The 121,896-nt window shown below is 43.3% G+C and overlaps 3 protein-coding genes and 1 long non-coding RNA gene across 6 annotated transcripts; 1 reads left to right on the top strand and 3 right to left on the bottom strand.

Annotated features, from left to right (window-relative positions):
* The first annotated feature begins 58,201 nt into the window (after positions 1–58,201).
* LOC109881534 (proline-serine-threonine phosphatase-interacting protein 1-like) lies at positions 58,202–77,162 on the top strand. 3 transcript variants are annotated; one of them, XM_031831276.1, is made up of 15 exons: positions 58,431–58,467; positions 58,575–58,652; positions 61,362–61,462; positions 61,620–61,694; positions 65,711–65,745; positions 65,824–65,930; positions 66,038–66,100; positions 69,438–69,536; positions 72,279–72,324; positions 72,545–72,624; positions 73,878–73,976; positions 74,202–74,298; positions 74,512–74,596; positions 74,843–75,038; positions 75,881–77,162. In XM_031831276.1, exons 2-15 carry the CDS (start codon positions 58,620–58,622, stop codon positions 76,010–76,012), a joined length of 1,248 nt encoding a protein of 415 aa, XP_031687136.1. In that variant the 5' UTR covers positions 58,431–58,467; positions 58,575–58,619; the 3' UTR covers positions 76,013–77,162. The 3 variants fall into 3 exon arrangements, with proteins under 3 accessions (XP_031687135.1, XP_031687136.1, XP_020329243.1); XM_031831275.1 differs by having other exon boundaries at positions 58,202–58,652; XM_020473654.2 differs by lacking the exons at positions 58,431–58,467; positions 58,575–58,652; positions 61,362–61,462; positions 61,620–61,694 and adding an exon at positions 61,863–63,917.
* An 879-nt stretch (positions 77,163–78,041) lies between these two features.
* Positions 78,042–84,056, bottom strand: LOC109881531 (tetraspanin-3). The gene is made up of 7 exons (XM_020473651.2): positions 83,781–84,056; positions 81,765–81,956; positions 81,577–81,651; positions 81,337–81,438; positions 81,052–81,204; positions 80,157–80,240; positions 78,042–79,183 (listed from the first exon to the last, which is right to left on the bottom strand). The coding sequence occupies exons 1-7, from the start codon at positions 83,841–83,843 to the stop codon at positions 79,091–79,093; spliced, it is 762 nt and encodes a 253-aa protein (XP_020329240.1). The 5' UTR covers positions 83,844–84,056; the 3' UTR covers positions 78,042–79,090.
* A 12,038-nt stretch (positions 84,057–96,094) lies between these two features.
* On the bottom strand, positions 96,095–97,300 carry LOC109881530 (uncharacterized). Its single transcript, XR_002253868.2, has 3 exons — positions 97,037–97,300; positions 96,620–96,810; positions 96,095–96,414 (listed from the first exon to the last, which is right to left on the bottom strand). It is a non-coding gene; the product is annotated as an uncharacterized LOC109881530 (long non-coding RNA).
* A 6,399-nt stretch (positions 97,301–103,699) lies between these two features.
* Positions 103,700–111,903, bottom strand: LOC109881533 (signal peptidase complex catalytic subunit SEC11A). Its single transcript, XM_031831277.1, has 6 exons — positions 111,222–111,903; positions 110,515–110,624; positions 110,173–110,322; positions 109,755–109,874; positions 104,326–104,383; positions 103,700–104,097 (listed from the first exon to the last, which is right to left on the bottom strand). The coding sequence occupies exons 1-6, from the start codon at positions 111,270–111,272 to the stop codon at positions 104,047–104,049; spliced, it is 540 nt and encodes a 179-aa protein (XP_031687137.1). The 5' UTR covers positions 111,273–111,903; the 3' UTR covers positions 103,700–104,046.
* Between the last annotated feature and the right edge of the window lie 9,993 nt (positions 111,904–121,896).

Below are 121,896 nucleotides of genomic sequence, written 5' to 3' on the forward strand. Positions count from 1 at the left end.
CCTGACACTCTTCTTTAATCTGGACAACCTACTTTAACCCTGACACTGTTCTTTAACCCTGACACTGTTCTATAATTTTAACAATCTACTTTAATCCGGACACTCTTCTTTAATCCAGACACTCTAACCCTGACATGGTTCTTTAATCCTGACACTCTTCTTTAATCCGGACTGTTATTTAACCCTGACACTGTTTTTTAATCCTGACTGTTCTTTAACCCTGATACGGTTCTTTAATCCTGACTGTTCTTTAATCCTGACTGTTCTTTAACCCTGACACTGTTCTTTAATCCTGACTGTTCATTAACCCTGACACTGTTCTTTAACCCTGACACTGTTCTTTAGTCCTGACTGTTCTTTAACCCTGACACTGTTCTTTAACCCTGACACGGTTCTTTAATCCGGACTGTTCTTTAACCCTGATACGGTTCTTTAACCCTGATACGGTTCTTTAATCCTGACTGTTCTTTAATCCTGACTGTTCTTTAACCCTGACACTGTTCTTTAATCCTGACTGTTCATTAACCCTGACACTGTTCTTTAACCCTGACACTGTTCTTTAGTCATGACTGTTCATTAACCCTGACACTGTTCTTTAACCCTGACACTGTTCTTTAACCCTGACACGGTTCTGTAATCCGGACTGTTCTTTAACCCTGACACTGTTCTTTAATCCTGACTGTTCATTAACCCTGACACTGTTCTTTAACCCTGACACTGTTCTTTAATCCGGACTGTTCTTTAACCCTGACACTGTTCTTTAATCCTGACTGTTCATTAACCCTGACACTGTTCTTTAACCCTGACACTGTTCTTTAATCCGGACTGTTCTTTAACCCTGACACTGTTCTTTAATCCTGACTGTTCATTAACCCTGACACTGTTCTTTAACCCTGACACTGTTCTTTAATCCGGACTGTTCTTTAACCCTGACACTGTTCTTTAACCCTGACTGTTCATTAACCCTGACACTGTTCTTTAACCCTGACACTGTTCTTTAATCCGGACTGTTCTTTAACCCTGACACTGTTCTTTAACCCTGACACTGTTCTTTAGTCCTGACTGTTCTTTAACCCTGACACTGTTCTTTAACCCTGACACTGTTCTTTAATCCTGACTGTTCTTTAACCCTGACACTGTTCTTTAACCTTGACACTGTTCTTTAACCCTGACACTCTTTTTTAATCCGGACACTCTACTTTAACCCTGACACTGTTCTTTAACCCTGACACTGTTCTTTAATCCGGACACTCTACTTTAACATTGACACTGTTCTTTAATCCTGACACTGTTCTTTAATCCTGACACTCTTCTTTAATCTGGACAACCTACTTTAACCCTGACACTGTTCTTTAACCCTGACACTGTTCTATAATTTTAACAATCTACTTTAATCCGGACACTCTTCTTTAATCCAGACACTCTAACCCTGACATGGTTCTTTAATCCTGACACTCTTCTTTAATCCGGACTGTTATTTAACCCTGACACTGTTTTTTAATCCTGACTGTTCTTTAACCCTGATACGGTTCTTTAATCCTGACTGTTCTTTAATCCTGACTGTTCTTTAACCCTGACACTGTTCTTTAATCCTGACTGTTCATTAACCCTGACACTGTTCTTTAACCCTGACACTGTTCTTTAGTCCTGACTGTTCTTTAACCCTGACACTGTTCTTTAACCCTGACACGGTTCTTTAATCCGGACTGTTCTTTAACCCTGATACGGTTCTTTAACCCTGATACGGTTCTTTAATCCTGACTGTTCTTTAATCCTGACTGTTCTTTAACCCTGACACTGTTCTTTAATCCTGACTGTTCATTAACCCTGACACTGTTCTTTAACCCTGACACTGTTCTTTAGTCATGACTGTTCATTAACCCTGACACTGTTCTTTAACCCTGACACTGTTCTTTAACCCTGACACGGTTCTGTAATCCGGACTGTTCTTTAACCCTGACACTGTTCTTTAATCCTGACTGTTCATTAACCCTGACACTGTTCTTTAACCCTGACACTGTTCTTTAATCCGGACTGTTCTTTAACCCTGACACTGTTCTTTAATCCTGACTGTTCATTAACCCTGACACTGTTCTTTAACCCTGACACTGTTCTTTAATCCGGACTGTTCTTTAACCCTGACACTGTTCTTTAGTCCTGACTGTTCTTTAACCCTGACACTGTTCTTTAACCCTGACACGGTTCTGTAATCCGGACTGTTCTTTAACCCTGACACTGTTCTTTAATCCTGACTGTTCATTAACCCTGACACTGTTCTTTAACCCTGACACTGTTCTTTAATCCGGACTGTTCTTTAACCCTGACACTGTTCTTTAACCCTGACTGTTCATTAACCCTGACACTGTTCTTTAACCCTGACACTGTTCTTTAATCCGGACTGTTCTTTAACCCTGACACTGTTCTTTAACCCTGACACTGTTCTTTAGTCCTGACTGTTCTTTAACCCAGACACGGTTCTTTAACCCTGACACTGTTCTTTAACCCTGACACTGTTCTTTAATCCTGACACTGTTCTTTAACCCTGACACTGTTCTTTAACCCTGACACTGTTCTTTAACCTTGACACTGTTCTTTAACCCTGACACTCTTTTTTAATCCGGACACTCTACTTTAACCCTGACACTGTTCTTTAACCCTGACACTGTTCTTTAATCCGGACACTCTACTTTAACCCTGACACTGTTCTTTAACCCTGACACTGTTCTATAATTTTAACAATCTACTTTAATCCAGACACTCTTCTTTAATCCAGAGACTCTAACCCTGACATGGTTCTTTAATCCTGACACTCTTCTTTAATCCAGACTGTTCTTTAACCCTGACACCTTTCTTTAACCCTGACAATGTTTTTTAATCCTGACTGTTCTTTAACCCTGACACTGTTCTTTAACCCTGACACAGTTTTTTAATCCTGACTGTTCTTTAACCCTGACACTGTTCTTTAACCCTGACACAGTTCTTTAATCCTGACTGTTCTTTAACCGTGATACGGTTCTTTAATCCTGACTGTTCTTTAATCCTGACTGTTCTTTATCCCTGACACTGTTCTTTAATCCTGGCTGTTCATTAACCCTGACACTGTTCTTTAACCCTGACACTGTTCTTTAGTCCTGACTGTTCTTTAACCCAGACACGGTTCTTTAATCCTGACTGTTCTTTAACCCTGACACTGTTCTTTAATCCTGACACTGTTCTTTAACCCTGACACTGTTCTTTAACCCTGACACTGTTCTTTAACCTTGACACTGTTCTTTAACCCTGACACTCTTTTTTAATCCGGACACTCTACTTTAACCCTGACACTGTTCTTTAACCCTGACACTGTTCTTTAATCCGGACACTCTACTTTAACATTGACACTGTTCTTTAATCCTGACACTGTTCTTTAATCCTGACACTCTTCTTTAATCTGGACAACCTACTTTAACCCTGACACTGTTCTTTAACCCTGACACTGTTCTATAATTTTAACAATCTACTTTAATCCGGACACTCTTCTTTAATCCAGACACTCTAACCCTGACATGGTTCTTTAATCCTGACACTCTTCTTTAATCCGGACTGTTATTTAACCCTGACACTGTTTTTTAATCCTGACTGTTCTTTAACCCTGATACGGTTCTTTAATCCTGACTGTTCTTTAATCCTGACTGTTCTTTAACCCTGACACTGTTCTTTAATCCTGACTGTTCATTAACCCTGACACTGTTCTTTAACCCTGACACTGTTCTTTAGTCCTGACTGTTCTTTAACCCTGACACTGTTCTTTAACCCTGACACGGTTCTTTAATCCGGACTGTTCTTTAACCCTGATACGGTTCTTTAACCCTGATACGGTTCTTTAATCCTGACTGTTCTTTAATCCTGACTGTTCTTTAACCCTGACACTGTTCTTTAATCCTGACTGTTCATTAACCCTGACACTGTTCTTTAACCCTGACACTGTTCTTTAGTCATGACTGTTCATTAACCCTGACACTGTTCTTTAACCCTGACACTGTTCTTTAACCCTGACACGGTTCTGTAATCCGGACTGTTCTTTAACCCTGACACTGTTCTTTAATCCTGACTGTTCATTAACCCTGACACTGTTCTTTAACCCTGACACTGTTCTTTAATCCGGACTGTTCTTTAACCCTGACACTGTTCTTTAATCCTGACTGTTCATTAACCCTGACACTGTTCTTTAACCCTGACACTGTTCTTTAATCCGGACTGTTCTTTAACCCTGACACTGTTCTTTAATCCTGACTGTTCATTAACCCTGACACTGTTCTTTAACCCTGACACTGTTCTTTAATCCGGACTGTTCTTTAACCCTGACACTGTTCTTTAACCCTGACTGTTCATTAACCCTGACACTGTTCTTTAACCCTGACACTGTTCTTTAATCCGGACTGTTCTTTAACCCTGACACTGTTCTTTAACCCTGACACTGTTCTTTAGTCCTGACTGTTCTTTAACCCAGACACGGTTCTTTAACCCTGACACTGTTCTTTAACCCTGACACTGTTCTTTAATCCTGACACTGTTCTTTAACCCTGACACTGTTCTTTAACCCTGACACTGTTCTTTAACCTTGACACTGTTCTTTAACCCTGACACTCTTTTTTAATCCGGACACTCTACTTTAACCCTGACACTGTTCTTTAACCCTGACACTGTTCTTTAATCCGGACACTCTACTTTAACCCTGACACTGTTCTTTAACCCTGACACTGTTCTATAATTTTAACAATCTACTTTAATCCAGACACTCTTCTTTAATCCAGAGACTCTAACCCTGACATGGTTCTTTAATCCTGACACTCTTCTTTAATCCAGACTGTTCTTTAACCCTGACACCTTTCTTTAACCCTGACAATGTTTTTTAATCCTGACTGTTCTTTAACCCTGACACTGTTCTTTAAACCTGACACAGTTCTTTAATCCTGACTGTTCTTTAATCCTGACACGGTTCTTTAATCCGGACTGTCGTTTAACCCTGACACTGTTCTTTAAACCTGACTGTTCATTAACCCTGACACTGTTCTTTAAACCTGACACTGTTCTTTAATCCGGACTGTTCTTTAACCCTGACACTGTTCTTTAACCCTGACACTGTTCTTTAGTCCTGACTGTTCTTTAACCCGGACACTGTTCTTTAATCCGGACTGTCGTTTAACCCTGACACTGTTCTTTAAACCTGACTGTTCATTAACCCTGACACTGTTCTTTAAATCTGACACTGTTCTTTAATCCGGACTGTTCTTTAACCCTGACACTGTTCTTTAACCCTGACACTGTTCTTTAGTCCTGACTGTCGTTTAACCCTGACACTGTTCTTTAAACCTGACTGTTCATTAACCCTGACACTGTTCTTTAAACCTGACACTGTTCTTTAATCCGGACTGTTCTTTAACCCTGACACTGTTCTTTAACCCTGACACAGTTTTTTAATCCTGACTGTTCTTTAACCCTGACACTGTTCTTTAACCCTGACACAGTTCTTTAATCCTGACTGTTCTTTAACCCTGATACGGTTCTTTAATCCTGACTGTTCTTTAATCCTGACTGTTCTTTAACCCTGACACTGTTCTTTAATCCTGGCTGTTCATTAACCCTGACACTGTTCTTTAACCCTGACACTGTTCTTTAGTCCTGACTGTTCTTTAACCCAGACACGGTTCTTTAATCCTGACTGTTCTTTAACCCTGACACTGTTCTTTAATCCTGACACTGTTCTTTAACCCTGACACTGTTCTTTAACCCTGACACTGTTCTTTAACCCTGACACTGTTCTTTAACCTTGACACTGTTCTTTAACCCTGACACTCTTTTTTAATCCGGACACTCTACTTTAACCCTGACACTGTTCTTTAACCCTGACACTGTTCTTTAATCTGGACACTCTACTTTAACATTGACACTGTTCTTTAATCCTGACACTGTTCTTTAATCCTGACACTCTTCTTTAATCTGGACAACCTACTTTAACCCTGACACTGTTCTTTAACCCTGACACTGTTCTATAATTTTAACAATCTACTTTAATCCGGACACTCTTCTTTAATCCAGACACTCTAACCCTGACATGGTTCTTTAATCCTGACACTCTTCTTTAATCCGGACTGTTATTTAACCCTGACACTGTTTTTTAATCCTGACTGTTCTTTAACCCTGATACGGTTCTTTAATCCTGACTGTTCTTTAATCCTGACTGTTCTTTAACCCTGACACTGTTCTTTAATCCTGACTGTTCATTAACCCTGACACTGTTCTTTAACCCTGACACTGTTCTTTAGTCCTGACTGTTCTTTAACCCTGACACTGTTCTTTAACCCTGACACGGTTCTTTAATCCGGACTGTTCTTTAACCCTGATACGGTTCTTTAACCCTGATACGGTTCTTTAATCCTGACTGTTCTTTAATCCTGACTGTTCTTTAACCCTGACACGGTTCTTTAATCCTGACTGTTCATTAACCCTGACACTGTTCTTTAACCCTGACACTGTTCTTTAGTCCTGACTGTTCATTAACCCTGACACTGTTCTTTAACCCTGACACTGTTCTTTAACCCTGACACGGTTCTGTAATCCGGACTGTTCTTTAACCCTGACACTGTTCTTTAATCCTGACTGTTCATTAACCCTGACACTGTTCTTTAACCCTGACACTGTTCTTTAATCCGGACTGTTCTTTAACCCTGACACTGTTCTTTAATCCTGACTGTTCATTAACCCTGACACTGTTCTTTAACCCTGACACTGTTCTTTAATCCGGACTGTTCTTTAACCCTGACACTGTTCTTTAGTCCTGACTGTTCTTTAACCCTGACACTGTTTTTTAACCCTGACACGGTTCGGTAATCCGGACTGTTCTTTAACCCTGACACTGTTCTTTAATCCTGACTGTTCATTAACCCTGACACTGTTCTTTAACCCTGACACTGTTCTTTAATCCGGACTGTTCTTTAACCCTGACACTGTTCTTTAATCCTGACTGTTCATTAACCCTGACACTGTTCTTTAACCCTGACACTGTTCTTTAATCCGGACTGTTCTTTAACCCTGACACTGTTCTTTAACCCTGACACTGTTCTTTAGTCCTGACTGTTCTTTAACCCAGACACGGTTCTTTAACCCTGACACTGTTCTTTAATCCTGACACTGTTCTTTAACCCTGACACTGTTCTTTAACCCTGACACTCTTTTTTAATCCGGACACTCTACTTTAACCCTGACACTGTTCTTTAACCCTGACACTGTTCTTTAATCCGGACACTCTACTTTAACCCTGACACTGTTCTTTAACCCTGACACTGTTCTATAATTTTAACAATCTACTTTAATCCAGACACTCTTCTTTAATCCAGAGACTCTAACCCTGACATGGTTCTTTAATCCTGACACTCTTCTTTAATCCAGACTGTTCTTTAACCCTGACACCTTTCTTTAACCCTGACAATGTTTTTTAATCCTGACTGTTCTTTAACCCTGACACTGTTCTTTAAACCTGACACAGTTCTTTAATCCTGACTGTTCTTTAATCCTGACACGGTTCTTTAATCCGGACTGTCGTTTAACCCTGACACTGTTCTTTGAACCTGACTGTTCATTAACCCTGACACTGTTCTTTAACCCTGACACTGTTCTTTAGTCCTGACTGTTCTTTAACCCGGACACGGTTCTTTAATCCTGACTGTTCTTTCATCCTGACTGTTCATTCATCTGGACTGTTCTTTAACCCTGACACTGTTCTTTAACCCTGACTGTTCATTAACCCTGACACTGTTCTTTAAACCTGACACTGTTCTTTAGTCCTGACTGTTCTTTAACCCGGACACGGTTCTTTAACCCTGACACTGTTCTTTAAACCTGACTGTTCATTAACCCTGACACTGTTCTTTAAACCTGACACTGTTCTTTAATCCGGACTGTTCTTTAACCCTGACACTGTTCTTTAACCCTGACACTGTTCTTTAGTCCTGACTTTTCTTTAACCCGGACACGGTTCTTTAATCCTGACTGTTCTTTAATCCTGACTGTTCTTTCATCTGGACTGTTCTTTAACCCTGACACTGTTCTTTAACCCTGACACTGTTCTTTAATCCTGACTGTTCTTTAACCCTGACACTGTTCTTTAATCCTGACTGTTCTTTAACCCTGACACTGTTCTTTAAACCTGACTGTTCTTTAACCCTGACACTGTTCTTTAATCCGGACACTCTACTTTAACCCTGACACTGTTCTTTAACCCTGACACTGTTCTATAATTTTAACAATCTACTTTAATCCAGACACTCTTCTTTAATCCAGAGACTCTAACCCTGACATGGTTCTTTAATCCTGACACTCTTCTTTAATCCAGACTGTTCTTTAACCCTGACACCTTTCTTTAACCCTGACAATGTTTTTTAATCCTGACTGTTCTTTAACCCTGACACTGTTCTTTAAACCTGACACAGTTCTTTAATCCTGACTGTTCTTTAATCCTGACACGGTTCTTTAATCCGGACTGTCGTTTAACCCTGACACTGTTCTTTGAACCTGACTGTTCATTAACCCTGACACTGTTCTTTAAACCTGACACTGTTCTTTAATCCGGACTGTTCTTTAACCCTGACACTGTTCTTTAACCCTGACACTGTTCTTTAGTCCTGACTGTTCTTTAACCCGGACACGGTTCTTTAATCCTGACTGTTCTTTAATCCTGACTGTTCTTTCATCTGGACTGTTCTTTAACCCTGACACTGTTCTTTAACCCTGACTGTTCATTAACCCTGACACTGTTCTTTAAACCTGACACTGTTCTTTAGTCCTGACTGTTCTTTAACCCGGACACGGTTCTTTAACCCTGACACTGTTCTTTAAACCTGACTGTTCTTTACCCCGGACACGGTTCTTTAATCCTGACTGTTCTTTAATCCTGACTGTTCTTTCATCTGGACTGTTCTTTAACCCTTACACTGTTCTTTAACCCTGACTGTTCATTAACCCTGACACTGTTCTTTAAACCTGACACTGTTCTTTAGTCCTGACTGTTCTTTAACCCGGACACGGTTCTTTAACCCTGACACTGTTCTTTAAACCTGACTGTTCATTAACCCTGACACTGTTCTTTAAACCTGACACTGTTCTTTAATCCGGACTGTTCTTTAACCCTGACACTGTTCTTTAACCCTGACACTGTTCTTTAGTCCTGACTTTTCTTTAACCTGGACACGGTTCTTTAATCCTGACTGTTCTTTAATCCTGACTGTTCTTTCATCTGGACTGTTCTTTAACCCTGACACTGTTCTTTAACCCTGACACTGTTCTTTAATCCTGACTGTTCTTTAACCCTGACACTGTTCTTTAATCCTGACTGTTCTTTAACCCTGACACTGTTCTTTAAACCTGACTGTTCTTTAACCCTGACACTGTTCTTTAACCCTGACACTGTTCTTTAATCCTGACTGTTCTTTCATCTGGACTGTTCTTTAACCCTGACACTGTTCTTTAACCCTGACACTGTTCATTAAACCTGACACTGTTCTTTAATCCTGACTGTTCTTTAATCCGGACACGGTTCTTTAATCCTGACACGGTTCTTTAATCCTGACACGGTTCTTTGACACTGTTCTTTAACCCTGACACGGTTCTTTAATCCTGACTGTTCTTTATTCCTGACTGTTCTTTAACCCTGACACTGTTCTTTAATCCAGACACTGTGCTTTAATCCTGACACTGTGCTTTAATCCTGACACTGTTCTTTAACCCTGACACGGTTCTTTAATCCTGACACGGTTCTTTAATCCTTACACGTTCTTTAATCCTGAATGTGTTCTTTAATCCTGACTGTTCTTTAACCCTGACACTGTTCTTTAATCCTGACTGTTATTTTTCCCTGACACGGTTCTTTAATCCTGACTGTTCTTTATTCCTGACACTGTGCCTTAATCCTGACACTGTTCTTTAATCCTGACACTATTCTTTAATCCTGACTGTTCTTTAATCGTGACACAGTGCTTTAATCCTGACACTGTTCTTTAACCCTGACTGTTCATTAACCCTGACACTGTTCTTTAAACCTGACACTGTTCTTTAGTCCTGACTGTTCTTTAACCCGGACACGGTTCTTTAACCCTGACACTGTTCTTTAAACCTGACTGTTCTTTACCCCGGACACGGTTCTTTAATCCTGACTGTTCTTTAATCCTGAATGTTCTTTCATCTGGACTGTTCTTTAACCCTTACACTGTTCTTTAACCCTGACTGTTCATTAACCCTGACACTGTTCTTTAAACCTGACACTGTTCTTTAGTCCTGACTGTTCTTTAACCCGGACACGGTTCTTTAACCCTGACACTGTTCTTTAAACCTGACTGTTCATTAACCCTGACACTGTTCTTTAAACCTGACACTGTTCTTTAATCCGGACTGTTCTTTAACCCTGACACTGTTCTTTAACCCTGACACTGTTCTTTAGTCCTGACTTTTCTTTAACCTGGACACGGTTCTTTAATCCTGACTGTTCTTTAATCCTGACTGTTCTTTCATCTGGACTGTTCTTTAACCCTGACACTGTTCTTTAACCCTGACACTGTTCTTTAATCCTGACTGTTCTTTAACCCTGACACTGTTCTTTAATCCTGACTGTTCTTTAACCCTGACACTGTTCTTTAAACCTGACTGTTCTTTAACCCTGACACTGTTCTTTAATCCGGACACTCTACTTTAACCCTGACACTGTTCTTTAACCCTGACACTGTTCTATAATTTTAACAATCTACTTTAATCCAGACACTCTTCTTTAATCCAGAGACTCTAACCCTGACATGGTTCTTTAATCCTGACACTCTTCTTTAATCCAGACTGTTCTTTAACCCTGACACCTTTCTTTAACCCTGACAATGTTTTTTAATCCTGACTGTTCTTTAACCCTGACACTGTTCTTTAAACCTGACACAGTTCTTTAATCCTGACTGTTCTTTAATCCTGACACGGTTCTTTAATCCGGACTGTCGTTTAACCCTGACACTGTTCTTTGAACCTGACTGTTCATTAACCCTGACACTGTTCTTTAAACCTGACACTGTTCTTTAATCCGGACTGTTCTTTAACCCTGACACTGTTCTTTAACCCTGACACTGTTCTTTAGTCCTGACTGTTCTTTAACCCGGACACGGTTCTTTAATCCTGACTGTTCTTTAATCCTGACTGTTCTTTCATCTGGACTGTTCTTTAACCCTGACACTGTTCTTTAACCCTGACTGTTCATTAACCCTGACACTGTTCTTTAAACCTGACACTGTTCTTTAGTCCTGACTGTTCTTTAACCCGGACACGGTTCTTTAACCCTGACACTGTTCTTTAAACATGACTGTTCTTTACCCCGGACACGGTTCTTTAATCCTGACTGTTCTTTAATCCTGACTGTTCTTTCATCTGGACTGTTCTTTAACCCTTACACTGTTCTTTAACCCTGACTGTTCATTAACCCTGACACTGTTCTTTAAACCTGACACTGTTCTTTAGTCCTGACTGTTCTTTAACCCGGACACGGTTCTTTAACCCTGACACTGTTCTTTAAACCTGACTGTTCATTAACCCTGACACTGTTCTTTAAACCTGACACTGTTCTTTAATCCGGACTGTTCTTTAACCCTGACACTGTTCTTTAACCCTGACACTGTTCTTTAGTCCTGACTTTTCTTTAACCTGGACACGGTTCTTTAATCCTGACTGTTCTTTAATCCTGACTGTTCTTTCATCTGGACTGTTCTTTAACCCTGACACTGTTCTTTAACCCTGACACTGTTCTTTAATCCTGACTGTTCTTTAACCCTGACACTGTTCTTTAATCCTGACTGTTCTTTAACCCTGACACTGTTCTTTAAACCTGACTGTTCTTTAACCCTGACACTGTTCTTTAACCCTGACACTGTTCTTTAATCCTGACTGTTCTTTCATCTGGACTGTTCTTTAACCCTGACACTGTTCTTTAACCCTGACACTGTTCATTAAACCTGACACTGTTCTTTAATCCTGACTGTTCTTTAATCCGGACACGGTTCTTTAATCCTGACACGGTTCTTTAATCCTGACACGGTTCTTTGACACTGTTCTTTAACCCTGACACGGTTCTTTAATCCTGACTGTTCTTTATTCCTGACTGTTCTTTAACCCTGACACTGTTCTTTAATCCAGACACTGTGCTTTAATCCTGACACTGTGCTTTAATCCTGACACTGTTCTTTAACCCTGACACGGTTCTTTAATCCTGACACGGTTCTTTAATCCTTACACGTTCTTTAATCCTGAATGTGTTCTTTAATCCTGACTGTTCTTTAACCCTGACACTGTTCTTTAATCCTGACTGTTATTTTTCCCTGACACGGTTCTTTAATCCTGACTGTTCTTTATTCCTGACACTGTGCCTTAATCCTGACACTGTTCTTTAATCCTGACACTATTCTTTAATCCTGACTGTTCTTTAATCGTGACACAGTGCTTTAATCCTGACACGGTTCTTTAATCCTGACACGGTTCTTTAATCCTGACACTGTTCTTCACAGAGCTGTGACAGAATATCCAGGGGGCAGTTGAGAGGGGCCAGGGGACACAGTTCAGGGGTCCCACTCCAACTCCAGCCTTTTCAATTAGGCTCTGGCCCTACCAGGAGGGATTTATGAACTTCACCTTGACACTCCCACCCCTCTAAACGGCCCAGGGGGCAACATCCCCCCCACACACACTATATCAAGCCTCCCAGTACACTCAAAAGCAGTGACCTAAGGTACAAACGGTACACCTCCCAGGCCTTGACTAAAAGCAAACTATTGTCTCAACACACACACACACACACACACACACACACACACACACACACACACACACACACACACACACACACACACACACACACACACACACACACACACACACACACACACACGACCTGTGTTCTTCACATATAGAGGTCAGTGGTAATTATTTAGAACAGGTTCAGTTCAAAGGTAACCAATAAAAAAATCCAATATGGCAAATGTGTGGGTCCTAGTTATATCAATATACTGTATGATACAGAAACAGGACAGATGACAACCTAGACACGCGAGTGAAGCGATTGAAATCCCTGGTTTCTCCACATCCTACAGCCTCTGGACGGCATCAATCTATAGGTGTTGATCATTAAATGAAGGACTAGCTGTGATGAACGAGTTCTTCAAAAAGCAGGAATCGGCTGCAATCTGAGTCCTGCAGGCGTTGATGGGCTCCATTTTAAGGGGGAAACTATGTAACCCTATGTCCCAAATGGCACCCTATTTCCTGTATAGTGCACTACTTTTCACCAAAGCCAAATTGGGCCTGGTCAAAAGTAGCGCACTATATAGGGAATAGGGTGGCATTTGGGACGGTATCTATTTGTGACGTCTATAATGTTATGCTTTAGCCAGCAGTCTTCATTTTAATTAAAAATCTCTCACTCCCTAAGAGTTATGGAATGTTCTCTGAAGGCTGCTGGCAGGACTGTGAATGAAATACCACATAACAAATTGTGTGAGAGAATCAAGTAAGCAACAGCCAATAGCTACACCATCAACCGGGAATATGTGCCCAGAATATATCAACTTGCTATGCTTCGTTAACTAACACCCTCTGATATGAAATGAGCCAAATATAACATATATTATATATAACTAACACAGATGTTATCTAAAATAGGGGTAGGGTTGTAGAGAATCCAAGAACCATGAATGTAATAAGAAATCTTAGGTGCCACTACAGAACCACTACAGAATGTTCGTCAGAACAAGGGAGAGGCGGATGTCCAGGTTAAGGTGAGTTTAATGGAAGTTGTCCACACTCACACACACATATCTGACCATTCATGGTTAAGATAACTGAGAATCATGTCCAGTGTCATGTCGTGTGTGTAGGTGGCAGGGAAGTCAGGCGCAGGAGAATCAAACCGCCCGAACAAGGAGAGGCTTCGACTTCGGTAGAAGACCGGTGACGTCGACCGCCGAGCACCGGCCGAACAAGGAGAGGCAACGACTTCGGTAAAAGACCGGTGACGTCGACCGCCGAGCACCGCCCGTACAAGCAGAGGCAACGACTTCGGTAGAAGACCGGTGACGTCGACCGCCGAGCACCGGCCGAACAAGGAGAAGCAACGACTTCGGTAGAAGACCGGTGACGTCGACTGCCAAGCACTGGCCGAACAAGGAGAGGCAACGACTTCGGTAGAAGACCGTTGACGTCGACCGCCGAGCACCGCCCGAACAAGGAGAGGCAACGACTTCGGTAGAAGACCGGTGACGTCGACCGCCGAGCACCGCCCGAACAAGGAGGGGCAACGACTTCGGAGGAAGTCGTGACATCCAGTGAGAACTGACATTAACTATGTGGTCTTTTAGATGTACGTACAATTTAACATCAGACATACAAGGATTCAGCCCACAGGAGGAAAAGTTCAGCAGGAGGGAAAACTGTGGAAGTGCTCATTTATTTATTTATTTATTTATTTAACCTTTATTTAACTAGGCAAGTCACTTAAGAATAGATTCTTATTTACAATGACGGCCTACCCTGGCCAAACCTTAACTCGGAAGACGCTGGGCCAATTGTGTGCCACCCTATGGGACTCTTAATCACGGCCGGTTGCAAAACAGCCCGGAATTGAACCAGGGTCTGTAGTGATGCCTCTAGCACTGAGATGCAGTGCCTTACACCGCTGTGCCGCTCGGGAGCCCATCAGGATGGGGAAAGTACGTTTCTGACCACACAGCGTGCTGGGGTCATAGACTAACTGAAACTGAAGTCCCGGGAATCAAGACCACTGATAGGCTGAAGGAGATGTGGTAATAACTATTTGGCATGACCAATAAGACACTAACAAAAGTGGGGGTCCTCTGAATGGGAGACTAAGCTGCCCGACTAGAACAACCAGAAGGGATGGCTAGAATGAGCTGACTGAAGTTGGCCATTTCAACATCTACCGTAGATAAAACAAGATGAATAAAACTGGTGGTTAAAAGATACCTACAGGACCTCAATATAATGAATCATGTCCCATTTGTAGTGATGTCACGTCAGCCATAGACTTCCCATGTCTGCTTGCTGTAAATAGTTTCAACAATATAAGGCTCCATATTCCTTGACACCTGTGTTTAACGATTGTGTAATGATGACTATTTAGCAAATCATGTTAAAATGCTGTAAATGAGCGAATAAGAGAATGACCTGGTACCTCACTGACATCAGATAAGATCACTCAACCCAGGGCAACACAAGGTAATATACCCCCAAATACATAACCCTTCTACTTTACATTGGTAGAATAAATTCCCCTGCTTTATATCATATTCCGGTCACTTTTTACTGTAGCCATTACCGGAGCCTAGGCCTTGCACTATGCAACATACATTTCCCTGTTCCCAAACCACTGCAGTCCGTCATCTTTATTCAAGTTCACTTTGCAAAGGCCTCCATCACAGCTCCTGCTTTGGCTTAATAGACTGGAGTTCTCTCAATGTCACCATAACTCACAGAGCTCTACAATCCTCTGACCTGCAGATATTGTTCACCATGCTTCTACACTATGGAGTCTATATCAATTGGGACACAATAGCATTGAGGAGGTACTTCAAATATCACATCAGCATTTCCACTGTTGCAATAAAGACCAACACAAATATTGTCACCATTAGGGTTGCAACAATCCGAGAACTTTCCACAAGTTCCCCAGTTTTCCCCAAAATCCCTGTTGGAAGATCCAGGAATCAGGAGGGGAAAACCAGGAAATCCAGAATCCTCCAAACAGGAGTTCTGGAAAACCTGGGAATCTTAGGAAAGTTGCCGTATTTTTTCAACCCTAGTCACCATAACTCATAGTGCTACACTATTCCGACCTACAGCTATTGTTACCATGCTGGCCCCTTGCTCTGTAGAAACTGAGGATACAATAGTATTGAGGAGCTTCAAATGTCAGGCCAGCATTGCCACAGTAGCAGTGAGGGTCAATGAGGAGGACAATGGGGGGGATGTTGTGAGGGTCTGGATTGGAGAGGCTATGCAGGAGGTGTTGAGGGGGACATGGCAGGCGTAGTGATGGGGGGGGGGCAATGTTGTGGGGGTCAGTGGTGCATATTGTTTATGTGTCCAGGTTGAGAGAAGAAGATGGAAGTAATGAAATAGAGTGGAGCCTGTGAGGCATTAGAGATTAGCCTGGAGAAAGTGTTCCAGAGAGGAAAGGGCAGGGGGTCAGGGGGTCAGAGGTGAGACATATACCACCAACTGTTGTCACATACACTGCATGTTTATCAACCAGGGCTGGGGGACAATCTCTTATTGCAGGATGACGAGGAGAGATAACATACATGTTATAAGGGTTATAAACTGACTGGTATGGACTGTCAGTCAGTTAGAATAGAAAATAATGGAATAGAATAGAATTTACATTATTTGACTGATAGAGCATGCAAATACATTTGGCATGCCAGTTATCTAAGGCATTAGCCTACAGCGTCAACACCGATGATCAATAGGACTGACAGGAAGAGAGACCATAGTCAGTGAATAGTAGTCAGATGCTCAGACACGGAATAAATAATAATAATAAATTGTGTGATATGGGGAGGAATCCAGCGGCCCTAGCTCCAGCCGTGGGTCCTAGCCCTGCTCTGCTGCTCTGAGAGCAGATGAATAAAACAACTCTATAAATAAGTTTTCCCAAGGCAACATGGTCACAAACTCTGTGTGCTCCCTCTGATCCCTGAGCCAGCAGCATACCACCCTGCATACCACTGCTGGCTTGCTTTTGAAGCTAAGCAGGGTTGGTCCTGGTCAGTCCATGGATGGGAGACCAGATTCTGCTAGAAGTGGTGTTGGAGGGCCAGTGGGAGGCACTCTTTCCTCTGGTCTTAAAAATATCCCAATTCCCCAGGCCAGTGATTGGGGACACTGCCCTGTGTAGGGTGCCGTCTTTCGGATGGGACGTTAAACAGGTGTCCTGACTCTCTGCGGTCATTAAAGATCCCATGGCACTTATCGTAAGAGTAGGGGTGTTAACCCCGGTGTCCTGGCTAAATTCCCAATCTGGCCATCAAACCATCACCGTCACCTAATAATCTCCAGTTTACAATTGGCTCATTCATCCCCCTCTCCCCTGTAACTATTCCCCAGGTCGTTGCTGCAAATGAGAACGTGTTCTCAGTCAACTTACCTGGTAAAATAATGAATAAATAATAAGAAGCAAGCATGGGAGAAATAAAGAGAGAGAGAGAGAGAGAGAGAGGTCAACCTCAGGACTGAGTCAGAGAGCTACAGTCATTAACACAGTGGCAGTACCTTTGTGTTTATGTTTGACAGAGATATTGTTATTCTAACAGTGAAACATTGTAGGGAGGAAGACCTCTGAAGGAGTCATAAAATCCAATGACGCCTCAGATGATCTGAATCTATCTGAGTAATAGGTGAACCGGCCGACCGGTGTGCATTGTTGTGGCTTGCTTTGACGTCATTTCCTGTTGCTAGGACAGTAAGTGATGGCAACTTGCGTGAGTGAACCAGAACCATTCAGAGTGTGATGAGCTCATCTTTCATTTGATATTTTTACATATACAGTATATCACATAAATATCTTTGTGCGTGTGTGGTGAAAAACTCTTCAAAGTTGCGACCACTAAGTTGGTGATAGCGGTTCTCTATAGGTGCTCTCCAGTGTCACTGCTCTGGAATGGAGACGGTCTGCCTCAAGTCTCAATTCCAATGTGAGATCTGTGTGCCAACATGTTAAGTAAGTCAACTCAACTGTCATAACATCAGCACAATAATATGTCTCTTGTATATCATGCATCACAGGCGAAAGGTTACAAACAACGATAAACTGGGTGAACAAGATAACAAACAGATATGAAGATGAGATGGTGGTCGACAGTGAAAAAGTGTAGGGTGTGTTGTTCTCTGACACCTTGGAACAAAGCTGTCTGCTCTACGCTATTTGGCCATCGTGGTCCATGGCTAATGTTATTAAACAGAGTGCTGCTGTGCTGCCTCTCTCTCTCCCTCTCTCTCTGTGTGTGTCTCTCTGACCTAATGATGATCACTGGTGTCAGCTGCTGCTAGCCTGCTACAGGCCAAGGGCATCTGACATTTTTAACCAGATTTGATTCTCCATCACTGTTTATCTCCCCCTGTTGGGTCCTCTCCCTTTCTCTCTCCCGCTCTGTTTTCCCTTTCTCTTCTTTCCTATTCTCTCTACACCCTTCTGCACCCCTTCTATTTCTCATCTCTCTCTGTCCTGCGTCTCTCTCTCTGCCTTACCCATCCGTGTAATCCCCAGTATGTGTGATGATGATCATTGTCTAACCCTGTCCTCTCTGTCCCGTCTCAGATAAATGTGCTGATTTGTAGCCTGGCGGTCTCCTCTTCCTCGAGAAGAATAAACACAAATTACCGTAAATCAAATGGCATTTATTAGGATTATAAAAATTACCACACTTTCAGGTCATGTTTACGTAATTAACATAGTTACATACTCATTTACATGTCTTATCCACTATGGTTCTGGTCTCAGGTTCAGGAATGGCTGAAAAAGCATACAGTGAATCTAAAATTGACCCTAGAAATAGCATTGTTGGGAGATTTGGAAAGACCTGATCAGTCAATCGCAAATTTATTAATACTCTTAAGAAAAATACTCGCAATTAGATTAATTCAAAAATGTTAAACATCACAGCCTAGCGTAAACATCCGAAGAGGGTGGCCAGCAGAGATAGGTGGGATGGGATGAGGGAAACCGAGTGTTGGAGTGTGGAATGGGAGATGAGTGGGAGTGAAGCAGCTGAGTGAGGGGTAAAATGACGGTCAACAAATAAATACCAACAACTAAAAGGACACTAAAAAGGAAGCTTGTTACATCCAATGTCTGTTTGCCTGAGACACACACTCCGATTCAAACTCACACACACACACAAACTCACACACACACAAACATGTGGTATTTGGTTTTACATTGTTATTGTTGTTGTTTTCCTTTGTTCTTGTCTTTTTTTCAATTTTTCAATTTTTATTGGTAGCTTTTCGATTGGGCTGGACTGGGATGGTGGCTCAGAGGAGGTGGTGATGGGATGGGTTTGGGGAATGAAGGGAGAGGTTTTCGGGGGGGGGGGGGGGGGGGTTGGATGGTTGAGTGGCGGTGGGGGGGCCTGGAGGTTGGGAACGTTGGACCAGTGGCCAAGAGGTCACAGTTATTTCTGCCTGCTGTCAAATAGATAAGGGAAGGGCTAAGGTAGATTCACTGAGTTAAATAAAAGGAGAACAGTGTTCATGGGTTGTAAATAAATACATCAAAAACATGTCATTTGTATAATACCCAGTATGAGATACTGCAGAGGAAACGGGGGTAAACACATACTGTACTGTATATAGTGGAGTGTATATAGTGGAGTGTACATGACTGTGACAGAGTGCTTGACTGACTGAGCCTACTGTATTACCATTATGAAACCCATTGATTCCAATAATTGTTACAAATACAACTGCCATACTTAGATCATTAATCACTTTAATATATACAGTGCATTTGGAAAGTAATCAGACCCTTTGACTTTTTCCACATTTTGTTACGTTACAGCCTTATTCTAAAACTGATTTAAAAAATTGACCTCATCAATCATCAATCTACACACAATGCAATGACAAAGCATAAACAGGTTTTTAGAAATCTTTGCAAATGTATTTAAAAAAACTGAAATATCAGACCCTTTACTCAGGACTTTGTTGAAGCACCTTTGGCAGCGATTACAGCCCCAAGTCTTCTTGGCAATGACGCTACAAGCTTGACACGCCTGTATTTGGGGAGTTTCTCCCATTATTCTCTGCAGATCCTCTCAAGCTCTGTCAGGTTGGAAGGGGAGCATGGCTGCACAGCTATTTCCAGGTCTCTCCAGAGATGTTCGATTGGGTTCAAGTCCGGGCTCTGGCTGGGCCACTCAAGGACATCCAGAGACTTGTCCCGAAGCCACTCCTGAGATGTCTTGGCTGTGTTCTTAGGGTCATAGTCCTGTTGGAAGGTGAACCTTCACCCCAGTCTGACGTCCTGAGCGCTCTGGAGCAGGTTTTCATCAATGATCTCTCTGTACTTTCCTCTGTTCATCTTTCCCTCAATCCTGACTAGTCTCCCAGTCCCTGCAGCTGAAAAACATCCCCACGGCATGATGCTGCCACCCCCATGCTTTACCGTAGGGATGGTGCCAGGTTTATCACAGACGTGATGATTGGAATTCAGGACAAATAGTCCAATCTTGGGTTCATAAGACCAGAGAATCTTGTTGAATCTTAGGTGCCTTTTTGAAAGCTCCAAACGGGCTGTCGTGTGCCTTTTTTGGCATTATGGGGTATTGTGTGCAGATTGATTAGGGTTTTTTGTATTGAATTCATTTTAGAATAAGGCTGTAACGTAACAAAATGTGGAAAAAGGGAAGAGGTCTGAATACTTTCCCGAATGCACTGAATATGATTACTCAGCTCAATAAAAAACATTACCCTAATGACAGAAAACATACTCTGAATTAAAACATAACCCTAATGACAGAAAACATACTCTGAATTAAAACATAACCCTAATGACAGAAAACATACTCTGTTTTAAAACATTACCCTAATGACAGAAAACATACTCTGAATTAAAACATTACCCTAATGACAGTAAACATACTCTGAATTAAAACATTACCCTAATGACAGTAAACATACTCTGAATTAAAACATTACCCTAATGACAGTAAACATACTCTGTATTAAAACATAACCCTAATGACAGAAAACATACTCTGTGTTAAAACATTACCCAGTACTATTGAGTATGCTGACTGAATCCCTTTAGACGTATTCTGATGCACTTATCCACTTAACACACGCACCACACAAATCTATGGACAGACACACACATACACACGCATGCACATCTACACATGTGTGGGCAAAAATGCACATGCACACACACATACCATGAGGAGAGTGATACGTCAACAACGCCAGGGGGAGATAGAGAGATGGAGAGATGAACAACAGATTCAGGGTAGGTCTCAGAGAGGGTATCTGCTCCACTAAATGACTGGAACACATTAGAAAGCTGGATGTTTCTTCTCTGCAGCTCCCGACACTGACCTGGATGGGGAGAGGAGAGGCGTTACAGGAGGGTGGATGTGTGTGTGTGTGTGTGTGTGTGTGTGTGTGTGTGTGTGTGTGTGTGTGTGTGTGTGTGTGTGTGTGTGTGTGTGTGTGTGTGTGTGTGTGTGTGTGTGTGTGTGTGTGTGCGTGCGTGCGTGCGTGCGGGCGGGCGGGCGTGCAAGTGTGAGAGAGGCCTCAGATGGACAGAGCAACTCTGCTGACATTCCATCACAGCTTTAGGAGACCTGACCTGGCCCACCAGACAGACACACAGAGTTAGTCTACAGACAGGCTTCTCTACACCTGTCTGCTGCAGAGGGCCACTGGAGGTGTAACTATCTTCATCAACACAGATTAAACATGAATGTCCTCATAAATATGTGGTGAGGACCACCTCTGAATGGCTTATGGATCTTTGTGTCTCTGTTTTGTATGAAGAGAGTTTGTGGTGATAGCCAAGCCACTCTCAGATGTTCTACCTCTGGCTGTGGGTTACGCTCTACTACCTCCTGAAACTCTAACACCAGTAATGCTATTCGCCGATGATGATATTAGTCTGACAAATGGAATACATCCTCCCAGACAGACGATCTGAGATACCACAGGCCAGGCCAGGAAGAGATGGCCTATCTCTTTCCATTTGTACATACAGACTTTCCTTCCTGGTGTGATCTAAGTCTTCCTGACATGTGACATAACCGTAGCAGACACCCCAGAGCTGATAGCAAGGGAGAGTGGGGCAGGCTGGGTAATGAACTCTGGGTTTGTGGTCTGGTCTGATACCTCTAAACAGATACACTCACATGATGTCAACAGCACCCTTCTGTGCTGCCTGCCTGGCTCACTTCATATAAATATTTAAACTCTCCAAAACTAGGTTGTCAGGCCTTTGGCTGGTTACAGAGCAAATAATTCATACAGTCTCCTGTCATGTCAAACACGTCCTGAATCCAAGTGTATGGAGCGGTGAGTTCCATATCCATGGCTTTCTAACAGGAGAAATAGTTATATTGTGGTGCAGGCAGCCCACTCCTCTGACATGTGTTACAGCTGTTCAGAACCCAACAACCAGAGGGGGTTTGCCGTGTCCAATGTATTGAGCAACGTGGCTTGGGGGTAGAGAGAGAGAGAGAGAGAGAGAGAGAGAGAGAGGTTTCACCCCTCTTGTGATGGTTTCCCTACCATCTGTTGACAGGTCCATGGCAGAGCCAGCCAGCACTGTAGGAGAGCTGCCAATTTATTTTATCTACCATTTATTTATACAGGTAAGTCAATCAAGAGATTCTTATTTAAAATGACGACCTGTCAAAGGTGGAACAAAGGGATAACAGAGTGTCTACAGGCCTCACACTGTAAAGGTGAGGAGTATGTTTCACTGGCCCTACAGGCCTCAGCAGCAGGAGAGAAGAGGCCCCTCTGGCCCTACACAGGCCTCAGCAGCAGGAGAGGAGAGGCCCCTCTGGCCCTACACAGGCCTCAGCAGCAGGAGAGGAGAGGCCCCTCTGGCCCTACACAGGCCTCAGCAGCAGGAGAGGAGAGGCCCTACTGGCCCTACACAGGCCTCAGCAGCAGGAGAGAGAGAGAGAGCAAGAGAGAGAGAGAGAGAGATGCAAGAGGAGAGTTCCTATTATAGGCGTGAAAGCATGAGGGAACTCCCCGGCCTGGAGCTGTCGACTAGCTTCTAATTGACTGGGCTGGGGAACACAGAGCTCATTCACAGAGACTGGTTGGAGGGTACAGAGGCTGAGGAGACATGGAGTGTCAGGTAGTGGAGCCCCAGTAACTGGGGAGAAGAGTGAGGCCTGTGATACGCTGCAATATTAGCTGTGTCAATAAATACATTACAAAAACTGCCTTCCATGGCGTGCCACGAGAAGAGTGGTGAAAGTGGGTTAGAAGGGCCATGTTTGAGGAGAGATGGGAATGCTCGTGACTCGTGAGTGAGGATAGACCAGACAGTTGACCAAGCAACTTTACTCCAAATTCAGCAAGAAGTGCACAGAACTGAACAAAATATAATAAATAATACCCTACCATAAATGAAGCTGCCATTTAATAAACTACATCTGAAGTTTATCCCATTGATACAGTAACATACCCTCACTCCCCCTCCTCCTTATTCACTCCTCTATACTGTGTTTACTACAGGGTCGGGGCTGGAGTCTTCTCCTTCTCTGCACTGTGTTTACAACAGGGCCAGGGCTGGAGTCTCCTTCTCCTCTATACTGTGTTTACTACAGGGTCGGGGCTGGAGTCTTCTCCTTCTCTGCACTGTGTTTACAACAGGGTCAGGGCTGGAGTCTCCTTCTCCTCTATACTGTGTTTACTACAGGGCCAGGGCTGGAGTCTCCTTCTCCTCTATACTGTGTTTACTACAGGGTCGGGGCTGGAGTCTCCTTCTCCTCTATACTGTGTTTACTACAGGGTCGGGGCTGGAGTCTCCTTCTCCTCTATACTGTGTTTACTACAGGGTCGGGGCTGGAGTCTCCTTCTCCTCTATACTGTGTTTACTACAGGGTCGGGGCTGGAGTCTCCTTCTCCTCTGTACTGTGTTTACTACAGGGCCAGGGCTGGAGTCTCCTTCTCCTCTGTACTGTGTTTACTACAGGGCCAGGGCTGGAGTCTCCTCCTTCTCCTCTATACTGTTTTTACTACAGGGTCCGGGCTGGAGTCTCCTTCTCCTCTGTACTGTGTTTACTACAGGGCCAGGGCTGAAGTCTCCTTCTCCTCTGCACTGTGTTTACTACAGGGTCAGGGCTGGAGTATCCTTCTCCTCTGCACTGTGTTTACTACAGGGTCAGGGCTGGAGTATCCTTCTCGTCTGCACTGTGTTTACTACAGGGCCAGGGCTGGAGTCTCCTCCTTCTCCTCTGCACTGTGTTTAATACAGGGTCAGGGCTGGAGTCTCCTTCTCCTCTGCACTGTGTTTACTACAGGGCCAGGGCTGGAGTCTCCTTCTCCTCTGCACTGTGTTTACTACAGGGTCAGGGCTGGAGTATCCTTCTCCTCTGCACTGTGTTTACTACAGGGCCAGGGCTGGAGTCTCCTCCTTCTCCTCTGCACTGTGTTTACTACAGGGTCGGGGCTGGAGTTTCCTTCTCCTCTTTACTGTGTTTACTAGGCCCAGACCAGTTTCCTTCTCCTCTTTACTGTGTTTACTAGGCCCAGACCAGTACGGGGCTGGAGTTTCCTTCTCCTCTTTACTGTGTTTACTAGGTCCAGACCAGTACGGGGCTGGAGTTTCCTTCTCCTCTTTACTGTGTTTACTAGGCCCAGACCAGTACAGGGCTGGAGTTTCCTTCTCCTCTTTACTGTGTTTACTAGGTCCAGACCAATACGGGGCTGGAGTTACCTTCTCCTCTTTACTGTGTTTACTAGGTCCAGACCAGTACAGGGCTGGAGTTTCCTTCTCCTCTTTACTGTGTTTACTAGACCCAGACCAGTTTCCTTCTCCTCTTTACTGTGTTTACTAGGCCCAGACCAGTACAGGGCTGGAGTTTCCTTCTCCTCTTTACTGTGTTTACTAGGCCCAGACCAGTACGGGGCTGGAGTTTCCTTCTCCTCTTTACTGTGTTTACTAGGTCCAGACCAGTACGGGGCTGGAGTTTCCTTCTCCTCTTTACTGTGTTTACTAGGTCCAGACTAGTACAGGGCTGGAGTTTCCTTCTCCTCTTTACTGTGTTTACTAGACCCAGACCAGTTTCCTTCTCCTCTTTACTGTGTTTACTAGGCCCAGACCAGTACAGGGCTGGAGTTTCCTTCTCCTCTTTACTGTGTTTACTAGGCCCAGACCAGTACGGGGCTGGAGTTTCCTTCTCCTCTTTACTGTGTTTACTAGGTCCAGACCAGTACGGGGCTGGAGTTTCCTTCTCCTCTTTACTGTGTTTACTAGGTCCAGACCAGTACGGGGCTGGAGTTTCCTTCTCCTCTTTACTGTGTTTACTAGGTCCAGACCAGTACGGGGCTGGAGTTTCCTTCTCCTCTGTACTGTTTTTACTACAGGGTCAGGGCTGGAGTCTCCTTCTCCTCTGCACTGTGTTTACTACAGGGCCAGGGCTGGAGTATCCTTCTCCTCTGCACTGTGTTTACTACAGGGCCAGGGCTGGAGTCTCCTCCTTCTCCTCTGCACTGTGTTTACTACAGGGTCAGGGCTGGAGTCTCCTTCTCCTCTGCACTGTGTTTACTACAGGGGCGGGGCTGGAGTCTCCTTCTCCTCTTTACTGTGTTTACTAGGCCCAGACCAGTTTCCTTCTCCTCTTTACTGTGTTTACTAGACCCAGACCAGTTTCCTTCTCCTCTTTACTGTGTTTACTAGGCCCAGACCAGTACAGGGCTGGAGTTTCCTTCTCCTCTTTACTGTGTTTACTAGGTCCAGACCAGTACGGGGCTGGAGTTTCCTTCTCCTCTTTACTGTGTTTACTAGGTCCAGACCAGTACGGGGCTGGAGTTTCCTTCTCCTCTTTACTGTGTTTACTAGGTCCAGACCAGTACGGGGCTGGAGTTTCCTTCTCCTCTTTACTGTGTTTACTAGACCCAGACCAGTACAGGGCTGGAGTCTCCAGTCAGTCTACAGTCCCTCCTCTGGAACATTGCATTCAGTCTGGACATCCATCAGAACCACAGCTCCAACACATGCCCAGCCCTATACAGCACTCTCCACACAGACACGTTGCATTTCTACACTAACCAAAATAAACAGCGGAAAGAAATACCATAAGTCTGCCACACTATTTATACCAGAGAGGCTGAGAAAACACTTACAAACCGGCAAACAATATGAAGTAGTGTAAAACGTTGGAAAAGGAATTGCCTACTGTTACGGTCCCACAGTATATACGTAGATGGAGCATATGAGAGCTTTAAGGCCATCAAGGCCTGCCCCAACCAGCAGTAAAACAGTATAGATGTACACCAGCCCCCACCCAGCAGTAAAACAGTATAGATGTACACCAGCCCCCACCTAGCAGTAAAACAGTATGGATGTACACCAGCCCCCAACCAGCAGTAAAACAGTATAGATGTACACCAGACCCCAACCAGCAGTAAAACAGTATAGATGTACACCAGCCCCCACCTAGCAGTAAAACAGTATGGATGTACACCAGCACCCAACCAGCAGTAAAACAGTATAGATGTACACCAGACCCCAACCAGCAGTAAAACAGTATGGATGTACACCAGCCCCCAACCAGCAGTAAAACAGTATAGATGTACACCAGCCCCCAACCAGCAGTAAAACAGTATGGATGTACACCAGCCCCTAACCAGCAGTAAAACAGTATAGATGTACACCAGCCCCCAACCAGCAGTAAAACAGTATAGATGTACACCAGCCCCCAACCAGCAGTAAAACAGTATGGATGTACACCAGCCCCCAACCAGCAGTAAAACAGTATGGATGTACACCAGCCCCCACCCAGCAGTAAAACAGTATGGATGTACACCAGCCCCTATGACAGCATCAGTAAAACAGTATAGACATACACCAGGCCCTACGACAGCAGCAGTACGACACTATAGATGTACACCAGCCCCTACGACAGCAGCAGTATGACAGTATAGACATACACCAGGCCCTACGACAGCAGCAGTAAGACAGTATAGACGTACACCAGCCCCTACGACAGCAGCAGTAAGACAGTATAGACATACACCAGCCCCTACCACAGCAGCAGTAAGACAGCAGCAAGGACCCCCCGTTTCGGCAGATGCTCCCCAGAACAGCCCTGCAGTCCATAGGGGAAACTGGAGCAATGTTCCCTCTAAACTGTGCCCGTGCGCAGGCACACCGTAGCCCAGAGACTCCCACGCAGCTCCCCTAGGACTGCGCAGAAGAAATATCAGCCCTCTGAGAGAAGCACAAGATTGAACTTTACACAACTTTGTAGAGTTTTTTTCCTTTTGCTGTGGCAATTGTGATGAATCAACGCAATATCAGCCATCTTCAATGCAACATACCGAAACAAAACATGTTTGCACATTTTGTTCATATCCTTGGCTAGTTAGTGAGTTATTGGTCCAGTTATAGATCATTTGTAGTCTCTGAAAAGCAAGTCAGGTAAAGAGCTTTTTTTTGTCTTAAAGGGCCAGTGTTGTATTTTGAGACAGTGTTGTATTTTGAGACAGGCTTGAATAAGCCTGTAGCTAATTGAACACCACACATTGTCTGCTACTGTAGGCTGAACGATAGAACAGCTATGTCCATGTTAAAATGTTATGGGATGCATTTTCTCCATTGTTTTTGATGGTAGGCCACTCTGGTAGGCCTATATTATGATCAAATGTATTTTATTTTTATTTTACCTTTATTTAACCAGGTAGGCATGTTGAGAACAAGTTCTCATTTACAATTGTGACCTGGCCAAGATAAAGCAAAGCAGTTCGACAGATACAACGACACAGAGTTACACATGGAGTAAAACAAACATACATTCAATAATACAGTATAAACAAGTATATATACAATGTGAGCAAATGAGGTGAGAAGGGAGGTAAAGGCAAAAAAGGCCATGGTGGCAAAGTAAATACAAGATAGCAAGTAAAACACTGGAATGGTAGTTTTGCAATGGAAGAATGTGCAAAGTAGAAATAAAAATAATGGGGTGCAAAGGAGCAAAAATAAATAAATTAAATACAGTTGGGAAAGAGGTAGTTGTTTGGGCTAAATTATAGGTGGGCTATGTACAGGTGCAGTAATCTGTGAGCTGCTCTGACAGTTGGTGCTTAAAGCTAGTGAGGGAGATAAGTGTTTCCAGTTTCAGAGATTTTTGTAGTTCGTTCCAGTCATTGGCAGCAGAGAACTGGAAGGAGAGGCGGCCAAAGAAAGAATTGGTTTTGGGGGTGACTAGAGAGATATACCTGCTGGAGCGTGTGCTACAGGTGGGAGATGCTATGGTGACCAGCGAGCTGAGATAAGGGGGGACTTTACCTAGCAGGGTCTTGTAGATGACATGGAGCCAGTGGGTTTGGCGACGAGTATGAAGCGAGGGCCAGCCAACGAGAGCGTACAGGTCGCAATGGTGGGTAGTATATGGGGCTTTGGTGACAAAACGGATTGCACTGTGATAGACTGCATCCAATTTGTTGAGTAGGGTATTGGAGGCTATTTTGTAAATGACATCGCCAAAGTCGAGGATTGGTAGGATGGTCAGTTTTACAAGGGTATGTTTGGCAGCATGAGTGAAGGATGCTTTGTTGTGAAATAGGAAGCCAATTCTAGATTTAACTTTGGATTGGAGATGTTTGATATGGGTCTGGAAGGAGAGTTTACAGTCTAACCAGACTCCTAAGTATTTGTAGTTGTCCACGTATTCTAAGTCAGAGCCGTCCAGAGTAGTGATGTTGGACAGGCGGGTAGCGATCGGTTGAAGAGCATGCATTTAGTTTTACTTGTATTTAAGAGCAATTGGAGGCCACAGAAGGAGAGTTGTATGGCATTGAAGCTTGCCTGGAGGGTTGTTAACACAGTGTCCAAAGAAGGGCCGGAAGTATACAGAATGGTGTCGTCTGCGTAGAGGTGGATCAGAGACTCAGCAGCAGCAAGAGCGACCTCATTGATGTATACAGAGAAGACAGTCGGTCCAAGAATTGAACCCTGTGGCACCCCCATAGAAACTGCCAGAGGTCCGGACAGCAGACCCTCCGATTTGACACACTGAACTCTATCAGAGAAGTAGTTGGTGAACCAGGCGAGGCAATCATTTGAGAAACCAAGGCTGTCGAGTCTGCCGATGAGGATGTGGTGATTGACAGAGTCGAAAGCCTTGGCCAGATCAATGAATACGGCTGCACAGTAATGTTTCTTATCGATGGCGGTTAAGATATCGTTTAGGACCTTGAGCGTGGCTGAGGTGCACCCATGACCAGCTCTGAAACCAGATTGCATAGCAGAGAAGGTATGGTGAGATTCGAAATGGTCGGTAATCTGTTTGTTGACTTGGCTTTCGAATACCTTAGAAAGGCATGGTAGGATAGATTTAGGTCTGTAGCAGTTTGGGTCAAGAGTGTCCCCCCCTTTGAAAAGGGGGATGACCGCAGCTGCTTTCCAATCTTTGGGAATCTCAGACGACACGAAAGAGAGGTTGAACAGGCTAGTAATAGGGGTGGCAACAATTTCGGCAGATAATTTTAGAAAGAAAGGGTCCAGATTGTCTAGCCCGGCTCATTTGTAGGGGTCCAGATTTTGCACCTCTTTCAGAACATCAGCTAAATGGATTTGGGAGAAGGAGAAATGGGGAAGGCTTGGGCGAGTTGCTGTTGGGGGTGCAGTGCTGTTGACCGGGGTAGGAGTAGCCAGGTGGAAAGCATGGCCAGCCGTAGAAAAATGCTTATTGAAATTCTCAATTATGGTGGATTTATCAGTGGTGACAGTGTTTCCTATCTTCAGTGCAGTGGGCAGCTGGGAGGAGGTGTTCTTATTCTCCATGGACTTTACAGTGTCCCAGAACTTTTTTGAGTTAGTGTTGCAGGAAGCAAATTTCTGCTTGAAAAAGCTAGCCTTGGCTTTTCTAACTGCCTGTGTATAATGGTTTCTAGCTTCCCTGAACAGCTACATATCACGGGGGCTGTTCGATGCTAATGCAGAACGCCATAGGATGTTTTTGTGTTGGTTAAGGGCAGTCAGGTCTGGGGAGAACCAAGGGCTATATCTGTTCCTGGTTCTAAATGTCTTGAATGGGGCATGTTTATTTAAGATGGTTAGGAAGGCATTTAAAAAAAATATCCAGGCATCCTCTACTGACGGGATGGCGTCAATTAGAAAGGCCTGCTCGCTGAAGTGTTTCAGGGAGCGTTTTACAGTGATGAGTGGAGGTCGTTTGACCGCTGACCCATTACGGATGCAGGCAATGAGGCAGTGATCGCTGAGATCTTGGTTGAAGACAGCAGAGGTGTATTTAGAGGGGAAGTTGGTTAGGATGATATCTATGAGGGTGCCCGTGTTTAAGGCTTTGGGGAGGTACCTGGTAGGTTAATTGATCATTTGTGTGAGATTGAGGGCATCAAGTTTAGATTGTAGGATTGCTGGGGTGTTAAGCATGTTCCAGTTTAGGTCGCCTAGCAGCACGAGCTCTGAAGATAGATGGGGGGCAATCAGTTCACATATGGTGTCCAGAGCACAGCTGGGGGCAGAGGGTGGTCTATAGCAGGCGGCAACGGTGAGAGACTTGTTTTTAGAGAGGTGGATTTTTAAAAGTAGAAGTTCAAATTGTTTGGGTACAGACCTGGATAGTAGGACAGAACTCTGCAGGCTATCTTTGCAGTAGATTGCAACACCGCCCCCTTTGGCAGTTCTATCTTGTCTGAAAATGTTGTAGTTTGGAATAAAAACTTCTGCATTTTTGGTGGTCTTCCTAAGCCAGGATTCAGACACAGCTAGAACATCTGGGTTGGTGGAGTGTGCTAAAGCAGTGAATAGAACAAACTTAGGGAGGAGGCTTCTAATGTTAACATGCATGAAACCAAGGCTATTACGGTTACAGAAGTCGTCAAAAGAGAGCACCTGGGGAATAGGAGTGGAGCTAGGCACTGCAGGGCCTGGATTCACCTCTACATCGCCAGAGGAACATAGGAGGAGTAGAATAAGGGTGCGGCTAAAAGCAATAAGAATTGGTCGTCTAGAACGTCTGGAACAGAGAGTAAAAGGAGGTTTCTGGGGGCGATAAAATAGCATCAAGGTATAATGTACAGACAAAGGTATGGTAGGATGTGAATACAGTGGAGGTAAACCTAGGTATTGAGTGATGAAGAGAGAGATATTGTCTCTAGAAACATCATTGAAACCAGGAGATGTCATTGCATGTGTGGGTGGTGGAACTAATAGGTTGGATAAGGTATAGTGAGCAGGACTAGAGGCTCTACAGTGAAATAAGCCAATAAACACTAACCAGAACAGCAATGGACAAGACATATTGACATTAAGGAGAGGCATGCTTAGTCGAGTGATCAAAAGGGTCCAGTGAGTGGAGAGGTTGGTTGGGGGTCACGGCGATTTAGACAGCTAGCCAGGCCATCGGTAGCAAGCTAGCATAGGATGGAGGTCTGTTGTTAGCCACCTCTTGTGTTCCGTCACTAGATTAGTGGGGTTCCGTGTGGTAGAGGGGATTAATCCAAATCACACAACAACAACAAAAATAAAAACAATAGATATAGTTATAGAGGCCCAAGAAGAAAACATAATAATAATAAAAATAAATAAATTGTCCGATTGTCTATTCAGATAGCAGCCGGTAAGACAGCTAACGGTTAGCAGGCCGCAGATGGGCGTTCAGGTAACGTCGCGACGGAGGAGCCAGCCGGATCTCCTTCGGATAGATAACGTCGGCAGTCCAGTTGTAGAGGCCCGGTGGGGCTCTGCGTAGGCAGTAAAACGGGTCAGGATAGGTGACTGCAGCCCAGGAGTGATTGATGGAACTCAGGAGTGATTGACGGAGCTGGCTAGCTCCGGAATAATTGATGTTTGCTCCGGAATCGACGAAAGCCGATAGTCACACGGATAGCAGCTAGCTAGCTGTGAGATCCGACGATGAATGTCCAGAGAGCAGTTGAAATCCAGGGACATGGAGAGAAAAATTGGTCCGGTATGTTCCGTTCCGAGCCGCGCTAAGCCGTACAAAACTGGCGATAGATTTTCGAGCTAAAGGATAGCTGATGACCACAAACCGTGGTTAGCTGAATACTAACGATTTGCCAGTAAAGAAGCTAACTAGCTTCTGAACTAGCTTCTGATTAGCTTCTGGATTAGCTTCTGGGCTAGCTTCTGGCTAGCTCCTGGCTCGCTTCTGGCTAGTTTCAGGCTAGCTTCTTGGAGTTTCTGGCTAGCTTCTGGAGGATTACAGATTTGAGGTAAATAATACTTTTTTATAAATATAAATTGGTGAGGCGGGTTGCAGGAGAGTGTTTTGAAGATGAGTTGATGAAAAATAAAATGTATGTGAAAAAAGTTGTAAATATATATATATATATATATATATAGGACACGACAAGACGAGGACAAAAGATGTCTGAACTGCTATGCCATCTTGGTTGAATATGCAGAGAAGAATGGGAGAAACACCCCAAACACAGGTGTGCCAAGCTTTTAGCGTCAAACCCAAGAAGAACTCGATGCTGTAATCGCTGCCAAAGGTGCGTCAACGTCAAATAGCAACATTAGCCTGTTTGGCCACTGGTAAAACTGCACCTTAAGGCGGTACAGCCTCAGTGTTCAATGTAAACGCCGCTGGAAGTTGCACAGAATTTTCACAACGTTCAAGTTTGTGCTCAGCAGACCTGAAATGTCCTCAGTGCTGGAGAGCTGTCTAGACCCCATAGAGCAGAGCACTCAGTCTGCTGAGCGATGGAGGAGTGGAGGGGAAGAGGGGAGAAGTTAGTGGAGGGGGAGCAGGGGTGTTGGGTCCCACTGGGGCCTCACCTGAAGCCTAAACAAATTCAATCTAACCCCTTTACCCTCCAGCCTTACTGCTCTGACCTTGCTACACATATACACGGCCCCCTTCAAAACAATAGCCTGAGCAGCCAGCCAGGCAGTCACTCTCACTGTCACACAGAGACTTACACATAAAGAATGAGAGTCTGTGAATGGATGGCTGTGTGCACTTAGAGCTGTACACACTGAGACCTGGGCTGGATGATAAATTGACAGCAGCTCCGTTAGGATGACAGCAAACCCTGGTTCCCCACTACCCCGGCCTGGTAGCTGCTTGCCTGGAGGGGGTACATGTTTTGGATTTTGATGGGGGGCTGTGGGGCCTGCCAGCTGCCATTACAGAGGGGAGAGAGATGGTGAGAGAGAGAGATGGGGAGAGAGAGAGTGAGAGAGAACGAGAGAGAGAGAATGAGAGAGAGAGGGATAGATAGAGAGAAATATATATATACAGAGAGAGAGGGATAGAGAGAGAGGCATAGATAGAGAGAGAGAGAGAGAGAGAGAGAGAGAGAGAGGGATAGAGAGAGAGAGAGAGAGAGAGAGAGAGAGAGAGAGAGAGAGAGGGATAGAGAGAGAGAAAGAGGGAGAGAGAGAAAGAGGGAGAGAGAGAGAGAGAGAGAGGGAGAAAGAGATGGAAAAGAGGGATGTGGGGATGATGAAACATGCAGGCAGCCATGGCTCAGATTTCCTGTCTCTGATGTAAGGCCTGCCTGGATCGATGGCTCCACTGGGGCCCGGCCCAGCACACTCCAGGCTCCCTCCATGCCTGCTCTCTCCTCTCCTCTCCTCTCCTCTCCTCTCCTCTCCTCTCCTCTCCTCTCCTCTCCTCTCCTCTCCTCTCCTCTCCTCTCCTCTCCTCTCCTCTCCTCTCCTCTCCTCTCCTCTCCTCTCCTCTCCTCTCCTCTCCTCTCCTCTCCTCCCCTCTCCTCTCTCCTCTCAGTTTGACTTGTCTGAGGGCTTATTTTGGACATACTCATATAAAGCCCCCCTTTGCTTCTGAGCGTGTCATATATCTTGCATATATAGTCAGTTTAGGAATCATTATTTTACACACAGGCCTTGTAGGATTAGAGGATTGCTGATGGACAGTAGCAGAATAGGAGATCACCAATCAAATCAAACATCTCAAACAACACCAATAACAGTAAGGGTTTGATACTTTAGCTTCCTCCTCGGTAGTGTAATATTAGCAGCATTGTGGGGTATGAGGAGCATCTGCAGGGTTAAATAAAGATCAGCAGCACGTGGGCTGCTGTATGAAGACCTGCCTAACATATTGAGATGAATGGCGTTTTAATGGCGTATGGGGAGTGCTGCTATCTCAAGCCAGATCAAAAGGAGGCCTGGGCGTTGGTCTTGGAGTGGTCCAGATGACTTGCTGGGTGGATCAGAGAATTATCCTGCTGTTTAGACTACTTGTTAAAGACGAACAGAAACACAACAGCCACGGTGATTAAGGAACGATCTCTCTCTCATTTTCCTCATTAGGCTAAATTGCAGCCTTGATTCTTCTCAAGGCTGTTGGGCTATTGTTAGCCTAACCACCCACTCCAGCCATAAGTTGGGTGTTCAGCGCTGCTTGGCTCCAGTGTTGTTTGTTGAAGGGAGGATTTCATATTTCAGACTGACATATTTCAGACTGACTCACAACCCAAAATAGCAGACTGAATAAAAAACAATAGATCTGTTGAATCTTCTTAGATTCACTGTCTTACATCCTCATTGATGTAGTGATACTTTCAATGCCTTTTCTTACAAAATAAAAAAGGGGAGTGAAACAGCATTTACCCTTCACTACACTGAATATCCTGGACTGTACGTCCTGCTAGTCTGGTCAACCAATCAACGGTGATGGAATTCCTCAGATGAGGAGGCTGATAAAAACTCTACATTTCCATATAAATCATTCACTGACTGGTGGCATCAGTGTTGGGGACTAAGAACCAGAACGATTCGACACCATAGCCTTTGTCTTGTTTTAGGGGTACAGTTTGGTTCACCACAAGGTTAGTAGTGCAATCTGTCTAAATCAGACAGGCATTCATTTTTTCAACATAGTAAATAGACTGTATTTGTGTGTAAAATAATGTGTTACAGGAAAATCCCACTAAGAAAGTCCTCCTGTGGATATGGAGCAGGAAGGAATATGTTGAGATTTATCCACTTCAGGCAGACGTATGACATCAGCCAAGAGGAGGAGAGGTGAGCCCAACACACCCACATGACCCATTAGAATGTAGACTGTTCTGACTCCATCTCACATGCATGACTGGTTACTGATTCATTTTTCAACATGGCAGTAACAGTACAGCCAGCCTGATAAAACACTGATGCTAACGGAAGCTAGCAGAGAGCCAAGCTGTGACCCTAGCCTCAGAAAGAGAGTTTCTGGGACTGAATAATGCAAACGCCAAAGAAAGAGAGAGGGAGGACACAAATAGCTCTAAGTGAGTAACAGCACAACCAGACTTCACAGCAGTGGTTGAAGTGCATTTCTACCAGATCTTCTGGATCACACATACATCACATGTAACACTTCTTCTACTTCTTCTCGTTCTTGTTCTTCTACTTCTTCTTCTACTTCTTCTTGTTCTTCTACTTCTTGTTCTACTTCTTCTTCTACTACTTCTTCTTCTACTTCTTCTTGTTCTTCTTCTACTTCTTCTTCTACTTGTTTTTCTACTTCTTCTTCTACTTCTTCTTGTTCTTCTACGTCTTCTTCTACTTCTTGTTCTTCTACTTCTACTTCTTCTTCTTCTTCTTCTACTTCTTCTAATTCTTGTTCTTCTACTTCTTGTTCTACTTCTTCTTCTTGTTCTTCTACTTCTTCTTGTTCTTCTACTTATTCTTGTTCTTCTACTTCTTCATCTACTTCTTCTTCTTCTTCTTCTTCTTCTACTTCTTCTAATTCTTGTTCTTCTACTTCTTGTTCTACTTCTTCTTCTTGTTCTTCTACTTCTTCTTGTTCTTCTACTTCTTCTTGTTCTTCTACTTCTTCATCTACTTCTTCTTGTTCTTCTACTTCTTCTTGTTCTTCTACTTCTTCATCTACTTCTTCATCTACTTCTTCTTGTTCTTCTACTTCTTCTTGTTCTTCTACTTCTTCTTCTACTTCTTCTTGTTCTTCTACTTCTTTTTATTCTTGCGCTTCTTGTTTTTGTTCTTGTTCTTTAGCCCTAACACTGTCTGAGTCCAGCCCGGCCCCCACTCACTCCACTAGCTTCCACAGTGACTAAATGGTCATCGTGATCAATATCTATTTCCTGTGGTGTCGGGTTGCAGAATAATGTACATATTGAACCAATGTTTCAGACTCTAACCACACTTTTTACACTTGTATTTTTATTTCCACTGTTTCCGTGCTTAAGGAGAGAAAATCCACACAAATCAAATTAAACAAATGATTTTCGGGCAGCGATTGATCCTCTAGTTTTAGTCCAATGGGGGCCTAGGATCCTGGCAATGTAGACTGGGTATTTGAGAAGGGAATGTGCTTGTAATCTGGTTAGCCTTTCTGTTTATCCTGCATGGATCAGCAGTGTTAATGTAATAGGTGAAACCTCTAAGTCACATTGTCTCATGGCAGATCAGTTACAGGAAATCTAGATCTAAAATACTGCAACTTTACCTCACAGAAAACTGAAAGCCAGCATAGGAACTGCACTGGATATCACTCTTAGATAAAAGGGTTCTAAAAGGGTTCTCCAACAAGGACAAGGGTTCTACATGGAACCTTGTTCATCCATCAAAAAAAGTTCTAAAACAGTTTTTTGTTGGTTGAAAATGTTCTACCTGGAACCATGAACGGTTTTCTACACAGGGCCACAAGCCAAATAACCCTTTATGGTCCTAGGTGGATACATCTTACTACCTCCCCTGATGATGACTGGAGTTCACCATTACTACCTCCCCTGATGATGACTGAAGTTCACCATTACTACCTCACCTGATGATGACTGAAGTTCACCATTACTACCTCCCCTGATGATGACTGGAGTTCACCATTACTACCTCCCCTGATGATGACTGAAGTTCACCATTACTACCTCCCCTGATGATGACTGGAGTTCACCATTACTACCTCCCCTGATGATGACTGGAGTTCACCATTACTACCTCCCCTGATGATGACTGAAGTTCACCATTACTACTTCCCCTGATGATGACTGGAGTTCACCATTACTACCTCCCCTGATGATGACTGAAGTTCACCATTACTACCTCCCCTGATGATGACTGAAGTTCCCCATTACTACCTCCCCTGATGATGACTGGAGTTCACCATTACTACCTCCCCTGATGATGACTGAAGTTCACCATTACTACCTCCCCTGATGATGACTGAAGTTCCCCATTACTACCTCCCCTGATGATGACTGGAGTTCACCATTACTACCTCCCCTGATGATGACTGAAGTTCCCCATTACTACCTCCCCTGATGATGACTGGAGTTCACCATTACTACCTCCCCTGATGATGACTGAAGTTCACCATTACTACCTCCCCTGATGATGACTGAAGTTCACCATTACTACCTCCCCTGATGATGACTGAAGTTCACCATTACGACCTCCCCTGATGATGACTGAAGTTCACCATTACTATCTCCCCTGATGATGACTGAAGTTCACCATTACTACCTCCCCTGATGATGACTGAAGTTCACCATTACTACCTCCCCTGATGATGACTGAAGTTCCCCATTACTACCTCCCCTGATGATGACTGGAGTTCACCATTACTACCTCCCCTGATGATGACTGAAGTTCACCATTACTACCTCCCCTGATGATGACTGAAGTTCCCCATTACTACCTCCCCTGATGATGACTGGAGTTCACCATTACTACCTCCCCTGATGATGACTGAAGTTCACCATTACGACCTCCCCTGATGATGACTGGAGTTCACCATTACTACCTCCCCTGATGATGACCGAAGTTCACCATTACTACCTCCCCTGATGATGACTGAAGTTCACCATTACTACCTCCCCTGATGATGACTGAAGTTCACCATTACGACCTCCCCTGATGATGACTGAAATTCACCATTACTACCTCCCCTGATGATGACTGAAGTTCACCATTACTACCTCCCCTGATGATGACTGAAGTTCACCATTACTACCTCCCCTGATGATGACTGAAGTTCACCATTACTACCTCCCCTGATGATGACTGAAGTTCACCATTACGACCTCCCCTGATGATGACTGAAGTTCACCATTACTACCTCCCCTGATGATGACTGAAGTTCACCATTACTACCTCCCCTGATGATGACTGAAGTTCACCATTACTACCTCCCCTGATGATGACTGAAGTTCACCATTACTACCTCCCCTGATGATGACTGAAGTTCACCATTACTACCTCCCCTGATGATGACTGAAGTTCACCATTACTACCTCCCCTGATGATGACTGAAGTTCACCATTACTACCTCCCCTGATGATGACTGAAGTTCACCATTACTACCTCCCCTGATGATGACTGAAGTTCACCATTACTACCTCCCCTGATGATGACTGAAGTTCACCATTACGACCTCCCCTGATGATGACTGAAGTTCACCATTACTACCTCCCCTGATGATGACTGAAGTTCACCATTACTACCTCCCCTGATGATGACTGAAGTTCACCATTACTACCTCCCCTGATGATGACTGAAGTTCACCATTACTACCTCCCCTGATGATGACTGAAGTTCACCATTACGACCTCCCCTGATGATGACTGAAGTTCACCATTACTACCTCCCCTGATGATGACTGAAGTTCCCCATTACTACCTCCCCTGATGATGACTGGAGTTCACCATTACTACCTCCCCTGATGATGACTGAAGTTCACCATTACTACCTCCCCTGATGATGACTGAAGTTCACCATTACTACCTCCCCTGATGATGACTGAAGTTCACCATTACTACCTCCCCTGATGATGACTGAAGTTCACCATTACTACCTCCCCTGATGATGACTGAAGTTCACCATTACTACCTCCCCTGATGATGACTGAAGTTCACCATTACTACCTCCCCTGATGATGACTGAAGTTCACCATTACTACCTCCCCTGATGATGACTGAAGTTCACCATTACTACCTCCCCTGATGATGACTGAAGTTCACCATTACTACCTCCCCTGATGATGACTGAAGTTCACCATTACGACCTCCCCTGATGATGACTGAAGTTCACCATTACTACCTCCCCTGATGATGACTGAAGTTCACCATTACTACCTCCCCTGATGATGACTGAAGTTCACCATTACTACCTCCCCTGATGATGACTGAAGTTCACCATTACTACCTCCCCTGATGATGACTGAAGTTCACCATTACTACCTCCCCTGATGATGACTGAAGTTCACCATTACTACCTCCCCTGATGATGACTGAAGTTCACCATTACGACCTCCCCTGATGATGACTGAAGTTCACCATTACTACCTCCCCTGATGATGACTGAAGTTCACCATTACTACCTCCCCTGATGATGACTGAAGTTCACCATTACTACCTCCCCTGATGGTGACTGAAGTTCACCATTACTACTTCCCCTGATGATGACTGAAGTTCACCATTACTACCTCCCCTGATGATGACTGAAGTTCACCATTACTACCTCCCCTGATGATGACTGAAGTTCACCATTACTACCTCCCCTGATGGTGACTGAAGTTCACCATTACTACTTCCCCTGATGATGACTGAAGTTCACCATTACTACCTCCCCTGATGGTGACTGAAGTTCACCATTACTACTTCCCCTGATGATGACTGAAGTTCACCATTACTACCTCCCCCAGTGGGGGAGTCAGTGTAATACTACCAACTAGCTCATGTAAAGTACATTTCTCCATCCAGTAAACTGAGTTATTACCCTTATGGGAAACAAAGCCATGTGCCACATATGTAACATATGTATGCAAACTACTAGTAAACCAATCAATGTACAGTCTGAGCTAAAAGCACAAATTGTGGTACTGTGTAAAAGCCCTGCACTTTTATGCCTTAATCAATGTATGGGTGTACTGGCCATTCTGTTAGAGCCAATAAACTGGTGGATTACCTTGAATTACTGCTCAGCCCATTGACCCTCTCTGTTTATGATGCCAATTGTTTTTCAGTTTTAGGGTTATTGACATTGGGACTGGTATACATTGGTCACAATGAGCCAGGGAAACCAACCTATTCTGGGCATCTGTATTCAAACTCTGTTCGTCTTAACTGGAATAAGCCCAAACTAGTTTGAAATCCCAGGACTGTAACAGTTTCTTGTGACACACAACCAGCATTCCTAAGAAATGCTGTACTGCTGTTTTACCAAGAAGCAGAGACTCAGGCATTTACAGTATGATAATATTTCAGTCAAATGGAGGTAGAGCTGTCAGAGAAAGGTGTCTCTCTTTCCATCTCTCTCTCTCGTTTTTTCTCTCTCTACCTCTCCCTCTCCGCCACACTCCTCCCGGCCTCTCTGGTTCCACTACTGACAGGCTCAGTGAGCTGAGCACCGATCCCCCTCCTCCCTGTCTTCCTTCTCACCCTTCTAACCCCTCTCTCTCCCCTGTCTCTGCTGTTCCAGACCCAGTCAGGTTATTTCAGGACTAATTGGGAGATTGATGCTTCTCAGAAACCCTATCACCTCCACATGCCTTCCTTTCCCTTTCATCTACTTCCTCTCAGAAAGACTGACAAGTAGACACATTGACGTCTGGCTGACTGAAATTGCCCTTTGAGAGTTATTCAGTGTATGTAAAACCAAGGACATTACACAATATAACATATACAGGAATCAAACCCACTATCCTAGCATTGACCAACTGAGAAAGAGAAATAAACAGTCATAAGGGAGGTTTTTGAAGAAAATAAATCCTGTCTTGGTACTATTTAAAATAAGCTTGTTATCCTGTCTGCCCCCTCCTGCATCCCTTCCCACCACCTACCTGACACATTACCAGTCCTACAGAAAGTCTGAAAGGCAGAGAATAGGCCTGAATGGGCCAGGAGAACAAGGCATCGCTCCCAGCTAATGGCACTATTTGAGGGGAATGTCTGGAAAGACCCAGAGCCCAGGGCTGTGCCTCTATCGCGTCCATCCAGGGCCACTCAAGAGGGGTATAGTCGTAACCCGAACCCTCCGTATCGCTTGTCCACCCCTCTGTCCACAGCCTAGAATAGACAAACAGGACAAGCAGCTGGAGGAGTGTGTGTGTATGTGTGTGTATGAGTGTGTGTGTGAGTGAGTAACTGGTTCACATCTTTCTCCAACCCCGGCTGCCTCCGCGGGCTATAAAATACATTTATTTTGTTCAGGCAGATCCACGGACAGTCACAGAGAGAACAAAAGTCCCTCAGAGAAAGAAATTGGCTGGCCCAGGACCCCGGCGATCACCACGGCTAGATGTCCAGCTGAAATGACCAATTAGTTTACCAATTGGCTGCAACAAATTCGATTGGTTTGTAATTAATTGTAGTTAGTGGCGCATAGAGCAGGACGGGTGGCGCCAACCCTTTGTCCTACTGACACACTATCCCACAGAGCCCTGCCCAGGGGAAGCAGCTAGCGGACATCAATACAGGCCCCTGCCTGCCTGCAGCTCCACACACAGCAGAACCACTTCCTCACACAGACTCTGCGCCTGTACTCATACACACACACACACACACACACACACACACACGGCAGCGCCCAGCTGAGTTTGGAGAGAGAGGGAGAAACCTTAACCACCTGAGAAGGTGCTGACGACAAACAGAGAGAACAGGAACCGTGACTTTCTCCTCATGGCCCCTTCCCCCTCTGTGTGTGTGCGTGTGTGTACGTGTGTGTGGAGAGTGCAGCGGCCCAGTGCGGAGGTCACATGGCTCTGTGATACCTCCCACGCTGAAGGTCAAGTCTGGGAGGGGGAGGAGGGGGGGGGGGGGGAGGATGGAGGAGAGGGACGAATAAGAGGGAGGGGGAAGAGGGAGGAAAGAGGAGGGAGGACGAGAAGATGAGGAGGGGAAGGAGGTGGGAGGAGGAGGGACGTTAGGGGAGGAGGGGTGGCGGCGAGAGGAGGGAGAACCAGATTGATGAGGCTGATAAAAAATTGTCTGGGATTCAGTTTGTCTCCTTCACAATCACACAAACACCAAATGACTTAAATACCATACAAATGATCTTAGCCTCCTTCTATTGAAAGTGATATCAAAGAAAGTGCCTAGGCTACTGCAATGGACTGAGGCTATGATAATAATGCAGCAGTTTCATAACAGTTTAAATGATGAAGTTTCGTTCCATTGTTGCTCCAGGGCCTAAACCTCTGGCAATCAAACAGCCATTGCACTCGATATAAAAGGGGACAGGTTGAGGTTAGAGGTACAGCTACAGTTACAGCAGAGTGCACCGCTCTCAGCCTGGTCCCCTGAGGAGTGTGTGTGTGTGTGTGTGTGTGTGTGTGTGTGTGTGTGTGTGTGTGTGTGTGTGTGTGTGTGTGTGTGTGTGTGTGTGTGTGTGTGTGTGTGTGTGTGTGTGTGTGTGTGTGTGTGTGTGTGTGTGTGTGTAACAGAGAGAGCGAGAGAGCTGCCCCAGCCCTGCTGCCCAGATGTGTGTCTGCGTGTGTGATTTATTTCACCAGAGAGGGGAGTGGTAATAAGGATTAAAGCTCCATGGTAAAGCTCCAAGTCAACTAGTGAGAGATGTCAGACAGCACCCAGCCGGATTAGACCTGGTTAACAGTGGAGAGGCCTGTAGCGCTCTACACTCATCAGGTAATGGATGAGCCTGGTTCTATAGGCAGGCTGTGACAGTAAGATAGAACAATGAAGCAGCACTGTATTGTGATGTGGAAGAGCTCTTAAGCCAAGAGGCTATGGTTGCATCCCAAATGGCACTCTATTCCCTATACATGTATAGTGCACTACTTTTGACCAGTACACTATGGGAAGTAATGCGCTATATAGGAAATAGGATTTGGGACACACATATAGATGGAAGATCTGTGATTTTGTGTTGCTCATTGAGAATACTGATGAGATGGGAGAACTTCATCATGGGTCCCGTATCTGTACTACACAGAAATGCATAATTATGGTTATGAATGTCGTTCTCTTCTTGGTTATGTATCCTAAATAAGTACACAAAGGTATAAGTATCCAATATCCTCCTTTGCATATTTGGGTATTATTCTACACACTGGCTATATTTTTAATGTGCTCTGCCGCCAAACAAATTTGAACCAATCATAGATGTCTATGTTTCACAAATTTGGACATCAAAGTACAGGACAGTAAGGCTCAGTAGAGTACAGTAAAGTAAAGTACAGTATAGTACAGTACAGTACAGTATAGTTCAGTACAGTACATTATAGTGTACTCAACTCTACTCTACAGTACTAAACTATACTTTTCTTTACTGTACTCTACTGTGCTGTAGTGTACTGTGCTGTTCAAACTTGTGAACCAAACTGTGGTTTGTGACTACTATGATTTCCCATTGTAGCCACTTCAATTGCAGAAATTCCGTTACTGATTTTTCGGAAATTCCGATACCAATTTGGTAACGTAATCCCAGTTTAACCACTTAAAGAAAGAAACTAAATTGATATCAGTAAAAACATTACAACTAATTGATAGGTCTACCTTTACTTGTTACTTCTGTGAACTTAAATCATCCTCATGAGGGAAATTAAATGAGAAAATATCTTAAAGATGTGTGTTTTTAGTATCAGAATTTCAAGGCACAAAGCGATGTTTCTTAAACATACAGAAGGCAGAAAAATGGCTCCAAAAGTAAATATACAGTAAGTGTTTTCCATCCTAATTTTTAGATTGGAAAATTGATATACCTATGCCTTAATTTCTCAAAAATATAGACTCTTAGCTTTCATTTGACACCCAATTTGACTCCTATGAGCTGCACATGTTGGTGCTTTTACATGTCCTTTTACATGGAAATGACCTTATCATAACTGACAAGCTAACTAATCTAACTTGCCATTTTCTGAAACTCAAGAAATTAATTTAACTAACGACTCTTGTGGTTTCAATAACCATTGTACTTGCCTACCATAGAAAACCAAGCAAAGGCAACGACATGAATTCCTCTCAATTATACAAACTGTCAATCCAATCTCTTTCACGGTTAGACACAAATTATGCTAATGGTGTTATACCAGGACATGAGATGGGAGCCTCTGGTACTTATAATGTATGAGCTGGTATAAATGGCCACAGCAAACGCTTGAATATAACTAATTAGACTTTTCATCGCTTGGTTACAGAGGTTTGGCTGTTATTCAAATAAATTCATATATCAACTGTCTCATCCCAATCCTCACTTCTAGATAGATAGATAGATACTGTAGAAAGACAGACAGACAGACAGAGACAGACAGACAGACAGACAGACAGACAGACAGACAGACAGACAGATAGATAGATCCCCCTCCCCCTGGACCGACACATAGAAGACCCACGCCAAGAGGACTTACATCCAGACCACAGCACCCCCAGACACTTCCACACCCCCACCCCAACCAATCAACACCCCCCCACGTCAACCATGCCCACACCCCATTTAGGCCCCCTCAGATCAGACCTATGCCACTCCTGCCCACCCCATGCACCCCACCCCCGCAAAGAGGGCCTCAACATGGAAATCACACATACGCCCAGGTAGTGAGCGGGCAAACAGGCCCAACACCCACTCTTACACTCGCCCAAGCCAATAGCATGTACCAGATGCTCAGCAGGCTCTGCTCACACTTACTGGCCTGAGGCCATACCACGACCAACAACATTGGACACTTTATGGAACAAAAAGCCTTCACTATATCATCCTGGAATATCCCAGGCCTGAGATCATCTGCCTTTGGCCTAAAGAGCAGGAACCCGGACTTCACCAAAGAAATCGGTAATATAGACATTGTCATCCTGCAAGAAACCTGGTATAGAGGAGACAGACCCACTGGTTGCCCTCTAGGTTACAGAGAGCTGGTAGTCCCATCCACCAAACTACCAGGTGTGAAACAGGGAAGGGACTCAGTATGCTAATTTGGTATAGAGCAGACCTAACTTACTCCATTAAATTAATAAAAAAAGGAACATTCTACATTTGGCTAGAAATTCAAAAGAAAATGATCCTAACAGAGAAAAATGTCCTCCTGTGTGCTACCTATATCCCCCCACTAGAATCCCCATACTTTAATGAAGACAGCTTCTCCATCCTGGAGGGGGAAATCAATCATTTCCAGGCCCAGGGACATGTACTAGTCTGTGGCGACCTAAAGGCCAGAACCGGACAAGAACCTGACACGCTCAGCACACAGGGGGACAAACACCTGCCTGCAGGTGACAGCATTCCCTCCCATATATGCCCCCCTAGGCACAACTATGACAACATAACAAACAAAAACGGGTCACAACTCCTGCAGCTCTGTCGCACGCTGGGTATGTACATAGTCAATGGTAGGCTTCGAGGGGACTCCTATGGTAGGTACACCTATAGCTCATCTCTTGGCAGTAGTACTGTAGACTACTTTATCACTGACCTCAACCCAGAGTCTCTCAGAGTGTTCACAGTCAGCCCACTGACACCCCTATCAGACCACAGCAAAATCACAGTCTACTTGAACATAGCAATACCCAATCACGAGGCATCAAAGCCAAAGGAACTGAGTAACATTAAGAAATGCTATAGATGGAAGGAATGCAGTTTGGAAACGTACCAAAAAACAATTAGGCAACAACAAATTCAATCCCTTCTAGACAATTTCCTGGGTAAAATGTTTCACTGCAATAGTGAAGGTGTAAACTAGGCAGTAGAAAATCTTAACAGTATATTTGACCTCTCAGCTTCCCTCTCAAATAGAAAACTGAAGAAAATGAACAACAATGACAAATGGTTTGATGAAGAATGCAAAAATCTAAGAAAGAAATTGAGAAACCTGTCCAACCAAAAACATAGAGACCTGGAAAACCTGAGTCTACGCCTTCACTATGGTGAATCACTAAAACAACACAGAAATCAGCTCAATGTAATTGAAGAATCCATAGGCTCTAACCACTTCTGGGAAAATTTGAAAACACTAAACAAACAACAACACGAAGAATTATCTATCCAAAATGGAGATGTATGGGTAAACCACTTCTCCAATCTTTTTGGCTCTATAACAAAGAATAAAGAGCAAAAACATATACATGATCAAATACAAATCTTAGAATCAACTATCAAAGACTACCAGAACCCACTGGATTCTCCAATTACCTTGAACGAGTTACAGGACAAAATAAAAACTCCAACCCAAAAAGGCCTGTGGTGTTGATGGTATCCTTAATGAAATGATCAAATATACAGACAGCAAATTCCAATTGGCTATACTAAAACTCTTTAACATCATCCTTAGCTCTGGCATCTTCCCCAATATTTGGAACCAAGGACTGATCACCCCAATCCACAAAAGTGGAGACAAATTTGACCCCAATAACTACCGTGGAATATGTGTCAACAGTAACCTTGGGAAAATCCTCTGCATTATCATTAACAGCAAACTCGTACATTTCATCAACGAAAACAATGTACTTAGCAAATGCCAAATTGTCTTTTTACCAAATTACCTTTTTACCAAATTACCGTACAACAGACCATGTATTCACCCTGCACACCCTAATTGACAACCAAACAAACCAAAACAAAGGCAAAGTCTTCTCATGCTTTGTTGATTTCAAAAAAGCCTTCGACTCAATTTGGCACGAGGGTCTGCTATACAAATTGATGGAAAGTGGTGTTGGGGGTAAAACATACGACATTATAAAATCCATGTACACAAACAACAAGTGTGAGGTTAAAATTGGCAAAAAAACACACATTTCTTCACACAGGGTCGTGGGGTGAGACAGGGATGCAGCTTAAGACCCACCCTCTTCAACATATATATCAACGAATTGGCGTGGACACTAGAAAAGTCTGCAGCACCCGGCCTCACCCTGCTAGAATCTGAAGTCAAATGTCTGCTGTTTGCTGATGATCTGGTGCTTCTGTCACCAACCAAGGAGGGCCTACAGCAGCACCTAGATCTTCTGCACAGATTCTGTCAGACCTGGGCCCTGACAGTAAATCTCAGTAAGACCAAAATAATAGTGTTCCAAAAAAGGTCCAGTCGCCAGGACCACAAATACAAATTCCATCTAGACACTGTTGCCCTAGAGCACACAAAAAATTATACATACCTTGGCCTAAACATCAGCGCCACAGGTAACTTCCACAAAGCTGTGAACAATCTGAGAGACAAGGCAAGAAGGGCATTCTATGCCATCAAAAGGAACATAAATTTCAACATACCAATTAGGATCTGGCTAAAAATACTTTAATCAGTCATAGAGCCCATTGCCCTTTACGGTTGTGAGGTCTGGGGTCCGCTCACCAACCAAGACATCACAAAATGGGACAAACACCAAATTGAGACTCTGCATACAGAATTCTGCAAAAATATCCTCCGTGTACAACGTAGAACACCAAATAATGCATGCAGAGCAGAATTAGGCCGATACCCACTAATTATCGAAATCCAGAAAAGAGCTGTTAAAAACCACAACCACCTAAAAGGAAGCGATTCCCAAACCTTCCATAACAAAGCCATCACCTACAGAGAGATGAACCTGGAGAAGAGTCCCCTAAGCAAGCTGGTCCTGGGGCTCTGTTCACAAACACACCCCACAGAGCCCCAGGACAGCAGCACAATTAGACCCCACCAAATCATGAGAAAACAAAAAGATAATTACTTGACACATTGGAAAGAATTAACAAAAAAACAGAGCAAACTTGAATGCTATTTGGCCCTAAACAGAGAGTAGACAGTGGCAGAATACCTGTCCACTGTGACTGACCCAAACTTAAGGAAAGCTTTGACTATGTACAGACTTAGTGAGCATAGCCTTGCTATTGAGAAAGGCCGCCGTAGACAGACCTGGCTCTCAAGTGAAGACAGGCTATGTGCACACTGCCCACAAAATGAGTTGGAACCTGAGCTGCACTTCCTAACCTCCTGCCCAACGTATGACCATATTTGAGATCCATATTTCCCTCAGATTACACAGATCCACAAAGAATTCGAAAACAAATCCAATTTTGATAAACTCCCATATCTTCTGGGGGAAATTCCACAGTGTGCCATCACAGCAGCAGGATTTGTGACCTGTTGCCACAAGAAAAGGGCAACCAGTGAAGAACAAACACCATTGTAAATACAACCCATATTCATGCGTATTTATTTTCCCTTGTGTTCTTTAACCATTTGTACATTGTTACAACACTGTATATATATATATATGTATAATATGACATTTGTAATGTCTTTACTGTTTTGAAATTTCTGTATGTGTAATGTTTTACTGTTCATTTTTACTGTTTATTTCACATTTGTATATTATCTACCTTACTTGCTTTGGCAATGTTAACACATGTTTCCCATGCCAATAAAGCCCCTTGAATAGAATAGAATAGATAGATAGATAGATAGATAGATAGATAGATAGATAGATAGATAGATAGATAGATAGATAGATAGATAGATAGATAGATAGATAGATAGATAGATAGATAGATAGATAGATAGATAGATAGATAGATAGATAGATAGATAGATAGATAGATAGATAGATAGATAGATAGATAGATAGATAGATAGATAGATAGATAGATAGATAGATAGATAGATAGATAGATAGATAGATAGATAGATAGATAGATAGATAGATAGATAGATAGATAGATAGATAGATAGATAGATAGATAGATAGATAAGATAGATAGATAGATAGATAGATAGATAGATAGATAGATAGATAGATAGATAGATAGATAGATAGATAGATAGATCATTGGAGATCATAGTGAATTCAATTAATCTTCACACTCATATATCCACTGGTGTACCTGAAACCAACAAGTAAACACAATCTTTCTATATCACTTGGACCAAGATCAATGGCCAGTATGTTTCTATAGCAATCAAACATCGTATAAATCAATATATGTCCCAAAACTATTAGAATGATGTCAAAATATGGCCACGTTGCCAAATATACTGAAAGGTGCATGTGAAACTGTGGGTGTACTCAGCCAGATAGTGTTTGTGTTGTGTGTTGAAGCCCATGCAGAATTGATGAAACCATGTGGGTATCGTCAGAAGCAGGGCTGAATCAGAGCGCTATGCCCGGCTGCACGCAGTACTCCCCGCTTCCCCTCAGGCTGATTCCACCATTTATCAGACTGCTGCATTAGCTCCAGGCACTCGGCTGGGATGCATGTGTGGTTGCATGTTGTGTGTGTGTGTGTGTGTGTGTGTGTGTGTGTGTGTGTGTGTGTGTGTGTGTGTGTGTGTGTGTGTGTGTGTGTGTGTGTGTGTGTGTGTGTGTGTGTGTGTGTGTGTGTGTGTGTGTGTGTGTGTGTGTGTGTGTGTGTGTGTGTGTGTGTGTGTGTGTGTGTGTGGAGACAGGAGATATAGATATATATAGAGAGACAAAGCAATAGGGCATCCTATTCCAGCAGCTGCTCCTCTTACACAGCCTGGCCTGCTCTCTTTGTATCTGTGTGTCTGCAGTCTAACCACAAGCCTCCTCCCTGCAGCGCTGAGCTGATGATCTGACCGCAGAGCAGTCAACAGAGCCACGCTGCCACGGCCATTATCCTGCACAACACACCACAGCACAGCGCCGCCAGGCCGGTCGATAATCATGCACACCACTGCATAGCACAAAACCACTGATACCTATCACTGCATAGCACAAAACCACTGATACCTATCACTGCATAGCACAACACACACCACTGCGATGGGGATACCTACCTCCATCTGGCCTGCCTGAGCCTACTGCATAAACAAAGTGTGGAAGGATCTACACTGCCACTGCTATGTCAGGTCTGCTACTTCAAGGCTGCTATGCCAGGTCTGCTATGTCAGGTCTACTACTTCAAGGCTGCTATGCCAGGTCTGCTATGCCAGGTCTGGTATGCCAGGTCTGCTATGCCAGGTCTGGTATGCCAGGTCTGCTATGTCAGGGCTGCTACGCCAGGTCTGCTATGTCAGGTCTGCTATTTCAGGGCTGTTATGCCAGGTCTGCTATGTCATGTCTGCTATTTCAGGGCTGCTATGCCAGGTCTACTATGTCAGGTCTGCAATGCCAGGTCTGCTATTTCAGGTCTGCTATGTCAGGTCTGCAATGCCAGGTCTGCTACAGTATGCCAGGTCTGCTATTTCAAGTCTGCTATGTCAGGGCTGCTATGTCAGGTTTGCAATGCCAGGTATGCTATTTCAGGTCTGCTATGTCAGGGCTGCTATGCCAGGTCTCCTATGTCAGGTCTGCTCTGTCAGGTACGCTATGCAAGGTCTGCTATGTAATGTCTGCTATGTCAGGTGTGCTATGTTAGGTCTGCTATGCCAGGTATGCTGTGTCATGTCTGCTATGCCAGAGATGGCTGATGTACATGCTTGTCTGAGTGACTAAAATGCATATCAAATATTTCCATACTAATTCTCATGAAGAGTTTATACATTGTAATGAAGAGCTTATAGCCACAATTGCATTGTTGAAGAATGTTCAATGGGCATTCGATATAGGTTAACACGCTTTAATGCAGCACACATTTATAACAATGTTTTAGACTTCACTTCGTATATCTAAAAAATGCAAATGCAGAATGTGAATTCCTCATTAGTGTAACAGTTCCAGTGGAAACCCAGAGCCACACTACTACAGTACTGCTGGTCTGTCAGCAGGCCTACCCAGCACTGAGAAATATAAACACCCACAGCAATGCATGTGAGAGACTAGGGTCAAACCCGGCCAAGGTAGACAGAGTAGAAGCCTCTGCCCAGCGTTCATCACATACACAGTATGTGGCTGAGTCAAACACTGATGACCCATAACATTGATATGAATGGCTGTGTTAAGTTTTATCAGGGTAATAAAACTGGTGATGTAGTGAGCTTAGTCCCAAATGGCACCCTATTCCCTATAAAGTGCACTACCTTTGACCTGGGCCCTGATCAAAAGTAGAGCACTTTATTGGGAATAGGGTGCAATGTGAAGAAAAAATGTATACTCTGCACAGCTCTGAGGTATGATCTGCCTTACGATCAAAGACAGCCTGTCACATATAAATTACTGAGACTGGCTGGGGAACTCTGCTAAACTACTGAGGCTGGCTGGGGAACTCTGCTAAACTACTGAGGCTGGCTGGGGAACTCTGCTAAACTCCTGAGGCTGGCTGGGGAACTCTGCTAAACTACTGAGGCTGGCTGGGGAACTCTGCTAAACTACTGAGGCTGGCTGGGGAACTCTGCTAAACTACTGAGGCTGGCTGGGGAACTCTGCTAAACTACTGAGGCTGGCTGGGGAACTCTGCTAAACTACTGAGGCTGGCTGGGGAACTCTGCTAAACTCCTGAGGCTGGCTGGGGAACTCTGCTAAACTACTGAGGCTGGCTGGGGAACTCTGCTAAACTACTGAGGCTGGCTGGGGAACTCTGCTAAACTACTGAGGCTGGCTGGGGAACTCTGCTAAACTACTGAGGCTGGCTGGGGAACTCTGCTAAACTACTGAGGCTGGCTGGGGAACTCTGCTAAACTACTGAGGCTGGCTGGGGAACTCTGCTAAACTACTGAGGCTGGCTTGGGAACTCTGCTAAACTACTGAGGCTGGCTGGGGAACTCTGCTAAACTACTGAGGCTGGCTGGGGAACTCTGCTAAACTACTGAGGCTGGCTGGGGAACTCTGCTAAACTACTGAGGCTGGCTGGGGGACTCTGCTAAACTACTGAGGCTGGCTGGGGAACTCTGCTAAACTACTGAGGCTGGCTGGGGAACTCTGCTAAACTACTGAGGCTGGCTGGGGAACTCTGCTAAACTACTGAGGCTGGCTGGGGAACTCTGCTAAACTACTGAGGCTGGCTGGGGAACTCTGCTAAACTACTGAGGCTGGCACGGGAACTCTGCTAAACTACTGAGGCTGGCTGGGGAACTCTGCTAAACTACTGAGGCTGGCTGGGGAACTCTGCTAAACTACTGAGGCTGGCTGGGGAACTCTGCTAAACTACTGAGGCTGGCTGGGGAACTCTGCTAAACTACTAAGGCTGGCTGGGGAACTCTGCTAAACTACTGAGGCTGGCTGGGGAACTCTGCTAAACTACTGAGGCTGGCTGGGGAACTCTGCTAAACTACTGAGTCTGGCTGGGGAACTCCGCTAAACTACTGAGGCTGGCTGGGGAACTCTGCTAAACTACTGAGGCTGGCTGGGGGACTCTGCTAAACTACTGAGGCTGGCTGGGGAACTCTGCTAAACTACTGAGGCTGGCTGGGGAACTCTGCTAAACTACTGAGGCTGGCTGGGGAACTCTGCTAAACTACTGAGGCTGGCTGGGGAACTCTGCTAAACTACTGAGGCTGGCTGGGGAACTCTGCTAAACTACTGAGGCTGGCACGGGAACTCTGCTAAACTACTGAGGCTGGCTGGGGAACTCTGCTAAACTACTGAGGCTGGCTGGGGAACTCTGCTAAACTACTGAGGCTGGCTGGGGGACTCTGTTAAACTACTGAGGCTGGCTGGGGAACTCTGCTAAACTACTGAGGCTGGCTGGGGAACTCTGTTAAACTACTGAGGCTGGCTGGGGAACTCTGCTAAACTACTGAGGCTGGCTGGGGAACTCTGCTAATCTACTGAGGCTGGCTGGGGAACTCTGCTAAACTACTGAGGCTGGCTGGGGAACTCTGCTAAACTACTGAGGCTGGCTGGGGAACTCTGAGTCACAGAGACAGAGCAAGTCACGGGGGGAAGATGCTTCCTCCCTGTTCATATACACATGCATGCAGCATGCAGACACGGACACACACGTACGCACACACACAATGGCACCTTTAGACAGTCTGTCCCTCACCTTTCAGCTACACACAGTGAGTGTTTACCCTCTGTCATCAATTGCTGATCTGTGCAGGATGACCAGGGCAATGGCCAGTGATAATTCTCTCACTAGGAGCCGTCACAGCGTTGTGATACTAACCAGAAAACAAAAGGAATGTCAGAGGAAACGTTAAGAAAAGGATAAGTCTCAACAGCCCCACCTGGTGGAAATATGTATTTGCGTCGTATTATTAAAAATGTATTCGACAGACATCCTTAGAAGTAGCACTATAGTAGAGAAGCCAGAAATGTTTCAGCGGACTGTATTTCATCTAAGATTTGATGCTGTCATTCTGGGGTATTGCCTCAGATAACAGCCACATTACCACTGTAATTGTCTAAATAATGGATGCGATCACTGAAAGAAGCAACAACATCTACATGTTAGTATGTCTGGTCAGCTCTCTGTGTGGGCTGTGAGGTGTGTAACATGTTAGTATGTCTGGTCAGCTCTCTGTGTGGGCTGTGAGGTGTGTAACATGTTAGTATGTCTGGTCAGCTCTGTGTGGGCTGTGAAGTGTGTAACATGTTAGTATGGCTGGTCAGCTCTCTGTGTGGGCTGTGAGGTATGTAACATGTTAGTATGTCTGGTCAGCTCTCTGTGTGGGCTGTGAGGTGTGTAACATGTTAGTATGTCTGGTCAGCTCTCTGTGTGGGCTGTGAAGTGTGTAACATGTTAGTATGGCTGGTCAGCTCTCTGTGTGGGCTGTGAGGTGTGTAACATGTTAGTATGTCTGGTCAGCTCTCTGTGTGGGCTGTGAGGTGTGTAACATGTTAGTATGTCTGGTCAGCTCTCTGTGTGGGCTGTGAAGTGTGTAACATGTTAGTATGGCTGGTCAGCTCTCTGTGTGGGCTGTGAGGTATGTAACATGTTAGTATGTCTGGTCAGCTCTCTGTGTGGGCTGTGAGGTGTGTAACATGTTAGTATGTCTGGTCAGCTCTCTGTGTGGGCTGTGAAGTGTGTAACATGTTAGTATGGCTGGTCAGCTCTCTGTGTGGGCTGTGAGGTATGTAACATGTTAGTATGTCTGGTCAGCTCTCTGTGTGGGCTGTGAGGTGTGTAACATGTTAGTGTAACTGGTCAGCTCTCTGTGTGGGCTGTGAAGTGTGTAACATGTTAGTATGGCTGGTCAGCTCTCTGTGTGGGCTGTGAGGTATGTAACATGTTAGTATGTCTGGTCAGCTCTCTGTGTGGGCTGTGAGGTGTGTAACATGTTAGTGTAACTGGTCAGCTCTCTGTGTGGGCTGTGAAGTGTGTAACATGTTAGTATGGCTGGTCAGCTCTCTGTGTGGGCTGTGAGGTATGTAACATGTTAGTATGTCTGGTCAGCTCTCTGTGTGGGCTGTGAGGTGTGTAACATGTTAGTGTAACTGGTCACCTCTCTGTGTGGGCTGTGAGGTGTGTAACATGTTAGTGTATCTGGTCACCTCTCTGTGTGGGCTGTGAGGTGTGTAACATGTTAGTGTATCTGGTCACCTCTCTGTGTGGGCTGTGAGGTGTGTAACCAAGCAGAATCCCTGTCCTCTGTCAAATGGATGAACCCACTTTGAAAATTAGCAGCCTTGCCCCTATCTCTCCGGACACGCACACAACACACACACACACACACACACACATACACACACACACACAGCGGCCGGGATAGCAAAAGGCCAGGCTTGAGAGCCTCACCATGAGGGATAGAAAGGGAAGAGGGAAGAAAGAAAGTGGGGTGTATAGGAGGGCAAGGCAGTATAGAGAGCCCTGGGTGCAGATGTAGAGGACAGGGGTCCCCATGGAGGGACCAGCCGTGGGGCAAATTAGACCAAATCAGCATCCAGTCGGTCAGTGGGACCCAGGCAGGGGGCAGGTTCTGCCCCTGGCATGCACCCTCTCATTGGGGTCTCTTAGCAGCCTGCTACACCCCCTCTAGTTCTTCTGAAGATCTATTTATCCCCTTTCAGGAGAACTCAACTATCCTTTATAGGACCAGACCACAGGATGTTGAAAACAACAACTAAAGGATCCAAAATGTTGTAGCCATGGGTTACCAGACTGTGACATCAGGGCTGATCAAATATTTAACAGAAAATCGACATCAACATACAACTCTGTGTGTGTGATTAACAGAAAATCGACACCAACATACAACTCTCTCTCTGTGTGTGTGTGTGGGGGGGGGGGGAAAGAAAGAGGAAGAGAGCTTCCCCGGCCCTGCTGCACAGACCCCAGTAGCCATAGGGAACACAACAGGGAGTAATGGACGAGGAGGATCAGTTAGATTAAGCGATTTTAGGAGTGATACGGCAGATTAACCTGCAACTTAATGTTTAATTTGAAGGCAGATTTAGATCAAATGTGAGAAAGCCAAGGCCTTCAGCTTGCTTTGTCATTGGCTTCAATGTCTTGGGTCCTGGGTTATAATCAGCTTCCAAAATGGCACCATATTCCCTACAAAGTGCACTACTTTTGACCAGAGCCCAGGGCCTTGGTTAAAAGCAGTGCACTATGTAGGGAATAGGGTGCCATGTGGGACGCTCCCCAGCTGTTGGTTTTATGAACTGTATTATTATGACAGCGGATCATCTCACTAACAACTACAGGCCCCTGCACTGCTGCCTACACATCATTAGCCATCCATCTGTCAGGATACTAACAGGTTTGCACTAACGTGGCCAATCAATGCTCACTTCACTGCATTCCTATTCACCAGAGTCGGAGAAGGGGATACACAGCGCACCTACGCACGCACGCACGTACGCACACATGCACACACACAACACTCTGCAGACATGTACCCAGGGCATCGGAGGGGAGGTAGAGATAAAGGGCTGGTGCCAATAGTCAATTGGGGATTACAGAGGATGGAGGGATGGAGGGAAGGAGGGATGAAGGGATGGAGAACGTGTGAAAGCAGTGAAGTCACTCACACTACCCCAGAGGCACAGAGCCTCACACACGCAAGCAAGCAAGCAAGCACTCAGGCAGGAAAACACACTCAGGTCAAGTCACAGGAATATATGCATGCCCAGTTACACAGCACACACACCTACACACTGTATACCAATACATACATTCTGAATGGACATGACAATATGGACCTGGAAATGAAAATAGTGGAAAATAACTTCACAAGTTGAAACGGGTGAAAACGCCATACGGTCATTGGGAAAAACTCTATGGCAGTGGGGACAATGGACTGTGAATGATCTGCCTCCCTGTGTAACCCTATCTGAGGAGGCTGAGGAGGAGGAATACACCAGTGGTTGGTTAATGGGAAGGTCATTTAGAGAGAATCCCCCAGGTAGGAGGCTTGTCCTGGCCCTGACACGGCTCGTTTGTCACAGTTCAATAACTGCCACTCCAGGGAGCTCCTGTGTGGAGGCTGTGTGTGTCTGTGGACCCATTGGCCTGGGTAGGACATGACTACACAGCTGATTTCTAGTGCTGCCGGCCCTCCATTAGAGCCCTCACACGGGGTCCCACACGCAGATAGACCTGCTCACACGGACCCTGAGCTCCAGGAATCAGTAGCCATAGCTAATAGGCTGGATAAATGTCAATTCCCCAATTCATGCAGACCTCAAACTTTTGAGGATGATTTACACTGTTAGAAAATAAAGCGTTCCAAAAGGGTCCTTCAGGCTGTCCCCATGGGAGAACCCTTTTAGGTTCCATGTAGAACCATCTGTATAAAGGGTTCTACCTGTAAGCAAAAAAGGATCCTTCAAAGGGTTCTCCTATGGCAGGGGTGGGCAAACTTTTTGGCTCGAGGGCCACATCGGGATATTGAAATTCAACGGAGGGCCGCATTTTTTGGGGGACCAATTGTTTGTTAAAATCAATTGGCCCAGCATCGTCCTGGTTAGGAGAGGGTTTGGCAGGCCGAGATTTCCTTGTCCCATCGCACACTAGCGACTCCTGTGGCGAGCCAGGCGCACGCACGCTGACACGGTCGCCAGGTATAAAGTGTTTCTTCTGACACATTGGTGCAGCTGGCTTCTGGGTTAAGCGAGCAGTGTGTCAAGAAGCAGTGTGGCTTGGTTGGGTCGTGTATCGGAGGATGCACGGCTCTCTACCTTCGCCTCGCCCAAGTCCGTACAGGAGTTGCAGCGATGGGACAAGACTGTAACTACCAATTGGATACCATGAAATTGGGGAGAAAAAATGTTTACAAATGTCTCAAGGGCCGGATACTTTGCCCCCCCTTGTCCTATGGGGACAGCCGAATAACCCTTTAAGGTTCTGGATAGCACCTTTTTTCCGAAGGGTGTAGAGAAGGGGCAAAGCTCCATCACTAAAACCCTTGGGATTATTTAGGGTCCGATGACATTATTGGTAATAAATTAGTTGATGACAAACAATACAGAGTAGTTGAAAATGTTAACTTGCAAGTCCAATACCTCAGGCCTATCGTTTAGTCAGACAGAGTGCTATAATTCTAGTGCTGAACTGTCTGTATTGATGGGAATGCCCTCTGTAACCTGTCTCTCTCTCTGGGTAGATAACAGTAACTAGGTGATTCCCCTGCTAAGAGAGAGAGAGAACCTTCGGATTTTCACACATCTTATTGATCAGGAGGACAGTGAAAGACTGAGACACCACACAGCCATCCTTTCTCACTCTGAAAATCAATAGGCCTTCATGTGTTTGTTCATCCATGTGTTACCATGTCCTCACACATGCCCAGGGCACAATTTGGACATAAAACTGAGATTTAGGTTTTGGGTCGATTTTCTGTCTAGTGGGATTTGGTGGACCTATACAGTATTTTATTGTCGGTTAATGCTTAGTGCCATGAGGAGAGCAGAAAAGGTCTGTGTCTCCCTCTTGTGGTCATATTGTGAAACATTAATTTATTGTAGCCCTAATCTGAATAAAGTATGTTTATATTCCAGTGTTACCTTAATGTGATACTTAGGCCTATACCCATGGGCAAGTGGCGGCACAGAACAGTGCCAAGAAAAAATGTACCAAACGTACAAACGCCTTTTTTTTAAGTTTTTATTTTTTTAAATTTTACCCCTTTTTCTCCCCAATTTCGTGTCCAGTCCATGGGATGTCCATTCTGAAGGATGACGCAGTCATCTTGTCATAGGTACGAGCGTAGGCTAAACCTATTCAGCAAGTTGTTGAAAAAAATACACATCTGATGACTAGAAAATAAATATCGACGCTCTCAATTCTTGGATCGAACCTCGACACCATTCTGCCTCTTGGTTTACCTCCCTTCCCGTGGATGGCATTTTACCTGCATGGTCCTTTTCAAGAACTTGAATATTTAACCACAACATGTAGGCCTAATGTTTAGTTGTGCTGCTACGTTGTTTCAACTTTCAAGGTGATGGTTTATGTATCTCCCAGAGTGAACCACTAGAGGTCGGTATTTGTTAGCTGTTAAAGTTCAGTTAGTCGTCTGATGTTCACAGGTGGATATGATGGCTTTTACAAGTAGCAGTTAATTGGAAAGCACTTACTGTGTAGACATGTCAAACATATTATTAAACTTTTTTTTTTTTTACTATATTTATACAGATATTATTTATAATACATTCTAATGTGTTTTCTACCCTTTATTTAACTAGGCAAATCATTTAATTTAGAACAAATTATTATTCACAATGACGGTCTACCCCGCGAAACCCGGACGACGCTGGGCCAATTGTGCCCCGCCCTATGGGAATCCGATCACGGTCAGATGTGATACACCCTGGATATAATCAAACCCATGGCTATTCTTCATGAACAAGGGCACAATCAGTGCCCAATATAGTCTGTGAATCCGTTTTAGGTCTGAAATTCTATATGATCTATTATTCAAATAATAATCAAAACTGTAGTTATCTACATATCTCAGCAAGAGGCTGTGTCTGTGGATAGTGACATCACAGGGTACTTCCTCATTCAAGCCCAATTCAAAGTTCAACAGTGATATTGCAGTTATAACAGCTGAGGTATTCTGGAGTTGTCCTTCATATATATCTACATATATATATATTTTATCTCAGTAAGGAATCTGTTAAACTGAAGTGGTTTATGTTTTTTGTAAACGTTGATAAAGAGGATATTAACATTCAACTTTGAGGAAGTGCATGTATAACACAGAATGACTCCCTTGCTGTATAAAGATGCCTTTTGGGTAAGTTCCCTCAGTCTGCTACCATTGTCTCTTGATGTCCTGCATTGGTGTGTGTAACTAGATATAACTAGATAGTCTACTGATAACTAATTTAAAATGTCTCTATCCAGAAATATTTGTATTTGGTTCATTCTCAACCATTTACAGACTTGAAAGTGTAGTGAGCCTTTTAAAGCAAACAGCATTAGGTTTCTAAAATGTGACAATTGTCTGACAGAATATGATGTCCACAGTAATAACATGCCAATGAAATTTGGAACTGAACTGAGTGCTGTGGGAAAGCTGGAAAGGTCTGGGTTCAACTCTCACTGTTAACCCCTTAGATATGCACTGTAGGATAGGCACTGTAAGATAGGCACTGTAGGATAGGCACTTTAAGATAGGCACGGTAGGATAGGCACTGTAGGATATGCACTGTAGGATAGGTACTGTAGGATAGGCACTGTAGGATAGGTACTGTAGGATAGGCACTGTAGGATAGGCACTGTAGGATAGGTACTGTAGGATAGGTACTGTAGGATAGGTACTGTATGATAGGCACTGTATGATAGGCACTGTAGGATTTGCACTGTAGGATATGCACTGTAGGATAGGCACTTTAAGATAGGCACGGTAGGATAGGCACTGTAGGATATGCACTGTAGGATAGGCACTGTAGGATAGGTACTGTAGGATAGGTACTGTATGATAGGCACTGTATGATAGGCACTGTAGGATTTGTACTGTAGGATATGCACTGTAGGATAGGCACTTTAAGATAGGCACTGTAGGATAGGCACTGTAGGATAGGCACTGTAGGATAGGTACTGTAGGATAGGTACTGTATGATAGGCACTGTATGATAGGCACTGTAGGATTTGCACTGTAGGATATGAACTGTAGGATAGGTACTGTAGGATAGGCACTGTAGGATAGGCACTGTAGGATAGGCACTGTAGGATATGCACTGTAGGATAGGTACTGTAGGATAGGTACTGTAGGATAGGCACTGTATGATAGGCACTGTAGGATATGCACTGTGGGATAGGTACTGTAGGATATGCACTGTAGGATAGGTACTGTAGGATATGCACTGTGGGATAGGCACTGTAGGATATGCACTGTAGGATAGGTACTGTAGGATATGCACTGTAGGATAGGCACTGTAGGATAGGCACTGTAGGATAGGCACTGTAGGATAGGCACTGTAGGATATGCACTGTAGGATAGGTACTGTAGGATAGGCACTGTATGATAGGCACTGTAGGATAGGTACTGTAGGATAGGCACTGTATGATAGGCACTGTAGGATATGCACTGTAGGATAGGTACTGTAGGATAGGTACTGTAGGATAGGCACTGTATGATAGGCACTGTAGGATATGCACTGTGGGATAGGTACTGTAGGATAGGCACTGTAGGATAGGTACTGTAGGATAGGCACTGTAGGATAGGCACTGTAGGATAGGCACTGTAGGATATGCACTGTAGGATAGGTACTGTATGATAGGCACTGTAGGATATGCACTGTAGGATAGGTACTGTAGGATAGGTACTGTAGGATAGGCACTGTATGATAGGCACTGTAGGATAGGCACTGTATGATAGGCACTGTAGGATATGCACTGTAGGATAGGTACTGTAGGATAGGTACTGTAGGATAGGCACTGTAGGATATGCACTGTAGGATAGGTACTGTATGATAGGCACTGTAGGATATGCACTGTAGGATAGGTACTGTAGGATAGGCACTGTATGATAGGCACTGTAGGATTTGCACTGTAGGATATGAACTGTAGGATAGGTACTGTAGGATAGGCACTGTAGGATAGGCACTGTAAGATAGGCACTGTAGGATAGGTACTGTAGGATAGGCACTGTAGGATAGGTACTGTAGGATAGGCACTGTAGGATAGGCACTGTAGGATAGGCACTGTAAGATAGGCACTGTAGGATAGGTACTGTAGGATAGGCACTGTAGGATAGGTACTGTAGGATAGGCACTGTAGGATAGGCACTGTAGGATATGCACTGTAGGATAGGTACTGTAGGATAGGCACTGTAGGATAGGCACTGTAGGATAGTCACTGTAGGATAGTCACTGTAGGATAGGCACTGTAGGATAGGCACTGTGCTTTCACCACAATTTCCACATCTGTTATATTCTGTTTAACTTGTGAGGTATCATAGTATTTTTGCACAGATGTTCCCTGAGGTGTTGGTTGCTATGGCTCCCTTCCTGCTCAAGGTGGTTCGGAATTTAGCCCTCTCATTGTCCAGATAGATTTGCATCCAAGGCAACAGTTGATAATCTACCTGTCATCTTCAGACATGAAAGAGAACATATTAAATGGGTTTCTATTATACTGTCTACAACTAAATGTTGTTCAAAGTGAATATTCTATGGTCCTCTGGACAGTCCTCTGATTATATTGTCTGTTTGTAAGTACTGTAACAAGTTTTTATGACGCAATGCACATTTCAGTGAAACGTAATATCAATCTTAAATGCTTTGTGAATTTCACCAGGTTCATATACCATGTTGTAAAGACACTAGACCCCATTCTATGGGAACCAATCCCTAAACAAGTTCCAACATCTGTGGAATCTAACTGTTCAGTATGTGCCACTAAATACAGAGACAAACCACTGGGCAGTTTGAGTCAAACGTTTATTTTGTAACTATTGTTGTGTAACTGGATTACGACACCTCTCTTTCTCTCTCTGTAGGGAGTTGATTTCACTAATCATCAGGGCTATGAGGTTCTGATTCAGAGACTATGTGATGGCAGGCGGATGTGCAAAGATGTGGAGGAACTGCTGAAGATGAGGTAGGGTTTCTCTGACGTCATTAAAACTTCATACAAAATGCACGCAGGGATGGTCAGCAGTGATTACACACTGAATCGGAATGTTCATACAACTCAAAGATTGGTCTACACTCTACAAAAAACGTCCTTTTAAGCCTGCCTGTTTGTCTGTCTACAGGGCCATGGCAGAAGAGAGGTATGGGAAGGATCTGGTGACAATAGCACGTAAAGCTGGGGGGCAGACAGAGATCAGGTAAATGGCTGGTTACGTACATATATAGAGATGATATGTTTGGACCATAATACCTACTATGCATAAGTTAGCCAAAATGCTGTCATAACAGATACAAATAACATTGGTGGGGACGTTGGCCCAAATCAAATGTAATGTTTTGGTTTTTTTCTTTAAATAATTTGCCATAACCTGGCATGGCGCGCCTGCTACTTGCTTATATCCCACAACCACTTCACAGGCAATATAATAGGTATTCAATAGAATAATAGTGGTATTTTTAGAACATAATAATGATAGAGTCAGGCTTCAGTAGAGGCACACAATGCCATTAAGTCACACATTCTAGCCCTCGTGGAATCATTTCCAACAGAGAGAGAGAGAGAAAATGTGTGTGTGTGCATCCTCAAACGAGTTTCCTGTTCACACAGTTAATCTTTACACCATTGCTAATTAGCCATTCATGTGACATGGTAAAGTTGGACGAAGAGAAGAGACCAGACAAGGAATCAGTGGTTAAAGATAAACATAATAATTTACTGAGAAACAGTAGCCACAGGATCACAGTACACTTGAAACAACAAACACTAAGTCTTGAAAACTCACTCAGGAAACAAACGCACACAGTAAACAATTCAAGCTTCTGCAAAGGACAACAGCAAACACCCCTCTTAACATCATTATCGCCTTGGGTCAGGTTCTCGTGTCTGAGCTTGTCGGACCGTGGTCTCAATACTCCATATCACAGAGTCCACAATGCGGGAGCTGTGGATGATGGGCTCGGAGTCCCTCTCCTCGTTAGAGGTATCGTGTTGGCGGGACAGGGCACCTGCTTTCTGATTCTTGGATCCCGGGCGATAGGCTAGTGTGAAATCAAACCTGTTAAAAAAACAGAGCCCACCTAGCCTGGTGAGCGTTCAACCTCTTGGCTTCTTGAATGGAGACCAAGTTCCCAAGGGCCCACTTAACTGCCAAGAGCTCACAGTTGCCTACATAGTAGTTGCGTTCCGCTGGCGAGAACCACTTGGAGAGAAAGGCGCATGGGTGCAGTTTCTTGTCCCCTTCATTCTGCTGTGAAAGGACCACCCCTGCTCCGGTGTCCGAGGCGTCCACCTCTACTACAAAGGGCAGAGTAGGATCAGGATGAACAAGGATGGGTCCAGAGGTGAAACATCCCTTAAGCTCTATGAATGCCCTGTCAACCTCTGGAGTGTAGCAAAAACGGGTCTGGGACTTTAAAAAAGTTATATAACCTTTATTTAACTAGGCAAGTCAGTTAAGAACAAATTCTTATTTACACTGACGGCCTACCCCGGCCAAACCCGGACGACGCTGGGCAAATTGACATGCAGGTTAGGACCGAGAGAGGCGCTGCCACTGCACCAAAGTTGCGTATAAAACACCTGTTAAAATTGTTTCACCCGAGGAACCGCTGGGCCTGCTTGAGTGAGGTGGGACGGGGACAGTGGGCGACCGCCTCAACCTTTTTGGGGTCCATTTGGATGCCTGTGGTAGAGATAATGTGACCCAGGAAGGAATCCTGGGATACGTGGAACTCACACTTCTCCATCTTGACATATAGTTGGCTCTGCAGGAGGCATCTCAGGACTTGGTGGACGTGCAGTATGTGTTCTGGAAGGGTTTTGGAGAAGATTAGGATGTTCTTGAGGTAAACAAAGAGAAACCGATTTGAGTGTCATTAATCAATGCTTGAAAGACTGCCGGTGAGTTTGATAATCCAAAGGGCATGATTAAATACTCATAGTGTCCAATAGCGGTGTTAAAGGCAGTTTACCACTCATCTCCCTGATTCTCACCAGATTTTAAGGGTTGCGGAGGTCCAGTTTGGTGAAGAATTGGGCCAACTCCAAGACATCAGGGGCAGAGGGTAACGATTCTTGATCGTAATCCAGTTCAGCCCTCTGTAATCGATGCAAGGATGCAGGCCTCCATCCTTCTTACCCACGAAGAAGCCTGCACCAGCTAGGGATGAAGAGGGGCTAATGAAACCTGCCTCTAGTGTCTCCCGGATGTAATTGTCCATGACTGCTGCTTCAGGGGTTGAGAGATAGTACAGACGGCCCTGGATAGGTGTGTAGCCGGGTAGGAGTCCGATGGCACAGTCGTATGAACGATGTGGAAGAAGGGTGGCAGCTTGCCTCTTACTGCAGGCCTCCGGGAGGTCGAAGTATTCAGGAGGGAGAGCGGAGAAGTCGTGGACTTCAATGGATGCTGGAGGACATGGTGAGGTTCTTGGTGGGGGTCTTAGACATTTAGACTGGCAGTCCTTACCCCAGTCTAGTAGGTGTCCCGTGGACCAGGAGAATAGTGGGTTATGTAGTGCTAGCCAGGGGTACCCTAGGATAAGGGGGTTTCTAGGGAGCAGAAAACTAAGAGTGTTTCACCCCAACCTGCAGTAGAATGAGCTTGGTCTGATATTCCACCTGACCGGAGCAAATGGGCCATCCATCGAGAGCTTGAATCTGCAGAGGGATGGGACACTTCACGCAGGTGACTGGTAATTATCTGGTGAAGTCCTGATCAATAAAATTATCTGTGGCCCCGGAGTCCACGAAGGCTTGATTCTGGTGCTGACGGTTGTCCCAGTGGAGGGTTGCAAGTAGTGACAGACGGTGACTGAGAGGTAGCTGCACAGCTCGTCAGGGTCTCCCCTTGTCCTGGCGTTTCCCATCAGCTCTGGACATATATCACGGAGATGGCCGAGACCTCCGCAGTAGAGGCAGCAGCCGTCGCAGATGCGCCTTTCACGCACCTGTGGACTCTGACGTGTGGGTCACAGCTGCATGGGCTTCTCAATTCTGGGCTTGGGGGGCTTAAGGTACTCAGGAAACCGAGATACTGGGGTGGAGTCAGAAAGGCGCTGTCTCATGCATTCGACTCAAGGTCCTCTCCCAGTTCCCGATAGGCCATTTCATCCTTGGAGTTGGACAAACCCTGATTGAAAGCAGTTTCCAGGACCTCCATATTCTATACACTCTTGGAGGCAAGGTTGTGGAACTCAATGGCGAAGTCAGCAACTGGTCTGGCCCCTTGGCAGATGTTGAACAGTCGGCTGACCACTTCTCTTCCGCCGACTGGGTGGTCGAAGACTTGTAACTCAGCAATGAAGGCTAATATGGAGCTGCAGGTTGGTGGCTGCTGTTCCCACACTGCCATTGCCCACGCCAGGGCCTTGCCCGAGAGTAGAGAGATGATGTAGGCGTTCATGGCCGATCGGTGTGGAACAAGGAGGACTGTAGCTCGAACACCAGAGAACACTGAATGAGGTAGGAACCCCTTGCATGCTCCCGGGTGGCCATCATACCGGTCGGGGCTGGGATCTTGGGTTCCCGGTGCAGGTTCCCTGGAGGAACTATGGCGACATCTGTAGCACTGGGCGATGAGACTTGGACATTGGCCCCTCTTGGGTTGAGGTTGGACTGTGTTTGGAGGGAGTCGGTAAGTGCCTGGAGGGTCTCTGATATTTGGGAGAGTTGTTCTTGCTGCCGCCTCAGCAGTGCTCCTTGGTGGGTTACAACATTCTTGATCTGAGTGATCTCTGCTGGGTCCATGTTTGGTGCAGAAGCTTGCTGTGATGTGGTAAGGTTGGACCCAGGTGCAGAGAGGAGACCAGACAAGGAATCAGTGGTCAAGGAAAGACATACTTTACTTTACTGAGAAACGGTAGCCGCAGGATCACAGTACACATGAAAAAACAACCAACACTAATTCTCAAAAACTCACTCAGGAAACAAACGCACATGGTAAACAATTCAAGCTTCTGCAAAGGACCACAGAAAACACACCTCTTTTAACAGGGATATCATAATGAATAAATTGGACACACCAGAGTGTCGTTAATGTCTCTAGGACGGTCTCTGCTGCCCTCTGGTGACAGGTGGAACCATGACAAGTCATTGATATCTAGATAGTTGAATGCAGTGATTTGACAATCTGTTTATGCATACTGTGTTTAACTAGTATTTAGTATGCTACACTACCTGTTATTGATGAATGCATCATTCCTATTTTTTCAGCACTCTGAAAGCCTCCTTTGATCAACTTAAAACACGTAAGTTTATCCTGTCTACTGCATCTCTCACAACAAAGCCCAATGACAGTTTACAAAAATAACTGTTTTCTTTGACAGAAATTGAAAACATCGGGAATCTGCATATCCAGCTATCCGGAATGTTACGGGAAGAGATGAAGAAGATGGAAATATTCAGAGAGCGGCAGAAAGAACAGAGGAGGAAGGTTTGAAATGTGTTATTGAGTGCTTATTTCATTTTGAAAATCGATTTTGAAAACCTGTATTTATGAGGTGCCAGTAAATTTCAACCATGTTGTTCATCCTCGTTCAGTTTGAGGGGATTATGGAGAAAGTTCAGAAGATGAAGGTGTCCTTATACAAGAAGACCATGGAGGTAGGCATACTGTCATGTCTTGTCATATTATGTCTTGTTCCTGTTCTTTCTCTTCACTCTGTCTCCCTCTGCTGGTCGTATTAGGCTACCTTCTCTTTCTCTCCTCCTCCAGCTGTTCCTCATCTCCTCTAACTACCTCGTTCACCCTTTTCCCACCTGTTCCCTTTTTCCCTCTGATTAGGTCTCTATTTCTCTCTCTGTTCCTGCTTCTTTCCTTGTCAGATTCTCGTTTGAGTTTCTCATGCCAGAACCAAACTATCGTCTTGTTTGCTTCACCCTTGTCCCATCCTGTTGGAATCTGCCTGTTCTTCTGATGCTACGTGTGATCAGGTACCTCTGTCCGCTACGACCCGCGCCTACCCAGAGAGACCAGCAGTCTGTCGCCGCAACCCAGCTATTCTCCTCTGCTGCTAAGAAGGGGACTCTTTAGTAAATATCAGAAGGACTTTCTGTTTCATTTGTCGCCCTCTCTGAGGGTTGTCTATTTTGCCATTTTCTACATCTGAAGAGGATCTATGTCTTCCCTGTGTTTTTACATTAAAGGACTCTGTTTTTGTTAAATCGCTTTTGGGTCCTCACTCAAGTGCACAACACATACTATTTACTCAGGAAATTACATGCTTACTTAGTAAGTCAGTTTAAGTACAGAGTTACATACACAGAGGGTAATAGAACAGTCTGAAAGTGGGACTTTATCCACACGCTTAGAAAAAAAAGTATCTAGAATTTAAGGGTGCTTCGGATGTCCCCATAGGAGACAGGTGGCAGGTAGTCTAGCATTTAAGGGCATTGGGCCAGTAACTGAAAGGTCAGCGGTTTGAATCTCAGAGCAGACTAGGTAAAAAATCTGCCTATGTGCCCTTGAGCAAAGCACTTAACCAAAATTGCTCCTGTTCGTCACTGAATAAGAGCGTCTGCTAAATGACTTAAATGTAAAATGAGAATCCTTTGAAGAACCCTACGGGTTCCTGGTAGAACCCTTTTGGTTTCCATGTAGAATCCTTTCCACAGAGTGTTCTACATTGAACCCAAAAGGATTCCACCTGAAAACCAAAAGGGTTCTAGCTGGAACCAAAAAGGGTTTCCTATGGGGACAACCAAATAACTATTTTCTAGAGTGCAGTGTAAGATTTCATACCCAGAAAAGAGGAAGGCTGACATTACACCCAGTAGACCCAGCTACCTCTCAGAGATGGGTGAGCTACCCAAGAGAGAACATACATCACAGTGCAATTCTGCAAGAGGAAGAGGGTAGGAAACAAAGTATAGACATACACACCCACACACCAACCACAGACTTTGGCCCTATTATAGTGGGGAACTGGTAGGGTAACACAGGCCTTGAAAATGAAAATTTTGGTCTGTATCAATACGGATCTCACCTCTCATAGTCCCATGATTTATGCTCAATTATAAACTGGGTGATTTGAGCCCTGATGGCTGGTATATCAAACCGTATACCATGGGTATGACAACATGTATTTTTTGCATTCTAATTACGTTGGTAACCAGTTTATAAAATATTAATAAGGCAACTCGGGGGTTTGTGGTATATGGTCAATATATCACAGTTAAGGGGCTGTATTCCAGGCACTCCGAGTTGCATAGAGGGTAAGAACAGTCCTTAGCTGTGGTATATTGTCCACATATCACATCTCCTCGGGCCTTATTGCTCAAATATATATAAACTTAGGCCTATTTTTGTGAGTATCATTACAGTATCATACTTACACCCTGTATAACATCCTGTATACAGTGCCTTCGGAAAGTAGAACCCTTGACTTCTAAAATTGATTCAATTGTGTTCTTTCCCTCATCAATCTACACACAATATCCCATAATGACAAAGAAAAATACGTTTTTTACACATTTTTGCAAATGTATTAAAAATAAAAAACTGAAATATTACATTCACATAAGTATTTAGACCATTTACTCATTACTTTGTTGAAGAACCTTTGGCAGCGATTACAGCCTTGAGTATTCTTGGGTATGACGCTTGGCACACCTGTATTTGGGGAGTTTTTCCCATTCTTCTCAGCAGATCCTCTCAAGCTCTGTCAGGTTGGATGGGGAGTTTGAGTTTATTTATTTGTACATTAATCAACGTTATAGTAAAAGTGCCAGTTTTAACCAGCCGGCTAATTGCTCTGTCAAGTTGGATGGGGAGCGTCCCTGCACAGCTATTTTATGGTGTCTCCAGAGATGTTCGATCGGGTTCATGTCCGGGCTCTGGCTGGGCCACTCAGGGACATTCAGAGCCTTGTCCCAAAGCCACTCCTGCGTTGTCTTGGCTGTGTGCTTAGGGTCGTTGTCTTGTTGGAAGGTGAACCTTCACCCCAGTCTGAGGTCCTGAGCACTCTGGAGCAGGTTTTCATCAAGGCCTTTCTCCCCCGATTGGCTGGGCGGCCAGCTCTATGAAGAGTCTTAGTGTCCAAACTTCTTCCATTTAAGAATGATGGAGGCCACCATGTTCTTGGGGACCTTCAATGTTGCAGAAATATTTTTGCACCCTTCCCCAGATCTGTGCCTCGACACAATCCCGTCTCAGAACTTTACAGACAATTCCTTCAACCTCATGGCTTGGTTTTTGCTCTGACATGCACTGTCAACTGTAGGATCTTATTTGACAGGTGTGTGCCTTTACAACTCATATCCAAACAATTTAATTTACTACAGGTGGACTCCAATCAAGTTGTATAAACATCTCAAAGATGATCAGTGGAAACAGGATGCACCTGTGCTCAATTTCAAGTTTCATAGCAAAGCGTCTGAATAATGTTTTTTTTATTTTAATACATTTGCAAAAAAATCTACAAACATGATTTCACTTTGTAATTGCGGGGTATTGTGTGTAGATTGATGAGGATTTCATTTTTTATTTAATCAATTTTAGAATAAGGATGTAACGCAACAAAATGTTGAAAAAGTCAAGGGGTCTGAATACTTTCCGAAGGCACTGTATAACCCTATTCTCTATGCGAGCAATTACATACCGAATAGATTAGCTACATCGTTAGGCTACTCTGTGGTGAGACAAGTGACAAGAGCCAATGGCAGAGTGACATAAATGGAGCTAAAGTGGTGAAGACTGATTATCCTGTACAAGAAACAACCAATCTGAAGCCAGAAATACATATTGACCTAAATGTTTGCTTAAACTGCTAAGTGAGGACTGCACCATTCACCATTTTGACATTGCATACAGTTGCATACAGTTTTAAAGAGATCCAACATTGCTACTGTTTTAATTGATTGTTACATAAAACATGACACCACAGACCACTGTGGCTGCTTCAATGATGATTCCCTGAATGTCTCTTCTGTCCATCTCCAGTCTAAGAAGTCATATGAGCAGAAATGTAAAGAAGCAGACGAGGCAGAGCAGCTTGCTGACAGGAGCACCACAGCCACAACAACAAAACAGTCTGAGAAGGTAACACCACCTCCCCAAACCCTGGAGCTATACAAACACACAGCCCCCAAGCAGTCTGAGAAGGTAACACCACCTCCCCAAACCCTGGAGCTATACAAACACACAGCCCCCAAGCAGTCTGAGAAGGTAACACCACCTCCCCAAACCCTGGAACTATACAAACACACAGCCCCCAAGCAGTCTGAGAAGGTAACACCACCTCCTCAAACCCTGGAGCTATACAAACACACAACCACAACACCAAACCAGTCTGAGAAGGTAACACCACCTCCCCAAACCCTGGAGCTATACAAACACACAGCCACAACACCAAACCAGCCAGAGAAGGTAACACCACCTCCCCAAACCCTGGAGCTATACAAGCACACAGCCACAACACCAAACCAGTCTGAGAAGGTAACACCACCTCCCCAAACCCTGGAACTATACAAACACACAGCCACAACACCAAACCAGTCTGAGAAGGTAACACCACCTCCCCAAACCCTGGAACTATACAAACACACAGCCACAACACCAAACCAGTCTGAGAAGGTAACACCACTGCCAACCCTGCAATTATACACATGTAATATGCCTCGTTATTCAGTGCATTCAGAAAGTATTCAAACCCCTTCATTTTTTTCCACATTTAGTTACGTTAAAACCTTATTCTAAAATGGATTATTCATCAGTCTCTACACAATAACCCATAATGACAAAGCGAAAACAGGTTTTCATAAAATGTTTGCAAATGTACTAAAAATAAAAATAGAAATACCTTATTTACATAAGTAATCAGACCCTTTGCTATGAGACTCGAAATTGAGCTCAAGTGCATCATGTTTCCATTGATCATCCATTGAGATGTTCCTACAACTAGATTGGAGTTCACCTGTGGTAAATTCAACTGATTGATTGGACATGATTTGGAAAGGCACACACCTGTCTATATAAGGTCCCACAGTTGACAGTGTATGTCAGAGCAAAAACCAAGCCATGAGGTCGAAGGAATTTTCCGTAGAGCTCTGAGACAGGATTGTGTCGAGGCACAGATCTGGGGAAGGGTACAAAAACATTTCTGCAGCATTGAAGGTCCCCAAGAACACAGTGGCCTCCATCATTCTTAAATGGAAGAAGTTTGGAACCACCAAGACTCTTCCTAGAGCTGTCCGCCCAGTCAAACTGAGCAATCGGGGGAGAAAGGCCTTGGTCAGGGAGGAGAACAAGAACCCGATGGTCACGCTGACAGAGCTTCAGAGTTTCTCTGTGGAGATGGGAGAACCTTCCAGAAGGACAACCAGCTCTATAGCACTCCACCAAGCAGGCCTTTATGGTAGAGTGGCCAGGCGGAAGCCACTCCGCAGTAAAAGGCACATGACAGCCCATTTGGAGTTTGCCAAAAGCCACCTAAAGGACTCTCAGACCATGAGAAACAAGATTCAACAAGATTCTCTGGTCTGATGAAACCAAAATTGAACTCTTTGGCCTGAATGCCAAGCGTCACATCTGGAGGAACCCTGGCACCATTCCTACAATGAAGCAGGGTGGTAGCAGCATCATGCTATGGGGATGTTTTTCAGCGGCAGGGACTGGGAGACTAGTCAGGATCGAGAGAAAGATGAACGGAGCAAAGTACTGAGAGATACTTGATGATTACCTGCTCCAGAGTGCTCAGGACCTCAGACTGGGGCAAAGGTTCACCTTCGAACAGGACAATCCTAAACCCACAGCCAAGATAATGCAGGAGTGGCTTCGGGACAAGTCTCTGAATATCCTTGAGTGGCCCAGCCAGAGCCCGGACTTGAACCCAATCGAACATCTCTGGAGAGACCTGGAAATAGCTGTACAGCGACACTCCAAATCCAACCTGACAGAGCTTGAAAGGATCTGCAGAGAAGAATGGGAGAATCTCCCCAAATACAGGTGTGCCAAGCTTGTAGCGTTATACCCAAGAAGACTCTGAGTCTGTGATCACCACCAAAGGTGCTGCAACAAAGTCCTGAGTAAAGGATCTGAATAGTAATGTAAATGTAATATTTCCATTTTTGTTTAATAAATACATTTGCAAAAAAAGTGTAAAAACCTGTTTTGCTTTGTCATTATGGGGTATTGTGTGTAGATTGATGACACAAAAAAAATGATTTAATACATTTTAGAATAAGACTGTAATGTAACAAAATGTGGAAAGTCTGAATACTCTCTGAATGCACTGTAGTTATTGTTGTGCTACTGGAACTCGATTTCTCAGTATCAGAGAAGGCTATGAAACAGTTCCCTTTGTTACTGTTTTCCTACTACAAGTAAAACAGTGGTATAGTGGAGGAAAACACAAGTAAACACAGTCTACCCACTTTTTTCTTTTGCCCAACAGTTCATCCACCTTTTGCAGAAAAATGCATTGAAAGAATAGGAAGTGTTACTTTTTTCACCACGACCAGCGAGCAGAGTTTACACATCTCTTATTTTTCTTCTTCTTTTTTTGTAAACTAGACTGGTTCTGTGAGTCTATGAGTTGGTTATAATGCAAGGCAACTGAATGTCCAATGAAATGATGGTAATTCCTGGAATTGAGTTATCTATTTACTAGAAATGCTTGTTCTGTGTGCGTTCTGAAAATGGAGGTCTGTAGAGGAACAGAGAGTCAGGAGAGTCACATCCTGATATTTTCTTCTAAAGGAGAGCTGTCTCTTTTATTGTTTTGTTTAGCAGTCATGTTTTGATTCAGAGCCTGACCAGTTCCTCTACTGCTGTCTTTCTCAGGTACAACACAAGGCCAAGCAATGCAGACAAGCCGTCACTGAAGCAGGTCTGAATCATACCATACAATATACTGTACTTTTCTTTATTGGTGATAATATCAATGGATGAATGAATCAATGAATCTGTAAATCCATTACGAATTTATTATCATTGATCTGATTATTTAAAAAACATGTATTTGTTATGGTAATCCAAGTAAAGAAGAGGGCTTAGGATGCAATAAATGTAAAGTATTCCCTAACCTCTATTGTGCTCCACCTGTACAGAGAAACAATACATGTTGAATGTAGAGCAGCTGGAGAGCGTTCGTCAGGACTGGGAGGGAACACACAAGGGCACGTGTGAGGTTAGAGCTTCACATTGCACCCACCCACAACTGTTACTAGCCCAACTACGACCTCACACCACAGCACACCACGCCCCCTTCCGCAGTATGTCTGAGTAGGCCTATATTTCTCAGTGTAACACCCCCCCTGTGGCTCATGTACATACATCCAGAATAGACTACACTGCTAGAACAAAAAGGTACTATCGAGAACCTAAAAGGGTTCTTCGGTTTTCCCCGTAGGAGAACCCTTTGAAGATGCCTTTTTGGTTCTAGGTAGAACCCTTTTGGGTTCCATGTAGAACCCTTTACACAGAAAGTTCTGCACGGAACCAAAAAAGGTTATCTTATGAGGTCAGCCGAAGAACCCTTTTAGGTTCTAGATAGCACCTTCCTGTTCTAACAGTGTAGTCTATGCCTCTTAAAGCACAATATTGAACGTTACCGATTGAGCAGGTAAGCCTGATGAATCAGCTATTACAGTAGCTTGTAAAGCTATTTAGAGCCTGGTTACGCCTGGTTAGCCTCCTTAATGTATGCAGTCGCTTTTGAGCCAGATTGTATACTTAACAAAAATATAAATGTAACATGCAACAATTTAATTATTTTATGGAGTTACAGTTCATATTAGGAAATCAGTCAATTTAAATCAATGTATTAGGCCCTAATCTATGGATTTCACATGACTGCGAATACAGATATGCATCTGTTGGTCACAGATATCATTTTTTTTAAATGGGCCTCATTATCTCGTCACGGTATTTTTGTGCATTCAAATTGCAATTTCATTCGTTGTCCGTAGCTTATTCCTGCCCATACCATAACACCACCGCCACCATGAGGCACTCTGTTCACAACATTGACATCAGCAAACCGCTCGCCCTCATGACAGCATACACGTTGTCTGCGGTTGTGAGGCCGGCTGGACGTACTGCGTCCAACCGTGTGACAAAACTACATGTTTTAGGGTGGCCTTTTATTGCCCCCAACACAAAGTGCACCTATGTAATGAGCATGCTGTTTAATCAGCTTCTTGATATGCCACACCTGTCAGGTGGATGGATTATCTTGGCAAAGGAGAAATGCTCAGTAACAGGGATGTTAACACATTTTTGCTCAAAATTAGAGAGAAATACGTTTTTTTGTGTGTTTGGAACATTTCTGGGATCTCATGAAACCAACTCTTTACGTTCCATTTATATTGTTGTTCAGTGTGTATATATAGGGATAGATGATTAAGGGTTTGTACTGTATGTGTGTCTCTGCTGTTCCAGGTGTTTCAGCAGCAAGAGGTGGACCGCATCACTATCCTGAGGTGTGTCCTCTGGGACCACTGTAATCACTTCTCTGTGCAATGTGTCAAAGACGACGAGGTGAGCTCAACAATGACCACACTTCAGACGATAGGCAAATGGATTATGGATGGGTCCATGAACTACTCTCTACATTAAACTCTATTAGTACCAGTACTACACTGCCTAACATGCAATGTATCTGGTGATCAACCAAAATGCATCCTATTTGTCAACCAGAACTATTTTAAATCAATTAAGCCTCTTTGAAGACTGAGCATGAATATGATAAATGTTTTTTTGCAGTTTTACGAGGAGGTGAGGAATATTCTGGAGACGTGTGACATCACAGCAGATAACAACTGTTTCATAGAGATGAAGACAACAGGTTCAAGCCCACCAGGTAAAAGCTCACTGAATACAGGACAGAGCGTGAAGGGCCAGGGTTGCTGTCAACATTGGCACCAATGGCGAACACTTCTTAGAGTAATTGAAACGGGTTTGTACTGTGTGTCTCTGCTTTTCAAGTGTAACAGTTCCTCTGAATAACATTTGCCATTTGAAATATTATACGCCTATGCTTAATTTCTGTGGACTTCCATCCTCTTCTCTCTAGACCCCGTTGTGTTTGAGAACTACTATGAGAGGGAGCCAACGGGCGACGGCAGCGCTCGCTTCGGAGGGGGAGGGGTCAGGAAAAGGTCAGCTGGCAGAACTTGGGACTCGTAGGGGCAGTTTCCAGAAGACAATCGAGGAGTAGGCTAAATTGTGTCCAGGAAACCACCCCATAGTGTTTCTGTGAAACAAGCTCTATCACTTTGTAACACTGGAATAACAGTTGAATGCATAGGAATTCTAATATGGACATTGTATCACTACATTCTCATAGCTATACATCAACACATTCATATATATTTGAGAATGGAACATTAAAAATATTTGTGCAGATTCTCCATGAGTATCAGTGAGGGTTCAACTTCCGTGCCAGCGGCGCCACCTGTTGGTCAGACAGTGCCTGAGAGTTCAGATGGAGTGTATGCATCCATACCTGGCTTCCAGTCTGCAGCTGCAGCTGCCCTGCCTGCAGTGACAACTGATGAGGATGATGATACCTTCATGGTGTTTTATGACTACTCTGCACAGGTGAAACCTGCACACACAGTTACAGGTGTCAAGTTACAGGTGAAACCTGCATACACAGTTACAGGTGTCAAGTTACAGGTGAAACCTGCACACACAGTTACAGGTGTCAAGTTACAAGTGAAACCTGCACACACAGTTACAGGTGTCAAGTTACAGGTGAAACCTGCACACACAGTTACAGGTGTCAAGTTACAGGTGAAACCTGCACACACAGTTACAGGTGTCAAGTTACAGGTGAAACCTGCACACACAGTTACAGGTGAAACCTGCATACACAGTTACGGGTGTCAAGTTACAGGTGAAACCTGCATACACAGTTACAGGTGTCAAGTTACAGGTGAAACCTGCATACACAGTTACAGGTGTCAAGTTACAGGTGAAACCTGCATACACAGTTACAGGTGTCAAGTTACAGGTGAAACCTGCATACACAGTTACAGGTGTCAAGTTACAGGTGAAACCTGCATACACAGTTACAGGTGTCAAGTTACAGGTGAAACCTGCATACACAGTTACAGGTGTCAAGTTACAGGTGAAACCTGCATACACAGTTACAGGTGTCAAGTTACAGGTGAAACCTGCATACACAGTTACAGGTGTCAAGTTACAGGTGAAACCTGCATACACAGTTACAGGTGTCAAGTTACAGGTGAAACCTGCACACACAGTTACTTGTCATGTAACCGTGTATGCATGTAACTAGTTGAGATATTGATGGATCATGTTTACATAAACTATTCCACTGCTCTGTATTATACTGTATGTATGTACTGTATATGAACCATACAGTAATTCAAAGCCTCATACTTCTATTACTAACAATGTGTTCCCTGTGCTCCCAGGACCCAGATGAGCTGTCAGTGTCTAAAGGGGATGTGGTGTTGGTGATAGAACAGAGTGAAGACGGCTGGTGGACAGTGGAGAGAAACGGACAGGTTGGGCTGGTACCTGGCTCCTACCTGGCCAAAGTCTAGACAGAGTCACACACACATCCATGCATGGACACACACATGCACGCGCACACACTCATGCACACAGGTACACGGATTCACACACACATACTCATGCACACTCACCCATACATACTGTAGTCTTCAATATGAGGACCCCTTTCTGCTTCTTACTCAGATGTTCTGATCCTTGGTTCAAGACTTCAGAGTAATAGATTCTCCAGCAGTAGAGATGACTCACTGAACTGACTTGGAACGTGAGTCATGACTGTGTGTTCCCCATGAACTATTAGGCTATGCTGCACCAGAGATTGTCAGTCTTTTCACCCAACAGGCCTACTGCATACATACAGTGCTGTGAAAAAGTATTCGCCCCCTTTCAGATTTTCTATACTTTTGCAAATTTTTTATACTGAATTTGATCAGATCTTCAACCAAAACCAAATATTACATAAAGGGAACCTGAGTGAACAAATAACACAACAATTGTATACTTATTTCATAAACAAAGTTATGCAACACCCAATGTCCATGTGTAAAAAAGTAATTGCCCCCTTACACTCAATAACTAGTTCTGCCACGTTTAGCTGCAATGACTCCAACCAAAAGCTTCCTGTCATTGTTGATCAGTCTCACGTTGCTGTGGGGGAATTTTGTCCTACTCTTCCATGCAGAACTGCTTTAACTCAGAGACGTGTGGGGTTTCAAGCATGAACTTCTCGTTTCAAGACCTGCCACAACATCTCAATTGGGATTAGGTCTGGACTTTGACTAGGCCATTCCAAAACACATTTGTTGCTTTTTAGCTCTTTTCATGTAGACTTGTGTTTTGGATCGTTGTCTTGCTGCATAACCCAGATGCAGCTCACAGACAGATGGCCTGACATTCTCCTGTAGAATACAGACCAGAACTCATGGTTCCTTCTATTTAGTCAACTCGCCCAGGTCCTGAGGCAGCAAAGCATCCCCAAACCATCACACTACCACCACACTTGACCGTGGGTATAAGGTCCTTACTGTAGAATGCAGTGTTTGGATTTCGCTAGACATAATGGAACCCATGTCATCCAAAAAGTTATACTTTTGACTCATCTGTCCATAGAACATCAAATCAAATTTTAATTGTCACATACACATGGTTAGCAGATGTTAATGCGAGTGTAGCGAAATGCTTGTGCTTCTAGTTCTGACAATGCAGTAATAGAGTCTTGATGATCATGCATGTGCTTCTAGTTCTGACAATGCAGTAATAGAGTCTTGATGATCATGCATGTGCTTCTAGTTCTGACAATGCAGTAATAGAGTCTTGATGATCATGCATGTGCTTTTTTGCAAACTTGAATCAACTTTTTGGATGATATGGATCACATTTTTTTGTTTTGGAATGGCCTAGTCAAAGTCCAGACCTAATACCAATTTTGATGTTGTGGCAGGACTTGAAACAAGCAGTTCATGCTTGAAAACCCACACATGTCACTGAGTTAAAGCAGTTCTGAATGCAAGAGTGGGCCAACATTCCTCCACAGCAATGTGAGATTGATCAACTACAGGAAGCATTTGGTTGCAGTCATTGTAGCTACAGGTGGCAAACGGTTATTGAGTGTTGGGGGGCAATTACTTTTTCCCACAGGGAAATTGGGTGTTGTACAACTTTATTAATTAAATAAGTAAAATAAATATTTGTTGTAATTTGTAATCTCCGGCCCTTTAACCTAATATTAGGTTTTGGTTGAATATCTGAAAACTTTCAGTATCAAAAACATGAAAAAGTAAAAATCAGAAAGGGGGCAAATACTTTTTCACATCACTGTAGAGAATCTCAGATACCATACAGAAAACTAGTCACACTTTAAACTGTATCAATTGTAAATATGTGTGTCTACACCAACCTGAGAAGTGATCTACAAGGGAAAGTAGAAGAGTGTCTGAATCAAGACCAACAGCTGTACTGTATTTTATATATTATTTTGTATTTGATCAAATATGTAATGTTTACTTGGTTTGGATACATTGAAAAGTGGTGCTTCAGTTCATCTTTGAACAATAAAACATGTTTTAGTTTAAATTTAGGTTTATTTCAAAGTTCTTTCCTCTCCCCAATCTATTTACATGATTTTGTTTCACATTTTCTGCAATGCTACAAGTCTAAATATCAACTTCCGTTTGAACAATAATACACAATGCCACAAAAATACAAAACAAAAGTGACTCCCTCAGTCACAGCCCCAATTCTTTGGTGGTTTACATCAAATTCCCAGGCAGGGTTGAATATCGAGTGAATCTCAATTGTATTCCTCATGTCCTCCCCCCTCAGCTTCTCAATGCACAGATCTGAAGTTTCTCCACTTGGATCTTCTCCTCCAATGCATTTTAAAAAGGAGGCAAGGAGAGGGGACAAGGAATCAAGAAAATACTATTGAGATTCATCCCCTCCCTTTCATACTTGGTATTAGAATGTGTGTGTAGGAAAACACCTACATATGTACCAAGTTGTAACACAAAGCTCTATCTACACATGGGTCTTAGGTAACACCGGTAAAGTACCTCTCCACTACCTATGAATGGAGACTGGGTTGACGGACTCACAATTTAGCGGTAAACTACAGGGTCCCTCATAGATAAAGGTACTTCTAATATTCACATGATTAAATATTCCTTAAATACCTCCAGAGCTCTAGTCATAGTGCAAAATGACACATGAGACAGGAGTACATTCCACATATTGCACTGAGCATTAGTTCTCTTCTATAAAGAGCCCCTAATCATCCCTTGTGCCCCAAAAGGGAAAAGAAAATAGACAAGGCTGTATTTCATGAGCAAAAGAAAAACAACATCAATTCGCCATTTAACAACTTTGGCCTTAGGCGTTCCAGTGTCTAAAAAACAACATTTACAATTAAAATAAAGTTACAAAGCATGTTCAATAAATAATTATTTTCACAGATCCCCCCAATCAACAGTGTATACCCAATAGTTATCCTGTGCAAGGTGTGCTTGAGCTTACTACTACTGAAAACGACAAATTGTGGACATGTCAGGTGAGGCTTTGTTTCTTTATTCTTATTGGTGGAGCCCTTGGTGCAGGCGGGGTCTGTGTCCTCCTCATGCGTAGGTTGCTCCGGTGACCAGTAGCTCATAGGCCGGGTCGTGCCCCCTCCTGCACAGCACCACACAAGCACACAGCATACCCAGCATCTACGGGTACAACAGTATGCATAGTTAGCATAATCATCATCGCTGCACCCAGAATAAAGTTTCACGTGCACTGGCCAGCTTCTCCGTCTTGTGAAAGACTAGAGTCATGCTCCTAGAGCGACAGTAGTGCAGGGTTTCTGTCCCAGCCTTGTGCCATGCCATCACGTGATTTGATTAATTGAAGAGAACTTGGTGTGTGAAGTGAAGTTCTTCGAATGAAGGAGAACAAAAAGAAGAACCAGAAGAATCATACCTACAAAAAAAATTAGAAAAAAAGCACAGCTCGAGGCACTCTAGTCTTCATTAACCGGGTACATTGAGCATTAACACCTGCACAATGTGACACATGCGTTCGTCAGGGCTGTTTTTTAAATGCTCTTCATGCCTGGAGAATAAAAGCTCTCTATATTAAAACCCACTAAAGTGCTTCAACCTCAAGTTTTCTACCACTTTACTCCTTTTTGGTGGATATGTTTCTTCCTGATCTCCCCCATCCCAGAGGCAACCGTGGCTGTTTGGGATACCTGAAGCGTTCTACATTGTTTTGACTCATGACACTGCATTTGAACATCCATTTCATAATTACTATACATCCAGTGACTCCACAAATACATCAAGTGATCCTCCCAAGGAGAAGGGAAGTGACTGGTCAGCAGGACCCATGTTGTGATGTCCCCGTAAGGTAGTGTTGAAATATTGAAAAAACTATTTGACACAATCAGGTCAGCTTCTCAGCAGCAGCTCAAGGCCTACTAGACATTACTGCAGCTCTAGTTAACATGCACCTGGTACACATGGTTCAGATGTTATTACAGAAGGACTCAAATATCGGCCTAGGAACAGTGGGTTAACTGCCTTGTTCAGGGGCAGAACGACAGATTTTTACCTTGTCAGCTCGGGGATTCAATCTTGCAACCTTTCGGTTACAAGTCCAACACTCTAACCACTAGGCTACCTGCCTATATTGGTTTACCTGTATTGCAGCGAAGGTCAGAGCAGCCCAAATGACATACATCATGATTTCTTTCAGCTTTTTCACAACAAGAGCTTCACAGCCCTAGAGGAAAAAAGACAAATATTAAAAACGTGTCTGTATGTCAGTATTTTCTTTAGGAAAGACATGTGCGAGTCGAATGTCCAACCAAATCAAATAGATTCCCATTTGAATGCCGTCACGTGTTAGGTAATGGTGTTCTAGGAGTGCCCACTGACAATTCATTGACACCACATGCAAGTGACTACAATAAAATGCAAGGAGAAATGAGGGCCTACGAAGTGACCGTTGGCTCCTTACACAATATCCTGTTTCAGTGTTCATTTAAAAAGAAATTCTGTGCCTCCATCCTCCATCCTGTGCCTCCATCCTCCAGCATTTGTAAGCTACTTGACTAGGCATTAGATTAGGAGGAAGGAGGAATCTAAATATTCCTCCTTGGTGGACTTGTATGACGTCTGTAAATTCTCTTTAAAATACAGTGAACACTTTTCAGACTCACTGGTGCAGGAAACCTTGTGGGCCGGTACCAGTTGATACAATACTGTAAGTTCGCTAGTGAGAGCGCAATCTCAAGACAGACAGGCATAGCAGAGAGATGATGCGATTGAAAGACAACCTGAACCAATCACCATGCATAGCCAATGGGATTTGTAATAAATGCCATTTAGCTGACACTTTTATCCAAAGTGACTTAGTCATGCGTGCATACATTTTACGTTGGTGTGGTCCTGGGATTCAAACCCACTAACCCTGGCGTTACAAGCGCCATGCTCTACCAACTGAGCTACAAAGGTCCATTTATAGACCATATTTATTTTCATTGTGCTATTTACCAGCTAAATGAAACGCTTGGTTGTGCGTGTTCTCTTACCTCTGGGTAGAGGTCGCCAGGCCGGCTCATGGTTCCAGTACAGTTGCTGATGTTGGGTTTACAGCAGCTGACTGGAACACTGTTGTTTCTGGACTCCTTGAACCAGCGAGTATTCCTCCAGTCAGAGTAGTTGTGAATGCCACAGCAGTGGAGCTATGACAGGGGAGAGGGTAGGAGAGAGATGGGGAGAGAGAGAGACTGCTGTAGGCACCTGCAAACTCACCTGTAGTCATCTTTTTTTATTTAACATGTCAGGAGAAATAAATCCAGTGGCATTGTTCTCACCTGTCTCTGCACATAGTCGATGGCTCGGCTGGGGGCATCTGTGTTGGTGCCATTGTATTCATCATACACCTTCTGAATGGAGTGGTTCACCTGATCTTCCACCTGAGTACAAGCAACAACGTCAATGTCATCTGTGTAAGAATTGTAACATTCATATTAAATTCCAACAAACTGCATTCCCATTCACCCTTTTCTATTGCTTTTGTGTGATAAGACAGTAGGCAGTAGGCCAATACTAACCCTAGCTCTGTAGATATAGCCAATAACAACCACAACAACTTCTGTGACAAACACCAGCAGGAGAATGACAGCAAACTGCAGAGCAAAGAGAAGAGATGATCAATTCAATATCTAGTCCAAAGATAAGAAATTACATTTACTTGCATTATTTAAATTACATTTGCATCCATGTGCTTTTCAATACATACAGCTGTTAGTCCGCAGGAGCTTTCCCTTATTGTGGCACAGCATCCAATCAGCCCAATGATAAACAGCAGAGTCCCGACTGCTATTATAATGGACGCTGGGATCAAGGTGTACACATCCTCAAAGAAGTGGTCATAGTCATCATATGTGATGAACACATAGGCTCCAATGTAACACAGAATTCCAGCTGCAGCCTAGAGAGGGGGCAGTGAGAGGGAGACAGAGCGAGAGAAAGAGTGTGGGTCAGGCATGTAACATCTAACATTTTTTTGCTTATCAGAAAGAAACCCAAATATTTTGTGCAGACTGAGACATTGTTTTAACAAACACACATAACCTAGCGTTGGTATGTGGTCACTGGCTAGCTGCTGGTGTGTAGCAACTGTATCCTCAGTTTCACTTTAAAAACTTGCACAAAATATACCCTTGCAATAACTTATTAAGAGGGCATATGCCATTTTTGTGATAAAGTGTGACTCTGAAGTTATTTTGGAGTGAGTTAAGTCATTTAAATGTTTTTCATTAATATGACCCATGTATTTAGAATGATTATGTAATATGTTATTATTCAAGTAGAAACAAAACTACTTGAAATCTGTCCTTAAATGGAATATATGTTTTACTTGAAATCCAACACTTAATCAAATATCTACAATTAGTCAATATTTTAAAAAACAACTATGTATTCTTACAACAATTGCAACCCCTGTCATTCTATTTTTATTTGAGGTACTTTTAACTGTTGTCACTGGCAATTCATGTATAGGGATTATTATTTATTGTTCTTGTTTATTTTACTTTAATGCTATTTTATGTTTCTTCGGAGAAAAATACATGTGTAGTGATGTCCTATGTTTTTTGCTATTATATTGCAATTGGAAATGCGTATTTTTATTTTATTTGAAAGGGAATCCTCAGTTATGTAATGTTAAGCTAAGTGAACATTGCAGCACACTGTATTACCAAGCACTATCAGATTGCTAGCCGGACTCCTTGCTCGGGCCAAACTCTACACCCGTTTGTTTCTTCTCGGTAATTAAAGTATATATCAAACGACATAGCAGCGTAATAATTTAGTGTGAGTCGTCAGGCTACTATCAGATGAGATTGGGTGAGAGGTTAGTCCTAAATAATATGAAATACTAACTTGTGAAAACACTGATACTGCAAAGAAATGTCGGGGACATCGGCGCATGGCGGCTAGGCGTTAGCTAGCAGGCTAGCTAGGTTTCTCACAGTGATACCAAAGATGTTCTTCATTGTTCTCTATGGTGATACGTTCTGCTAAACTGACTGGCACAAACTACAATAGTGCATATAGTCTTACCAACTGTTATGCAGTATTTCATTCAATCTCGCTGGTTTTCATGCAACAAATTGCAGCATTAAATGTCAGACGGTTGGTTAGCTAGCTAAAAGCGAGAGGTAACAACAATGGCAAACGCCTGTCCGGCGTTAGCCAGCAGATCCGACACGCTTGCTCACAGCTGCATTAGTCTCTGACACCGCGAAGCCGGCGCGAGATATAACTCGTTAAATGTACTTTAATCCAGGGATGAGAAATGCGTTGTACACCGAATTGTCCCATTTCCCAACTGTTACACTGAGAATATTGTATATTTAAAACTAGTAGTCGTTCAGACGTTTTCTTCCTCATGTTAGTTAGCATGTGGCAACAGCAGCCATTTATGGAAAGTATCTTATACACAGGAATGCTGTCCTACCCACCAACGGGTCAGATCTGCTGGCTACCTGTCCTTGTTCTACCCGTGCTTGCAATAACAGCAAAGCATACATTTCAGAAAATACTGTATATTTTAATAAACAAACTAGATAAGATGGTTGGAAAGCTCCACATAATCATTTTGTAGAGAATTAACGTGAGCTAGCTAAATGTTAGCAGACGCCTCCCTTTGCTGCAACTAACGTTAGCAATTTCTGTTGCGTACTGTAATTAATCCCAACCTTGACTACCTAGCGTCAAATACATGTTTTGAAACAAGTTCGTGATATTTTACCCAGAATATTAGATTCAGAAACACCAAGACGGTCTTTGATGAAGTAATCCCACACTGGCCCATGGTTGCGCTGGAATCCAAATATGTTACTGTAATTTCGGATGGATCATGGATGTTGTTATGATAATAAAATGGCTGTCCTGTCCGTTCTAATTACACCTCAGTGCAGTGGTAGGTTCTGCCCCACTGCCTTCTTCTACAAAATCGCCAAAAGAGCGGATATGTCACGTGTGCAGATGAGATCATCAAAACAACCCGGCGGCAAACTTCTTCTGTGGGGTTTATCGGCAGATGGCATCCACTGTTATGGGTCATTACTGCCACCTACTGTACTGAAGTGTGAGCTAGAGGGAGGGGAATCCTACATAAATCCTACCTGCCAGCCCTGTTTCTCCTATAAAAATATAAACAATTATACTGTATTTACTGTTTTTTTTTATGGTGCTGACAGAGAGGGCTGCCTCGCTTCTAGTCCTTAGGAAATGTTGCAATATTAAAATTTTTATGTATTATTTCTTACATTGTTAGCTCAGAAAATCTTAAGTGTTATTACATATAGCCGGGAAGAACTATAAGATATCAGAGCTGCGTCAATTTACCAGCACTAGGACCAGGAATACAACTTTCCCGAAGCGGATCCTTTGTCCGAACTACCCAGGGAATTTGAGCTGATTCCAGAGGCTGACCCAAAACAACGCCGCCAGAGAAGAGGTAGACGGAGCGATCCTCTGGTCAGATTTCGCACACACCACCCACCTCTTCCAAGAATATTAATAGCTAACGTCCAGTCTAGATAACAAGGTAGATTATATTAGGGCAAGGGTTGCTTTCCAGAGAGACATCAGGGATTGTAACATACTCTGTTTCAGAGAAACATGGCTCTCTTGGGATATGCTGTAGGAGTTGATAATGCCACCTAGATTCTTTGTACGTTGACGGGAATAAACATCTCTCCGGGAAGAAGAAGGGCGGGGGTGTGTTTCATGATTAATGACTCATGGTGTAATTGTAACAACATACAGGAATTCAAGTCCTTTTGTTCACCTGACCTAGAATTCCTCATAATCAAATGCTGACTGTATTATCTCCCAAGAGAATTCTCCTCGGTTATTGTCAAAGCAGTGTATATCTCCCCTCAAGCCGATACCACGATGGCCCTCAAGGAACTTCACTGGACTTTATGCAAACTGGAAACCATATATCCTGAGGCTGCATTTATTGTAGCTGGGGATTTTAACAAAGCAAATTTGAGAACAAGGCTTCCTAAATTCTATCAGCATATTGACTGTAGTACTCGAGCTGGCAAAACTCTGGATCACTGCTACTCTAACTTCCACAATGTATACAAGGCCCTCCCCCGCCTTCCTTTTGGCAAATCTGACCACGACTCCATTTTGCTGCTCCCTTTCCCTTCCTTTAGGCAAAAACTCAAACAGGATGTACCTGTGTTAAGAACTATTCAACGCTGGTCTGACCAATCAGAATCCACGCTTCAAGATTGTTTTGCTCATGCGGACTGAGACATGTTCCGGGTGGCCTCAGAATAATATCAACGTATACGCTGATTCGGTGAATGAGTTCATAAGGAAGTGTATATGAGATGTTGTACCCACTGTGACTATTAAAACCTACCCTAACCAGAAACCGTGGATAGATGGCGGAATTCGCGCAAAACTGAAAGCACGAACCACCGCATTTAACCATGACTGGGATTAAAGCCGAAAACAAACAGTGTAGTTATTCCCTCCACAGGGTAATCCAGAAACGAAACACCTTTGCCCACTTTGAGGATAATACAGTGCCACTGACGCGGCCCGCTACCAAGGACTGTGGGCTCTGCTTCTCCGTGGCCAACGTGAGTAAAACATTTAAACGTGTTAACCCTCGCAAGGCTGCCGCCCCAGATGGCATGACTAGCCGCGTCCTCAGAGCATGTGCAGACCAGCTGGCTGGTGTGTTTACGGACATATTCAATCTCTCCCTATCCCAGTCTGCTGTCCCCACATGCTTCAAGATGCCCACCATTGTTCCTGTACCCAAGTAGGCAAAGGTAACTGAACTAAATTACTATCGCACCGTAGCACTCACTTCTGCCATTATGAAGTGCTTTGAGAGGCTAGTCAAGGATCATATCACCTCCACCTTACCTGTCACCCTAGACCCACTTCAATTTGCATACCGCCCCAATAGGTCCACTGATGATGCAATTGCCATAACACTGCACACTGCCCTAACCCAATTTGACATGAGGAATACCTATGTAAGAAAGCTGTTCATTGACTATAGCTCAGCATTCAACACCATAGTACCCTCCAAGCTCATCATTAAGCTAGAGGCCCTGGGTCTCGACCCTGCCCTGTGCAATTGGGTCCTGGACTTCCTGACGGGCCGCACCCAGGTGGTGAAGGTAGGAAACAACATCTCCACTTCGCTGATCCTCAACACTGGGGCCCCACAAGGGTGTGTGCTCAGTCCCCTCCTTACTCCCTGCTCACCAATGACTGCGTTGCCATGCACGCCTCCAACTCAATCATCAAGTTTGCAGACGACACAACAGTACTAGGCTTGATTACCAACAATGATGAGACAGCCTACAGGGAGGAGGTGAGGGCACTCAGAGTGTGGTGTTAGCAAAATAACCTCTCACTTAACGTCAACAAAACAAAAGAGGTGATCATGGACTTCAGGAAACAGCAGAGGGAGCACCCCTCCCCCCTATCCACATCGACGGAACAGTAGTGGAGAAGGTTGAACGTTTCAAGTTCCTTGGTGTACACATCACGGAGAAACTGAAGTGGTACACCCACACAGACAGTGTGGTGAGCAAGGCACAACAGTGCCTCTTCATCCTCGGGAGGCTGAAGAAATTTGGCTTGTCACCTTAAACCCTCACAAACTTTTACAGATGCACAATTGAGAGCATCCTGTCGGGCTGCATCACCGCCTGGTACGGCAACTGCACCTCCCACAACCGCAAGGCTCTCCAGAGGGTAGTGCGTATCACCGGGGGGAAACAACCTGCCCTCCAGGACACCTACAGCACCCGATGTCACAGGAAGGCCAAAAAGATAATCAAGGACAATAACCACCCGAGCCACTGGCTGTTCACCCCACTTCCATCCAGAAGGCGAGTTCAGTACAGGTGCATCAAAGCTGGGACCGAGAGACTGAAAAACAGCTTCTATCTCAAGGCCACCAGACTGTTAAACAGCAGTCAATAACACAGAGAGGCTACTGCCTACATACAGATTTGAAATCGTTGGCCACTTTAATAAATGGATCACTAGTCACTTTAATAATGCCACTTTAATGTGGCATGCATTTTGGCCCATTCCTAATGACAAAGCTGGTGTAACTGAGTCAGGATTCTAGGCCTCATTGCTTGCACACGCTTTTTCAGTTCTGCTCACACATTTTCTATAGGATTGAGGTCAGGGCTTTGTGATGGCCACTCCAATAGCTTGATTTTGTTGTCCTTAAGCCATTTTTCCACAACTTTGAAAGGATGCTTGGGGTCATTGTTCATTTGGAAGACCCATTTGCGACCAAGCTTTAACTTCTTGACTGATGTCTTGTGTTGTTTCTTCAATATATCCACATCATTTTCCTGCCTCATGATGCACCAGTCCCTCCTGCAGCAACGCATCCCCACAACATGATGCTGCCACCCCGTGCTTCACAGTTGGGATGGTGTTATTCCGCTTGCAAGCATCCCCACTTTTCCTCCAAACATAACGATGGATGATCATTATGGCCAAACAGTTCTATTTTTGTTTCATCAGACCAGAGGACATTTCTCCAAAAAGTATGATCATTGTCCCCATGTGCAGTTGCAAACCGTAGTCTGGCTTTTTTATGGCGGTTTTGGAGCAGTGGCTTCTTCCTTGCAGAGCAGCTTTTCAGGTTATGTCAATATAGGACTCGTTTTACTGTGGATATAGATACTTTTTTTACCTGTTTCCTCCAGCATCTTCACAAGGTCCTTTGCTGTTGTTCTTCGATTGATTTGCACTTTTTCGCACCAAAGTATGTTCATCTCTAGGAGACAGAACGTGTCTCCTTTCTGAGCGGTATGACAGCTGCGTGGTCCCATGGTGTTTATACTTGCGCACTATTGTTTGTACAGATGAACGTGGTACCTTCAGGCGTTTGGAAATTGCTCCCAAGGATGAAACAGACTTGTGGAGGTCTACAATTTTTTTGATTTTCCCATGATGTCAAGCAAAGAGGCACTGTGTTTGAAGGTAGGCCTTAAAATACATCCACAGGTACACCTCCAACTGACTCAAATGATGTCAATTAGCCTATCAGAAGTTTCTAAAGCCATGAAATCCTTTTCTGGAATTTTCCAAGCTGTTTAAAGGCACAGTCAACTTAGTGTATGTAAACTTCTGACTCACTGGAATTGTGATACAGTGAATTATAAGTGAAATAATATGTAAACAATTGTTGGAAAAATTACTTGTGTCTTGCACAAAGTAGATGTCCTAACCGACTTGCCAAAACTATAGTTTGTTAACAAGAAATGTGTGGAGTGTTTAAAAAACGAGTTTTAATGACTCCAACCTAAGTGTATGTAAACTTCTGACTTCAACTGTAAGTGATGTAAATGTGTAATATCAAGTCAGCATTAGATGATTTAGACAGTGTAAAATGTGTGTAAACTTCTGACTTCAACGGTAGTTATTATTTTTTCATCCCTTTACTTAGATTTGTGTGTATTCTGTAGTTGTTGTAGAATTGTTAGATTACTTTTGAGATATTTCTGCACTGTCGGAACTGGAAGCACAAGCATTTCGCAACACTCACAATAACATCTGCTAACCATGTGTATGTGACAAATAACATTTGATTTGATGATGTTCTACTTCGTATGCTCATTTAACTCAATTCCTGTTTCCCCTTCTCCCTCATACTGGATCTGTCTCTCTTCCCTTTCATACTGCCCACACTATATCAGCACATGCACCACTGTCTGTTTCCTGGCAAAAATCACACCTTTCTGTTGGATGCTGTCTTGTGAAATCAGCTGTGTCCATCTTGAAGCAGGTGAGGACAGTAGACTGGGATAAAGGAGAGATTGAATGTATCCGAAACACTCCAGCCAGCTGGTCTACTCATGCTCTGAGTGCGCGGATAGGGATGCAGCCTTGCGAGGGTTAACTCGCTTAAACGTTTTACTCATGTCGGCCACGGAGAACGAGAGCCCACAGTACTTGGGAGCGGGCCACGTCAGTGACACTGTGTTATCCTCAAAGCGGGAGAAGAAGGTGTTTAGCTTGTCTGGGAGCAAGATGTCGGTGTGGCTGGTTTTCCCTTTGTAATCTTTGATTGTCTGTAGACCATGCCACATACGTCTCGTGTCTGAGCCATTGAATTGCGACTCCACTTTGTCTCTGTACTGACGTTTTGCCTGTTTGATTGCCTTACGGAGGGAATAACTACCCACCACCCAAAGCTCATGTTCCCAGCATGCCTGTAGCATCCCTTTCACAGGATGAGACACCCCATGTCCCTGTAGGTTCAGCCAATCGTTAATTGCCAGCTGCTGTCTCCTAATCTGCAATGGCATCTCCCTCATCTCCACCTGACACTGGGGAGGTCCAAAACGCCCCACTACATATTCTGCGTCCTAGTGCCTGTATGACATCTTTTTAGTGAGGTAGGGACTGCCGAACCATATGCTCAAAGTCTATTACAGATGGAATCAATGCAACATACATGGTCCTCAGTGAGGAATATACAGCCCCCCATTCCATCCCTGTCAGACAGTGCATCACATTTAGCACCTTCTTACACTTTCCCACCACTCTCTCAATGCCCAGGTCAGTCTAATGTCAAAGTACAAACCAAGGAACCTGAAGACCCCCACACTCTCCAGTTCTCTCCTGTACAACCTCAGGCGTACCTCATCTCCCACTTTCCTCCTGGTAAAGAACATTGTCTGAGCTTTCTCTACAGAGAACCTGAATCCCCACATTAATGCCCACCGCTCTACCTCATTAATTTCTTCCTGTACTTCCTGACTATGTATGGTACATATCTTCCCCTCTTCCATAAGGCCCCATCATCTGCAAATAAAGACCTCCCAATATCCAGCAGTACCTGCAGACAGTAAACTGGTGGAAACTGTAACATTATGAATTGATACAATGTATAACTTGTTTTGTTAAAATAGATTACAGATTAGTTTAAATTAACTCCAACAATAGCTTTTAATTATCAAAAATATATCAATCAAACACAAAATATGAGACACACATACACTGTACATAGTACACACATACAATGCCTATACTAATAGCTACCATAAATGAGGGTTTACAAACTGATAGGCAGTGAGTAAGCAATCAAAGATTAGAAAAACAGACAGGAAAATTATCATTCATACCAGAAGGTGGCAGTATAACCCCTCAGTTGTTAGCTTTGACTTGCATCAATTTATTTCATTCAAATTGTCCAGGCATATGCTATAATCTTTGTTTTACAAACATACATTTGAACCAGAAACAATTGTTGTTATATTGGAATCCGTCTACTCATCATACTGATGTCGCAAACAGAAGCGTAATGATTCCTTCTCTCTCACCATCAGCATTGCAATGACTTGACCTGTTCCTTCAGTATCATTTTATTGTGGGGGTCATTTAAACCATTCAGAAGACGGTTAACACACACTAACAAGTTTAGGTTGTTTGTGGTGCTGGGAGTTACTGCCCCAAGATACATTTAAACCACTTCATATCTCCCTGTAAATTTAGAAACATCTTCCAACCCAACGTTGCAAAATGATGATTTCCTCAAAACAACTCCAAAAGAAAATTAAATTGGCTTCATACATGATATCTTGAGTCATCTATATGAGTGTGATATCTGTGTCACTATCAAGTGATATAAGGACATGGTTTACTTTCTTAATAAAGAAGCTGTCCACCCAATCAACATTAGTGAGTTCATGAGAGCAAATGACTGCTTCCTCGGCTGTCTGTCTGCCTGTTGCCCTCCTCATCATTAACCTGGTTAATATCCCATCAGCCTCCAGCTAGACATGTCAGCAGATGTGTATGTGACTGTTAGAGGAGACAGATCACTGTGTATCTTCTACCACGCAAGGAAGGCAAAACTGGGATTTGTGTTTTGGAGTGAGTGGGAAGCAAGGAAAGGCCATTGAGATGATAAATTCAATCTCTCTTCCCTAAGGAGAGAAGGAGCATATGTCAGTGGAGATCTAGTGTTGGGGGCCGGCGGGCTGGACTAGCACGTCATACTCTAACTGGGGATGCCACCTACTACTTATTTTACCTGTGGAACCGCTTGAAAAATGTCGGCAGTCAGACGTCTACAGTGGGTGGTCAAAACACAGCGTGCGCAGACAAACCCTAGATCCACATTCGGTGGGATGTGTGCGAGTACTGTACATTACGAAATACAATTAAGACTATGATATGATGTGCTACACTGTAGCCTATACATGGGTGGGTGTTACCTCATCTGATCATTCAAACTGTTGATTGTTTGTTTATTTATTTACTGTATCTACAAATGACATCATGATGACCCTTTGAGATTTAGCAGATCATTCTGAAGAGACAGCCTAATTAAATGTAAAAGCATTTCCCCAGAGGTGTCAAGCATTTACATAGGTTGAGGGGCCACTGATTATAGCCAAATTCAATATCGCAGAATGAATTCTGTGTAGGAGAATGTATTCCTCCTTCTCCATACTGACATACTGACGGTGTATCTGGGAGCTATGCAAGGCTAATAATAATAATGATAATAACACTATGCAACACATGTTACCATGTATAATATGGTAATATCAATGTGTAATCTACATGTATAAAATATATAATGTATACTTGTGTGTCATATATTTAAGCAATAAGGCCTGAGAAGGTGTGGTATATGGCCAATATACTATGGCTAAGGGCTGTTCTTATGCACGTCACAACGTGCCTGGATACAGCCCATAGCCATGGTATATTGGCCACACCACAAACCCTGAGGTGCCTTATTGCTATTATAAACTGATTACCAAAGTAATTAGAGCAGTAAAAATAAATGTTTCGTCATACCCGCAGTATACAGTATGTATACGTTCTGATATACCACGGGTGTCAGCCAATCAGAATTCAGGGCTCAAACCACCCAGTTTATAAACAGTAATTACAGCTGGGAATCTTTAATCAGAAAACATTTGAAGAGGAGCAATCATAAATCAACCACATGAGACAACAATGTGAGAAGAGGTGTTAGTGTATTAGAACTACACAGCTGTAAGTAATCAAGACCGAGAGGGACAAATACATTCATGCTGTGTGAACAGAACACAAGGACAATACCTAATATACTTCATTAAAAAACATCCTAATCTAATCAATCATCTAACCTCTATTATACAGAGACCTCTTTTGACTGGGTTGTAGGAATGTTTTTCAGACAGTGGGTGCTGAGGATATGGCATTTGTTTGTGACATAGGTCACCTAACATAATGTTCAAGTGAGTTCAAACATCAGACAGTACAGACCAGGGTAGGGGTCTATTCCATTTCAATTCCAGTCAATTCAGGAAATAAGCTGAAATTCCCATTTGAATGCTTTTCAATTAGAAAAATATAGAATTTAAATTTGGTTTACTTTCTGAATTGACTGGAATGTAAATGGAATTGACCCCAACCCTGGTTACAGAGCAGTGGAGAGATAACTGACGAATACAGAGGCAAAACAATAGAACATCAGACATCAGACATGAGGGAGGAGTCAGACAGGTGAGGACACAAAGACATCAGAGAGAACGTCATTGGGTTATTTAAAAGGAGTCCTAAACAGGTGTGTTCTCAGCTGTGTTTTTGAGCGTGAACAGAAAGTTTGAAGTGGGTCTGAACTGAAGTGGCAGATGTGTGGTGGGAGTGAGCAGACCCTGGGTGCAGACCTTACTGAATGACCCATAGTGTGAAATGGGGAAATGTGGCTATTGGCTACCATTTGTTCCTAACATCTACATCTATTAGATGTTGTGTGCGGTAAATGTCCATAAAACTACTTAAACCCCACACTGTCAGTTTACAGGAACCTGGATAGAGCCCCCACTGGTCACAAACCGTCTCGAAGTCCATAACAAAAAGGGAGACAATGTGGAGATAAGGAATAGCAAACATATTTATTAACTGAAGTAACGTAAATACAATTAACAATGGTGTGTTTAGTCAGTAATTGGTAGTGTAAGTGAGTGGTTGCGTGCATAAATGTGATAATGAGGGGCTTTGAACGGTGCCAAAGCTAACAAACAAACAAAACAGGCACAACCAAAATCGAACAGTGTGTCTGCATGGAGAGAGTCTCCTTAATGAATGGGGTAGAGGTATATTTATCCCGGTACACACCTGGGCCCGGGTGTGTCCCATGTTGCTGACGACCCTCCCAGCTCTGCCCGCCAACATCCTAATAAGGAAAACAAGAGCAAAGAGAAAGAATACGGCAGACAGAGTGGGAGGGTCATCACACAGTGTTCTGCCATGGCCAGCAAAGAGCCCGGATCTCAATCCCATTGAGCACGTCTGGGACCTGTTGGATCGGAGGGTGAGGGCTAGGGCCATTCTCCCCAGAAATGTCTGGGAACTTGCAGGTGCCTTCGTGGAAGAGTGGGGTAACATCTCACAGCAAGAACTGGCAAATCTGGTGCAGTCCAGAGATGCACTGCAGTACTTAATGCAGCTGGTGGCCACACCAGATACTGACTGTTACTTTTGATTTTGACCCCCCCTTTGTTCAGGGACACATTATTCCATTTCTGTTAGTCACATGTCCGTGGAACTTGTTCAGTTTATGTCTCAGTTGTTGAATCTTGTTATGTTCATACAAATATTTACACATGTTAAGTTTGCTGAAAATAAACGCAGTTGACAGTGAGAGGATGTTTATTTTTTTGCTGAGTTTACATTGAGTCAGCCTTCATATGTACAGTGTAAGTCCTGTTTGTTTGTGAATGATGTATCTGTTAGCAAAGTTGAATGTATTACATGTCAACGGGCCACACTCTAGTAAATGTTTCATTATTGACGTATGGAGTTTCAGTCAAGTAAGCTACACAGAACAAATAACAGTTTGGAAAAATGTGATACCCTGCCTACAGGAACTGTCATGACTGGCAGAACATATTGGTAAATGTCATTGAAATATAGTGGGCTAATGTTATTGAATCCGTTTCTAATACAATGGATTGTCTCAGGGCAATAAAAATAAAGAAATATATTACAGTGCCATTATTGATTGAGAAGGCCAGAGATCATCCCTTCATGCAAAAAAGCCAGATAATAAAACATGACTTGGATAATAAGAGATTGAATACTTAGAGACTGGACGATACTGAGAGAAATGGTGAATGTGAGTACCATATAGATTTTTTTGAAGACACAGATTTAAACATTAAATCATGAATATACATTATTTATGTAAGGCGCCCACATGTAGTGTTTATGTAAGTAAGTGTTGCTTGCTTCAACTTGATTTTTAGTACACACTTGTTATATTTCCTCACATAAAAAGAAAGTTATTTTCTCTCACTCACGCTGTGAGTACAATCTGTTGATTTCTGAGTTCTGCTATAGCCTGAGGAAAAGTTAAGCTTCTCTTCCCTGGCTGACTAAAGTAATCTGGTATAGGCCCCTATGGAATATCAGTCAATATCCGTGTTAAAGGGGGCAGAAACTGACAGAATTCATATCTATCCACTTGTACTGTTTTGTACATTTTTAATAAACCCTGTTTCCACAACATAATGGGATTTCAATTCTCAAGGACAGAATCAAAACGTTTATTTATTAGTCAGAGCATTATGGTGATAATGTGATGTATTCTATTCTCAAGTACAGAATCTTTGTATTAAAAATAAAAAGTTATTTATCAGTCAGATCAATTTGGAGTTTTCTCTCTGTTTCTTCAATTAAAGCTTCAGGAGACAAACACATGAGAATGTAGTCAATTGGTAGACTAGTCTTCCAGTCAACAAGTAGTAATGAGATGATTACTAGTGAATAATGGGTCTTGTTCATATCTCTCTGTGTTATTAAATACCTTTATTGGTCTTCTGAAGTGCCTGTTGATATCATGCCTGGAATTTCACATTGTGGAATGATTATTACGATGGTATTCTACGTTCCCCTTAGTTTTTGGTCTATGTGTGTAGGCTATGAGGGGACGAGGCATTATTTTTGTCAGTAAAACTAAAGGATTCCAGGTAGGCTAGTTGAGAACAAGTTCTCATTTGCAACTGTGACCTGGCCAAGATAAAGCAAAGAAGTTCGACACATACAACAACACAGAGCTACACATGGAATAAACAAACATTCAGTCAATAAAAGTCTATATACAGTATGTGCAAATGAGGTAGGATAAGGGAGGTAAGGCAATAAAAGGCCATGGTGGCGAAGTAATTACAATATAGCAATTAAACACTGGAATGGTAGATGTGCAGAAGATGAATGTGCAAGTAGAGATACTGGGGTGCAAAGGAACAAGATAAATAAATAAATACAGGATGGGGACGAGGTAGTTGGATGGGCTATTTACAGATGGGCTATGTACAGGTGCAGTGCTCTGTGAGCTGCTCTGACAGCTGGTGCTTAAAGCTAGTGAGGGAGATATGAGTCTCCAGCTTCAGTAATTTTTGTAGTTCGTTCCAGTCATTGGTAGCAGAGAACTGGAAGAAAAGGCGTCCAAAAGAAGAATTGGCTTTGGGGACGACCAGTGAGGTATACCTGCTGGAGCGCGTGCTACTGGTGGATGCTGCTATGGTGACCAGTGAGCTGAGATAAGGCGGGGCTTTACCTAGCAGAGACTTGTAGATGGCCTGGAGCCAGTGGGTTTGGAGACAAGTATGAAGTGAGGGCCAGCCAACGAGGGCGTACAGGTCGCAGTGGTGGGTAGTATGTGGGGCTTTGGTGACAAAATGGATGGCACTGTGATAGACTGCATCCAATTTGTTGAGTAGAGTGTTGGAGGCTATTTTGTAAAAGACACCCCCGAAATCGAGGATCGGTAGGATGGTCAGTTTTAAGAGGGTATGTTTGGCAGCGTTGAGCGAAGGTAGATTTAATTTTGAATTGGAGATGCTTAATGTCTGGAAGGAGAGTTTACAGTCTAACCAGACACCTAGGTATTCGTAGTTGTCCACATACTCTAAGTCAGAACCGTCCAGTATACAGGACATACACTCTACAACCCTGATTAATTGTTCAAGTATGAAAACCTTAACTTTTCCTTTTTGGAACCTTTTAATAATTTAATGTAAGGTAAATGTCAAAGAATTTGAAAATATTTGTTTTTATTGAATATAAATAATTTAATATCAACAATACAACGCAGCACATCCTCAAAACGATAAATACACATCTACATTTGATTCACCCTTCCTTTCAGATCCGGTGACATTGCAAATAGCATTTTGGTCAACTATAAACTGAACAGACATGTTACAATCATGTTAAAGCATATGAGATTTGATTCCATATTGACCAAAACCTTTATAGACATAGACTGGATGACTTCATCTTAAGGAACATTATGGTAGACTGCATCACTTTCTGTTGTTTTGAATGTAGCTCTCTAATATCTTCATCAACAATCCAGTCTCCTATGGGATATTAAGAGAATGCCATTAAATAATGCAGTAGACATGTATTTTCTACTGCACAGTTAAATCTCTTGTCAGACCGGTTGAGGCTCACCTGGTTAAGATAATGCCATTAAACAATGCAATTATGACACAGGATAGACTCATTATAAATTGTACGGATAAATCTATGGTCATATACAGGTTGGTGTTGTTGATAGCTCACCTGGTTTTCGGAGCGGTTCTCTGTGTCATCTCTGAGTTGGGCTTGCAACGCGACCCTCAGCACATCTTGGAAGAGATTTCCCATCCCGTTCTGCTCCGGACTCAAGGCGACCTCGAACGCATCCACAGACTGTCCATCCGGAGACTGGAGCAGAGGGCTATCCATGACACTCTTCTTCCCCATAAAATGACCTTGGAGGTAAGAGAAAGTTATATTTTGGTCATTTGATTCTCAAGTGAAATTAAATATTTCCTAACATGTTGAAAGTCTATATTTTGAAATAGTAAATATAGCTTTATTTGATAGGAGCTAGACTTAATCCATTGTTGTAATTAGGAAAAAAAATATAGAGATTTTATTTTCACAATTGTATGCTGTGTTGTAGATGAGATTGAGAATAGCCTTCGCATGCCTTACCTGTAGCCCAAAGATTCCCTCTTTGATTAACTTTAATTTTCGCAACTTTATTTCCAAGTTCGGTTAAATCAAAACTCACTGAAGTGGTTACAGAAATGTAAGAAAAAAGCACAAGGTAGGTAAAAAAACCAAGTTGGCAAACGTTCAAAAAAAATCCGGACATCTCTACGGAAGAAATGGGCTATAGAACTCTCCTCCTGGACGCACAATGTCCAAATGGCAATAGAAGCGCAGTTATTCGTGACAGACTTTCAAACCCAATCCGATGCTGCATTTATACCATGCTGATCTGGGTGGGCTCTCTTGCGTGACACCGACACGAAGTCAGGGGGATTTTATGCAGAGCAATTCACAAGCATGGTTGTTGACCAAACCCAAACTGTCAGTCATTCTCACAGTTTATATCGGTCACAACGTAATGATTCGTGCGTAATCTTTAACTCTATAAATTATATTTGCTGCGTAAATTACGGGCGATTAGCTCGAACAATAGGTGGCTTTAACATAGCCTATCAGTGTCAACAGCTATGTGGAAACATGTCGATATCAACATGTCAATGATTTCATAATGAATTAGTCCATAGTAAACTCAATTAAGGATACTGCTGGGGGAATATTCCAATATTCTTAGTTTAGAAGACTAATCTATAGATGAATAGGCCTATTTTGGAGAACTCGGCAATGCAACTATTGAAGTGGTTGATCATATTATAGACGGTTTTCTAAATCCGTTAATACAGGACTAGTAAAGGCACTACTTTTTAAAGATTTGTTTTTCTTTTTAAAAAAACAACAACATTTTATTCATATTTTATTTATTCAGATGTTTCTGGGGGTGATGCAGCAGCTCTACTAATGTGTATTATCAACAGATAACTCAGTATTAGACCTTTGAGATAAATGTATATTTTATGAGAAATGATTGGACGTGTAAATTAGGTCCATTATCAGCTCTGCCCACAACAGATCCCTTCAGCTTTCCTTACACCATGGATGCATGGCAGGAAATTCAGGCCAACACATTGGATGCATCACAAATGGAACCCTATAGATCGTGCACTACTTTTGACCAGAGCACTATGGGCTATGTAGGGAATAGGGTGCCATTTGGGATACAAACATTATTTCCTGCCAAGACACCCCCAAGGCCTTAGTTCCACATGAGTAGCCTGACATTTGGCTGTCAGTTGTGGCACACAGGCAGTCGTGGTCACTGGACCAGGGTCTCAGTCCCGCGGACCTCAGCCTCCGGTCTTAGGACAGGAGGGCTTGGACCCGAAATAGCACCCTATTCCCTATGTAGTGCACCACCTTTTGACCAGGGCCCGTAGTGCACTGATCAAAAGTAGTGCACTATGGAACCGGGTGCCCTTTGAGATACAGAAGAGGACTTGCTGATTCTCACCCTAGAATTAAATCTGTTGAGACAGTGTCCTTTTTGACACTTCGGGGTGCTAACTGGGAAGTTAAGTAAGAGAACTAGGCCTACTACTTGGTATTGTCCCCTGTCTAACCTTTGACATCCAAGACTCCAGTCACGCTGTTCCTTCATTTAGCTTGGGTGCCGTGGGTTTGTGTGACAGAAATGAGGATATTATGAATGGACTATCAACACAACCAAGTGCATTGATGGAGTTTGATGCAAGAGAGACAAAGTACGTTCAGACATTTGGGGCGGATTCTCAGGGCAAAGATTTAGCCTAGTTCTGGATTAAAAGCATGGACAATGTAATATCTCCATGAAATCAAATCAAATTGTATTAGTCACATGCGCCAACAGGTGTAAACTTAACCATGAAAATGTTTACTTTACGAGCCATTTTCAATAACACAAAGGGATTCAAATGACAAGTTGCTTCATTGTCCAGGACTAAACTTAATCTGTGACCGGGAAACTGTCTCTTAATAAATTAAATTACCTTGACAAGGACAATACTTGAAAGGTTGATTGAGGTCTATGGTCGAGCTGGACTCGACTCGCATGGAAGCCATGAATTTGAAGGACTCCCTGATTAGAGGTTATTTCATCTTAAAGTGCCTGAAGGATGTGTGAAGTACCTACAGACTGAGTCAATGCAGGTATTTCCCTAGAGACCTGGAAAGTGTTGGTGTCCCACAAACATACCTGATTAATCCTTTGATGGGGATTAGACTATGTTGGAGAGATTTCCAGTATTCTATATAAAGACATATAGGATTCACCATTAGATAAATTAGAAACGGTATAAGCAAACCACATCTAGACTGCATGTCCTTTTAAGATTGTCTGAATGTGAAGTAAAACAAATTGAGGTAACTGCTGTGCTTTAAAATAGCAGTCTACCACCATCAAACCTTCTATCACTCTACATTAGCAACATCCTCCAGAAATGCAAGATGATTTTAAGACTGTGAACACCCACGGTTAATTCGAATTTTAACTCACACCATCAGGGAAACTGTAAAGGGTCCATCAAATGAAGACTGTGAGCAAAATCTGTCTTAATATCTGTTAATAAATAATGCATAAAATATGGTTGTATTTATTGTATTATTGTGTAACAATTTTAACGGTGTGGGAGGAATACTGTTTGGCCGTGTCTCAAGAATATTTGGATGCTGTACAGTGTTTATTGAATAAGGCCCTTTGTCAGGTTGTGTCCCAAAGCTTTAAAAAAGCTTGATTTGAAAAGGCAAATATTTATCCTTCATAGTAACTTTGTTTAACATAGTTCTTCCTCCCCACCATGAGAGCATATACAGTGTCTTCAGACCGTATTCACACCCTTTGACCATACTTTGTTGTGTTACAGCCTGAATTTAAAATGGACAAAATTGAGATTTTGCATCACTGGCCTACACACAATAACCCATAATGTCAAAGTGGAATTATGTTTTTAGATATTCTTACAAATTCATAAAACATTTCATTCTGAAATGCCTTGAGTCAATAATAATTACATCTTTTTGTTATGTATGGCAAGCCTAAATAAATTCAGGAGTAAAACTTTGCTTAACAAGTCACATAATAAGTTGCATGGACTCACTCTGTGCGTAATAATAGTGTTTAACATGATTTTTTAAATGACTACCTCATATCTGTACCCACATATATAATTATCTGTAAGGCCCCTCAGTCGAGCAGTGAATTTCAAACACAGATTCAACCACAAAGACAAGGGAGGTATTCCAATGCCTTGCAAAGAAGGGAACCTATTGGTAGATGGGTAAAAATAACAAAAGCAGACATTGAAAATACCTTTGACCATGGTCAAGTTATTAATTGGACTTTGGATGGTGTATCAATACACCCAGTCACTACAAAGATACAGGCGTACTTCCTAACTCAGTTGCTGGAGAGGGAGGAAACCACTCAGCGATTTCACCATAAGGTCAATGGTGACATTAAAACAGTTACAGAGTTTAATGGCTGTGAAAGGAGAAAACTGAGGACGAATCAACAACATTGTTGTTACTCCACAATATTAACCTAAATGACAGAGTGAAAATAATGCAGTCTGCACAGAATTAAATAAAATAGCCCAAAACATTCATCCTAAAGTAAAACAGCAAATAACAGCATATGTGGCAAATCATTTAATTGTATGTCCTGAATACAAAGTGTTATGTTTTAAGGGCAAATCCAACACAACACATCACTGAGCACCACTCTTCATATTTTCAAGCATGCTGGTGGCTGCATCATGTTATGGGTATGCTTGTCAACGGCAAGGACTGGGGAGTTTGTTTAGGATAAAAAAGAAATGGAATGGAGCCAAGCACAGGCAAAATCCTAGAGGAAAACCTGGTTCACTCTGCTTTCCAACAGATACCAGGAGACAAATTCACCTTTCAGCGGGACAATAACGTAAAACACAAGGCCATTGAATTAAAGTTTCTTACCAAGATGCCATTGAATGTTTCTGAGTGACCTAGTTACAGTTTTTACTTAAATCGTCTTGAAAAACTATGGCAAGACTTGAATATGTCTGTCTAGCTATGATCAACAACAACTAGACAGAGCTTGAATAATAAAAATAATAAAATAAAGTGCAAATATTGTACAATCCAAGTGTGCAAAGCTCTTAGAGACTTTCCCAGAAAGACTCACAGCTGTAATCACTGCCAAAGGTGACTAACATATATGGACTCAGGGGTGTGAACACTTATGTAAATGAAACATTTATGTATTGTATTTTCAATAAATGTGCAAATATTTTTAAAAACATGTTTTCTCTTTGTCATTATGGGCAATTGTGTGTTCAGGCTGTAACACAACAAAATGCGGAAGAAGTCAATGGGTATGAAAACTTTCGGAAGGCACTGTATGTCAAAAGGGCAAACATCGGTTCAGAATATTGTAAAAAATAAAAAGTATATATATATATATATATATATATATATGTATACATATATATTTATACAGTACCAGTCAAAAGTTTGGACACACCTACTCATTCAAGGGTTTTTCTTAATTTGAAATATTTTCTACATTTTAGAATAATAGTGAATACATCAAAACTGTGAAATGACACATATGGAATCATGTAATAACCAAAAAAGTGTTAAACAAATCAAAATATATTTTATATTTGAGGTTCTCAAAGTAGCCACCCTTTGCCTTGATGACAGCTTTACCCATTCTTGGCATTCTCTCAACCAGCTTCATGAGGTAGTCACCTGGAAACCATTTCAATTAACAGGTGTGCCTTGTTAAAAGTTAAATTGTGGAATTTCTTTCCTTCTTAATGCATTTGAGCCAATCAGTTGTGTTGTGACAAGGTAGGGGTGGTACACAGAAGATAGTCCTATTTGGTAAAATACCAAGTCCATATTATGTAAAGAACAGCTCAAATAAGCAAAGAGAAATGACCGTCCATCATTACTTTAAGACATGAAAGTCAGTCAATCCAGAACATTTCAACAACACTTTCTTCAAGTGCAGTCACAAAAACCCTCAAGCGCTGTGATGAAACTGGCTCTCATGAGGACCGCCACAGGAAAGGAAGACCAAGAGTTACCTCTGCTGCAGAGGATAAGTTCATTAGATTTACCAGCCTCAGAAATTGCAGCACAAATCAATGCTTTAGAGTTCAAGTAACAGACACATCTCAACACCAATTGTTCAGAGGAGACTGCGTGAATCAGGCCTTCATGGTCAAATTGCTGCAAATAAACCATTACTAAAGGACACTATTAAGAAGAAGAGACTTGCTTGGGCCAAGAAACACCAGCAGAGGACATTAGACCGGTGGAAAACTGGCCTTTGGTCTGATGAGTTCAAATCTGAGATTTTTGGTTCTAACCGCCGTGTCTTTGTGAGACGCAGAGTAGGTGACTGGATGATCTCTGCATGTTTGTTTCCCACCGTGAAGCATGAAGGAGGTGTGATGGTGGTTTGCTGGTGACACTGTCAGTGATTTATTTAGAATTCAAGGCACAGTTAACTAGCATGGCTACCACAGCATTCTGCAGCGATACGCCATCCCATCTGGTTTACGCTTAGTGGGACTATCATTTGTTTTTCAACAGGACAATGACCCAACACACCTCCGGGCTGTGTAAGGGCTATTTGACCAAGAAGGAGAGTGATGGAGTGCTGACTTGGCCTCCACAATTTACAACCTCAACCCAAGAAAATAAAATCTCTTGAATGAGTAGGTGTCCAAACTTTTGACTGCACATATATAGTGAACCAAAATATAAACACAACATGAAACAATTTCAAAGATTATAAAGTTCCAGATCATATAAAGAAATCAGTCAATTGAAATAAATCCATTAGGCCCTAATCTATGGATTTCACAACTGGGAATACAAATCTGCATCTGTTGGTCACAGAAACCTTAAAAAAAAGGTAGGGGCGTGGATCAGAAAACCATTATCTGGTATGATCACCGTTTGCCTCATGCAGCGTGACACATCTCCTTCACAAAGAGCTGATCAGAAAGTTGATTGTGGCCTGTGGAATGTTGTCCCACTCCGATTCAATGGCTGTGCAAAGTTGCTGGATATTGGCGGGAATTAGAACACACTGTCGTACATGTCGATCCAGAGCATCCTAAATATGCTCAACGGGTGACCTGTCTGGTGAGTACGCAGGCCATAGAAGAACTGGGACATTTTCAGCTTCCAGGAATTGTGTACAGAACCTTGCTACATGGGGCCATGCATGATCATGCTGAAACATGAGGTCACGGTGGCGGATTAATTGCACAACAATAGGCCTCAGGATCTCATCACAGTATCTCTGTGCATTCAAATTGCCATCTATAAATGTGTTTTTGTCTGTAGCTTATGTCTGCCCATAACCACCATGGGGCACTCTGTTCACGTTGACATCAGCTAACCGCTCGCCCACACAACGCCATACACTTGGTATGTGGTTGTGAGGCCGGTTGAAGATTCTCTTCAACAACGTTGGAGGCGACTTGTGGTAGAGATATTAACATTCAATTATCTGGCAACAGCTCTGGTGTACATTCCTGCAGTCAGCATGCCAATTGCACACTCCCTGACTGTAAGTCGCTCTGGATAAGAGAGTCTGCTAAATGACTCAAATGTAAATGTCATATTTAGCCTGCATGTAAAATAATGGCATTTTGAAAATGCACAAATGTGTTTTAGTGAAGTTATGCTTGATAAGAAAAAAACACTAGATGCATAAATTACCAGATTGCAGGATAGAGGGTAACAGATGTCATATTTAATGTCACAAACATATCACATGTCATTCAATATATCAAGCAAAGCAAAACCTAATTAAATGTGAAAACAAAATACACAATTAACCATCTAAAATGTTGGATTCATGTTCTACTTAACTTATATCTAATTTCCCTCACAAAAATAATGAATGCTTGTTTTTATATAATGTAAACACTATCCACATTTCTAGACACAATTCAAAACACATGGTAGAGAAAAAGCAACTTAATTTGACATAATCAACATAATTCTGTCTTGAAAGGCATGGTGGGGTGGGGATTTACAATTCTTCCTCCGTGGTAGATAGTTAGGTAGTCTCTTCCTCACTCCCGATGGACCAGGACAAACAGACCGAGCAGGAAGAGAACAGCGTACTGGGAAGGGGAAGAACAACAAAATATTAGTATCCCTGTTCCGATGATCTGAAACCAGCTGCTTTCCGTCTGCCAGTTGCTCTCCCACTGTTTAGTGTCTGGCTGCTGGTCAGGCTCTCTAACCTTTAGAGTACCTGCATAACGCTCCTAATAAGGCCGAATTTAGTAAACAATTCATAAAACCTTAAGTGATTTTCCTTCTAGTGATGACGATGTAAAATATCTTACCTTGAATTTGGGATAGTCATTCATCAGAATGGTAACGATTCCGATGTATGGCACAAACCTGCAGACAAAATTGACATTCAACATCAGATGACATGTTCATGACAATGTCATGTCTCTGTTATGATGTACAATTCAAGTAAATTATTACCTAACATTACATCTTCAATAGTTAAATACAGTGGTGGGAAAAGTACTCAATTGTAGTACTTGAGTAAAAGTAAAGATACCTTAGAAAATGACAAGTAAAAGTCACCCAGTAAAATACTACTTGAGTAAAAGTCAAAAAGTATTTGGTTTTAAATATATTTAAGTATCAAAAGTAAATGGAATTGCTAAAACGTACTAAAGAATCAAAAGTCAAAGCATAAATCCTTTCAAATTCCTTATATTAAGCAAATCAGACGGCAACATTTTCGATATACGGATAGCCAGGGGCACACTAACACTCAGACATAATTTACAAATGAAGCATTTGTGATCAGTGGCAGCAGTGATGACCTGGGATGTTCTCTTGATAAGTGTGTGAATTGAAAAATGTTTGGGTGTCAGGGAAAATGTATGGAGTAAAAAAGTACATTATTTTCTTTAGGAATGTCCCAGGCACTCTCATTTGTTGACTTCTGTAATTGAAAAAGCCTTGGTTTCATGCATGTCAACATCAGAAGCCTCCTCCCTAAGTTTGTTTTACTCACTGCTTTAGCACATTCCGCCAACCCTGATGTCCTTGCCGTGTCTGAATCCTGGCTTAGGAAGGCCACCAAAAATTATGAGATGTCCATACCCAACTACAACATTTTCCGTCAAGATAGAACTGCCAAAGGGGGAGGAGTTGCAATCTACTGCAGAGATAGCTTACAAAGTTCTGTCATACTTTTCTCTTACCGTTGCCGCCTGTTATAGACCCCCCTCAGCTCCCAGCTGTGCCCAGGACACCATATGTGAATTGATTGCCCCTCATCTATCTTCAGAGTTCGTTCTGTTAGGTGACCTAAACTGGGATATGCCCAACACCCCGGCAGTCCCACAAGCTAAGCTTGATGTCCTCAATCTCACACAAATCATCAAGGAACCCACCAGGTACAACCCTAAATCTGTAAACATGGGCACCCTCATAGATATTATCCTGACCAACTTGCCCTCCAAATACACCTCTGCTGTTTTCAATCAGGATCTCAGCGATCACTGCCTCATTGCCTGCATCCTCTATGGGTCCACGGTCAAACGACCACCCCTCATGACTGTCAAACGCTCCCTAAAACACTTCTGCGAGCAGGCCATTCTAATTGACTTGGCCCGGGTATCCTGGAAGGATATTGACCTCATCCCGTCAGTCGAGGATGCCTGGTCGTTCTTAAAAAGTAATTTCCTCACCATCTTAAATAAGCATGCCCCTAAGAACAGATATAGCCCTTGGTTCACTCCAGACCTGACTGCCCTTGAACAGCACAAAAACATCCTGTGGCGGACTGCAATAGCATTGAATAGTACCCGCGATATGCAACTGTTCAGGGAAGTCAGGAAAGCAAAGGCTAGCTTTTTCAAAACAGAAATTTGCATCCTGTAGCTCTAACTCCAAAAAGGTTTGGGACACTAAAGTCCACAGAGAACAATAGCACCTCCTCCCAGCTGCCCACTGCTCTGAGTCTAGGTAACACGGTCACCACCGATAAATCCATGATAATCGAAAATTTCAATAAGAATCTCTCTTCGGCTGGCCATGCTTTCCTCCTGGCTACCCCAGCCCCGGCTAACAGCTCTGTCCCCCCCGCAGCTACTTGCCCAAGCCTCCCCAGCTTCTCCTTCACCCAAATCCAGATTGCAGATGTTCTGAAAGAGCTGAAAAACCTGGACAAATCAGCTGGGCTAGACAACCTGGACCCTCTATTTCTAAAATTAACTGCCACCATTGCTGCAACCCCTACTACTAGTCTGTTCAACCTCTTTCGTATCGTCCGAGATCACTAAAGATTGGAAAGCTGCCGTGGTCATCCTCCTCTTCAAAGGGGGTGACACTCTAGACCCAAACCCTTATAGACCTATATCCATCCTGCCCTGCCTCTCTAAAGTCTTCGAAAGCCAAGTCAATAAACAGATCATTGACCATTTCGAATCCCACCGTACCTTCTCCGCTGTGCAATCCAGTTTCCGAGCAGGTCACTGGTGCACCTCAGCCACGCTCAAGGTACTAAACGGTATCATAACTGCCAACGATAAAATACAGTATTGTGCAGCCGTCTTCATCGACTTGGCCAAGGCTTTCGAACTCTGTCAATCACCGTATTCTTATCGGCAGACTCAATAGCCTTGGTTTCTCAAATGACTACCTCACCTGGTTCACCAACTACTTCGCAGACAGAGTTCAGTGTGTCAAATCTGAGGGCCTGTTGTCCGGACCTCTGGTAGTCTCTATGGGGGTACCACAGGGTTCAATTCTCGGGCCGACTCTTTTCTCGGTATATATCAATGATGTCGCTCTTGCTGCGGGTGATTCCTTAATCCACCTCTACGCAGACGACACCATTCTTTATATATCTGGCCCTTCTTTGGACACTGTGTTAACTAACCTCCAAACGAGCTTCAATGCCATACAACGCTCCTTCCGTGGCCTACAAATGCTCTTAAACGCTAGTAACACCAAATGCATGCTTTTCAACCGTTCGCTGCCCGCTCCCGTCCGCCCGACTAGCATCACTACCCTGGACGGTTGTGACCTAGAATATGTGGACAACTACAAATACCTAAGTGTCTGGCTAGACTGTAAACTCTCCTTCCAGACTCATATTAAACATCTCCAATACAAAATCTAATCTAGAACCAGCTTTCTATTTCGCAACAAAGCCTCCGTCACTCACGCCGCCAAACTTACCCTAGTAAAACCGATTATCCTACCGATCCTCGACTTCAGCGATGTCATCTACAAAATAGCTTCCAATATTCTACTCAGCAAATTGGATGTAATCTATCACAGTACCATCCGTTTTGTTACTAAAGCGCCTTATACTACCCACCACTGGGACCTGTATGCTCTAGTCGGCTGGCCCTCGCTACATATTCGTTGCCAGACCCACTGGCTCCAGGTCATCTACAAGTCTATGCTAGGTAAAGCTCTGCCTTATCTCAGCTCACTGGTCACAATATTAACATCCACCCATAGCACTCGCTCCAGCAGGTATATCTCACTGGTCATCCCCAAAGCCAACACCTCCTTTGGCCGCCTTTCCTTCCAGTTCTCTGCTGCCAGTGACTGGAACGAATTGCAAAAAAATCTCTGAAGCCTTATATTTCCCTCATCAACTTTAAACATCAGCTATCTGAGCTGCTAACCGATCACTGCAGCTGTACATAGTCCATCTGTAAATAGCCCACCCAATCTACCTACCTCATCCACATATTGTTATTTACTTTTCTGCTCTTTTGCACACCAGTATCTCTACTTGCATATCATTATCTGTTCATTTATCACTCCAGTGTTAATCTGCTAAATTGTAATTATTTCGCTACTATGGCCTATTTATTGCACGCCATTTTCCCATACTGTATAGACTTTATTTTTTTCTATTGTGTAATTGACTGTACTCTTGTTTATTCCATGTGTAACTCTGTGTTGTTGTTTGTGTCGCACTGCTTTGCTTTATCTTGGCTAGGTCACAGTTGTAAATGAGAACTTGTTCTCAACTAGCTTACCTGGTTAAATAAAGGCGAAATAAAAAGCAAAATAAAAATGTAGTGAAGTAAAAGTTCACCAAAAACAAATAGTAAAGCCAACTACAGACACACAAAAAACAACACCTTAGGTAGTACTTTAAAGTATGTTCACAACTGGTTAAATACTTGAGAAGGGTTAAAGCAAAAAATGTGACTGAAACTAGTCTGGGGCCAAGTTAACCTGCCCTTTCATGTCAGAAAGTCATGGCCGTCATGCTTTCAGGGAAAGAGGATAATTGTGTACATGTATTAGACCTAAACTGCGAGTTTGACCAATTCCCCCTTCCTTAGGGGGTCCGGGGTCCACCCTGGGATAATTTGTCAGTAGAAGACTGAAAAGCTCAGTTCTGGTGACTTTTTTAAAGGGACATTCTACTCCAAAATGAAAATAGAATTATGCTGAAACCATTTTAAATTAAATTACCACCTCCAGAAATGTGTCCGATAAAATATTGGTAAAATCATATTGGATTTGCTATATTGCATATAGCCTATGCATGGTGTATATTATCAGATATGCTACAAGCAATATCACCTGTAGCCCAACTGATGCAGCATAGTGACTATAAAATGTACATAGGCTGAAGCATGGAGTTTGTCCATCTGCATTTACCCATTGGACACAACATCCTGATCGTTATTAATAACTATACTTTAATTATAAATATACTGTATATCAATAAATTATTATTCACTAGAAAATGTTTGATATTTTGGTTTCTATTACAAACGGTCATTGTCCATTTAAGACACCGTTGCCCCTTTTAGAGCGGTTGCATTTTGATTCAGAGTCTTTTCGGTCAGCCGGATCATTTGGCTCCTTTCACCTAAAAGAGCTTCTCATTTGGCTCCCAAGCAGCTCCTCATCAGTAGTGCTTAGAAATTTACATAAAACCATGAAAAATGGTCAACCCTTAATTTAAAGCCTAAAATGTTACCTACCATTATGTCAGTTCGTGAAATTTGAATTCAAATACATTTTTACCTGACCAAATTATTAGATGGCTTGCAAAAAATAAAAGGACAAAAAAATGTAAAGCACTGAAAAATATTGCGTAGTGCAGAATGAGGGTCTCTCCTCACAGTATGGTTCCTGCACTGAGGAATTACCATCTTCAGAGAATATTTGTTATAATTTATCTGCAGATAGTTCATGTCTGGAGATCAAAAAGCAGCAGTATGCACATCAGGGAGTCAAATAAACAGGGGGGAAAAAATAGCAAAAAAGAACCTAATCCTTTAAAAAAAAAGCAGTTTGTTCGCAAACTACACATCACTACTTTGCGCAGAAGTGCCTAAACCATGCTCTGTTGTAACCATAGCATTTCTAAAATGATGCCACTCGCATAATTGAAGGAGTAGAAAAATAAACGTGATAGCAATGGAAAACTGGGATACTTCTCTTAAATAAATAAAAAATAAAAAAAGGCCAAACCCACTTTCAAAATACATTTGCCAAAACTGCTCTCGGACCTTGAATGCGCCTCGAGTGTAGGGATGTGACAAATGGAAAAAATGTCTGAAATCCGTCACTGTGATGGAGAACTTTAAACCATGCTTGAGCCCTTCCACTTTACAGGCTAGATGAGCGCAGACTCATGTTCAGTTTAATTTTGCACTAAATAATATCTCAAGGGAAATGGTATCATATAGATGTGATGAGACTGAAGTCATACAGCAGACTAAGCCTAGTATCACTCTGGTGGAATGAGATAAATGCTCACCCTCTGGCTCGTCCCACCACGTCTTTCTTCTCTAGCCAGTGCTGTCCCGGCTTGTACAGCCCTCTGTCATCTACAGAGTTGTTGTCACCTTTGGTCAGGAACTTGATTTCGCCATTTTCCCTGGAGATAAACATTTAGATTTAGTTTGGATGTCATACATCGATTTCCTGGCCCCAGAGCGGCTTATGAAGTTGCTCTGACAATTACATTTATTCAGTTACCCAGCATATATTTAAAAAACATATACGAGGTAAGAAATATTACAGAATATTTAGAGCCTAGTTTGAGTGTTATGCAGCAATACAAACTTTTTTTTTTGGGGGGGGGGAGTAGGCCTTCTTAAACTTGTAACACACAAAGAACTATCCCGAGAGAGAACTAGTGCATTTCAATAACTACAGAAACATAATAGACTGACTTTTCATGAATCTTTAGTACTCTGTGTACTATGGGGATCTCTCTGCCCTCTATCCTGAAGACCACAATCTCTCCGACTCTGATGGGGTCCTCGACCCGGTTTGTCAGGAACAGAAGGTCTCCTCGATGGAAAGCAGGCTCCATACTTCCACTGAAACCAAGGACATGTTACAGTCAAGGATAGACAGGTTACTAAAAATTAGCAGATGCGCTTCAGACAAACAGCAGGTATGTTGGTGCTACACTTTGGTTGTGAAAGTGGCAAATTTCCCCTTACTATGTAAAGCGCTTTGAGTGTATTGAAAAGCACCCCATCTACATAAATCCAACACCAATGCTTTACCTGAGGACGACAACAATAGGGCTCTCGCTGCCTGTCACGACCATCAGTCCTTTCCAGATCATCAGGGCTGAGGACACTATCATACCAAAATTAAGCACCTGGTAGTAGAGCTGAAAACAAATAAGACAGGTTATCAGGTTGAGACGAGGATAAGCTAGTGTTCGCTTATAACAACTTCATAAAAACTATATCTACCAACAGCTGGTCCTGGGGACTAACAAGGTATGCAGGCTTTTGTCCCAACCCAGTACTAATACATATGTTTCAGTTAATAAAGGGTTTGGTGATCAGCAGAATCTAGTAGAAACTTGTAACTTAGGCTGGAATAAAAGTCTGCACACTTTGTAGGTCCTCAGCGCCAGGTTTGAAGAAGACTGAAGTAACACCATATTTAGGCAGAGGAAATTGTACTGGCTAAAGCTACATTGATTTTGCAAGGTTGTTAGCTATTAATTTTGACAACCCAGTTTACCATGCATGTTCAGTAGGCGATGTAACGTATATAACTAGCAGGGTCATTTTCTTTATACATGATTAAGACCACACGGAAAGCTGGGTAGCTAGTTAGCGTAGACGACTTGACATTTTAGGCAACGTGCTATTAACCAGCCGGCTAATGTTGCTAGCATAACTAGATAGCTAGCTAACTAGCCTTGGGAGAATCAGTCACATTCACACAACATCAAAAACAATATTATCGTACATACCTGGCGCTTATTCATCCGCCGCACATCATCAAGGAAATCTAAAGACAACATCGTCCCAGTAATGAGTTTATAAAATTACCTAAATTAAATAAAAACCAGTGATCGATACATAAAAAGCGAACATATGGGTGAACGTCCGAGAAACTTGCATCCAAATCTTCCGGGTACACTCAGCCGGAAGTTCCGCCCACATTCAAAATATTTTGTCGAGGTGTCGCTTCGCGATACGGGGGCTGGCAGACAGAAGGTTTGGATATGCAAATAAGAGCTTTCATTCACTTACGTAGTGAACACCCGATTCAATTGCAATCAGTCGATCTAATCGACAACTATCATTAGAAATCAAGCGATATGAATCAGACAGTGGGGCGCCGCCTGCAATGAATGTATGAAAACTCTAAAACCATAAAAACTATGATGTCTGAAATATAACAAAACAAGAGAGAACTTTCTACAGGCTGGCACACGTTATTATAACATTCACCAGAGAGACAATCACTAGGAAGATTGCTATGTATTGGCCAATGAGAGGCTTTGAAGCCACCAGCCTGCCATATTGTAAGAGACAATTAAATCCACCAGCACAGAGAGAAAATTCTTCACCTGTGACCTAAAGAGAGAATACCCTCATCCAGTGACCTACTGACAGGTCCCATCATCTCTCTCTGACTGAGCAGGGTTTCTGTCACAGGACAGAGGGAGGGAGGCAGGGTAGTAGAGGAAGGCCAAGGGTAGGAGGAACAGCCAGAAACATTGCACCACTTATAGCTATACTGAAGAAAAATATAAACACAACATGTGACAATTTCAACGATTTTACTGAGTTACAGTTGATATAAGGAAATCGGTCAATTGAAATCAATTCATTAGGACTTAATCTATTTATTTCACATGACTGGGCATAGACCCACCCACCGAGGAGCCAGGCCCAGCCAATCAGAATGAGTTTTTCCCCATACTAGGGCTTCATTACAGACAGAAAAACTCCTTTCATCAGCTGTCTGCGTGGCTGGTCTCAGACGATCCCACTGGTGAAGAAGCCAGATGTGGAGGTCCTGGGCTGGCATGATTACACATTGTCTGTGGTTGTGAGGACGGTTGGATGTACTTCCAAATTCTCAAAAATGATGTTGGAGGCAGCTTATGGTAGAGAAATTAACATTAAATTCTCTGGCAAAAGCTCTGGTGGACATTCCTGCAGTCAGCATGCCAATTGCACACTCCCTCAAAATTGAGACATCTGTGGCATTGTATTGTGTGACAAAACTGCACATTTTAGAGTGGCCTTTTATTGTCCCTATCACAAGGTGCATCTGTGTAATGATCATGCTGTTTAATCAGCTTCTTGATATGACACACCTGTCAGGTGGATGGATTATCTTGACAGAGGAGAAATACTCACTAAAAAGGATGTAAACAAATTTGTTCACAACATTTTGGGGATCTTGTTGGGTTTACATGTATTTATATTTTGGTTCAGTATAATTGCCATCAGCACTTCTGATTTGAGCAGTTCATTGACATTGACACACAACTCTAAGGAAATGAGAGATGTGGACACAGAATATTGCGGGTCCCCAGTGCTTAATAGCTAGAGGAATTTCTTAATCTTAGTTTTATTTTAACCCAGCACCGGGATTCTCATGTGTGGAATGTGCATAACACATTATTTTTCTTCATCAACACACAAGTCTGCCTTGTGTGTGTGAGAGTGTGCATCTGCGTGCATTGAGTTTGCATGTGTGTGTGTGTGTGTGTGTGTGTGTGTGTGTGTGTGTGTGTGTGTGTGTGTGTGTGTGTGTGTGTGTGCGTACCTGACACCTGCAGTTGACACACAGATCTGACTCGTAGGGTCCACATGGTGTTCCATCCATCACTCTCTCTGCGGGGAATCTCTCCCCACAGGGGAATAGAACAGGGCATACGGCTTCTCTACAGAGGGAACACAAAGGGGGATAATGATGGGGGAACAGAACAGGGCACACGGCTTCTCTACAGAGGGAACACACAGGGGGTTAATGATGGGGGAACAGAACAGGGCACACAGCTTCTCTACAGAGGGAACACAAAGGGGGATAATGATGGGGGAACAGAACAGGGCACACAGCTTCTCTACAGAGGGAACACACAGGGGGATAATAGCCTAGCGCAGTGGTCACCAGCCAGTCATTCGTGATCGTCTTGTTGATCTCCAAGGGATTCCTAGTCGATCACCAAACATTTCTGTAAAAAACCCAACGATAAAGCCTTGCATTCCAACGTCTTTTATTTGTTTCGGACTGTCGGCTGTAGGTGCACTTGATTCAGCTCTGGGAAGGCAAAGTGTTCCCATTTTGAACCATTCCATGTGTCTGAAGGTAGAAGGTAACTGAAGGTAACTGTTGGCCAATAAGATAGCTCAGATCCCCTTGTCTGCAGTTTCCTCGCGCCATAGACAGTAAAAAGAAGCCTTGAACACACAGGAAAGTTGATAATGTAAGATTTCAACACTTTTCAAACGTACATCTCTAAACGTACTAAAGTACATCTCCATCTAATTGTCGCATCGTGGATAACTGTAGCATTTTAGCAAAGCCTAACCCTTTTCCTAACCATAATAACCTAATTCTCTTAACCTGCTGCGTTAATTCTAATAACCTGATGCGTTAATTCTCCTAACCTGCTGCATTATTTCTCCTAACCTGCTGCATTAATTTTCCTAACCTGCTGCGTTAATTGTAATAAACTGCTAGGTTAGTTCTCCTAACCTGCTGTGTTAATTCTCCTAACCTTCTGCATTAATTCTAATTAACTTCTGCATGAATTCTAATAAACTGCTGCGTTAATTGTCCTAACCTGCTGCATTAGTTCTCCTAACCTGCTGCGTTAGTTCTCCTAACCTGCTGTATTAGTTCTCCTAACCTGCTGCGTTACTTCTCCTAACTTGCTGTGTTAATTCTCCTAACCTGCTGCATTAATTCTAATAAACTGCTGTGTTAATTCTCCTAACCTGCTGCGTTAGTTCTCCTAACCTGCTGCGTTAGTTCTCCTAACCTGCTGCGTTAGTTCTCCTAACCTCCTACGTCAAGTCACTACTGTCTGTATCTGTACTCCATCTAGCCACAAATGTAGAAGCTGTCATTTTCGAGAAACCATCAATATTACAACAGCAGGACGCGATCGAACCTGGTTATATCTAAACGACATTGGTCAGATTTTTGCAACAAATTCACCAATCACGTTAGGTAGCCTAGCAGTTAGAGAAGCAAGCCAGCAACAGGAGGGTTGCCAGTTAGAATTCCCAGTCTGATAGGACAAAATCTGGTGGGAATTTTAGATTCCATTGCCTTCTGTTGTGCCCTTGAGCAAGGCACATAACAACTGTTTTACGGGCTCCTAGTGTGGCAGCCCTCTGGTCCAATCTGTATATATACCAGTATGTGTGTCTTTTGGGGGGGTTGGGATAAAGCAGAAGTCACGTTTCAGTTGGACCTTGAGTACAATTGACGAATAAAGTAATCTTAATCTTAATCATCTTCATCTTTGTTTTGTATTCCCATTGTGATTGGTCTCTGAAAACTAAGAGCACGTTTTTGAAATAGATTAAATCCTCCTACAATTTGCCATCTGTAAGCCATGATGAAGACTGATGTGGCAAAAAGCCTTGGTTTTACCAATAATGAAGCGTTTTATCAACTTCCACTGCCCTCCAAGAGAGTTGCTGATATTCTTTTCATGTTCAGGTTGCTTCTCAATTCATGCACCTTGTTTGGAGAGCGAGGTAGTGGCAGTGTTACCTTGCTAGGAACCATAGCAGGTCAGGGAGCCTGTTCGTCTTGTGTGTATGAGTATAAAAATGTTTTTAAACTCTAGCCTAATCATGATTTTGAAAATGAGTCTGACCTTGTTGTCCGTCCAGGACCAGGAAAGTGTTATTAGGCTGTGTGGGTGATGTCATGTTTCAGATGTAAGGCTACAGCCACTGTTTCTGTGCTCTAATATCGATTCTGTCTGTTATTCATGCATCAGCATCAAGCATCCATCCTCATCATCTTGACAAGAGCCTGTACAGGTGGCTTGTGTTGTGTCAATTCCCAGAATGAACTATTGGGTTTGTTCTTCTTTATTTGCAGTGAACTGTGTGGCTGTGGGAGTTACTCACGTTTCAGATGGCTTATTGTACATCACAATGCATTGTATCACTAAACAAACCCAGGCACATTAGGCTAACTGATACTGTCACTGAGCAAATAGTTTTTGTCATGTGTTCAGTCAAATTTCAGAGGGGAAGTACATTTGAATGAAAAGATGAGTCATACGATTGTCAGAACTGCCTGATTTCTTTTCATGTTGACAATTATTATGATTCATGGATATTTTAAGCCTCTGTCAATGTTTGACCAATACTGCAACTGTGTAGCCTATCATTAATGTAGGTTACATGACAACAAGCACAGATCTACTGTCTTGTACAACATAATGAAAACCCTCATACAATTCCAGATATAGGTTTGCGAGTTATGGTGGCGCCCCAGCAATCACGTCACACTAAAAAGCTAGTATCCAGGGGGGCTGGTTAAGGATTCCTTTAGAAGGAAACTGACCCCATTAGTTGGTTGTTTAAGCATTGATGGTTTTAGCTTTGACATATTTTGTTTCTCCAATGTGTTTGGCTCGCCCAGGGAGAGAGCACCAGGCAGAGAGCGCCAGCCAGAGAGCGCCAGGCAGAGAGCGCCAGGGAGAGAGCACCAGGGAGAGAGCGCCAGGCAGAGAGCGCCAGGCAGAGAGTGCCAGGGAGAGAGCGCCAGGCAGATAGCGCCAGGCAGAGAGCGCCAGGCAGAGAGCGCTAGGGAGAGAGCGCTAGGGAGAGAGCGCCAGGCAGAGAGTGAGTCGTGGCTCAAGATCTTCACAAAACACTCACTTGTTCCCACTGTGGATGAGAATAGTAGAGGTCCGTGCTGATAAGGGAAGGTGTTCTTTTGAAATGCCCACACTGTGGTGGTGTCAGTGTGAGCTTGTGAGTGGGTATGACGAAACGCACACACATACACACAAACACACACATACACACAAACACACACACGCGCATACACCACCAGTCCTGCCTTCATAATGGCAGATAAACATCTTTAGAATACAGCATACCAAGTTCTGTTCTCCTCAGAGAGAGCGAGAGAAGCTCAGTCGAAGCTCAGTAGACCAGCCTCAATCTTTCTGATTCAATATGTCTCACCAGCTCTTAGAAATAGATGTATGCCACAGGAGGTTGGTGGTACCTTAATTGGGGAGGACAGGTTTGTGGTGATAGCTGGAGCGGAATCAGTGGAAACACATGGTTTGATGCCATCCCTATTCTCCGTTCCAGACATCCTCCCCTAGATAGTTTGTGTGTATGTATTGATATGTAGGCTACGTGTGCTTTTTGTAAAAACATATTTTTAATGTAGTTCTGTCCTGTAGTGCTGTTGTCTATTAATGTTCTGTATTATGTCATGTTTTGTGTGGACCCCAGGAAGAGTAGCTGCTGCTTTTGCAACAGCTAATGGGGATCCTAATAAAATACCCCAAAATACCAATACCCTCAGCAGCTTCCACTGATGTATACACGTGTTCTATTATCAACTCTTATCAAAATAGCCCAGTAACATTGTTGTTAACACTTATCACTAATAAGGCATTATGGTAATAATGTACATTACTTTAGGCCTATATTACATTACACATCTGAAAACACATAATTAATCAATGAGTCCTTCAATAATTAGGAATTTGTTAAAAAATGATGGTGGATACTTGAAATGTCACATATCATTTTGTGAATCACTTGCTATTGTAATTTTTCTAAATGCTTTGCCCTTTTGGCAAAGGGGCTCCTGAGTGGCGTAGCGGTCTAAGGCACTGCATATCAGTGGTAGAGGCGTCACTACAGACCCTGGTTCAATTCCAGGCTATATCACAACTGTCCGTGATTGGGAGTCCCATAGGGCGGTGCATAATTGGCCCATCATTGTCCAGGTTAGGGTTTGGACAGGGTAGGCTGTCATTGTAAATAAGAATTTGTTCTTAACTGACTTGCCTAGTTAAATAAAGCTTTAATTTTTTTTTAACTCACTGGCATTCAACTTTGTTGAACTTGTTTTTGAAGAGGATCGTGTTGTCATGCTTCCTCTCCGACATATTAACTAGCAGCTGAACGATTGAAGTTTGGAGCTTTGTTGTGAAACTAGAGACCATACATTACTTTTGGTAAGACATCCAGAGGACAGCTCTATAAACTTCTCTCTTTGTGAATGTGCCATTTTTGTGGCAAGTTTTCTATTGTTGTTCCATCTTCATCTTCAGGCCTTCCACCATCTTGTTTCTGGGTATTTCCACACAGCATCAAGATCCAACATAGCTCTTTTATCTGAAGATATTTCCCATAGCATAACACTGAAAAAATCCAAGCTGATCTGGCTCACCTGAAATCCTCCCAGTTGTTGCTACCTCATAGAAAGATTGAATCAGAATACCTAACACTGTTATGTGCATCTACTACAGAAAGAGTGTTGAATGCTGGAATGTCAGTACAATCTCCATTATGTTCTGTTGTATAACTCACATGTACTCAAATAGGGGGTGCTTATTTGTCTTGTTTTGATCTAGCAACCTTTTGGTTTCTGTACCAACACTCTAACAGCTAGGCTACCTGCCGCCCTAAAGCTATCTCACTGTAGGCTATATCACAGGCCAGTCTTTTATACCGTATATACAATATACCGTATATGAACATGCATATACGATTTTTATGACAATGCTTTTTGTCATTCTGTTTCATATAATTTCCACAGCTCCTCAGAAGACGTCATGAATACATCGTTACCAACCACCAACGTATGACTGCTGAAGACTATGAGATATGACCCCAAATTGTAGTGTGGTGGATATTATTTTCTGAGGAGAATATGATGACCAAAAGAACGTTAAATTGTTCAAAGTAGCACGGGCTACATTATCATCTAATTAGTCCGTATTTATGTGATTCTAGCCACATTGAGCCTTTATGCTCTCATGAGAGTGGAACAGCGTGGAGGCAGAGAGATCTGTATCAGAATGTCATCGTTTCCTAAGCACAAGGCATTCTGGGTTTTGGTAGATTACCTCGCCCTTGACAGCCTCAACAGTGGCAGCGGGGACAAAATGGCTGCCTGCGACTTTTGGTGGATTAGAGATAAAAGTTGTTCCAAATGCCATCACTGTACTGTGACATTTAGCAGCCTGTGATGCTTTTCAAATAAATCTGAATAAATGGTTGGGAATTACAATGTCTCTCAGCCAATTACAAATGAACATCACGCACAACAATGTGAGTTTAATAACCGATAGTGTAGCCTAGGCTAATGCCTCTAAAATGTCCTAATCGCTAACTGGTTATAGTTATACACGTGCCACTTTCAACCAGTTAGCAAGTCGGAAACTTCAGAGTTCCAACTAGCACGTGAACGCGGCATATCTATGAAGGATTTGTCCTGGGAGATCACACTCAGTCCTCTTTTTTCATTTGATCAAATGAGATCTCAATGACAATGGACCACCATTGTGTCTCTAATCAGCTGTTTACTTTGTAGTCCTTCTGAATGAGACTGCTACAGGAATTCATGCAACTGTAACATCTGCTTGCCTTGTGTGGCCTAACATGACCTTATTATGGCTTATTATTGTGCATGACTCTTCCGGTCCGTTCACCCTTATGGTTAACATTAGCTCCATATAAATGATTAACATGCTACAATTAACGTAGCCTCTCATATCACATATAACAATTGCCTGAATGGATGAAACGTCATTGACAGATTTGTCCTTTCTATTACTCTCCATAACTCTGATTGTGTCAATGAGTATCCATCAGTCCACAGAGCCCTGGGTCGCTGTGCAGTGTGAAGTCCTGATATTAACTTGAATTTCTGTTTTATTAACTGAAGGGGCAATTATTTATATGTACTACATGTGACGTTTCTATAATTAGTGACTCTCAATATCCACAGTTGCTGTGCCTTGCACTGAATCTCAATCGAAAGATTAGTTTAATTGACTAGAATCAATGCTCGTTAGCTCTCCTCATCAGACACACTCAGTGCAATATGAGGAGCTATTTTAATGTATGATGTCTTTATTCAACAATTTCCTGCTGGAATCTGCTTGGATTAAGGAATGCCTCATTTTGAGTTCCTCTGAGTGGGTCCTGATAGAGAAATGTGATTTGGCTGGCGTCAGTGTTTTTAAGAAGGTTGTACGTTTGAGGGGGATATGTAATAGGGTATGTGAGCACTAAGCAAACTGTAGCATGAATGAGCCTCCTGAGAGATGATTGGTTTTTAATTACCATAGAAATCACTTGACGCCTAATACCCTTAACTGTGAAGGTAGGCTTGTCCTTTCTGTTGAACTATTACTGAATACGGATAGACTGAGTGTAAAGTCTAACTTCCGCATAATATTGTAGTGTTCTTGGAAGTCAGATAATTATGTAGGCTATTTGTAGGGATTTTTCCATCACATTGTTTGACTTGATGGACTTTATGGGAATAGGTTTGATCAAGGAAATGAAGGTTTGGTAGGATTGTATAGGCAGCACACTGTCTGGGTTGGAAAACATGCTCTAGTTACAACCTTGTCCTATCACTGAGATTTAAAGACTTTTCCAGTAAATGATGGTGAGGAAACACCATAGCAGCACTCAACCCAGCATGACTTCTACTCCTGAAACTCTGCTCCCTAAAAGGTGACGAGGAAAAGCAAGGAAACTCTCTAAATTTTCACAAGTCGCATCCTATTCGACCAAATACTCTTCACTCTGTTGACCCTGAGGGAGTTGGGTCAATTAAACCAGGGTGTCGATCGATAGTATGTGGGCAGAATAACAAGACACGTCTGCCATCTACTGTCAGTGCACTCTCCACACTATGCCATTTAACCCAGGCAGGCAGGAGAATGACTGCGTGGGATACTACCCATGCACTCATTTTCCTGCTTGCCTGGGTTAAATGGCATTGTGTGGAGAGTGCAGTTAGCCCTGGATCTCCCTGAGCTGTCATCACCTCTGTCACACTTTCTAACGGCTCCTGAAAGGGCCCTCTTCTTGGCCCCCAACTCCCTCAGCTCCCACCTCTGGACTCTATAGGTCCCAGACCTGAGTCATTGTCGTATCAGGCAGACACTTCCAAGCCAAGACTGTGAAAGACATGAGCCACTAATGAGCCATGATGGATTCAGATATCAATATATCTATTATGTTGTGGGAAGCCTCATCATGAGAGGAGTCTTTTGAAAAGAAGACATAAAGGTTGCCAGTTTGATGCAAAAACTTAAGTGAACTATTTACAAAATAAAAAGCAGATCAGAGCAGATCAGCCTATAGAATGACAATATAGTAGGAAAAACGTATTGAGGAGGAGTCTTATGACATTATGGCTCATTAATATATTCTGTAGGTGATTCAATCATAGATGGGAAATTATGTGGCTTTGTCATGTATTCACCTGAGCCGGGTCTTCTGCTTAGCGAAGGGGAACCTGTTTGAAGTTGATCCTCCTTTTCTTGCGACTTTCAAAGGAATATCCAGCCAATAGATTAGTTTAATATCAACTCCAGTTTTCATAAAGTGTCCTAGATCAGAACTCCTACTCTGAGACACTTTATGAATAAGTGCCCAGAACACCAGCTACTAAAACTCTCAATATTGCTCGGAAACAGCATTGCCATGACACAAATTGAGAACAACTGGTTAGGTTTATGAGAGGACTAGGTAGTGATGCCACCAGTCAGGATACTCTCGATGGTGCAGCTGTAGAACCTTTTGAGGATCTGAGGACCCATGCCCAAACTTTTCAGTCTCCTGATGGGGAATAGGTTTTGTTGTGCCCTCTTCACGACTGTCTTGGTGTGCTTGGACCATGTTCGTTTGTTGGTGATGTGGACACCAAGGAACTTGAATCTCTCAACCTGCTCCACAGCAGCCCCACTGATGAGAATGGGGGCGTGCTCTGTCCTCTTTTTCCTGTAGTCCACAATCATCTCCTTAGTCTTGATCACGTTGAGGGAGAGGTTGTTGTCCTGGCATCACACGGCCAGGTCTCTAACCTCATCCCTATAGACTGTCTCATCGTTGTCGGTGATCAGGCCTACCACTGTTGTGTCATCGGCAAACATGGTGATGGTGTTCGAGTCGTGCCTGGCCATGCAGTCATGAGTGAACAGGGAGTACAGGAGGGGACTGAGCATGCACCCCCGAGTGGCCCCTGTGTTGAGGATCAGCGTGGCGGATGTGTTGTTACCTACCCTTACCACCTGGGAGCGGCCCGTCAGAAAGTCCAGGATCCAGTTGCAGAGGGAGGTGTTTAGTCCCAGGGTACTTAGCTTATTGATAAGCTTTGAGGGCACTATGGTGTTGAACGCTGAGCTATAGCCAATGAATAGCATTCTCACATAGGTGTTCCTTTTGTCCAGGTGGGAAAGGGCAGTGTGGAGAGCAATAGAGATTGCATCATCTGTGGATCTGTTGGGGCGGTATGCAAATTGGGGTCTAGGGTTTCTGGGATGATGGTGTTAATGTGACCCATGACCAGCCTTTCAAAGCACTTTATGGCTACAGACGAGTGCTACGGGTCGGTAGTCATTTAGGCAGGTTACCTTAGTGTTCTTGGGTACAGGCACTATG

This window comes from Oncorhynchus kisutch, linkage group LG8 (assembly GCF_002021735.2).
Source record: "Oncorhynchus kisutch isolate 150728-3 linkage group LG8, Okis_V2, whole genome shotgun sequence".
Taxonomy (NCBI): Eukaryota; Metazoa; Chordata; class Actinopteri; order Salmoniformes; family Salmonidae; genus Oncorhynchus; species Oncorhynchus kisutch.

Coding starts and splice junctions, on each gene's coding strand:
- LOC109881533 (XM_031831277.1), bottom strand. CDS start 111,272: ATGTTGTCTTTAGATTTCCTTGATGATGTGCGGCGGATGAATAAGCGC. Junction 110,323..110,514: donor CCTATTGTTGTCGTCCTCAG/GTAAAGCATTGG, acceptor CCTTGGTTTCAG/TGGAAGTATGGAGCCTGCTT. Junction 104,384..109,754: donor GTGGTGGGACGAGCCAGAGG/GTGAGCATTTAT, acceptor TTTTGTCTGCAG/GTTTGTGCCATACATCGGAA.
- LOC109881531 (XM_020473651.2), bottom strand. CDS start 83,843: ATGGGCCAGTGTGGGATTACTTCATCAAAGACCGTCTTGGTGTTTCTG. Junction 81,957..83,780: donor TTCTGAATCTAATATTCTGG/GTAAAATATCAC, acceptor CCCCCTCTCTAG/GCTGCAGCTGGAATTCTGTG. Junction 81,439..81,576: donor GCTATATCTACAGAGCTAGG/GTTAGTATTGGC, acceptor GCTTGTACTCAG/GTGGAAGATCAGGTGAACCA.
- LOC109881534 (XM_031831275.1), top strand. CDS start 58,620: ATGACTCCCTTGCTGTATAAAGATGCCTTTTGG. Junction 61,695..65,710: donor GGGGGGCAGACAGAGATCAG/GTAAATGGCTGG, acceptor CTATTTTTTCAG/CACTCTGAAAGCCTCCTTTG. Junction 72,325..72,544: donor ACAAGCCGTCACTGAAGCAG/GTCTGAATCATA, acceptor CCACCTGTACAG/AGAAACAATACATGTTGAAT.